The sequence below is a fragment of the Mangifera indica genome, chromosome 4, assembly GCF_011075055.1.
Source record: "Mangifera indica cultivar Alphonso chromosome 4, CATAS_Mindica_2.1, whole genome shotgun sequence".
NCBI lineage: Eukaryota > Viridiplantae > Streptophyta > Magnoliopsida > Sapindales > Anacardiaceae > Mangifera > Mangifera indica.
This window is the reverse complement of record NC_058140.1, coordinates 18,498,234-18,607,314: the sequence shown is the minus strand read 5'-3', so window position 1 is coordinate 18,607,314 and position 109,081 is coordinate 18,498,234. Positions and strand designations below refer to the sequence as shown.

The window sequence follows — 109,081 nt, the reverse complement described above, 5'->3', positions numbered from 1 at the left end:
ACACCTGCCTTACTTTTATGGTCATGAACTATAAATTTGGACAAATGGACTGCAGTTTGAATTAAGGCAGGCATGGCAAGGAGTAGATTTCCTGTGCTAATGGGTGATAATGGTGCACAAAGTGCTTGGATGTAATGGCCATATATTCCAGGGATATTCAAATTTTTAGTCTTATTTTAATTCGTGTATATATATATATACCATTCATCTTAAACTCTAAACAAATATATTACAACAGTAATTTATTTTCCTAAAATACCCCTCTTAAAGTGACTCATGCAGAGAGATTCCATCACTTTTTCTCTGCAACTTTGAAAGATATTATATCAATGGAAAATAATTGAAACAGTGAGATAATGGTATAATATATAATATGATAATAATTAAAAATTAAAATAGTGAGATAGTCATTAATATCACTTTCAACATGAGCTTAAAGTCAAATATAATAAAAAGTTAATTTAGAAGATCATTTAGCACACGGGGTTTAACTGGAAGTAGCCTGAAAAGTCTCCATAGTGGGAATATCAAGGGTTGGCGTCGATGCCAACCCTCTTCCTTTGGATTTAATTTTTAAAAATGTCATGGGTCGCATCAATCACATATACTTCAATTATTTTTCAAAGTTTTTCAATGTTTTAATTATTTTCCATTGACACAAAATGTTTTTCAAAGATGCAGAGAAAAAGAGAAAAAATCTCTCTGCATGAGTAGCATTAAACATGTATTTTAAATAAATAAATTATTATTACGGTTTATTTGTTTAGAATTTGAGATGAATAGTATATATGTATACATAGGTTAAAATAAGACTAAAAATTTGAATATCCCTATATTCAATTGAAACTAGTAAAACTGCAACATTATCCTACTAGTTCTTTGTTTTTTTCTGGTTACATTTTGAAATCTTTACCAAATGTTTCCATTTTAAAGCTAGATCTAACTTGCATTTGCCTGTTTTCAAGGGCCCAAGTCACCTTTCCTTGAGTTGGACATAAAGGTTTCATTAAGACAACAATTATCAAATATAGTATTTTTTTAAATGATGAAGAATCTATCCGAATTTATCATCCATTTAGAGTTAACAAATCATCAAGTATTTTAAAATTTTAATCTTGATATAACATCCACAAATCTCAAACCAGAATCCCTTTATTTAAGGATTTCACATGTTTTATTACTCCAATTGTCTTTTGATACTCCAATATAATTATTCTGAATTACCCTTTAATTTTTGTTTTTCTCCATTCACATAGCTATGATTTCTAGGTTTTTAAAGATTTACAACCTGTCACTTGATATAACATTTTGTCAATACTTCGAAACATAGCTTTAATTGTCCATACTTTAGAAAAAACAAAAAGATACATATGATTCATATGATAACTTATATTATTATTATTATTTTTCTCTTTTATATGTGACACGTGATGGGTTATGCGATATATAATAAACATAGTTAAGGTTGTGATCTCCCTTATATATATTGAATTTTTGTTAATCAATAAATGATAGTGAGATATCTTTCTTTCAAGCTCAAACCCTATCATATTTTCCTTTATTAGACTAGAAAAACTTAGGATAATGCGACAATCAGTTTAATTAGAAATATAAATCTTAATTAATTTCAAATTCAATAAAATTAGGATTTTAGCGAATAATTTTAATAGGTGTAATTTTAACTAAATTTGAACTTTTCCCGAACAAAATAATTATAAAAGTTATTTATGATATTTAATAACTTTTTATATTAAATATTTATGATATTTAATAACTTTTTATATTAAAAAACTAACTTTAAATTAACAATAATACTATGTGCCCAATTTTTGTGTACAAACAACCATGTATCACAATTTGATTTGGTATTATTTTATCTTTAATCTTAACTGTCTAATCATATAATGACACGTTATTGTTTATATATAAAAATTATGCACATAACAGTATTCTTAAATTAAATACTTAAAATCGATTTAATAACCATTTCAACCATGTTTATTTAGTCATTTACTTTCAAATTTTACCGATATGGCCAAAACCCATGAATTTGACACTTATTAATTGTTTTAGAAATTAAAATATGTACTTAGAAAAGAGTAAATAAAATTATGGTAAATTGAATAAAATAATTTGAAAATACCTCAAAATTTCCAACGATTCATTATAATTAGGGGGGCTGGGGTTTTGCTTATTCACAGTTGAAATCATAATCAAATATGGCTAGGCAAACCTCTCCTCTGCAATTCCTCCTGCTCCTTATCACCTTGCTAGCTCAGACAGATAACTTCAGAGCAGCTGAACATATCTATACTCCCTTCAACCGGAGTTCTTTTCCAAAAGATTTCATCTTCGTAACTGCATCCGCTGCTTACCAGGTTAAAAAAAAAACGTACTAAGATACTTACAGATTTTTTTTTTGTGTGATGGTTAAATTAATTTGTTTATAAGTTTTATACGATTTTCAGTGTGAAGGTGCTGTAAATATAGATGGGAGGGCCCTAGTATATGGGATACCTTCACTCACAAGTACCCAGGTTTTTCTCCCATTGATAATCTAAGACGATTAGTAATATGTTCTTCATTAATTATATGTAAGCAAATAATGTCACGCATATGATATATATGTTTATTTGTGGTGTATATTGTAGAAAGAATAACGGACAGGAGCAATGGAGATGTCGCAGATGATTTTTACCACCTTTACAAGGTTTGGAGAAAGATAAAAATGAGTAATAATTTTACTAAATGAGACTTAACTGATGATGTTTTAAAAAACTGTTATTGCAGGAAGACGTAAAGATAATGAAGGAAATGAATACAGATGCTTTCAGATTCTCCATTTCGTGGTCTAGAATACTACCCCGTAAGATATATGATTGTTTTTCAATGTTAATTAAGTGATTATTTGTTTATTATTTGATATTTAATACAGCTATTAATTCCCATTGAAGCCAAAATGACATAATACTGCTCACTAGATTACCCTTCATGGAAAAAAAAAAAACCAACACACTGCTATAACGTAATATGATCTTCTTACCCTTATTACTTACCCAAAAGAAAATTACTTTTATCGTTATTATTTTATTTTTAAAATTATAATATAATTTTAAGTTAATAAAAATAAAAATATTTTTGTAATTACTCAAAACAAAACTTACTTGTTTTCCATTCTTCTCATTTTCATCATTTTTTTCTCTCTTCTCTATTTTAGGTAAGAAATTATAACAAATAATAATTATTATTATACTAGTAAAAATTTAGATAAAGATGTTAATGATATATAATTATATATTTGAAATGAAATTAAAACTTTAAAAAATGTTAGCGGTGGGGATTTTGGAAATAAAAAAAAAATTAGATTTAAAATTTCATTTTATCCCTCATTAGTATAATGACAAGTATACCCACAAAGAATTTAACAAAACCTAACAAATTAGGGACCTAAATATTATATTACAAATTATTGCAACTATAATAGTGTTTTCAATATATATAAAGTTAAATATGATAATTTTTGAAGGAGCACAGTGCGGCTAGGTTTGCAAAAGATCTTTAGAAGTGAAAAAATTTCACATACTGTATCTACTAAGTTATAATTGTTTCATCATCAATTTGTAATATGTCGCTTATATATATATATATATATATATATATATATATATATATATATATATATATATATATATATGTATGTTAAAAACAAAGAACAAAGGTTTGGCTCGAAGCTCCTGGAAAACTAAGGTGTTGTATTGTAACACCTGCCTCACTTTTATAGTCATGAGCTCTAAATTTGGACAAATGGACTGCAGTTTGGATTAAGACAGGCATGGCAAGCAGTAGAGTTACTGTACAAATGGATGCTAATGGTGCACAAAGTGTTAGGATGTGATGGCCATATATTCAATTGAAACTAGTAAAATTACAACATTATCCTACTAGTTTTTTGTTTTTTTGGGTTACATTTTGAAATTTTTACCAAATGTTTCCATTTTAAAGCTAGATCTAACTCGCATTTTTCTATTTTCAGGGGCCAAGCCACCTTTTCTTCAGTTGGACATAGAGGTTTTATTAAAACAACAATTATCCAATAATTTTTTTTTTATGATGAAAAGTCTACCCAAGTTTATCATCCATTTAGAGATAACAAATCATCAGATATTTGAAGAATTTAATCTTGATATGACATCACCAGATCTCAAATCCAAGCCTCTTCATTTAAGGATTTGATATGTTTTGTCACTCAAATTATTTTTTGGGATTCCAGTATAGTTATTATGGAGTACCCTTTAATTTATGGTTTTCTCTGTTCACATAGCTATGATTACGAGGCTGTTAAAGATTCACAACCTATCACTTGTAAGCTTGTGCAAAGGGATCCTATGAGCAATGACCATCAAAGGAAATAGATTAGAAGATGTTATCTCTGCAGATCCGGAGTCTGTGGTATTATGAGGCATGTAAAGCCTGGTCCAGTGCTTGGAATTCCCAATCATACCAACATGACTAAGAAAGATTAATCAGACAAATTGAATACACCTTCATTGACAAAAGTGGCAGCTGACAACATTTACTATTCAAACTCAAAGATGGAGGAACAAGGAGTGCCATAAATTCCCAAGCTATCAGATGTTTGGATCAAGAAATTCTCTCAAAAGTAGATAAGCATAAGATATAGCTATAATCAAACTCAAAGGTGGCAGCTAACAACATTTGCTATTCGAACTCAAAGGTGGAGGAACAAGGAGTGCCAAAATTCCCAAGTTGTCAAATGTTTGGTTCAAAAAATTCTTTCAAAAGTAAATAAGCATAAGATATAGCTATAATCACTTCAAAAGTAGACAAGCATAAGATATATCTTTGAATATTCCCTCCTTATAAATATAAGTTGAAGCAACTAATTTTTTTTTTTGTATTTACGTCTTTCTAATATATTTCGATTGCTGGAGATATAGTTGGAAAATATACCTGAGTCCACTATGTGCATTCAAACTTTCTGCCATGCAACTTATCTCCTTAGGAAGGATTTTTCTTAGATAATATGATAATTGTATGAAAATTAGAAATACAATTAGTGAATACAACAATATGGTAGGTTGCAGAAATGAATTCAACAAAAAAAAAACTTTATTGTACATGGATAATGAAAGCTATGCTTCATAGTTTTGCCAAAATTTTAGATAAAGATTAAAAGTATAAAAGATACTAAGTCAAAAATCTCCGTAATAAACTTATCAAAAAATGAAATGAGACAAAATGTCATAGATATTCAAGTTGGACTTTGATCATATTTGAGTTAGAATTGAGTTGCAATAGAAGGGCATGATGCCAAAATTTAAACATAAATTTCAACAATCTAAACAAATCCAAACATATGGTTTTTAGACTATTCTTTGAGGTAGATCGATACATATGGTTCTCTATCTTTTATTCATTGAATCTTGATATAACATTTTGGCAATGCTACAAAACATAGCTTTCATAATTCACACTTACAAAAAACATAGCTTTCAAAATCAATGAAATTAACATTTCAGCAAATACTTTTAATAAACATAATTTTAACTGAAATTGAACTTTTTTAAACAAAATAATCATAAAACCTATTCATTATATTTAATAATCTTTCATGTTAAAAAACTATCTTTCAATTAAAGATTTAAAGTATATTTAATAAACATTTGATCAATGGTTGTCAAGTTATTCATTTTCAAATTTTATCGATATGATGAAAACCTATTAATTTAACACTTACTAATTGTTTTAGAAATTATAATAGTAATAAAAAGGAGTAAATAAAATATTCGTTAATTGAGTAAAATAATTTGAAAATACCTTAAAATTTCCAACAATTCTTTATAAATAGGGGGGCTGGGGTTTTGCTTTTTCACAGTTGAAATCATAATCAAATATGGCTATGCAAACCTCTCCTCTGCAATTCCTCCTGCTCCTTTTCACCTTTCTAGCTCAGACAGATAACCTCATAGCAGCTGAACATATCTACACTCCCTTCAACCGGAGTTCTTTTCCAAAAGATTTCATCTTTGGAACTGCATCCGCTGCTTACCAGGTTCAAAAGATAGCGTACTAAAATACTAAGATACATATTCTTTTATTTTTATGTGTGATGGTTTAATTAATTTGTTTTTAAATTTTATACGATTTTCAGTATGAAGGTGCTGCAAATGTAGATGGGAGGGGCCCTAGTATATGGGATACCTTCACGCACAAGTACCCAGGTTTTTCTCCTATTGATAATCTAATACGATTAGTAATATTTTTCTTCATTAATTATATGTAAGTAAATACTGTCATGCATATGATATATATGTTTCTTTGTGGTGTGAATTGTAGAAAGAATAACGGACAGGAGCAATGGAGATGTCGCAGATGATTTTTACCACCTTTACAAGGTTTGGAGAAAGATAAAAATGAGTAATAATTTTACGAAATGAGACTAATCAATGATGTTTTCAAAAACTGCTACTGCAGGAAGACGTAAAGATAATGAAGGAAATGAATACAGACGCTTTCAGATTCTCCATTTCGTGGTCGAGAATACTACCCCGTAAGATACATGATTGTTCTTCAATTTTAATTAAGTGATTATTTGTTTATTAATTGCTATTTAATACAAGGCCAAACGACTATTTCCCACCCAAGGTTTGATGTTTTCTCAAATGTCCCCCCTTTAACTATGGAAACATCAAACACTCACCCATGGCCGGTTAGATTTAACAAAACCCTAACGCCTGAAAATTTTATTTCTTTTTGCCCCCCTAAACTTTAAAAACTAAAATTTTCCCTCAGCCTAAGTTTTAAAAAATGGCAGTTTCACCCTAGGGTTTGGTTTTGAAATCTCCGACGACCGTTCCGGCTCCATTGCCGACGATCTCTCCCTCCCGAAGCAGCCTCTCCTTCCGACGAATGCTTTCCTCCTATTTGGAGGCTCGATCGACGTCGGAGACTCCTTGGGAGACGAAGAACTTCGTCGGGGAAGACAAAGTTCTTCGTCTTCCCAAACGAAGACGAAGCCATCGTCTTCGTCTGGGAAGACGATCGTCTTCCCATAAGAAGACCTCTGGGAAGACGACCGTCTTCCCAGACGAAGATGACGGCTTCGTCTTCGCCTGGGAAGACGCTTCGTCTTCCCTGACGAAGTTCTTTGTCTCCCAAGGCGAAGACGAAGCCGATCGAGCCTCCAAATGGGAGGAAAGCATTCTTCGAAAGGAGAGGCTGCTTCGGGAGGGAGAGGTCGTCGACAATGGAGCCAGAACAGTCACTGGAGATTTCAAAACCAAACCCTAGGGTGAAACTGTCATTTTTTAAAACTTAGATTGGGGGAAAATTTTAGTTTTTAAAGTTTAGGAGGGCAAATTAGATTCTATTTTAGTTTATTTTTAATATTATAGTAAAAATGATGATTTTATCCTAACCACCGTTAGGGTTTTGTTAAATCTAACCAGTCATAGGTGGGTGTTTGGTGTTTCTATAGTTAAAAGGTGGAAACTTGAGAAAACACCAAACCTTGGGTGGGAAATAGTCATTTGGCCTTAATACAACTATTAATCCCATTGAAGCCAAAATGACATAATACCGCTCACTAGATAGGACAAATAGAAGCAATCCCATTTCGGGATATTAATTAAAATAGGCAAAAAATTTTCCGTTTATACCTTTTTAGGCAAACACACAGTAGTTTTATTTTTATAAGCAAATTTTTTTGTAACTCCAAAAATACCCTCCCAGCCCTGTAGCTGTAGGCGCTGGAAGGAAGGTGTGGTGCACGCTGTGCGTACGCAGTGCGTGCGGTGCGCACGGTGCGTACGGTGCATGCTGTGCGTGCGGTGCGCGCGGTGCGTACGCAGTGCGTGCGGTGCGTGCCCAGTATGCAGTGCGTACAGAGTGCGCGCACCTTCATATAATATATATAAACAACTGCATGCACACTCTTTTTATATATATATTTATATATTATATATATATATATATTAAATAAATATTTATATAATATATTAAAAAATATAATAAATATAAATATATATATTATTTAATAATATAGATAAATATAATAATAATTAAATAATTTTTAAAATATATATTATATTATTATATATATTTATATTAAATATTATAATATTAATATATATATATATAATATTTAAAAATATAATAAATATAAATTTATATTATTATAAAATAAATATTATAATATTTAATATATATTTATTTATTATATTTTTTAAATATTATATTATATTATTTAATATATATATATAAAAGAAATGGTGTGCGCATTGCACGCACTGCGCGCACTCCCACACTCTGTTTATATATATATATATATATAAACAGAGTAGGGGGGTGTGCACTCTGTACGCACCGCGCGCACTGCACGCACTCCGCACGCACCGCGCGCACCACACCTTCCTTCCAACGCCTACAGCTACAGGGGTGGAAGGGTATTTTTGGAGTTATAAAAAAATTTGCTTATAAAAGTAAAATTACTGTATGTTTGCCTAAAAAGGTATAAGCGGAAATTTTTTTGCCTATTTTAATTAATATCCCATTTCTATGTCATTATATTAAATACAGTGGAAAAGATGCTTTTGTCCATATCATAAAAAATATGCCCTTGTCCATATATCATGATGCTGGGGATTTTAATTTAATTTAATTTTTAATTTGACTCAATTATTATTTGTTGAGAAAATGACTTAATTATTTTCTAAATTTATATTTAAGCTTCGAATTCCATCTCTAGAGGTGGCGGCTGTGTTTTGAAAGCCATATGAGATTGAAATTCATCCTAAATTGAGCAAGATAAATCATATTAAATTATAATTTGATGGTCAAGTCAGAACAGTCCCATTATGTCTAATATAAATTTAACAAATTTATTTTAAAATTATAATTTATTTATACTAACATCATCAATCTATTAAATTAACCAAATTAATTGACGAACATTAAGACTCTAGGATAACGGTCAAAATAAAATTATCATTAATAAAAGACAACTTTTTTTTTTTTAAATTTTAAAATTGAATAATTTGCCTCTTGCATATTTAAATATATTTCTTTTCTTCCATTAATTGTCACTGATTTTCCTTTTTTTCTTTTTTTACAACAACTAGGTGGAAAAATAAGTGGGGGAGTGAACAAGGAAGGAATAAATTTTTACAACAACCTCATCGAAGAGTTGCTGTCAAATGGTGATAAATATAACCTGCCTAACATAAATAGTTAATTAAAATTGATTTGTTGAATGGCTTACCCATGATTGAAAACATACATTATCACGTGTAATATATATCCAGATTAGAAAAAAACATATATATTGAATTTGTGGGTACATTTCCAGGTTTGCAACCCTTTGTGACTATCTTTCATTGGGATCTGCCTCAGGCCTTAGAAGATGAGTATGGTGGCTTTTTAAGTCCTCAAATCGTGTAAGTGAGCAACTTCATTTCACTTACTGAGTGAATATATTTCTAGGGTTCTAGCGAGCTATCATATAAATAGAGCCCATATTGTACATGATCGTATTTATGATATTATAGGGATGACTTTCGAGACTTTGCAGAACTCTGCTTCAAAGAATTTGGTGATCGCGTGAAGCATTGGATCACTCTAAATGAGCCATTGACTTTCACTAGTACTGGTTATGACACGGGCATAGATGCACCAGGCCGGTGTTCCAAATGGGTAAATGCAGCATGTCAGGCGGGAAACTCCGCCACTGAACCTTACATTTTTGGCCACCATCTGCTACTTTCTCATGCCGCAGCGGTCAAACTATACAAGCAAAAATACCAAGTTATTCAAAAGGGCAAGATTGGTATTACACTGGTGACATCCTGGATAGTACCTTACTCCAAAAAGAAACCTGATATTGAAGCAGCATATAGAGCCCTTGACTTCATGTTTGGATGGTGAGAAAATCTTTATCCAAAGGATCCAATTATAAATTTTATATACATAAGCAGATTTTTCAACTAATTAAATTTTAAAATATATACAGGTATATGGACCCAATTATCAATGGCGATTATCCATTCAGTATGAGAAATATTGTGAGACAAAGACTCCCCAAGTTCACCAAGGAGCAATCAGATATGGTGAAAGGATCTTTTGATTTTATCGGTATAAATTATTACACTGCATATTATGCGGCTAACATACCTGTTGCCAATACAGTCAACATAGCTCTCAACAGATTCTCTTGCTAATTTGACCAGTAAGTACAGCTGAAATAATATAAAAGCCGATTATATTTACTACTGATCAAAAGTTTAAAATGTGTTCATGACTTAATCTTCTTTCTCTCTCTTTTCCAGCAGTCGCAATGCATCCTAATCGGTCCACAGGTCATCTAATATGAATTTTTTTTTTTTTGAAAAGAACACTGTTATTGAAGAAATATATGAATCAGAAATAACCAATAAATTTTTTATGTTTGAACAGGCGGCTTCAAGTTGGCTTTATGTCTATCCTAGGGGTTTACGAGATCTGCTATTATACGTGAAAGAAAAATACAACAATCCTCTTGTTTATATAACTGAAAATGGTAAAGAAAAAAAAAATCCTACTAGAACTTCATTGTACCAATCCAATAAATAAATAATATTTTGTGCATGTAATTTGTAATTGAAGTCCATGCATGCCATATGATTTTCTTCATTCTTTTGACTTTTTTTTCCAGGGATTGATGAATTCAATAATGCAAGCTTACCGCTAGATCAGGCCTTGAAGGATCCCATGAGGATAGATTACTACCACCGCCATCTTTTGTTCCTTGAAAGAGCCATTAAGTGAGTTTAATTTCTGTCTGTTCATGTCAAAACATATGTAATTCTTCATCTGTTAATCAATTAGTGACTCTCAATCAATATCTATAATGGCAGGGAGGGCGCAAATGTGAAAGGATACTTTGCATGGTCACTGTTAGACAACTTTGAATGGTCCTCTGGTTATACTGTGAGGTTCGGCATCAACTTCGTCGACTATAAAAATGGCAACAAAAGGTATCCTAAGCAGTCGGCCATTTGGTTCAGGAATTTCCTGCAGAAATAGATGTAGCTACCCATGCCGAACATCAGACATAATAATAAAATCATTCTGTTATAATTTCAGTTAAAGCACAGTTTATCTACTCGTGTTGTATTGTTCTCAATGTATTTGTATTTTCATATTTCTCATCAATAAATCTGATGTATGGCCGTTGCCTTCATATTTCTTATTAATAAAGTTTCCCTTACCAAGAGAATTTTCATCTTGGCTCTGCCATGACTCATGAGGCCACCTAAAGGGACATTTATAGTTTTCGACAGCTGGTTTTGGCTCGAAAATTAATTACGTAAAGAGTAAGTTTCATTTGCCACCTAGGTTTGGTTTAAAATTCTTTTTCACCCCTAAATAATATAAATACTATTATTACCTAAAATCAAGCCTATTAGTGAAAAAAAAAAAAACTAATACAGTGCTATAATGTAAAATGACCTTCTTATTACTTACCAGAAAAAATACTTTTTTATTGTTACTATTTCATTTTTTCCAAATAATAATATGATCTTAAATTAATAAAAAAAATATTTTTTTAATTATTCAAATTTCATAAGAACTACTTATTTTTCATTTCTTTTACTTTGACCTTTTCTTTCTAATATATAATTATATGTTTGGAAGTAAAGTATAATTTTTTAAAATGTTAGTGGTGGGGATTTTGGAAATTGAAAAAAGTTGGGATTTAAATTTTCAATATATCCATAAGTAGTATAAAAAAAAAATAAGTATATCCACAAAGAATTTAACAAAATCCAACAAATTAGGGGTATAAATATTATATTATAAATTATTATAATTATAATAGTATTTTCAAAATATATAGAGTTAAATATAATAATTTTTGAAGGAGCACATTAGGTTTTCAAAAGATCTTGGAGGTGAAAAAATTTCACATGTCCCTCTTATTTTATACACACACACACACATATATATGCAACACAGTAACATCATAATGTTTGTTAAAAACAAAGAATAAAGGTTTGGCTCAAAGCTCCTGGAAAACTAAGGTGTTGTATTGTAACACCTGCCTCACTTTTATAGTCATGAACTATAAATTTGGACAAATGGACTGCAGTTTGGATTAAGGCAGGCATGGCAAGGAGTAGAGTTCCTGTGCTAATGGGTGATAATGGTACACAAAGTGTTAGGATGTAATGGCCATATATTCAAGGGATATTCAAATTTTTAGTTTTATTTTAATCCGTGTATATATATAGATCATTCATCTCAAACTCTAAACAAATATATCACAACAGTAATCTATTTTTCTAAAATATTCCTCTTAACGTGACTCATGCAAAGAGATCTATCACTTTCTCTTTTTTTTTTTACAACTTTGAAAGATATTTTGTGTCAATGGAAAATAATTGAAGCAGTGAGATAATGGTATAATATATAATATGATAATAATTAAAAATTAAAATAGTGAAATAGTTATTAATATCACTTTCAACGTGAGCTGAAAGTCAAATATAGTAAAAAGTTAATTTAGAAGATCATTTGACACATAGGGTTTAACTGGAAGTAGCCTGGAAAGTTTCCATAGTGGGAATATCAAGGGTTGGCATCGATGCCAACCCTCTCCCTTTGGATTTAATTTTTAGAAAATGTCATGGGTTACATCAATCACATATGCTTCAATTATTTTTCAAAGTTTTTCAATGTTTTAATTATTTTCCATTGACACAAGATGTTTTTCAAAATTGCAGAGAAAAAGAGAAAAAATCTCTCTGCATGAGTAGCATTAAACAGGTATTTTAAATAAATAGATTATTATTACGGTTTATTTGTTTAGAATTTGAGATGAATAGTATATATGTATACATGGGTTAAAATAAGACTAAAAATTTGAATATCCCTATATTCAATTGAAACTAATAAAACTGCAACATTATCCTACTAGTTCTTTGTTTTTTTCTGGTTACATTTTGAAATCTTTACCAAATGTTTCCATTTTAAAGCTAGATCTAACTTGCATTTGCCTGTTTTCAGGGGCCCAAGTCACCTTTCCTTGAGTTGGACATAAAGGTCTCATTAAGACAACAATTATCCAATATAGTATTTTTCTTTAAATGATGAAGAATCTATCCAAGTTTATCATCCATTTAGAGTTAACAAATCATCAAGTATTTTAAAATTTTGACTTTGATATAACATCCACAAATCTCGAACCAGAATCCCTTTATTTAGAGATTTCACATATTTTATCACTCAAATTATCTTTTGATATTCTAACATAATTATTCTGGAATACCATTTAATTTTTGTTTTTCTCCATTCACATGGCTATGATTTCATTGTCCATACTTTGGCAATACTTCACAACCTGTCACTTGATATAACATTTTGGCAATACTTCCAAACATTGCTTTCATTGTCCATACTTAAAAAAAAAAACAAAAAGATACATATGATTCACTTGGTAACTTATATTATTACTTTTATGGGGCATTTGGTTTGGGTAATGTTTTATTATGAAAATAAAAAAATTACCTTAAAGATAGATTACTTGGAAGATTATTAAGTATAAATGATTACTATATTTGATAAAATTTGATAGGTATAAATAATTATTATATTTGGTTAAAGGTAATAAAATATTACTAATAAATTATTTTACTTAAATGCCCTTGAATATAATTATTTTTAAATATTTTTATATTATTTATCATATTAATTAAAAATAAATTTATTTTTGTCTCAAAAAATTAATAAATAATAATATAATTACAATAAAATCAAGATTACCTTGTGAATCTTTAAATACCTAAGGTGAAAGTGATAATCAGATAACCACCTATATTACCTGTCACGTCAGCATTGGTAATAGAAGATTATTGTAATCTTTTATTACTGACAAACCAAACAAGGGAATTAAAGATAGATTACCAAGGTAATCTTCAAAAATTGGAACTAAATGGCCCCTTATTTTTCTCTTTTAGATGTGACACCTGATGGGCTATGCAACATATAATAAACATAGTTAAGGTTGCGATCTCCCTTATATATATTGAATTTTTGTTAATCAATAAGTGATAGTGAGATATCTTTCTTTCAAGCTCAAACACTATCATATTTTCCTTTATTAGACTAGAAAAACCTAGGATAATGTGACAATCAGTTTAATTAAAAATATAGATCTTAATTAATTTCAAATTCAATAAAATTAGGATCTTCGTGAATAATTTTAACTAAATTCAAACTTTTCTTGAACAAAATAATTATAAAAGCTATTTATTATATTTAATAATTTTTTATATTAAAAAACTAACTTTAAATTAACAATAATACTATGTGCCCAATTTTTGTGCACAAATAATGATGTGTCACGATTTGATTAGTTATTGTTTTATCTTTAATTTTTAACTGTCTAATCATATAATGACACGTCATTGTTTATGTACAAAAATTATGCACATAACATTATTCTTAAATTAAAGACCTAAAATAGATTTAATAACCATTTCAACCATGTTTGTTTAGTCATTCATTTTCAAATTTTACCGACATGGCCAAAACCCATGAATTTGACACTTATTAATTGTTTTAGAAATTAAAATATGTACTTAGAAAAGAGTAAATAAAATTATCCTAAATTGAATAAAATAATTTGAAAATACCCCAAAATTTCCAACAATTCATTATAAATAGGGGGGCTGGGGTTTTGCTTATTCACAGTAGAAATCATAATCAAATATGGCTAGGCAAACCTCTCCTCTGCAATTCCTCCTTCTCCTTTTCACCTTTCTAGCTCAGACAGATAACTTCATAGCAGCTGAACATATCTATACTCCCTTCAACCGGAGTTCTTTTCCAAAAGATTTCATCTTCGGAACTGCATCCGCTGCTTACCAGGTTCAAAAAATAAAGTACTAAAATTCTAAGATACATATATATATATATATATATATATATATATATATATTTTTTTTTTTATGTGTGATGGTTAAATTAATTTGTTTATAAGTTTTATACGATTTTCAGTATGAAGGTGCTGTACATATAGATGGGAGGGGCCCTAGTATATGGGATACCTTCACTCACAAGTACCCAGGTTTTTCTCCCATCGATAATCTAATACGATTAGTAATATGTCCTTCATTAGTTATCTGTAAGTAAATACTGCCATGCATATGATATATATGTTTATTTGTGGTGTATATTGTAGAAAGAATAACGGACAGGAGCAATGGAGATGTTGCAGATGATTTTTACCACCATTACAAGGTCTGGAGAAGATAAAAATGAGTAATATTTTACGAAATGAGGCTAATCGATGACCTTTTAAAAACTGTTACTGCAGGAAGACGTGAAGAAAATGAATACAGATGCTTTTAGATTCTCCATTTCGTGGTCTAGAATACTACCCCGTAAGATATATAATTCTTCTTCAATATTAATTAATTATTCTTATTTAAGTAAATTGGAATACAATCAAGAGAAAACATACTAAATAATGCAGCCATTGATTTCACAATCAAAACTTATTGAAGCCAAAATGACTTAACAATGCTCACTAGATACGACAAATAGTAATTATTATGTCTTTGTTTTTTTATAAGTAGTACCAATATATTTATTCTAATAATTATATATCATTTGATAATTATTTTGATTTAATTATTTTTTTTATAGGATTTTCTTTGATAACACACTCTAACATCAATATTCTAATTATAAGTTTGATAATTTATAAATTAAAATATTCATAAATTTATTTTAAAATAAGATAATTTTTAGTTTGATTATTGATATAACCTGACCAAAACAAAAGGAAAAGCAAATACGAGTGCAAGAGAAAGTACAAGTGTGAAAATACGTATGTACAAAGTGCAAATGCAAAAATACTTTTATAAAAATATGTTTATATAAATATTTTTATAATATAAAAATATTGAACAAAGCTACATGTACCCAAGCTTGGAACACAAAATAATACCCACTGATGTGGCAGATGACATCTCATCTGCCACATTGGCAATTTGTCATATCAAAGGAAAAATTTTCTTCAAAAAATTTAATAGATTGTGCCATGTCTTTCTAAAACAAACCCACTTTCTTAAACAGCAATCATGTAAACAACAACCAACCACCATCAACCCAAACTCGTGTTTAACCATAATCCACGTTCATTCACTGGGGCCAGCATCGGCCATCGCTTTTTGGAATCGCCATCGATCGTCAGCTCTTTGAAGCCATCATCGGACTTCATTTGCTGGAGATGTCAGAGGATTTAACTTATTCTTCAAAGTTGGATTTGTTGCAAAGTGTGACTTCACCGGAGCCTTCATCAGAGCAACTAAGGTTGGGTTTTTTGTTATTTTTTTTTATAATTAGAAAAAGTTATCTCTGATTGATTAATTAATTGAAAAGAGAAAAATTGTCTAGCAGTGGGTATTATGAAGACATAGAGTAGCTATCAGAAACAGAGAAAATTGTGAATGCCAAATCATTAAGTGGCCCTATGGAGTAAGACATTGGATTGGATTAATTTTTTAGTATAGGATTAGACTTGTTTTTTTTTTTTTTTTCAGTTCAAGAATATACTGCATCAAATAGAATTGGATTGTTAAATTTAATATACAATTTTCCCTTTACAGTTAATTACCTTTAGAATTTTCTTTTCTTGAGAAATTACCTTTAAAAAATTATATATCTTCAAGAAATTATCTTTGTATAACCCCTAATTGATATTGAGAAATATATATTTTTTTTGGGGATTTTTTTAAATTTTTTGCCCAATCTCTTACCATATAAAGCTTCAATTTGGTTCTTCAAAGTTGGGTCAAGGTAAGTTTTTCATTTTCGGTTAAGCTTCCTAAAGGCCCTTTAATTGTATATTGATTAGTCAGAATTTTTTTTAGTGATATATATGATTGTTAATGTTTCAATTTTAATGTAATATAGTTATATTTTTATGTGATTTGTGATTGGTGAGTTAATAATGAGCATATTTATTTTTTAAGTACTTCATAGATCTTTTGAAATTATAGTCATTTTACGAAGAAACCAATTTTATGTTTAGTTTAGGATTCAAAGATGCTATGGTTCAATAATTCGAAATGGTTAAATCGATGACAAAATCGTATACCAGCCTTTTAAATCTACTTTTTAGTTCAAAATGTTAGTAGGCATTATGACTTCTTTTTTTCTTTTCATTCTTCTTCCTGCAATAATTTATATAATATTGAAATTAGAACATCAATTTTCAAGATAAATACAAATTTGTATAATTGTTTGTATTTATATTAAAATAACAAAAGTTTTGATTTATTCGTCATCGATATTTATAAATTGTATTGATTGGAAGATTATGTGGCATGCTATGTTAGTGAGAATAAAAATCAAATAATTGCTAAAATTAGTTACTCTTCATTCAGTAATTTAAACTTGGTATTGATATTGCATCAAAATTTCAAAAATGGAAGAGTGCAGTCAAACAAATTCTGAGAACACTTCTTCTCATTTCAATGTTATTGGGGTACTTCTATTTCTTTATAATCATTTTTTTATTCATCAATATGATTTTATTTTATTTTTTAGGTTTTGTTTTTATATTTTTCATAGGATTATTTTATTCTAATTCTAACTAATTAAATATCAATGAATTAGGATAATCATTTTGAAGAAATTGATTATACAAGAAGTTTAGAAAAGGAATAGGAGCCTAAGCCTGGAATGGTTTATGATTCGTTAGAGAATCTTGTTCAAGACTATAAAAGCTATGGAAATAAGAAGGGTTTTGAAGCTATTATACGATCTACAACAAAAGGAGATGATGGAGATGTAAAATATGTGGTGTTGGCTTGTTCTTGTCATGGCAAGGCTAGAAGTAATTGCAGGAATGCTTTTAAAATGCATCCAATGACAAAAACAGATTGCAAGGCGCGAATTCATGCAAGCATACGTTTCGATGGTAAATGGACAATATCTTCAGTTATATTAGATCATAACCATGAACTCAGTAGTCCTACCAAGACTAGATACTTTAAAAGCAATCGAATAATATATCCATCTGTGAAAACGAAGCTTGAAGTGAATGATAGGGCTGGCATTAGACCAAATAAAAATTTCAATGCCTTAATAGTTGAAGCAGGCGGTGCTGAAAATTTGTCGTTCCTGTAAAAGATTGTAGGAATTATATTGAAAAGGTAAGGAGGCTACGACTTGGTGTTGGAGATGCTTCTGCAATTCAGAAATATTTTCTTAAAATGCAAAGTGAGAATTCAAATTTCTTCAACACAATGGATTTAGATGAAGAGGGTCGTCTTAAAAATGTTTTATGGGTGGATGCGAGAAGTAAGGGCGCTTTTAAAGAATTTGGTGATGTTGTGACATTTGACACCACATATTTGACCAACAAATATGATATGCCGTTTGGTGCTTTCGTTGGAGTTGATCATCATGGTCATTCAATATTATTTGGTTATGGGTTAATCTCTAATGAGGACACAGAGACATTTGTATGGCTTTTTAAATCTTGGCTTGTGTGTATGTCCAATTGTGCTCCTAAGGCAATAATTACTGATTAACACAAGGCAATGCAAAATGCAATTGAGATTGTGTTCCCCAATACACGACATAGATGGTGTTTGTGGCACATAATAAAGAAGTTGCCTGAAAAATTGAGAGGTTATTATGAATATGAACATATTAAGTTTTCTTTCCAAAATATTGTGTATGATTCGTTAACAAGTGATGAGTTTGAAGAACATTGGAATAAGTTCATTGATAAACACAACCTTCTCAACAATGCATGGCTACATGGATTATATAATGAAAGACAACGTTGGGTGCCCGCTTTTCTAAAGGATACTTTATGGGCAGGTATGTCTACCACGCAACGCAGTGAAAGTATGCATTCATTCTTTAATGGTTATGTCAATTCAAAAACCACTTTAAAACAGTTTGTGGAACAATATGAAAATACATTGCGTGATAAAGTGGAAAAACAAAGGGAGGCTGATTTTAAATCTTTCAAATCATGGATCCCTTGCATAAGCACTTATCCAATGGAGAAACAATTTCAAGATGCATATACCATTGCAAAATTCAAAGAATTTCAACAAGAACTTGCTGCTAAGATCTATTGTGGGTTGTCTTCTTTTAAAAAGGTTGATTCTTATATGAAATTTATAGTACAAGAAGATGTTATGGTTGGAGAGACTCATCGTCGTGTTACTTTTGTAGTTCGTTTTGATGAATCAACTTATGATATTCATTGCAATTGTCGAATGTTTGAGTTTAGAGGAATATTATGTCGACATGCAATTGTTGTGCTAATTGAGAAGCAAATTTCTCATGTACCAGATAAGTTCATTTTAAGGCGATGGAGGAAAAACATAAACAGGTGTCATACCAAGGTCAAAATAAGTTATAATAGTTGGAACTCCAATCTTGAAGGGCAAAGGTTTGATAAATTGTTTAATTACTTCAGCGTTGTTGCAGATTTGACATCAAATAATGATGATGATTGTAATATGGTGATAGAAATGATAACTGATATGAAGAACAAGTTAATCTCAAGTGAAAATGTTGGTAAGATTTATAAAAGTTTAAACATGTCAAATAGTATGACAAATCCTAAAGTTGTTGATGGAACTTCCAATGAGGGCCACAATAAAATTCTTACTCCACGGGCTGTTCATAGCAAGGGTCGTCCTCCATTCAAAAGAAAACAATCAAAAGTTGATCAAATTATCCACAAAGTAAAAGAGAAGAAATTGCGCATACAAAAAATTAATTAAAAAGGATTAAGGTAAAAGTTTAGTATTTTAATTTAATTGAGTATTTTGTTTTGTTTTGTTTTTTCATATGTTTCATGATAAATAACAAATTACTTTTATTTAATATTGCAGGAGAGCTCTTTTGAGGTGTGATCTACCAAGTGCATGTGTAATTAAGTCTCAATTTTTTAGTTTTATATAAACATGTTATTGATGGAAGATAACTTTATGATAGGGATAACATCGACTGTGAAACTTTTGCAGATATTATAATAAAAGTGGGGATATTTTGTGGATCATGTTTTATAGTCGGCTTGTTGATTTTATAGTTGATGATGTTATAAATTTTAACATATGATTGATATTTAGAGTAACATTATATGAATTTGATTTGTAATTTTATTTTCAGTAATTATGAGTTTTTAGTTTATTTTTGTTAATCTAAGCAGTTATCTCTTTTGCATTTTGTTATTGCATTGTGTTAGACTCATATTTATGTGATGAAAAATCAAAGGAATAAATTATCCTAACCAAACACATGACAGCCTAGGAAACAAGCAAGTGACAGTTTCTTAACCCCTGGTCCACCACAAACAGAAGCAGTAGATAGCAAACAAGAGGAGTCTAAAGCTGTGATGGAACAAAAGGCAAATAAAAAGGGAGTAGAAGGGCAAAAGTCTCTTTAGCTGAAGAATTTGAAGAATCTGAAAGGGAGTTGCAGGTTATGGTTTGTCTGGATGTGTTTTGATGCACTGTGTAATGTGAACAAGTTTATAATATGTAGCAATGAATAAAGCTTGTATTGAATATAATCCATAAACTGGTTCTCACTACATGAAATCAATAAAAAGTACATTTCTTGCTTTATGTTTCTATATTACATTTGAAACATATTATCATCTCTAGATGTCCAACCAAAGTTACTGCAGCCAAGTCAGCCCAATGCCTCCAAGTTGCATTTTGCTTCTGTTTCTAGAGGGAGTAACATAGATCATAATATTATATAAAGAATTTTCAAGCTGTATAGAGTATGGCTAAAGCTGGTTTTGGAGATAGCATCCTGGCACTAGAACTGCAGAATTTGGGCCTTTTTCTTCCAGCAAAATCTTCTTGGAATGTTTTTGGGCAGTGTTAGAAATTCTAGAAATCTGCTGACTGAAGCTGTATACTGCAGACTGAGATTTGCAGAAGTTGGGTAACTGTCGTAGCACAATTCTGGAAAAAATCTGGGCAGTTCAAACTTTGGTTGGAATGGGCATCGACGAATTTAATTTTACCCTTGTAGGGACCTGAATTTATGGAGTAAGACTGGGCAGACTGAGTATCCATGAACCTGCATTTTTGCATTACCAGGGCTCTTGGACTGGTTACAAAATATCAAATTTCAAATGCACTAGGTAGCTTAAGAATTCCTTAATCACAAATCCTGGATACACATTAAGAATTTTATGCCAATTCTCATAATGAATTGAATAATGGTAAAGTTCTTGACTAAGAGGGCAAAATAATGAATTGAATATTAAGGGGTAAGATTCATAAATTCTTATACAGATTTCTTAACCACAAAATTTGATATTTTGTGCAACCTAAGGCATTTGAAATTTGATATATAGGAAGCCACTCCGGGATATACAACCCGTGCCAATTCCTAGATATGTATGGTGGGGGCAATTCCTGGATATACATTCTTCAATTCCTGAAACCATTAGCACAAATTATCAATTTTAGTTAAATATATTGCAACTTGAAGCACACATATATGAATTTAAGCGAAGTATACTGCATGAAGACCAGTTACAAAAGGCATATTACATTCTTCAATTTCAGACATGAGAGGTCATAATGCACCACCATAGGACTGAGGGAAGAAGCAATTATCAGATTTCAAATGCCCTAGGTTGATTTCTATTTTCCAAGAACTATTTCTTTAACTGTGTCGATACCTATGCAATTGACATTAACAAAATCAATATGACAAACCAACTGGTGTTTGTCATGCTTGTAGAAATCATGTAAGGTCTCAAACTTACAACCAACTAAAAATTTATTATCCACAGTAACATACACAAAGTTTAAAAATAAAAATAATAATTAACATCAAATTTATTTTACTTATAAGTAAAAGTTTCATTTTTAGATAAAGAATATATACAGAAAACTTTAAAAAAATGAGAGAGGGAAACCCCGTGCCTTTATATCAAGACCAAAGTATTCATCTTCTGAATCAACATCCAAGGCCAAATTCTCTTTAGCTAAAATAACCTTTAATATTTTCTCCGTGTTTGGGGCATTCGACAAGTTTACCATAGTATAATAACATCAATGATAATCAACAATCAACCACCTAAGAATATAAAGAACAACAAAAAAATAATAATTTGATGACAAAAATAAAACCCACACCGCCTAAATTGGATACATGCACTGCCTTGAAAGGTTTGGCTTTGGTTTGAAGAAACCCACATCCAATTAACTTAAAAAACCTAAATTGGATACATACACTGCCCTGAAAAATGAAAGTCTAAAGTCACAGCATTACATCAGCTGATTTTACACCCAACAAAGTGCTGCCTTCTTCAACTTTCTCTTTCAATTAAGGGTTAAACACAGATAATTTCTTAAAGATAATTTCTTAAGAAAATAAAATTCTAAAGGTAATTAACTGTAAAGGGAAAATTGTATAATAAATCTAATAACCCAATTTAGTTCGATCCAGCCTATTCTTGAACTGAAAAAAAATAAATAGTCTAATCATGTACTAAAAAATTAATCTAATCCAAGTCTTACTCCAAATGGCCACTTAATGGTTTGACATTCACAATTTTCTCTGTTTCAGATAGCCACTCTCTCTTAATAATACCGACTGCTAGACAAGTTTCTCTTTTCAATTAATTAATCAATCAGAGATAACTTTTTCTAATTATAAAAAAGAATAACAAAAAACCCAACCTTAATTGCTCTGATAAAGGCTCTGGTGAAATCACACTTTGCAACAAATCCAATTTTTGGAGAAGCAATTTTCGAAGAATAACAATCAACGATGGTTCCAACAAGCAATGACCAACGGTGGTCCCGACGAATGATAGTGGATTATGGTTAAACATGAGTTTGGGTTGATGGTGGTTGGCTGCTCCTTTCGTGGTGGTTGGCTGCTTTTGTGTGATTGTTGTTTTAGAAAGTGGGTTTATTTTATAAAAATAAGACGTTCCATTAATTTTGTTGAAGAATATTTTTCCGCCGATGTGGTAAGTTGTCAACGTGGCAGATGAAATGGCATCTGTCACGTTGGTTACCACATCAATGACTTTCATTTTGGGTATTAATTTTGGGTACATATAGAATTATGCAAAAATATTATATAATGTTTTTGTATTTCATGTTTAAAACTTCGTGTGTGTGCATTCTCACACTCTTTTTGCACTCTCACTTGCATTTCATGTCGATTTCTAAAGTTAAAAACTTCCACTTTCTTCCGCATTAGTACCTATTTTGTTTTTTTTTCAATTTGGACATATTAACAATCAAATCAAAAATCAATCTATTTTCAAATAAATTTATGAATGTTTTAATTTATAAGTTACCAAATTTATAATCAATGTGATGATATTGGAGTCTATTGCTAAAGAAAATGTTATCGAAGAAAAAGCAAAATTGAAGAAATGTAATTATCAGAGGTATTATTAAAATAAATATTGATTTTGTTTTAAAAAGTAAATTAAACAAAAGTTTACTTAAAAAGTTTAGACGAAAATTTTTGTGTTTATTTTAATTAATATCCTAAAATCTGTCTTTGTCCATATTTAATACTAGAGATTTTAATCTAAACTTTTGTCTTAATTTAAATCAATTACTATTTGTCATATTAATAAATTTAATAAATTTGTATTAAAATTTTAATCATTATATTATATTAATATTATCAATCCATTTTCTCTATAAGATCAACTGACTTAAAAACTATGTTCAAATTAGCTAAAACCTCATCAATATGAGCCTAAAGACATTGGGTGGCGATCAAGTAATATTATCAGTAAACAGGAAACATCTCTCTTTTTTTAAATTTATTATTCTTATAATTTTTGAATAATTTGCCGGTTGCATATTTATATATATTTCTGTTCTTCCATTCATTTTCTTTATTTTTCATTAACTAGGTGGAAAGTTAAGCGGGGAGTGAACAAGCAAGGAATAAATTTTTACAATAATCTCATTGACGAGCTACTTTCAAACGGTGAAAATTTCATCCTGCCTAACATAAATAATTAACAATTAAAATTGATTGTTCAATGGCGGCTTACTTATGACTCAAAATATATATTATCAGATGTAGCATAAATCCAGATTACAAAAAACAAATACTGAATTTGTGGGTACGTTTGCAGGTTTGCAACCCTTTGTGACTATCTTTCATTGGGATCTTCCTCAGGCCTTGGAAGATGAGTATGGTGGCTTTTTAAGCCCTCGCATTGTGTAAGTGAACAACTTCATTCCATTTATTTAGTGAATTTATTTCTAGGGTTCTATCCGGCTATCATGTTGCAGGGACGATTTTCGAGACTTCGCTGAAGTTTGCTTCACAGAATTTGGTGATCGCGTGAAGCATTGGATCACTCTAAATGAGCCATGGACCTTTAGTAGTTATGGTTATGACTCAGGCTTGATAGCACCAGGCCGTTGTTCCCAATGGGTAAATGCAGCATGTCAGGCGGGAAACTCCGCCACTGAACCTTACATTGTCGGCCACCATCTGCTACTTTCTCATGCCGCAGCCATCGAACTATACAAGCAAAAATACCAAGTTATTAATTTCCAGCTCTTCAATTCTCGTTGTTTCCTGTATATATGTCTTTGCCAATTAAATGTTTCTCTCCGCTTAACACAAATTTTGATTGTTGCATGTTCTTATTTAGGCTATTCAAAAGGGCAACATTGGTGTAACATTGCTGTCTCACTGGATGGTACCTTACTCCAAAAAGAAACCTGATGTTGAGGCAGCTTACAGAGCCATTGATTTCATGTTTGGATGGTGAGAAAATCTTTTTTGAAAGGATCCAATTATAATTCATAAAATATATATGCAGATTCTTCCACTAATTATAATGTAACATATATACAGGTATATGGACCCAATTATCTATGGTGATTATCCATTCAGCATGAGAAGTATTGTGTGACAGAAACTCCCAAAGTTCACCAAGGAGCAATCAGATATGGTGAAAGGATCTTTTGATTTTATCGGTATAAATTATTACGCTGCATATTATGCAGCTAACATTCCTGTTGCCAATACAGTCAACATTAGCTACACAACAGATTCTCTTGCTAATTTGACCGTTAAGCACACCTAAAATAAATTTAAAAAACCGATTAAATTTACTACTGATTAAAACATCTGTTCATGACATTAATCTTCGTTCTCTCTTTTTTCCAGCCAGTCGCAATGGCATCCTAATCGGTCCACAGGTACAGTTAAATAAGAATTTAAATTAATTTTTTTTAAAAGAACACTGATATTAAAGAAATATATGAATAAGAATAAACCCAATAAATTTTCTTATGTTTGAACAGGAAGCTTCAAGTGAGCTTCATGTCTATCCTAGGGGTTTACGAGATCTGCTCTTATACGTGAAAGAAAAATACAACAATCCTCTTGTTTACATAACTGAAAATGGTAAAGTAAAAAAAATCCTACCAGCACTTCATTGTACCAATCCAATATATAAATAATATTTCGTAATGTAATTGGTGATTGAAGTCCATGCATGCCATTTAATTTTCTTCATTCTTTTGATTTTTTTTTCCGGGGATTGATGAATTCAATAATGCAAGCTTACCGCTAGAGCAGGCATTGAAGGATCCCATGAGGATAGATTATTACCACCGCCATCTTTTGTTCCTTGAAAGAGCCATTAAGTGAGTTTGATTTCTGTTTATTCATGTCAAAACATATGTAATTCTTCATCTGTTAGTCAATTAGTGACTCTCAATTAATATCTATAATGGCAGGGAAGGTGTAAATGTGAAAGGATACTTTGCATGGTCACTGTTAGACGGCTTTGAATGGTCCTCTGGTTATACTGTGAGGTTCGACATCAACTTCGTCGACTATAAAAATGGCAACAAAAGATACCCTAAACAGTCGGCTATTTGGTTCAAGAATTTCCTGCAGAAATTGGAGTAGCCGGCTACCTATTCTGAGTATCATATGTAATAATGAAATCATTCTGTTATTATTTTAGTTAAACCACGGCTTATCTAATCACTAGCCTTGTCGTTGTATTGTTCTGATGCATTTGTGTTTTCATGTTTCTCATCAATAAATCTCATGTATGGGCGTTGCCTTCTCATTTCTTATTAATGAAGTTTCCCTTGTGCCACTAAAGGTTTCTAAGAAATTATTCATCAGTTGGGCCACCTGGGGTGTTCAAGATGTAACATCTCCGGTCCACGTTAACCCCATTAATCTGCTATAGATTTGTTTTTGATTTTACGAAACAAAATGCATTTTGATTTGATTAGAAGTTTATAGAGTATTTAACAAGTTTTATTTTATTGTTTTTACTTAAAAATAATATTATATGTATTTATTTAAATACACAAATATGTACATATTTATATGTGTCATCATATGATCAGGTGTTATTTTATTTTTAATTCAAGATTACTAAATTACAAAATGACATATATAAGTATATATATATTTTTGTACTTAAAATATGTACACATAATTTTATTATTTAATTAATGTAGAATATTTATACATATATAAGTGTTACATCATAGTTTCTTGTATGTATGTATCTATATATATATATATATATATATATATACATACGTGTAACCGTTATGAAGAGGACAGTTTAACAGTAATGGCAACTGATGAAGGAACCTCAACATTTTAACAAAAGGGAAATTGATTTGCTTTCATCATACTACAAAACATGTTTCGTAGAAGATCATTTCATAAAATGAGATTATACTTCTCTTTTTTCTCATTTTTACTTGTAAAGATCATCACCAAATCAACTTTAGTTGGTCTGTTAAACTACCAAAATCAAATGCCCTCTTTAGAAGTAAGGTGCGTATTTATAATGAAAACAATGAACTCATCTAAATCTTTATATTTTGGTTCCTCAGTATTACTTTACTATTTTTTAGTGTTATATCATAGTTTCTTGTATGTATGTATCCATATATATATGCATACGTGTAATCGTTATGAAGAGGACAGTTTAACAGTAATGGCAACTGAGAGACCCTTGTCCAGCAACTGCTTGCATTGTTTGTTGCAGCTTTCCACCCAATTTCTATGGGTTGCAGGTTCATCTGCTTATCTGCTTTCTCGGTCATTTAAGAAATTAATTTTCTAATTAAATTTTCAAGTGCAGGTGCATTCATGGATCCACTGGGCCATGCGTTGTCATTTAAGATTACATTTTTGACGGATTCCCTTGCTGACACAACTTTTAACTCGTAAGTAAGAATAAACAAAGACTATTGACTCATATATTTTGCATCCTAATCGATCCAAGGGTTCTATTTACTTACGAGTTAGAAAATGAAAAAAACAATAATGATTGGTGAATTGATAACGATGTTAGACCGGCTCCATGTCTATCTATCCAAGGGGGTTGAGGGATGTTCTTGTTTACGTCAAGTTAAACATAACAATCCTACTGTTTATGTCACTGAAAATGGATGAAAATGAATCCTTCTAATACTTCATTAACTTATGTTAGTATAATCTTTCACTCAATTTGAAAATTAAACTCCTTTTAATTTCTCCAACCTTTTTCTCTTTCCAGGGCTTGATCCTTGATGAGATTAACAATGCCACGTTACCGCTTGACCAAGTCCTGAAAGATCCGATGAGGATAGGTTTCTTCCATCGCCACCTTCTGTTCCTCCAAAGAGCCATTGAAAGAGTTCAGTTTCTGATGACCTTGTATGGTCTTTTGGTTATTCTGTGAGGTTCGGAATCAACTTGGTAGACTATAAAGATGGGAACAAGAGATTTCCCAAGCTCTCAGATGGTTGGTTCAAGAAATTCTTTCACAAATAGATAAGCATAAGATAGAGCTATTAATCTCTTCGTTTCTAGTTAATACGATATGATGATCACATATATTTGTGCTGACATTTCTCAAATATGAATAATGGTGGGATATGATCATGACCCTCCTTCTAACGAAATCAATTAGGAATATCTTTGAATTTTCCTTCCTAATCATTTTTTTTTTTATATATCTTTCTAATGTATTTCGATCGCTCGAGTCATAGGTGGCCGAAAAATATACCATAGTCAAACACGTGCGTTCAAACTTTCTGCCATACAACTTATCTCCTTAGAAGGATTTTTCTATTAAGTTTTAGATAATGTGATAATTGTTTGAAAATTAGAAATACAATTAATCGCAACACTTAAGTAAATACCAGTAAATGCAACAATATGGTAGGCAGCAGAAATGAATTCAACAAGAAAAAAATCTTCATTGTCCATGAATAATGAAAGCTATGTTTCATAGTGTTGCCGAAATTTTAGATCAAGATTAAACAAAATGTAATAGATATTCAAGATAAATTGGCTTAAATACAATTGGAGTTCAAATATGTTAAAGGTTAAAAACTTAAATTTCTATTATAGTATCAAAAATATAAAGACATAACAAACGTTGATTAAAAAAAAAGAACGTTTAAGTATTATTAACTAAATTAAAAGAAAACACACACTTAGATTAAAATTTAGGTCAAAGCTAAGTTAAGAAAAATTAAATCTAAAAGTTTAGATGAATCATTGTAAAAGTACTTAAATTAAATTATCTTAAATCATTTTAACAATTTGAGTCTAAATATAAAAATATTGATCATATATTAGTTAAAATTAGGCTACAATACAAGGGCATGATGCCAAAATTTGCACATAAATTTAAGCAATCTAAACAAATCCAAACATTGATGCTCCAGTCTCGTATATTTAAAAAAGCAGAAAATGCAATATAATACTATTGGTTTTTAGAATATTTGTTAAGGTAGATTGATACACATGATCTACATGGTAACTTCATTATATATTAAATAATTTGTCAAAAGAAATAAACTAAATTTTTTTCAATCAGTCATTGATAATGAGAAATTTTCTTTCTTATAAGCTCATACCCTATTATATTTCTCTTGATTAGACAAATAAACTTTAAGATAACAAGTCAATTAGTTTAACCAGATAGATGAATCCTAATTAACTCCAAATTCTATCAAAATAAGATCCTACCAAATAATTTTAATAAACTTACTTCTTAGGTGAAATTGAACTTTCCTTCCCACATTATAAAACTAACTTTAACTTAAAGACTTAAGATAGACTTAACAAACCACATCATCCAGTATGGTTAAAGCCAATGAATCTGACATTTCTAAAATATATAATAGAAAAGTATAAACAAAATTATCGTAATTTGAATAAAATAATTTGAAAATGCCTCAAAATTTCCAACAATTCACTATAAATAGGGGCCTGGGGTATTGCTTATTCACAGTTGAAATCATAATCAAATATGGCTATGCAAACCTCTCCTCTGCAATTCCTCCTGCTCCTTCTCACCTTTCTAGCTCAGACAGATAACCTCATAGCAGCTGAACATATCTATACTCCCTTCAACCGGAGTTCTTTTCCAAAAGATTTCATCTTCGGAACTGCATCCGCTGCTTACCAGGTTCAAAAGATAGCGTACTAAAAGACTAACATACATATTCTTTTATTTTTATGTGTGATGGTTTAATTAATTTGTCTATAAATTTTATACGATTTTCAGTATGAAGGTGCTGTAAGTATAGATGGGAGGGGCCCTAGTATATGGGATACCTTCACTCACAAGTACCCAGGTTTTTCTCCCATTGATAATCTATTACGATTAGCAATATTTTTCTTCATTAATTATATGTAAGTAAACACTGTCATGCATATGATATATATGTTTATTTGTGGTGTGAATTGTAGAAAGAATAACGGACAGGAGCAATGGAGATCTCGCAGATGATTTTTACCACCTTTACAAGGTTTGGAGAAAGATAAAAATGAGTAATAATTTTACGAAATGAGACTAATCAATGATGTTTTCAAAAACTGATACTGCAGGAAGACGTAAAGATAATGAAGGAAATGAATACAGATGCTTTCAGATTCTCCATTTCGTGGTCAAGAATACTACCCCGTAAGATACATGATTGTTCTTCAATGTTAATTAAGTGATTATTTGTTTATTAATTGCTATTTAATACAACTATTAATCCCATTGAAGCCAAAATGACGTAATACCGCTCATTATATTAAATACAATGGAAAAGATGCTTTTGTCCATATCATAAAAAATATGCCCTTGTCCATATATCATGATGCTGGGGATTTTAATTTAATTTAATTTTTAATTTGACTTAATTATTATTTGTTGAGAAAATGACTTAAATTATTTTCTAAATTTATATTTAAGCTTCGAATTCCATCTCTAGAGGTGGCGGCTGTGTTTTGAAAGCCATATGAGATTGAAATTCACCCTAAATTGAGCACGATAAATCATATTAAATTACAATTTGATGGTCAAGTCACAACAATCCCATTATGTCTAATATAAATTTAACAAATTTATTTTAAAATTATAATTATATTATACCAACACCATCAATCTATTAAATTAACCGAATTAATTGATGAAGATTAAGACTCTAGGATAGCGGTCAAAATAAAATTATCATTAATAAAAGACAACTCTTTTTTTTTAGTTTTAAAATTGAATAATTTGCCTCTTGCATATTTAAATATATTTCTTTTCTTCCATTAATTGTCACTGATTTTCCTTTTTTTCTTTTTTTACAACAACTAGGTGGAAAAATAAGCGGGGGAGTGAACAAGGAAGGAATAAATTTTTACAACAACCTCATCGACGAGCTGCTGTCAAATGGTGATAAATATAACCTGCCTAACATAAATAGTTAATTAAAATTGATTTGTTCAGTGGCTTACCCATGATTGAAAATACACATTATCACGTGTAATATATATCCAGATTACAAAAAAAGTATATTGAATTTGTGGGTACATTTCCAGGTTTGCAACCCTTTGTGACTATCTTTCATTGGGATCTGCCTCAGGCCTTAGAAGATGAGTATGGTGGCTTTTTAAGCCCTCAAATCGTGTAAGTGAGCAACTTCATTTCACTTACTGAGTGAATATATTTCTAGGGTTCTAGCGAGCTATCATATAAATAGAGCCCATATTGTACATGATCGTATTTATGATATTACAGGGATGATTTTCGAGACTTTGCAGAACTCTGCTTCAAAGAATTTGGTGATCGCGTGAAGCATTGGATCACTCTAAATGAGCCATTGACTTTCACTAGTACTGGTTATGACACGGGCATAGATGCACCAGGCCGGTGTTCCAAATGGGTAAATGCAGCATGTCAGGCGGGAAACTCCGCCACCGAACCTTACATTGTCGGCCACCATCTGCTACTTTCTCATGCCGCAGCCGTCAAACTATACAAGCAAAAATACCAAGTTATTCAAAAGGGCAAGATTGGTATTACACTGGTGACATCCTGGATAGTACCTTCCTCCAAAACGAAATCTGATATTGAGGCAGCATATAGAGCCCTTGACTTCATGTTTGGATGGTGAGAAAATCTTTATCCAAAGGATCCAATTATAAATTTTATATATATATGCAGATTTTTCAACTAATTAAATTTTAAAATATATACAGGTATATGGACCCAATTATCTATGGCAATTATCCATTCAGTATGAGAAATATTGTGAGACAAAGACTCCCAAAGTTCACCAAGGAGCAATCAGATATGGTGAAAGGATCTTTTGATTTTATCGGTATAAATTATTACACTGCAGATTATGCAGCTAACATTCCTGTTGCCAATACCGTCAACATTAGCTACTCAACAGATTCTCTTGCTAATTTGACCAGTAAGTACACCTCAAATAAATAAAAAATCGATTATATTTACAACTGATCGAAAGTTTAAAACATGCGTTCATAACTTAATCTTCTGTCTCTCTCTTTTCCAGCCAGTCGCAATGGCATTCTAATCGGTCCACAGGTACATCTAAATATGAATTATTATTATTTTTATTTTGAAAAGAACACTGTTATTGAAGAAATATATGAACAAGAAATAACCCAATAAGTTTTTTTATGTTTGAACAGGCGGCTTCAAGTTGGCTTCATGTCTATCCTAGGGGTTTACGAGATCTGCTATTATACGTGAAAGAAAAATACAACAATCCTCTTGTTTACATAACTGAAAACGGTAAAGAAAAAAAAAATCCTACCAGCACTTCTTTGTACCAATCCAATATATAAATAATATATGTACATGTAATTGGTAATTGAAGTCCATGCAAGCCATTTAATTTTCTTCATTCATTTGACTTTTTTTCCAGGGATTGATGAATTCAATAATGCAAGCTTACCGCTAGAGCAGGCCTTGAAGGATCCTATGAGGATAGATTACTACCACCGCCATCTTTTGTTCCTTGAAAGAGCCATTAAGTGAGTTTGATTTCTGTCTGTTCATGTCAAAACATATGTAATTCTTCATCTGTTAATCAATTAGTGACTCTCAATTAATATCTATAATGGCAGGGAGGGTGCAAATGTGAAAGGATACTTTGCATGGTCACTGTTAGACAACTTTGAATGGTCCTCTGGTTATACTGTGAGGTTCGGCATCAACTTCGTCGACTATGAAAATGGCAACAAAAGATATCCTAAGCAGTCGGCCATTTGGTTCAGGAATTTCCTGCAGAAATAGATGTAGCTACCCATGCCGAACATCAGACATAATAATAAAATCATTCTGTTATAATTTCAGTTAAAGCACAGTTTATCTACTCGTGTTGTATTGTTCTCAATGTATTTGTATTTTCATATTTCTCAATAATAAATCTCATGTATGGCCGTTGCCTTCATATTTCTTATTAATAAAGTTTCCCTTACTAAGGGTTTCCAAGAAAATTTTCATCTTGGGGCTGCCATGACTCATGAGGCCACCTAAAGGGGCATTTATAGTTTTCGACAGCTGGTTTTGACTCGAAAATTAATTACGTAAAGAGTAAGTTTCATATTGCCACCTAGGTTTGGCTTAGAATTCTTTTTCACCCCTAAATAATATAAAGAGTATTATTACCTAAAATCAAACCTATTAGTGAAAAAAAAAAAAACTAATACAGTGCGATAATGTAAAATGACCTTCTTATTACTTACCAGAAAAATTACTTTTTTATTGTTACTATTTCATTTTTTCCAAATGATAATATGATCCTAAATTAATAAAAATAAAAATATTTTTTTAATTATTCAAAATTCATAAGAACTACTTATTTTCCATTTCTTTCACTTTGACCTTTTCTTTCTCTCTTTCTGGTTTTAAGTAAAAATAATAATAATAAATGATAATAGTAATTATACTAGTAAAAATATAAATAAAGATGTTAATGATATATAATTATATATTTGGAAGTAAAATATAATTTTTTAAAATGTTAGTGGTGGGGATTTTGGAAATTGAAAAAGGTTGGGATTTAAAATTTCAATATATCCATAAGTAGTATAAAAAAAACAAGTATACCTACAAAGAATTTAACAAAATCCAACAAATTAGGGTATAAATATTATATTATAAATTATTATAATTATAATAGTATTTTCAAAAAATATAGAGTTAATATAATAATTTTCGAAGGAGCACATTAGGCTTTCAAAAGATCTTAGAGGTGAAAAAATTTCACCCACAAAGAATAAAGGTTTGGCTCAAAGCTCCTGGAAAACTAAAGTGTTGTATTGTAACACCTGGCTCACTTTTATAGTCATGAACTATAAATTTGGACAAATGGACTGCAGTTTGGATCAAGGCAGGCATGGCAAGGAGAAGAGTTCCTGTGCTAATGGGTGATAATGGTACACAAAGTGTTAGGATGTAATGGCCATATATTCAAGGGATATTCAAATTTTTAGTTTTATTTTAATTCGTGTATACATATAGACCATTCATCTCAAACTCTAAATAAATATATCACAACAATAATCTATTTTCTTAAAATACCCTTTTTAACGTGACCCATGCAAAGAGAATCTATCACTTTTTCTCTTTTTTTTACAACTTTGAAAGATATTTTGTATCAATGAAAAATAATTGAAACAGTGAGATAATAGTATAATATATAATATGATAATAATTAACAATTAAAATAGTAAAATAGTCATTAATATCACTTTCAACGTAAACTGAAAGTTAAATATAGTAAAAAGTTAATTTAGAAGATCATTTGCACACGGGGTTTAACTAGAAGTAACATGAAAAGTCTCTATAGTGGGAATATCATGGGTTGGTGTCAATGCCAACCCTCTTCCTTTGGATTTAATTTTTAAAAAATGTCATGTGTCATGTCAATCACATATGCTTCAATTATTTTTCAAAGTTTTTTAATATTTTAATTATTTTCCATTGACACAAGATGTTTTCAAAGTTGTCGAAAAAAAGAGAAAAAATCTTTCTACATAAGTAGCATTAAACGGGTATTTTGAAGAAATAGATTATTGTTACGATTTATTTGTTTAGAATTTGAGATGAATAGTAATATGTATACATGAATTAAAATAAGATTAAAAATTTAAATATCCCTATATTCAATTGAAACTAGTAAAACTACAAAATTATCCTACTAGTTCTTCGTTTTTTTCTGATTACATTTTGAAATCTTGACCACATGTTTCTATTTTAAAGGTAGATCCAACTTGCATTTACCTGTTTTCAGGGGCCCAAGTCACTAGGGCTGGATTCGAGCCGAGCCATCTCGGGCTCGAGCTCGGCTCGGCTCGGCTCGGTTCGAGCCCGAAACGAGCCAGGCTCAACTCGGCTCGATCGAGCTCAAGCCGAGCCCGAGCTGGCTCGGTATATTTTTTTAAAAATTTTTTTATACAAAACGGCGTCATTTTGATTTATATATATATATACAAAACGGTGTCGTTTTGATATAAAAAACGAGCCGAGCCCGAGCTGGCTGCGAGCCGAGCTCGGCTCGGCTCGAATCCAGCCCTACAAGTCACATTTTCTTAAGTTGCATATAAAGGTTTCATTAAGACAATAATTATCTAATATAATATTTTTCTTTAAACAACGAAGAATCTATCCAAGTTTATCATCCATTTAGAGTTAACAAATCATCAAGTATTTTAAAATTTTGATTTTGATATAACATCCACAAATCTCGAACCATAATCCCTTTATTTAGAGATTTCACATGTTTCATCACTCAAATTATCTTTTGATAGTCTAACATAATTATTTTGGAATACCCTTTAATTTTTGTTTTTCTCCATTCACATGGCTATGATTTCATTGCCCATACTTTGATAATATTTCACAACCTATCACTTGATATAACATTTTGGCAATACTTCCAAACATTGCTTTCATTGTCCATACTTAAAAAAAAAACAAAAAGATACATATGATTCATATGATAACTTATATTATTATTTTTATTTTTCTCTTTTATATGTGACACCTGATGGACTATGCGATATACAATAAACATAGTTAAGGTTGTGATCTCCCTTATATATATTGAATTTTTGTTAATCAATAAATGATAGTAAGATATCTTTCTTTCAAGCTCAAACCCTAACATATTTTCCTTTATTAGACTAGAAAAACGTAGGATAGTGTGATAATCAGTTTAATTAGAAATATATATATTAATTAATTTCAAATTCAATAAAATTAGGATTTTAGTGAATAATTTTAATAGGTATAATTTTAACTAAATTCAAACTTTTCTTGAACAAAATAATTATAAAGGCTATTTATTATATTTAATAATTTTTTATATTAAAAAACTAACTTTAAATTAACAATAATACTATGTGTCCAATTTTTATGCACAAACAACGATGTATTATAATTTAATTGATTATTATTTTATCTTTAATTTTTAACTGTCTAATCATGTAATAACATGTCATTGTTTATATACAAAAATTATGTACGTAACATTATTCTTAAATTAAAAACTTAAAATAGATTTAATAACCATTTCAACCATGTTTAGTCATAGATTTAATAACCATTTCAAAAATTATAATAGTATTTAATTTGTATAATAGTATATACAAAATCCAACATCTCTCTTTTTTTAAATTTATTATTCTTATAATTTTTGAATAATTTTCCTGTTGCATATTTATATATATTTCTGTTCTTCCATTCATTTTCTTTATTTTTCATTAACTAGGTGGAAAGTTAAGCGGGGGAGTGAACAAGCAAGGAATAAATTTCTACAATAATCTCATTGACGAGCTACTTTCCAACGGTGAAAATTTCATCCTGCCTAACATAAATAATTAACAATTAAAATTGATTGTTCAATGGCGGCTTACTTATGACCCAAAATATATATTATCACATGTAACATAAATCCAGATTACAAAAAACAAATACTGAATTTGTGGGTACGTTTTCAGGTTTGCAACCCTTTGTGACTATCTTTCATTGGGACCTTCCTCAGGCCTTGGAAGATGAGTATGGCGGCTTTTTAAGCCCTCGCATTGTGTAAGTGAACAACTTCATTTCATTTATTTAGTGAATTTATTTCTAGGGTTCTATCCGGCTATCATGTTGCAGGGATGATTTTCGAGACTTCGCTGAAGTTTGCTTCAAAGAATTTGGTGATCGCGTGAAGCATTGGATCACTCTAAATGAGCCATGGACCTTTAGTAGTTATGGTTATGACTCAGGCTTCATAGCACCAGGCCGGTGTTCCAAATGGGTAAATGCAGCATGTCAGGCGGGAAACTCCGCCACTGAACCTTACATTGTTGGCCACCATCTGCTACTTTCTCATGCCGCAGCCGTCAAACTATACAAGCAAAAATACCAAGCTATTAATTTCCAGCTCTTCAATTCTCGTTGTTTCCTGTATATATGTCTTTGCCAATTAAATGTTTCTCTCCGCTTAACACAAATTTTGATTGTCGCATGTTCTTATTTAGGCTATTCAAAAGGGCAAGATTGGTGTAACATTGGTGTCTCACTGGTGTAACATTGGTGTCTCACTGGTGTAACATTGGTGTAACACAAATTTATGTTTTATCATTTTTAATTACGAACAACACTATATTTATTCATTTTAAGTGTATAAACATATACACATTTCTATGTATCATCAAATGATCGGTTGTTATTTTATCTTTAATTCAAAATTATCGATTATGTAATGACATATATAAGTATATACATATTCGTATACTCAAATTATGTACGTATAATTTTATTATTTAACTAATGTAGAATGTTTATACATATTTAACTTTGTTGATATAAGATTCACCTAAGAATATTATAAAAGATCATATACATATTTTTAAATTAAATATCTTTATGAGGAGTATTTATAATAAGAAAATTAATTAAAATAACATAATTTTAATGTAGCTAAACGATATTAACCAATACCTTATAGATTATACCGATATAACTGATGTCTCACATTAATATTTTTTTCATCTAAAAATTTAACTAAAATTTTGTTTAAAATGAAGAAATCCAACAAAATTTCATCGTAATTCAAGCAAATATGCATTTCATTATGTTTATTACTTTGTTTGAAGAATTAAAACTAAAATTTTTAGATTGCTTGCGGTAGGACCTTTCATTTTTCGCACATAATTTATGTTTTATGATTCTATTTCAATTTTTATTGTTATAATTTTTATTATAAGTATGATTTTTAGTTTTGTTTATATAATTTTGAGTTAAATTTTTTGTAAATTACCATACAAATCTTTGATAGAATTAAGGAATGACAGAAGTACCTCATTATTTCATTAATTTTTATTATTTGTATATAATTTTATATTTAAAAACAATGTATTTATTTCAAATCAACGTTATTATAAATGTTTGATCAAAATTTGAATTATAATTTTAGGAAAAACTTGACGCCGTGGACAGCTGCCAAATTATATGAAGCTATTGTCAATGTATTGGCTCAAGGAAATAAATGAAGGGGAAAAGACCAATATCCCACCCAAGTTTTGTTGAGATGACCAATATATATCTATAATAGATAAAAAATTCAAATATTTATTCAAAGTTTATTTTGTTAGGACATACTCACATATTTTCAATTAGGGTTAAAGGGTAAATTTATCATTTAATCAGTAATATTAAAATAATTAAAATTATTTCATTTTTTTCATTTAATTTAGAAAACTAATATTTTTTTCCTGAATTAATTTTAAAAAATTTACTTTTCTCCCCTGAAATCCAATCACTTGCCCCAGTGACAGCCGACCAACAACAGAAGAGTTTTCATCCAAAAGTCGTCTTTTGGACAACAAGTGTTGTCTAAATCTAGACAACGAACATCATTCAAATCTGGATTATGTTTTGTCATCGAAATCTCTAGATGACAAAAAATCATCCATTCTAGATAACGAGGGTTGTTTAAAATGGATGACGAGTGTCATCTAAAGAATGGACAACGTTTTATTGTGTAGTGAAGGATGACGAGCCTCGTCCAGTTTGGACAATGTTCATCATTTAACCTCCAGTCACATCATTCGTTGGTGGTTGAAAGGAGAGTTAAAACAAATTAGGAATTTAGGAGGGAAGTCACTTTTCAAAGTTCAGATATAGGCGTTAAATATTAATTTTTAAAATCTGAGAAAAAAATGAGATATAATTATATATTTTTAATATTATTATTAAATAACAAATTTATCCTGGTATTTAATGAAAAATGTAACGATAGTTTAAGAATAGGTGAATGTTTAAATTTTTCATCTATCATAGATTCTGGCTCTAAGCAAGGACAATTCGTTTCTTCTAGTTGATGAATCATCTACATTTCAAGTTTTAAGATTCTGGCTTCAAGATTCAACAAGTTACAATACTCCACTAAGTCTTTGTGAGTCTTCCAAGGTTTCCTGATAACATTAGAATGGACAATGGAGGAGAATTCTGGTAGCTCTCAACAGTGTAAGAGGGAAAATTCAAAGAAGTGGAGACACTGAGTTAGATCTTAAAACTGTGAGTGGTTTGTATTTTGATGATCCTGTTGGAGTTAAGGTAAATAGGGAGGGGCAGATGGTGAAAGTATTGCATGGAAATGAGGGAGAGGAACTTGACTCTGTTAGTGAAATTGAAGAGAATGGCGACCACTTATTTATGGGGTCATCTGTGAAGGCTTATGTTGGAATCATGCAGCTGTAGCTAATTTCGATGTAACAAAAAAAAATTTGCCCTAAACATTTGAATAATTATTTCTATTATTATTATTATTACTATTGAGAATAAGTTTAAAATATTGTAAATAATTTTTAGTCTTCATCTTTTTTTATTATTAATTTTTTAAAAATTATGCAAATTTAAACTTAAAGAAATATTATGAAAGGATTATTAATTTAAAATTTAAAATTATAATAAAGGATTATAAACAATGAAGGATGACTCTGAGTCTTAATAATGATCCGGTGGGAGTTAAGAAAAATAAACATTGAAGGATAATTCAGTGTAGGTTTGAAGAGTCTTAATAATGATCCAGTGGGAGTTAAGAAAGATGGGGAAGGCAAGAATATGGGCTATTAATTAATTAGTCAATTTTTTTTCTTTTATATACATATATAGTTTTTTTTATCATAGATATATAGTTTTAAATAAAAAATATTTAAAATATCTTTAAGTTTTATACTCACCCAATTAAACATAAATTCACCCAGATAAGACATAAAATTAATCTATTCATTTAATTAAGACTAAAATATGAGATAAAATAAGATAAAATTAAAAAAATTTCTGATGATTTTGACCATGGGAGGGTTAGTTGGATGATTGATTAACCAATTTATTTTTAAAAATTGGTTAATCGAGTGTTTGGTCCGCCGATTCACCAACCCATCCAGTCAACTCATCCAATCAACCTTAGATCTCATAATCTTCCGATTGTAAAGATAAAGTTAATTTAAAAAGTAAATATATTTGTATAATAAGAAAAAATGAGGTTGTATATTTACAAAAGACAAAACAGGGGCTATTTTAGTCAATATCCCCAAGAATATTGTAAAAATTATACATGATAATGAAGGTGTTGCTCCTGTTAGCAAAGGTGAGGAATATGTCGGGAACCCACGTACATATATGTATATAAATACACGCACACACAGCGGGTCGGTAGTGAAACCTTATGTTGCTGCAATGAAGCTCTAACTAGCTAGAGCAGAGGCACATAGGGCAAACACTGCATCTGGAGTTTTTATGTTAAAACACATATTATTTGCATCATTTTAATGGCCCATGCATTGCATAATCCTTCTTAGAAAAGTCCAACTGTGGACTTGTGTTTGCATAAATTTCACATGGTTGGTTTCTTTTTAAACTATTATATGCGAAGCCCTTACGAAGATTGATTACTTACTGTCATCATTTATATGTTTTAACAAAGCACATAGAATTAGATGTGCATTTTGTAAAGGAAATGATGGCCACAAAAATTCTGAAAATTCAGAATGTTCCAAACTGAATTTTAGATTGCAGATCTGCTGACAAAACCACTCTGTGTCCAGGTTTGAAACTGAGAGAAGTAAAATGAGCATTATTGATGCTTCAGTCATATCAGCTAAAAACTGTAATATTTAATATCCAGTGAAATATTTCGGAAAGTAGATATAAAACTCAAATACACAATTCTGTGCAGTTAGGAATAACGGGTAACAGATTGTATCTAACAAAAGGAGAAAGAGCTGCCAATTTAATTGCCAACCCTAGAGTAGATTTAAGTTGAACCAACTTGGGTTTGATTCCATATTAGAAACCAAACTCGAGCTAAGACAATGGTAGCTCATCTTCTTTTTTCAATTATTCTTTTTATTCTTTGGCAATTTTTCCCTCTTTCCAATATAGTTTATCAATTCGAATTTATTTTAGTTATTATAAATTTAAGTTAAACTTAAATTGATTTTTATTCAAGTGATGTTTGGCTCAAATTGAATTCACATTTTACAAACCCTTTGTAAAATAATTTGGTTTAGATATAAGAGACAAAACATTTAATAACAAAGTCATATTGATATCAAATGATGAAAGAACCTCAGTATTTTAAGAAAAGGAAAACTGATTTGCTTTCATCATACTACGAAACGTGTTTCGTAGAAGATCATTTCATAAAATAAGATTATACTTCTCTTTTTTCTTATTTTTATGTGTAAAGATCATCACCAAATTAACTCTAGTTGGTTTGTTAAACTACCAAAATCAAATGCTCTCTTTGGAAGTAAGGTGCGTATTTATAATGAAAACAATAAACTCATCCAAATCTTTATATTTTGGTTCCTCAGTATTACTTGAGTATTTCTTAGTGTTACATCATAGTTTCTTGGATGTATGTATATATATACACACACGTGTAACCGTTATGAAGAGGACAGTTTAACAGTAATGGCAACTGATGAAGGAACCTCAAAAAATTTTAAGAAAAGGGAAATTGATTTGTTTTCATCATACTACGAAACATGTTTCGTAGAAGATCATTTCATAAAATGAGATTATATTTCTTTTTTTCCTTATTTTTACTTGTAAAGATTATCACCAAATCAACTATAGTTGGTCTATTAAACTACTAAAATCAAATGCCCTCTTTAGAAGTAAGGTGTGCATTTATAATGAAAACAATAAACTCATCTAAATCTTTATATTTTGGTTCCTCAATATTATTTGACTATTTTTTAGTGTTACATCATAGTTTCTTGTATGTATGTATATATATATATATATATATATATATATATACACACGTGTAATCATTATGAAGAGGATAGTTTAACAGTAATGACAACTGAGAGATCCTTGTCCAGCAACTGCTTGCATTGTTTGTTGCAGCTTTCCACCCAATTTCTATGGGTTGCAGGTTCATCTGCTTATCTGGTTTCTCGGTCATTTAAGAAATTAATTTTCTTATTAAATTTTCACATGCAGGTGCATTCATGGATCCATTGAGCTATGCGGTGTCATTTAAGATTACATTTTTGACGGATTCCCTTGCTGACACAACTTTTAACTCGTAAGTATGAATAAACAGAGACTATTGACTCATATATTCTGCATCCTAATCGATCCAAGGGTTCTATTTACTTACGAGTTAGAAAATGAAAAAAACAATAATGATTGGTGAATTGATAACGATATTAGACCGGCTCCATGTCTATCTATCCAAGTGGGTTGAGGGATGTTCTTGTTTACGTCAAGTTAAACATAACAATCCTACTGTTTTTGTCACTCAAAATGGATGAAAATGAATCCTTCTAATACTTCATTGACTTATGTTAGTATAATCTTTCACTCAATTTGAAAATTAAACTCCGTTTAATTTCTCCAACCTTTTTCTCTTTCCAGGGCTTGATCCTTGATGAGATTAACAATGCCACGTTACCGCTTGACCAAGTCCTGAAGGATCCAATGAGGATAGGTTTCTTCCACCGCCACCTTCTGTTCCTCCAAAGAGCCATTAAAAGAGTTTAGTTTTTGATGACCTTGAATGGTCTTCTGGTTATTCCGTGAGGTTCGGAATCAACTTGGTAGACTATAAAGATGGGAACAAGAGATTTCCCAAGCTCTCGGATGGTTGGTTCAAGAAATTCTTTCACAAATAGATAAGCATTTTGTAAGGGAAATGATGGCCACAAAAATTCTAAAAATTCAGAATGTTCCAAACTGAATTTCAGATTGCAGATCTGCTGAAAAAACCACTATGCTTCCAGGTTTGAAACTGAGAGAAGTAAAATGAGCATTATTGATGCTTCAGTAATATCAGCTGAAAACAGTAATATTTAATATCCAGTAAAATATTTCGGAAAGTAGATATAAAACTCAAATACACAATTCTGTGCAGTTAGGAATAAAGGGTAACAGATTGTATCTAACAAAAGGAGAAAGAGCTGCCAGTTTAATTGCCCACCCTAGAGTAGATCCAAGCTGAACCAACTGGGGTTTGATTTCATATTAGAAACCAAACTCGAGCTAAAGCAATAGTAGCTCATCTTCTTTTTCAATGATTCTTTTTGTCCTTTGATAACCTTTCTCCCTCTTCAATGTTATAGTTTATAAATTCAAATTTATTTAAGTTGATTATTACAAATTTAAGTTAAACTTAAGTTGATTTTTATTCAAATTATGTTTAGCTCAAATTGAATTCACCTTTTATAAACCCTTTGAAAAATAATTTGGTTTAGATATAAGAGACAAAACATTTAATAACAAAGTCATATTGATGCCAATAATGAAGGAACCTCAACATTTTAAGAAAAGAGAAACTGATTTGCTTTCATCATACTAAAGAACGTGTTTCGTGGAAGATCATTTTATAAAATGAGATTATACTTCTCTTTTTTCTCATTTTTACGTGTAAAGATCATCACCAAATTAACTCTAGTCTGTCTGTTAAACTACCAAAATCAAATGCCCTCTTTAGAAGTAAGGTGCGTATTTATGATGAAAACAATAAACTCATCTAAATCTTTATATTTTCGTTCCTCAATATTACTTGAGTATTTCTTAGTGTTACATCATAGTTTCTTATATGTATGTATATATAGCTACGCGTAATCGTTATGAGGAGGACAGTTTAAAAACTTAAATTTCTATTATAGTATCAAAAATATAAAGACATAACAAACGTTGATAAAAAAACGTTTAAAAATTATTGACTAAGTTACAAGAAAACATACACTTAGATTAAAACTTAGGTGGAGGCAAAGTTAAAAAAAGTTAAATCTAAAAGTTTAGATGAATCATTATAAAAAGTACTCAAATTAGATTATCTTAAATCATTTTAACAATTTGAGTCAAATATAAAAATATTGATCATACATTAGTTAAAATTAGGCTACAATACAAGGGCATGATGCCAAAATTTGCACGTAAACTTAAGCAATCTAAACAGATCCAAACATTGATGCTCCAGTCTCGTATATTTAAAAAAACAGAAAATGCTATATAATACTATTGGTTTTTAGAATATTAGTTAAGGTAGATTGATACACATGATCTACACGGTAACTTCATTATATATTAAACAATTTGTCAAAAGAAATAAACTGAATTTTTTTCAATCAGTCATTGATAATGAGAAATTTTCTTTCTTATAAGCTCATACCCTATTATATTTCTCTTGATTAGACAAATAAACTTTAAGATAACAAGTCAATTAGTTTAACCAGATAGATGAATCTTAATTAACTCCAAATTCTGTCAAAATAAGATCCTACCAAATATTTTTAATAAACTTACTTCTTAGGTGAAATTGAACTTTCCTTCCCACATTATAAAACTAACTTTAACTTAAAGACTTAAGATAGACTTAACAAACCACATCATCCAGTATGGTTAAAGCCAATGAATCTGACATTTCTAAAATATATAATAGAAAAGTATAAACAAAATTATCGTAATTTGAATAAAATAATTTGAAAATGCCTCAAAATTTCCAACAATTCACTATAAATAGGGGGGCTGGGGTATTGCTTATTCACAGTTGAAATCATAATCAAATATGGCTATGCAAACCTCTCCTCTGCAATTCCTCCTGCTCCTTCTCACCTGTCTAGCTCAGACAGATAACCTCAAAGCAGCTGAACATATCTATACTCCCTTCAACCGGAGTTCTTTTCCAAAAGATTTCATCTTCGGAACTGCATCCGCTGCTTACCAGGTTCAAAAGATAGCATACTAAAATGCTAAGATACATATTCTTTTATTTTTATGTGTGATGGTTTAATTAATTTGTTTATAAATTTTATACGATTTTCAGTATGAAGGTGCTGTAAATATAGATGGGAGGGGCCCTAGTATATGGGATACCTTCACTCACAAGTACCCAGGTTTTTCTCCCATTGATAATCTATTACGATTAGCAATATTTTTCTTCATTAATTATATGTAAGTAAACACTGTCATGCATATGATATATATGTTTATTTGTGGTGTATATTGTAGAAGGAATAACGGACAGGAGCAATGGAGATGTTGCAGATGATTTTTACCACCTTTACAAGGTTTGGAGAAAGATAAAAATGAGTAATAATTTTACGAAATGAGACTAATCAATGATGTTTTCGAAAACTCATACTGCAGGAAGACGTAAAGATAATGAAGGAAATGAATACAGACGCTTTCAGATTCTCCATTTCGTGGTCAAGAATACTACCCCGTAAGATACATGATTGTTCTTCAATGTTAATTAAGTGATTATTTGTTTATTAATTACTATTATACTAACACCATCAATCTATTAAATTAACCGAATTAATTGATGAAGATTAAGGCTCTAGGATAGCGGTCAAAATAAAATTATCATTAATAAAAGACAACTCTTTTTTTTTAGTTTTAAAATTGAATAATTTGCCTCTTGCATATTTAAATATATTTCTTTTCTTCCATTAATTGTCACTGATTTTTCTTTTTTTCTTTTTTTACAACAACTAGGTGGAAAAATAAGCGGGGGAGTGAGCAAGGAAGGAATAAATTTTTACAACAACCTCATCGACGAGCTGCTGTCAAATGGTGATAAATATAACCTGCCTAACATAAATAGTTAATTAAAATTGATTTGTTCAATGGCTTACCCATGATTGAAAATACACATTATCACGTGTAATATATATCCAGATTACAAAAAAAGTATATTGAATTTGTGGGTACATTTCCAGGTTTGCAACCCTTTGTGACTATCTTTTATTGGGATCTGCCTCAGGCCTTAGAAGATGAGTATGGTGGCTTTTTAAGCCCTCAAATCGTGTAAGTGAGCAACTTCATTTCTCTTACTGAGTGAATATATTTCTAGGGTTCTAGCGAGCTATCATATAAATAGAGCCCATATTGTACATGATCGTATTTATGATATTACAGGGATGATTTTCGAGACTTTGCGGAACTCTGCTTCAAAGAATTTGGTGATCGCGTGAAGCATTGGATCACTCTAAATGAGCCATTGACTTTCACTAGTACTGGTTATGACACGGGCATATATGCACCAGGCCGGTGTTCCAAATGGGTAAATGCAGCATGTCAGGCGGGAAACTCCGCCACTGAACCTTACATTGTTGGCCACCATCTGCTACTTTCTCATGCCGCAGCCGTCAAACTATACAAGCAAAAATACCAAGTTATTCAAAAGGGCAAGATTGGTATTACACTGGTGACATCCTGGATAGTACCTTCCTCCGAAAAGAAATCTGATATTGAGGCAGCATATAGAGCCCTTGACTTCACGTTTGGATGGTGAGAAAATCTTTATCCAAAGGATCCAATCATAAATTTTATATATATCTGCAGATTTTTCAACTAATTAAATTTTAAAATATATACAGGTATATGAACCCAATTATCTATGGCGATTATCCATTCAGTATGAGAAATATTGTGAGACAAAGACTCCCCAAGTTCACCAGGGAGCAATCAGATATGGTGAAAGGATCTTTTGATTTTATCGGTATAAATTATTACACTGCAGATTATGCAGCTAACATTCCTGTTGCCAATACCGTCAACATTAGCTACTCAACAGATTCTCTTGCTAGTTTGACCAGTAAGTACACCTCAAATAAATAAAAAACCGATTATATTTACAACTGATCGAAAGTTTAAAACATGCGCTCATAACTTAATCTTCCGTCTCTCTCTTTTCCAGCCAGTCGCAATGGCATTCTAATCGGTCCACAGGTACATCTAAATATGAATTATTATTATTATTATTATTATTATTATTATTATTTTGAAAAGAACACTGTTATTGAAGAAATATATGAACAAGAAATAACGCAATAAATTTTTTTATGTTTGAACAGGCGGCTTCAAGTTGGCTTCATGTCTATCCTAGGGGTTTACGAGATCTGCTGTTATACGTGAAAGAAAAATACAACAATCCTCTTGTTTACATAACTGAAAATGGTAAAGAAAACAAAAATCCTACTAGAACTTCATTGTACCAATCCAGTTTATAAAAAATATTTTGTACATGTAATTTGTAATTGAAGTCCATGCATGCCATTTAATTTTCTTTTTTCTTTTGACTTTTTTTCCAGGGATTGATGAATTCAATAATGCAAGCTTACCGCTAGAGCAGGCCTTGAAGGATCCCGTGAGGATAGATTACTACCACCGCCATCTTTTGTTCCTTGAAAGAGCCATTAAGTGAGTTTGATTTCTGTTTGTTCATGTCAAAACATATGTAGTTCTTCATCTGTTAATCAATTAGTGACTCTCAATTAATATCTATAATGGCAGGGAGGGCGCAAATGTGAAAGGATACTTTGCATGGTCACTGTTAGACAACTTTGAATGGTCCTCTGGTTATACTGTGAGGTTCGGCATCAACTTCGTCGACTATGAAAATGGCAACAAAAGATATCCTAAGCAGTCGGCCATTTGGTTCAGGAATTTCCTGCAGAAATAGATGGAGCTACCCATGCCGAACATCAGACATAATAATAAAATCATTCTGTTATAATTTCAGTTAAAGCACGGTTTATCTACTCGTGTTGTATTGTTCTCAATGTATTTGTATTTTCATATTTCTCATTAATAAGTCTGATGTATGGCCGTTGCCTTCATATTTCTTATTAATAAAGTTTCCCTTACTAAGGGTTTCCAAGAAAATTTTCATCTTGGGGCTGCCATGACTCATGAGGCCACCTAAAGGGACATTTATAGTTTTCGACAGCTGGTTTTGACTCGAAAATTAATTACGTAAAGAGTAAGTTTCATTTGGCCACCTAGGTTTGGTTTAAAATACTTTTTCAGCCCTAGATAATAAAATACTATTATTACCTAAAATCAAACCTATTAGTGAAAAAAAAAAAAAAAACCTATTAGTAAAATGACCTTCTTAATACTTACCAGAAAAATTACTTTTTTATTGTTACTATTTCACTTTTTCCAAATGATAATATGATCTTAAATTAGTAAAAAGAAAAATATTTTTTTAATTATTCAAAATTCATAAGAACTACTTATTTTCCATTTCTTTCACTTTGACCTTTTCTTTTTCTCTTTCTGGTTTTAAGTAAAAATAATAATAATAAATAATAATAGTAATTATATTAGTAAAAATATAGATAAAGATGTCAATGATATATAATTATATGTTTGGAAGTAAAGTATAATTTTAAAAAATGTTAGTGGTGGGGATTTTGGAAATTGAAAAAAGTTGGGATTTAAAATTTCAATATATCCATAAGTATTATAAAAAAAAAAAACAAGTATATCCACAAGGAATTTAACACAATCCAACAAATTAGGGGTATAAATATTATATTATAAATTATTATAATTATAATAGTATTTTCAAAATATATAGAGTTAAATATAATAATTTTCGAAGGAGCACATTAGGTTTTCAAAAGATCTTAGAGGTGAAAAAATTTCACACACAAAGAATAAAGGTTTGGCTCAAAGTTCCTGGAAAACTAAGGTGTTGTATGTAACACCTGGCCCACTTTTATAGTCATGAACTATAAATTTGGACAAATGGACTGCAGTTTGGATCAACGCAGGCATGGCAAGGAGTAGAGTTCCTGTGCTAATGGGTGATAATGGTACACAAAGTGTTAGGATGTAATGGCCATATATTGAAGGGGTATTCAAATTTTTAGTCTTATTTTAATTTTTGTATACATATAGACCATTCATCTTAAACTCTAAATAAATATATCACAACAATAATCTATTTTTCTAAAATACCTCTCTTAACGCCACCCATGCAAAAAGATTCTCACTTTTTCTCTTTTTTTTTTTACAACTTTGAAAGATATTTTGTGTCAATAAAAAATAATTGAAGTAGTGAGATAATAGTATAATATATAATATGATGATAATTAACAATTAAAATAGTCATTAATATCACTTTCAATATGAACTAAAAGTCAAATATAGTAAAAGGTTAATTTAGAAGATTATTTGGCACACGGGATTTAATTAGAAGTAACCTGGAAAGTCTTCTTAGTGGGAATATCAAGGGTTGGTGTCAACGCCAACCCTCTTCCTTTGGATTTAATTTTTAAAAAATGTCATGAGTCACGTCAATCACATATGCTTCAATTATTTTTCAAAGTTTTTCAATATTTTAATTATTTTCCACTGACACAAGATGTTTTTCAAAATTATAGAGACAAAGAGAAAAAATATGTTTACATGAGTAGCATTAAACGGGTATTTTGAAGAAATAGATTATTGGTACGGTTTATTTGTTTAGAATTTGAGATAAATAATATATATATATATATATGAATTAAAATAAGACTAAAAATTTAAATATCCCTATATTCAATTGAAACTAGTAAAACTGCAACATTATCCTACTAGTTCTTTGTTTTTTTCTGGTTACATTTTGAAATTTTTACCACATATTTCCATTTTAAAGCTAGATCTAACTTGCATTTGCTTGTTTTCAGAGGCCCAAGTCACATTTCCTTGAGTTGGACATAAAGGTTTCATTAAGACAATAATTATCCAATATAGTATTTTTCTTTAAATGACGAACAATCTATCCAAGTTTATCATCCATTTAGAGTTAACAAATCATCAAGTATTTTAAAATTTTGATTTTGATATAACATCCACAAATCTCAAACCAGAATCCCTTTATTTAGAGATTTCACATGTTTCATCACTCAAATTATCTTTTGATATTCTAACATAATTATTCTGGAATACCCTTTAATTTTTGTTTTTCTCCATTCACATGGCTATGATTTCATTGCCCATACTTTGGCAATACTTCACAACCTGTCACTTGATATAACATTTTGGCAATACTTCCAAACATTGCTTACATTGTCCATACTTAAAAAAAAACAAAAAGATACATATGATTCACATGATAACTTATATTATTATTTTTATTTTTATTTTTTATTTGTGACACCTGATGGACTATGCGATATATAATAAACATAGTTAAGGTTGTGATCTCCCTTATATATATTGAATTTTTGTTAATCAATAAATATGATAGTGAGATATCTTTTTTTCAAGCTCAAACCCTATTATATTTTCCTTTATTAGACAAGAAAAACGTAGGATAATGCGACAGTCAGTTTAATTAGAAATATAAATATTAATTAATTTCAAATTCAATAAAATTATTATTTTAGTGAATAATTTTAATAGGTATAATTTTAACTAAATTCAAACTTTTCTTGAACAAAATAATTATAAAAGCTATTTATTATATTTAATAATTTTTTATATTAAAAAACTAACTTTAAATTAACAATAATACTATGTGCTCAATTTTTTTGCACAAACAATGATTTGTCACAATTTGATTGGTTATTGTTTTATTTTTAATTTTTAACTGTTCAATCATATAATGACACGTCATTGTTTATGTATAAAAATTATGCACATAAAATTATTCTTAAATTAAAGACTTAAAATGGATTTAATAACCATTTCAACCATGTTTGTTTAGTCATTCATTTTCAAATTTTACCGATATGGCCAAAACCCATGAATTTGACACTTATTAATTGTTTTAGAAATTAAAATATGTACTCAGAAAAGAGTAAATAAAATAATTTGGAAATACCCCAAAATTTCCAATAATTCATTATAAATAGGGGGCTGGGGTTTTGCTTATTCACAGTAGAAATCATAATCAAATATGGCTAGGTAAACCTCTCCTCTGCAATTCCTCCTGCCCCTTATCACCTTGCTAGCTCAGACAGATAACTTCAGAGCAGCTGAACATATCTATACTCCCTTCAACCGGAGTTCTTTTCCAAAAGATTTCGTCTTCGGAACTGCATCCGCTGCTTACCAGGTTCAAAAAATAACGTACCAAGATACTTACAGATTTTTTTTTTATGTGTGATGGTTAAATTAATTTGTTTATAAGTTTTATACGATTTTCCGTATGAAGGTGTTGTAAATATAGATGGGAGGGCCCCTAGTATATGGGATACCTTCACTCAAAAATACCCAGGTTTTTCTCCCATTGATAATCTAATACGATTACTAATATGTTCTTCATTAATTATATGTAAGCAAATACTGTCATGCATATGATATATATGTTTATTTGTGGTGTATATTGTAGAAAGAATAACGGACAGGAGCAATGGAGATGTCGCAGATGATTTTTACCACCTTTACCACTTTTGGAGAAAGATAAAAATGAGTAATAATTTTACTAAATGAGACTTAACTGATGATGTTTTAAAAAACTGTTACTGCAGGAAGACGTAAAGATAATGAAGGAAATGAATACAGATGCTTTCAGATTCTCCATTTCGTGGTCTAGAATACTACCCCGTAAGATATATGATTGTTCTTCAATGTTAATTAAGTGATTATTTGTTTATTATTTGATATTTAATACAGCTATTAATTCCCATTGAAGCCAAAATGACATAATACTGCTCACTAGATTACCTTTCGTGGAAAAAAAAAAACCCAACACACTGTTATAACGTAATATGATCTTTTTACTCTTATTACTTACCCAAAAGAAAATTACTTTTATCGTTATTATTTTATTTTTTAAAATTATAATATAATTTTAAGTTAATAAAAATAAAAATATTTTTGTAGTTACTCAAAACAAAACTTACTTGTTTTCCATTCTTCTCATTTTCATCATTTTTTTCTCTCTTCTCTATTTTGGGTAAGAAATTATAACAAATAATAATAATAATTATACTAGTAAAAATTTAGATAAAGATGTTAATGATATATAATTATATATTTGAAATGAAATTAAAACTTTTAAAAATGTTAGCGGTGGGGATTTTGGAAATAAAAAAAAAATTAGATTTAAAATTTCATTTTATCCCTCATTAGTATTTAGAATGACAAGTATACCCACAAAGAATTTAACAAAACCTAACAAATTAGGAACCTAAATATTATATTACAAATTATTGCAACTATAATAGTGTTTTCAATATATATAAAGTTAAATATGATAATTTTTGAAGGAGCACAGTGCGGCTAGGTTTGCAAAGGATCTTTAGAAGTGAAAAAATTTCACATACTGTATCTACTAAGTTATAATTGTTTCATCATCAATTTGTAATATGTCGCTTATATATATATATATATGTATGTTAAAAACAAAGAACAAAGGTTTGGCTCGAAGCTCCTGGAAAACTAAGGTGTTGTATTGTAACACCTGCCTCACTTTTATAGTCATGAGCTCTAAATTTGGACAAATGGACTGCAGTTTGGATTAAGACAGGCATGGCAAGCAGTAGAGTTACTGTGCAAATGGATGCTAATGGTGCACAAAGTGTTAGGATGTGATGGCCATATATTCAATTGAAACTAGTAAAATTGCAACATTATCCTACTAGTTTTTGGTTTTTTCGGGTTGCATTTTGAAATTTTTACCAAATGTTTCCATTTTAAAGCTAGATCTAACTTGCATTTTTTCTATTTTTAGGGGCCAAGTCACCTTTTCTTCAGTTGGACATAGAGGTTTTATTAAGACAACAATTATCCAATAATTTTTTTTTTTTATGATGAAAAGTCTACCCAAGGTTATCATCCATTTAAAGATAACAAATCATCAGATATTTAAAGAATTTGATCTTGATATGACATCACCAGATCTCAAATCCGAGCCCCTTCATTTAGGGATTTGATATGTTTTGTCACTTAAATTATTTTTTGGGATTCCAGTATAGTTATTATGGAGTACCTTTTAATTAATGGTTTTCTCTGTGCACATAACTATGATTACGAGGCTGTTAAAAATTCACAACCTGTCACTTCTAGGCCTGTGCAAAGGGATCCTATGAGCAATGACCATCAAAGGAAATAGATTAGAAGATGTTATCTCTACAGATCGGGAGTCTGTGGTATTATGAGGCATGTAAAGCCTAGTCTAGTGCTTGGAATTCCCAATCATACCAACATGACTAAGAAAGATTAATCAGACAAATTGAATACACTTTCACTAACAAAAGTGGCAGCTAACAACATTTACTATTCAAACTCAAAGGTTGAGGAAAATGGAGTGCCTGGAATTCCCGATCAAACCAACATGACTAAGAAAGATTAATCGGACAAATTGAATACACCTTCACCGACAAGAGTGGCAGTTGACAACATTTACTATTCAAACTCAAACGTGGCGAAACAAGGAGTGTCTGGAATTCCCAATCATACCAACATGACTAAGAAAGATTAATCGGACAAATTGAATACACCTTCATTGATAAAAGTGGGAACTGACAACATTTACTATTCAAACTCAAAGGTAGCAGAACAAGGAGTGCCTAGAATTCCCAATCATACCAACATGACTAAGAAAGATTAATCAGACAAATTGAATGCACCTTCATTGACAAAAGTGGCAGCTGACAACATTTACTATTCAAACTCAATGGTGAAGGAACAAGGAGTGCCAGAAATTCCCAAGCTATCAAATGTTTGGATCAAAAAATTCTCTCAAAAGTAGATAAGCATAAGATATAGCTATAATCAAACTCAAAGGTGGCAGCTGACAACATTTGCTATTCGAACTCAAAGGTAGAGGAACAGGGAGTGCTAGAAATTCCCAAGCTGTCAGATGTTTGGTTCAAGAAATTCTTTCAAAAGTAAATAAGCATAAGATATAGCTATAATCACTTCAAAAGTAGACAAGCATAAGATATATCTTTGAATATTCCCTCCTTACAAACATAAGTTGAAGCAACTTTTTTTTTTTTATTTACGTCTTTCTAATATATTTCGATTGCTGGAGATATAGTTGGAAAATATACCTGAGTCCACTATGTGCATTCAAACTTTCTGCCATGCAACTTATCTCCTTTGAAGGATTTTTCTTAGATAATATGATAATTGTATGAAAATTAGAAATACAATTAGTGAATACAACAATATGGTAGGTTGCAGAAATGAATTCAACAAGACAAAAACTTTACTGTACATGGATAATGAAAGCTATGCTTCATAGTTCTGCCAAAATTTTAGATAAAGATTAAAAGTATAAAAGATACCAAGTCAAAAATCTGCGTAATAAACTTATCAAAAAATGAAATGAGACAAAATGTTATAGATATTCAAGTTGGATTTTGATCATATTTGAGTTAGAATTGAGTTGCAATAGAAGGACATGATGCCAAAATTTGAACATAAATTTCAGCAATCTAAACAAATCCAAACATATGGTTTTTTGACTATTCTTTTAGATAGATCGATACATATGGTTCTCTATCTTTTATTCATTGAATCTTGATATAACATTTTGGCAATGCTACCAAATATAGCTTTCATAATTCACACTTACAAAAACATAGCTTTCAAAATCAAGGAAATTAACATTTCAACAAATACTTTTAATAAACATAATTTTAACTGAAATTGAACTTTTTTAAAACAAAATAATCATAAAACCTATTCATTATATTTAATAATCTTTCACGTTAAAAAAATAACTTTCAATTAAATATTTAAAGTATATTGAATAAACATTTGATCAATGGTTGTCAAGTTATTCATTTTCAAATTTTATCGATATAATCAAAACCTATGAATTTAACACTTACTAATTGTTTTAGAAATTATAATAGTAATAAAAAGGAGTAAATAAAATATTGGTTAATTGAGTAAAATAATTTGAAAATACCTTAAAATTTCCAACAATTCTTTATAAATAGGGGGGCTGGGATTTTGCTTTTTCACAGTTGAAATCATAATCAAATATGGCTATGCAAACCTCTCCTCTGCAATTCCTCCTGCTCCTTTTCACCTTTCTAGCTCAGACAGGTAACCTCATAGCAGCTGAACATATCTATACTCCCTTCAACCGGAGTTCTTTTCCAAAAGATTTCATCTTTGGAACTGCATCCGCTGCTTACCACCTTCATTAATTATATGTAAGTAAACACTGTCATGCATATGATATATATGTTTATTTGTGGTGTGAATTGTAGAAAGAATAACGGACAGGAGCAATGGAGATGTCGCAGATGATTTTTACCACCTTTACAAGGTTTGGAGAAAGATAAAAATGAGTAATAATTTTACTAAATGAGACTAATCAATGATGTTTTCAAAAACTGTTACTGCAGGAAGACGTAAAGATAATGAAGGAAATGAATACAGACGCTTTCAGACTCTCCATTTCGTGGTCAAGAATACTACCCCGTAAGATACATGATTGTTCTGCAATGTTAATTAAGTGATTATCTGTTTATTAATTGCTATTTAATGCAAGTATTAATCCCATTGAAGCCAAAATGACATAATACCGCTCACTAGATAGGACAAATAGAAGAAATTTCTATGTCATTATATTAAATACAATGGAAAAGATGCTTTTGTCCATATCATAAAAAATATTTCCTTTATTATACATGCCGCTCACTAGATAGGACAAATAGAAGAAATTTCTATGTCATTATATTAAATACAATGGAAAAGATGCTTTTGTCCATATCATAAAAAATATTTCCTTTATTATACATGCCGCTCACTAGATAGGACAAATAGAAGAAATTTCTATGTCATTATATTAAATACAATGGAAAAGATGCTTTTGTCCATATCATAAAAAATATCCCCTTTATTATACATGGTGGGATTTTCCACCACATGTTTTGACTTCGGTCATTTTATAATGTGAATGTATTAATAGCTTGAAGAATTTGATTTAAAAATTATCATATACTTGTTTGGTGGGACAGCTATTTATAGAAGCCCCCCTCCTTCACTCCATATACAATTTCTCTTCTCTTATCCGGAAGTTATATTTATGCTTTGGCTTCTTCCTCTACTTTCTTCCCAATTCTTCTTTAATTATTTATCTTTTTTATATTTATTTATTAAATTTATAACACTCTTGACCATATATCATGATGCTGGGGATTTTAATTTAATTTAATTTAATTTTTAATTTGACTTAATTATTCTTTGTTGAGAAAATAACTTAATTATTTTCTAAATTTATATTTAAGCTTCGAATTCCATCTCTAGAGGTGGCGGCTGTGTTTTGAAAGCCATATGAGATTGAAATTCATCCTAAATTGAGCAAGATAAATCATATTAAATTACAATTTGATGGTCAAGTCACAACAATCCCATTATGTCTAATATAAATTTAACAAATTTATTTTAAAATTATAATTATATTATACTAACACCATCAATCTATTAAATTAACCGAATTAATTGATGAAGATTAAGGCTCTAGGATAGCGGTCAAAATAAAATTATCATTAATAAAAGACAACTCTTTTTTTTTAGTTTTAAAATTGAATAATTTGCCTCTTGCATATTTAAATATATTTCTTTTCTTCCATTAATTGTCACTGATTTTTCTTTTTTTCTTTTTTTACAACAACTAGGTGGAAAAATAAGCGGGGGAGTGAACAAGGAAGGAACAAATTTTTACAACAACCTCATCGACGAGCTGCTGTCAAATGGTGATAAATATAACCTGCCTAACATAAATAGTTAATTAAAATTGATTTGTTCAATGGCTTACCCAGGATTGAAAATATACATTATCACGTGTAATATATGTCCAGATTAGAAAAAAAATATATTGAATTTGTGGGTACATTTCCAGGTTTGCAACCCTTTGTGACTATCTTTCATTGGGACCTTCCTCAGGCCTTAGAAGATGAGTATGGTGGCTTTTTAAGCCATCGCATCGTGTAAGCGAGCAACTTCATTTCACTTACTGAGTGAATATATTTCTAGGGTTCTAGCGAGCTATCATATAAATAGAGCCCATATTGTACATGATCGTATTTATGATATTACAGGGATGATTTTCGACACTTTGCAAAACTCTGCTTCAAAGAATTTGGTGATCGCGTGAAGCATTGGATCACTCTAAATGAGCCATTGACTTTCACTAGTACTGGTTATGACACGGGCATATATGCACCAGGCCGGTGTTCCAAATGGGTAAATGCAGCATGTCAGGCGGGAAACTCCGCCACCGAACCTTACATTGTTGGCCACCATCTGCTACTTTCTCATGCCGCAGCCGTCAAACTATACAAGCAAAAATACCAAGTTATTCAAAAGGGCAAGATTGGTATTACACTGGTGACACCCTGGATAGTACCTTACTCCAAAAAGAAACCTCATATTGAGGCAGCATATAGAGCCCTTGACTTCATGTTTGGATGGTGAGAAAATCTTTATCCAAAGGATCCAATTATAAATTTTATATATATATGCAGATTTTTCAACTAATTAAATTTTAAAATATATACAGGTATATGGACCCAATTATCTATGGCGATTATCCATTCAGTATGAGAAATATTGTGAGACAAAGACTCCCAAAGTTCACCAAGAAGCAATCAGATATGGTGAAAGGATCTTTTGATTTTATCGGTATAAATTATTACACTGCAGATTATGCAGCTAACATTCCTGTTGCCAATACCGTCAACATTAGCTACTCAACAGATTCTCTTGCTACTTTGACCAGTAAGTACACCTCAAATAAATAAAAAACTGATTATATTTACTACTGATCGAAAGTATAAAACATGCGTTCATAACTTAATCTTCTGTCTCTCTCTTTTCCAGCCAGTCGCAATGGCATTCTAATCGGTTCACAGGTACATCTAAATATGAATTATTATTATTATTATTATTATTATTATTATTATTATTATTATTATTATTATTATTTTGAAAAGAATACTGTTATTGAAGAAATATATGAACAAGAAATAACCCAATAAATTTTTTTATGTTTGAACAGGCGGCTACAAGTTGGCTTCATGTCTATCCTAGGGGTTTACGAGATCTTCTATTATACGTGAAAGAAAAATACAACAATCCTCTTGTTTACATAACTGAAAATGGTAAAGAAAAAAAAAAATCCTACCAGCACTTCATTGTACCAATCCAATATATAAATAATATTTCGTAATGTAATTGGTGATTGAAGTCCATGCATGCCATTTAATTTTCTTCATTCTTTTGACTTTTTTTTCCAGGGATTGATGAATTCAATAATGCAACCTTATCGCTAGAGCAGGCATTGAAGGATCCCATGAGGATAGATTATTACCACCGCCATCTTTTGTTCCTTGAAAGAGCCATTAAGTGAGTTTGATTTCTGTTTATTCATGTCAAAACATATGTAATTCTTCATCTGTTAGTCAGTTAATGACTCTCAATTAATATCTATAATGGCAGGGAGGGTGTAAATGTGAAGGGATACTTTGCATGGTCACTGTTAGACGACTTTGAATGGTCCTCTGGTTATACTGTGAGGTTCGGCATCAACTTCGTCGACTATAAAAATGGCAACAAAAGATACCCTAAACAGTCGGCTATTTGGTTCAAGAATTTCCTGCAGAAATTGGAGTAGCCGGCTACCTATTCTGAGTATCATATGTAATAATGAAATCATTCTGTTATAATTTTAGTTAAACCACAGCTTATCTAATCACTAGCCTTGTCGTTGTATTGTTCTCATGCATTTGTGTTTTCATGTTTCTCATCAATAAATCTCATGTATGGGCGTTGCCTTCCTATTTCTTATTAATAAAGTTTCCCTTGTGCCACTAAAGGTTTCTAAGAAATTATTCATCAGTTGGGCCACCTGGGGTGTTCAAGATGTAACATCTCCGGTCCACGTTAAGCCCATTAATCTGTTATAGATTTGTTTTTGATTTTACAAAACAAAATGCATTTTGATTCAATTAGAAGTTTATATAGTATTTAACAAGTTTTGTTTTATTATTTTTAACTAAGAATAATATTATATGTATCTATTTTAAATACATAAAATATATATATTTATATATGTCATCATATGATCGGGTAATATTTTATTTTTAATTCAAGATTACCCGATTATAAAATAACATATATAAGTATATACATATTTATATATTTAAAATATGTATATATAATTTTATTATTTAATTAATATAGAATATTTATACATATTTAACTTTGTTGATATGAGATTCACCTAAGAATATTATAAAATATTTTAAAATTAAATATCTTTATGAGGAGTATTTATAGTAAGAAAAATTAGTTAAAATAATCTAATTTTATTATAACTAAACGATATTAACTAATACTTTATAGATTATATCGACATAATTGGTATCTTAAATTAATATTTGTTTTATCATTACCTTTAATTTTAAGAATCATGACCTATTAGATACCTTTTCATCTAAAAATTTATCTAAAATTTTGTTTAAAATGAAGAAATCCAACAAAATTTCATCTCAATTCAAGCAAATATGCATTTCATTTTTTGCACTTAATTTATGTTTTGTGATTCTATTTCAATTTTTATTGTTATTATTTTTATTATAAGAATGATTTTTAGTTTTGTTTATATAATTTTGAGTTAAATTTTTTGTAAATTACCATACATATCTTTGATAGAATTAAGGAATGACAGAAGTACCTCATTATTTCATTAATTTTTATTATTTGTATGTAATTTTATATTTAAAAACAATGTATTTATTTCAAATCAACGTTATTATAAATGTTTGATCAGAATTTGAATTATAATATTAGGAAATACTTGACGCCGTGGACAGCTGCCAAATTATATGAAGCTATTGTCAATGCATTGGCTTAAGGAAATAAATGAATGGGAAAAGGCCAATGTCCCACCCAAGTTTTGTTGAGATGACCAATATATATCTATAATAGAAGAAAAATTCAAATATTTATTCAAAATTTATTTTGTTAGGACACACCCACATATTTTCTATTACGGTTAAGGGATAAATTCATCATTTGATCAGTAATATTAAAATAATTAAAATTATCTCATTTTTCTCATTTAATTTAGAAAACTAATATTTTTTTTCTGAATTAATTTTAAAAAATTTACTTTTCTCTCCTGAAATCCAACCACTTTCTCTAATAACAGGCGACCAACAACAGAAGAGTCTTCATCCAAAGGTCGTCTTTTGGACAACAAGTGTTGTCTAAATTTAGACAATGAGTGTCATTCAAATCTGGACTATGTTTAGTCATCGAGATCTCTAGATGACAAAAAATCAGCCATTCTAGATGACGAGGGTTGTTCAAAGTGGATGACGAGTGTCATCTAGAGAATGGACAACATTTTGTCGTCCAGTGAAAGATGACGAGCCTCGTCCAGTTTAGACGATATTCATCGTTTAACCTCCAATCACGTCATTCGTTGGTGGTTGAAGGGAGAGTTAAAACAAATTAGGAATTTAGAAGGGAAGTCACTTTTTCAAGTTCAGATATAAGGGTTAAATGTTAATTTTTAAAATTTGAGAAAAAAAAGAGGTATAATTATATATTTTTAATATTATTAATAAATGACAATTTTACCCTTATATTTAATGAAAAATTTAACGATAGTTTAAAAATAGGTGAATGTTTAAATTATCATAAATATATTTTTGAGATTAAATTAAAATTTAGATGGGAAATAGCTGTTTACCCTAAATGATTGATGAAAGCAAGCGGGGGAGACAAACTCAACCCCAATATCACATGAGGAACAGTGCACATTGATGTGTGAGCTTGCTTTACTTGCTACAATTGCTAAAATACTCTTTTCATGTATCTATGAATCTTATTTGTTATGAGGCAAGTTTCCATATTATAATGGCTGGCCTAGCAGAGGGGCAAGAAACTGGTCTTGAACTTGATGTTAGATGTTCATTATTATTAATATTTTACTAAATTAAACTTATAAAAATTAGGTGAAGACGTATGAATTGAATTATTAAAAGATTAGGTCAAGGTCAAAAGTCCCCATGGTCAAGAAATTTCATCTTACAATGTGGTAAAAAAGCTAAGGGCTAGACTCAAGGTTAAAACAGAAGCCCTTTTTGCATATAAAAGTAGTTTATTATTATATATTCTGTCTTGCAAAAAGATGACCCTTTTCGCCTGTAACAATGAATATAATATGTTTCATGCATAACCTGCATACGACGTCGTTTCAAGAGTTAGGCGGGAGAGGCACATAAAACGGCTCCGTCTGATTGGTTTTGCTTTCTTTTCCGCTTAATTTTTCATATCTCTTGTCTCTTTCGATCTCTCTTTTTCTTCAAGGTATCTTCACTTTTTTTCCTTTGTAATCTCTTTCTCCTTTTAATTTGTTCATATGTTTAATGTTTCCCTCATTTCAGATCTAGTCTATAAATATTCCATAAATGTACTGCATTGCGATTCTTCTTCATTGTTTATGTAATTACAAGTACCTAATTTCTTCATCTGATTTTACCTGCCCATTATTAATGAAGAGGGCTGACAATTTATAGGGAAAATACTAGAAAAGAAAAAATGGGATATATAGGAGCACATGGAATAGCGGCGTTGCACAGATATAAATACAGTGGAATTGACAACTCTTATCTTGCCAAATATGTATTGCAACCTTTTTGGAGTCGTTTCGTCAAAATCTTCCCTCTATGGATGCCGTATGTTTCCTTTTAATTTATCTCTTCCTCTAGTTTCATATTATTTTGTTCTGTTGTATATGTTTTCTTACATTGTTTTTGTGTTTGGTTTTGTTTCTGTGTTCGTTTCGGGGTTTACTTCAGACCAAACATGGTAAGATATATCTTAATCACGCTTTACTTTGTGTGGAAATTTCTTGATTTCTTGACTTTTTGCTTATTGATTTTGTTTTTTTTAATAGATTACACTTACTGGATTCATGTTCTTACTCACGTCTGCACTGCTTGGATATGTAAGTAGCAATTCTTTTCTTTCTTGTTACATGTAATAAATGTTAGGTTTTCCACTTGATAAATGTAATAAAGTGAAAATTTAACTTTACGACTGGTGAATGATAACTTAAAGTCCTGAAAGGTTCACACAAATGGGAAGTGGTGAATTTGCATTGACGAAGTAGTAGTATATGTGGGTGAACAATGAGAAAATGGGAGGTGCAAACTTTGTAAGATTTTTTGGAAACAGAAAGGCTTTTCTCACGAAGATGTTCATTATGGTTTGAACGATTTTATTTTTTTAAGCTTTTGATTTTAATTTGTGCTTCAGATATATTCGCCTCATTTGGATTCAGCTCCACCAAGATGGGTTAATTTTGCACATGGCTTACTTCTATTTTTGTATCAGGTTTGTTTAACTGCCCACGCAATGTATGGATTATTTACTGTGAATGCATTTGAGCAATATTATTCCTTTGGGCATGATTTTCTGATACCAGCTACATGCTAGACTTTTGATGCTGTCGATGGGAAGCAAGCACGACGAACAAATTCATCAAGTCCATTGGGCGAGCTTTTTGATCATGGTGATTTCCCTTTATTATGCCTTTTTCCCAGTATTACTGTTTGATATTAATGTGCAATGTTGATGAAATACATTTCTTGGTGTTTCCAATCTATTGCAGGTTGTGATGCACTTGCATGTGCGGTATGAATACACTATCTTTTGTTGTTATTCTGGTAACTGTGGCCACTGTAATTCCTTTGACATATTTGTGGGTGCTTTCAGTTTGAGGCCATGGCTTTTGGAAGCACTGCCATGTGTGGAAGATATACTTTCTGGTTCTGGGTAATTTCAGCTGTTCCATTTTATCTAGCAACATGGGAACAGTAAGTATCCAAACTATATCATTCTTTTATTATTATTATTATTTTGCATAAACATTGGTAGAATAAGCATGCAATGTATGGCTATGAAGTTACTGAATCTATATATCATAATGATGATTGATTTTTAACCCTGCATGTTGGATATTGTTTATAATATTTGAGGTTTTTCTTTTGTGCCTGCTGCCTTTATAGCTATAACATAGAAATGGATTTCTGTTTCCAGTTCTGTTTTCTTTGTATAAGTTCTATTGTTCCTATTTTTTGTTAATCAAGTCATCGATGTTGATGTTTTCTGCTGTTACAGCTATTTTACCAATACCCTTATTCTTCCTGTGGTCAACGGACCTACAGAGGGTCTTATGCTGATTTATGTAGCCCACTTTTTTACAGCCTTAGTTGGTATGCTCCTACTCCTCGCACATATAAGTCTTTATATATATGCATGTGTGTATGTATTTTTAATTTTTATTTTCTCTGTTTTCCCTTTGATAGTTTCTTGATTTCTTTTTCATAGGCGCTGAATGGTGGGCTCAGCATTTTGGGAAATCTATCCCCTTCTTCAGTTTGGTGCCACTGATTAATGGTAATGCTGTATAATTAGGACAGATGATTATTATGTTTCACATGAGCTTCACTATAGCTCACAACATTTGACACTTGACAAATGGATTCAAATATACTGGATATAGTTGTGATAGAGTGCTCACTCTCATTTATGAAAGATTCTATAGTAAAAACCTTCATATGTTGGACATTCAATGTACCACTTTGTATTTTATGTGATGCTGTTAGTTGTGAAACTGTCTCTAGACTTTTATATTTTGGTTACCATATGATAGGATGTGGTGTCTATATGTTTTAATGTGTTGTTATTTTAGAACGTTGGCCTAAGAAACATCTTCTGAGGGCTTTTCCAGAGACTATAGTGGCCTTTTTCATATGTAAACATTTCTTCATTCGTGTCGGATGGCATATATTTCATGTAGAGTGATTGGCTTCGTGGCACATGCTGCCCCAATGCATTCTGGATTTTAGAACTTTTCCACATCATCAGCTACTTCTTATGATAATACGATATGTTCTTGATTCTTTTTTTCCTGACTGCCCTTGCCAAGTTGGCTGTTTTTGCATACCATTATATGTTTTGTTTTCTCATTTTCTGTTTCATAATATGTTAGTTAACTTGAAAAGGTAGTATTACTTGTTGTGCGCGCACCCCCCCCCCCCCCCCCAAAAAAAAAAAAAAAGACACTTTGAAATGTTGGATTGCCTTGCTATGATGCATGTTCTGGTAGCTATTGTAATAATTATCTCAGGAAAAATGATGGTTGTTGATCAGTGATTAATTCAGTTTTTTCTTAGCATTTGCAATATATACTTCTTGATATTACCATTGTTTTTCTCTTTCCTGTCTTTTTTGAATCTGTACACTAACTTGTTTTGTTTTATGCACATAAATATTTTCCATTTTTGAACTTCAGGTATCTCAACTTACAAAGCTGTGCTATATTTGATGATAGTCTTTGCTGTTATACCTACAGTTTACTCCAAGTAAGTAGTTTTTCTATCCTAAAGGTTGAAATTGAAACCTGACTTTGGTCCATGTGAGGATCTTCATATACTCTATGACATCTTATATTCTGGCTTACTCACTATTAGATTGATGTTCTTGTAGAGTCTTTTGCTGCTTATTCATCTCATTACTCAATTATTCACAGTACAGCTCAAAACAGGGTATTGGGGTTTGTGAACCCACAATATTGGAATGGGCAGCTAAACTTGAGTTTTAAGTATTGTTTTTGCTTCCTGCTCTCCATTTTGTTATGGTCTTGAGTCCATGTCTGTATGGTTTATTTGTGCTCAAATTTTTATCATTGAGGGTATTTTGGAAATTGGAATAACTATGAAATTTTACACATTTATATTGTTTCAGCCCAGAATTTATAGTTAGAACTTATACCTGGCTTAATCTTGGCTCAAATGTATGACCCTGTTCAAGATCTTTGCTGAATGTCTTCTCGATCTCCCTTATATGTTCTATGTTTCTTTGCAGTGTGGCAAATGTCTACAAGGTCGTTCATGCACGAAAAGGAAGCATGTTACTGGCTTTGGCAATGGTAATTCTTTAAGTTTGGTATTTGATTCTTAATTCCAATATGCTTATGAGGTGTTTTTTGTTCTTGACAGCTTTACCCTTTTGTTGTACTTATGGGAGGAGTGCTTGCATGGTATGCCTCAGCCTTGGCCCACATTTTTCATTTTTAAACTAGTTCTGGATGTTTGCCTTCATTATATAGGATATGTTTTCTTATGCAGGGATTATTTGTCTCCATCTGATATTTTGAGGAACTATCCACATTTGGTTGTTTTGGGAACTGGGCTTGCGTTTGGATTCCTTGTGGTAAGATATAACATTTATGTTGCTGCATCATAGAATCTCTAACCTCTTTAAAGTTTGATATATATTTGTTTTTGCTAGTGAAGATTAATTTGAAACAAATTATCGTATTGCCTGTTGCCATTTACTGGAAGAACCAAATATTTTGCTCATTGTTGTGTCAGTTGTGTGCTATATGCCTTCTAGTATCTGTCATTTCTGAGCTAATGGTGTCATAATTGGCAGATCTGTTCCATGGTTTGACTCACGGTGCCCTGACTTTTAGTTTGTTGACCACAAGGAATATTTTATATATATATATATATATATATATATCCCTTTTGCTTTTGTTGAAATTTCTTTTGCAGTATATGATTGAATTACTTGTCAGATTGTTGCTGATCAAAAGCTTATGTTGACAGGGAAGGATGATTCTGGCTCATTTGTGTGATGAACCCAAGGGATTGAAAACTAATATGTGCATGGTACGTAGCATTTGCACTCAATTTATGAGACCGATGCATTGTTTTTAGAACAACAGAGCTTTATTTTCTCTTTTCAATTTCTTACTCAATTAATTTATGGTGAAAAAAAAAATTTATTTACCTTCCTGTTCCTCTTTGAGGTGTTTGAATTTTCAGAACATTACATGCCCTGCATTACTTAATGAATTAATTCTGTTATTGGAAATGGGATTTATAAGTTTTATGTGTTTCTTGTGCAGTCACTATTGTATCTTCCCTTTGCAATTGCAAATGCACTTACTGCGAGACTAAATGATGGGTTTGTTGAAGTTTGGTTTACTTAGTGTATCTACTGATCATGTCACTGTAGTTAGTCTTGACTGTTGGGATTCCTTTTCATTTATGGACACCTTTTGTTCAATGTTGCAGAGTTCCATTAGTTGATGAGTTTTGGGTTTTGCTTGGGTACTGTGTATTTACAGGTAAATAGTGTTATTGTATTATTATGCAGTATGCATGTTGACAGTATCCTGTGAATCTGTGTTTCATACAGCAATAGCATCTTCCCGAAATTTTCTTTCTGGAGAAGCAATTTATTATGAATTTTATTGGCAATCATTGTTCCTTTATCTGCATAAAATTATATATATATATATTGTAAATTCTACGATTTTTCTTTTCAGTTTCATGTAAAGTATATTTCTTGTTCATGGTCCAAGGGAAAGTACTTTTTTAATGTGACATAGCTTTTATATATTGTGATCTGTGCTTGATGGTTCTCTTTTGCTTGACCTAGTGGCCCTCTATCTCCACTTTGCCACATCTGTTATTCATGAAATCACAACTGCTTTGGGAATATATTGTTTCAGGTAAGAATTTTACGGTAACCATATTTTGATGATCTAGTTATTGGAATTTATATTGGTTAAATTTTTTAAACCTAGGAAATCATTGTATTTGCTTGTTGTTCAGTATCTTGATAAGCATCATTAAGGTCTAGATTAGAAGATTGGTTCCTTGCCATGTATTGGACCATTATTTGAAAAGTTTTTTCCTCGTTAAATGACAGGATAACCAGGAAAGAAGCTTGAAAGTTTCTTGATGCTTGTGTTTGGGTATTCTCTTCCCTTGTTCATGACCTATGTATTTTCATAAGTTATATCTGTTACCGATCTGCGTTTGATTTTTTTTTTCAGCCGGCAAGATAAGAGCAATGCAACACAACCTGAATTTGGCATATCATTTTTTATTTGGTGTTTGGTAATAGATTCTTGGATCGGATCCATTGTTTTGGGTCTCTACACGCTGTTCTAGATTAGATATTAAGTGTCAGTAGGTAATTTTGAAAACACCATTGATGTTTCCATATTCTGTAATTTGTTGGGACATCTGGCAATTTGAGAAGTATTTTCAAATTTCTTCGTATTTTATATCAAAGTTGAATTCTATAATGATTAAAAAGGAAAAAAACTGTTAAACTTGGGCGGAGGAGAACATTCAAGTCATATTTAATTTTGCAAATTCAACATCATAATTCAGGAATTTCTATTATAATAAACACTAACAAAAATGGTCGCTGGGGAAGCTCTAAATTGATTATATTTTTCATAACACTAGACTTTTTTAAAATGATTTTGAAAAAGCCAATTGAATTATGGGGGCAATGACTGTTTGTCCAAGGAAGTAAATACAATTTTTTTTCATTGAACTGGATTCTAATTTCACATCCCTACAGAGCTTGTTTTATACACATAACGGCAGGACAAACTGTAACTTAGTATAACAAAAGAATAGCCCAAATGCTCATTCCCATTTGCATCTGATCTTATTAATATGCTTGAAATCATAAGTCAACACCAACCTTCCATCCATTCTTTTCAATGCGTATCTCTCAACCAACACATAACAGCCAAATTTCCTCCACTCACCAACTCCTCCAAACTTCTCTACTCTGTTCACACCAATTTGCCTCCCATTTCCTCCAACCCACCCAAATCTTTCTTGCTCCCACTTCATTCTCTCTGTGATTAGTGTACTCAACCCCACACCCAGTTCTCCTTCGTTATTGCTCAAACCCCTGAACCACATCATCCCATCTACCACGTTATTCTCATCAGGCATACATTCAACTCCACCGAAGAACACCACTACCGTTTGGACAGCTGCATCTACAACTGCAACATTATCCTTGCTATGATCATTTTCACATGCAAATATTTGTTCCCATCTTTGCTCAAGTGTCACCTTGTAATACATTGAACTGCTTATTTGTTGTTTTGGTGTTCCCTCTTTGATGAACATGAAAGGACAGTACCATCTCCCCACAGCCACGGGGTTAGAAGTCTTTTGTGATAATGGGAAAGTGAAATCTGGAAAGGAAGTGCGGAGGTTAGTATCAAGGCCTAGCGCTTCAGTAAGGTAAAAATTAGAGGGAGTTTCTGTCACCACTGTCCATCCCTTTCTGCTCAAGAACTCTGGTGGATACCCATCTGGAGCCACTGATTTGGCATAAAAGCCTCCCCAGTCTCCGTGACAAATCTCAAATTGCTGATAAATGTTATCGTGATAGAAAGGTTCTGGCTTTCTGTCGCGAACGAAGTTGCAGAAACAGCAGGTTGTCAAATCCTCCTCGTTTGCGTTTCTGAATGCTTCCCTGAAACCCAATTGGAATATGCATTCATTAATTAGTCTTGGAAATAAACTAAGGGCCATACCTCAGGTAACCATTTTTTGAATACATGAACGAGAATATATTTATATATATTATTATATAATTAAGTGATATTTAACCCTCAAATTTAAATCATTCAATCACATTATTAGACATAGTTTTAATGATAAACTAAGCCTGGCTTTCTTTTGAAACACAATTTATGGAGGCCATGAGATAGAAAAGTACAGCTTATGTTATTATACTTACCCTTTATGGCTGCCCCGTGGTTGAATAGCGTAGTAGCGATTGGAAGATAGAGGGAGATTAAGAACAGGAATGAAGACGACGCGTTGGTAATCGGCGCCGTCTGAGGTTGGATAGCAAGTTTTGAGGTTCTTGTTTTGGGGGAAAGGAAGCTCCTTGAGTTCACCGCTTTTGCAGAGGCCAAAACAACAAGTAGGCTCGGCTTCTTCATCTAGGATGACCAAAATACCTGAATTTGGACCTTCTGGAGGAGGCAATGAAAGAGCTGATGGATCCTTTTTGTACATGGAAAGAGGTCTTGTTACGTACATCTTTTCTTTTCTGAAAATTTCTTTGATCTATCCGCTTTGTAGATTGAAATTCTGGTTTTGTGTTTTGAATGCTAGTATTTATAGTAAAAAACACGATGGCTAATTTCAGTGGCGTAGGCAACTCAGACGAGTAATGTGATGGTAGTCAAGATGTTGATTGTTATTAATTTAGAGATTTACGTAATCAAAAGTTGATTTATTCCATGGTCAATCATGGAGTCTGGATTGAAGTCGTCGACATGATTGCTGAGTCGTATTAGCTACACATTCGAACCCATGTTCTTCTGTTCACCATTAATTCAAACATGGCAACTATTCTTGAAAGCGTGACGTCATTGGTATTAAGTTATATCCTAAGTTAACATGAAACTCCGGTCTCTCAATTTTTCAGTTTCTGTCTGCATTCCGATAAGGCCAAAGGACTATTTCCCATCCAAGTATATTGTTATCTTAAATTTTCTCAGGTTAATTTTAAAAATTTGATTTATCTATAGGTAATTAAAATTAACAATTTTAAAGATAAAATAATTATTTTATCTATAATATTAAAAATAAATTAAAATTTAATCTCATTTTCTCCCCAAAATCTTTAAAACTTACCATTTTTCCTTAACCCAAATTTTAAAAAATCATATTTCCCCCTTAGGGTTTAGTTTCAATCTCCAGCTCCAAACCGACGTCATCATCGATGACAAAACTTTCTCAACGTATCACCATGTTTCGATGCTCTCTCTTCTCTCCTCCGAAATGCCAATCGACGCAGACTTATCTTGGAAAGACGAAGAGCTTTGTCAAGAGACGAAACTCTTCGTCTTCATCTTTTCAGGCCAGATCTGTGACGATCGATATTCCAGAGAAGCGGAGAGAGACCATTGGAGCATGATAATGTGTCATAGAAGCTTTGTCACAGGCGATGACGTCTGATTTAACATCAGAGATTGAAAATTAAACCTCGAGGAGAGAAGAATTATTATTTTTTAAAACTTGACCTCGAAGAAAAATGGTTAATTATTAAGAGTTAGAGAAAAAAAAAAGATAAAACTTTAAGAAGTCAAAGTTCCATTAATTTTAAACGCTCATAAGTACGTAAATAAGATTTTCAAAGTCAACAAAGAAAAATTTGAGATAAACTTTGGGTGGAAATAAGTCCTTTCACCTTCCGATAATTCCAAAAATCTGCAGAATGAATTCTCGTGGTTATAATTGGGACCAGTGGTAGATTACCGTCGAAATTTAAAAAGCTCAAGCCTTTCAACTTTGCTCTTCATGCTGCATTCTTAATCATCAACGCCAATTGCCATAGCCTCACCTCTGAAATCTTGGTTGTTTTGTTTGGGTTCTCTGTGCTCTTTTTTAGAGCTGCCAAAAACTAATATAAATTTATTAATTCGAAGAGTGAAATTATCATTTAATTAATATTATTTTAAAAAAAAATTATTTTATTTTTTTTAAACTATAAAAATTAACATCTTTTTCTAAGATTTACTTTCATTATCCGCGCTCCCACTCTAATAATCTCTCTCTATATATATCTCCCTCTAGCCGACCTCCAGACATCTTGAGGTCCTACACACTAAAATCCAAACCAAACTGGCTATTCTCTATTAACGGGAAGCAGGGTCATGGAAAACCAATTCCAAATTCTATTGAATACTTATTTCAGCGAGCATATTATCTGCGCACGTTATCAGCTAGCAAATGATATCCAGCACACAAATTAAAGCTCTGGTGAAGCGCCAACTTTAGCTTACTCTTTTCACTTTATTTTTTTCAAAGCAGCTTAGGAGATTCTTCTAGCTCCCCACATCCTGCGATTCTGTTGTCAACTTTTGCGTTTTTTAATTACCATTCAAAGAATATATACACTTTCTTCTAAGCCTATACCTTATGCTTTCTGCGGGCATTTATAATTGTTAAAGAAAATTGGCAAAGCTAGAGACGCCTGCCTTTAATGTGGGTAAAGCCAGGCAAACTACAAACCACTTACACAAACCTGTTAGGTAATTTTTTTTACTTTAATTTTGGGGTTGAACATTTGCTTAATCAACATAACTACATCTACATAATTGAGCAAGAACAGAGAGGAAGACACAGATGACATGAATTTAATTAAGAATGGTGTAATTAAGCTACATAATGTTTGTGGTAATTTTATGATGGATTGAATATAAGATCTTCATCTTTCTCCCTACCACTAATCCAATTTGGGTGTTGCTTGAAAATCCATCTCCAACCTTTGAAACTTTTCCTGCTCTTTTTTATCCCTCTTTTATTCACTGTGATTCTACATGACCCACCATGACACAGCACCGCATCCCCACCACCACAGGAGCCTCCACTTTGCTCATGTGACAAAAATTGATCACCGCCTCTCATGCTGCCTCTTGAAGATATTGTTTGTATTGATCTTGAAGATATTATTTGTATTGTTACCTTATATGATGTACTTTTGTTGTAAATTTCTAGAATTTAGGCTATAGTTACGCTTCTGTATTTTAGGCTAAGATTAGTTAGCTAATTGTCATAATTTTCTGCTAAAATTAGTGTGAATTCAGTCTATGTTTTTTTATATTTCAGTTCCTATTTTCTTCATGGTATCAGAGCATTGATCCTTTGAATCCTAAAATCTTCAATCATCATGAGTGAAGAAACTCCTTCAAATACATCCAGACTTTCAAGATCTAAATCGATGTCTGAACATGATCCAGCTTCCCCTTATTTTCTGAATTCATCTGATAATCCAGGCACAATTCTTGTTTTTTGTCTTCTCAAAGGTTAGAATTATCCAATATGGAGGCGTGCTATGATAAACGCTCTTCGAGCCAAAAGCAAGTTGTGTTTCATCGATGGCTCATTACCCAAACCAGATAAGAATGTCCAAGAGGATCAGGCTTGGGAAAATTGTAACTCAATGGTAATTTCGTGGATCTTCAATGCCTTGATTCTAGAATTACATGATAGTGTTGCATATGTAGATACAACTTGTGAGATGTGGAGAGATTTGCAGGAACACTTCTCACAAGGAAATGTTCCACGTATTCATGAGTTAAAGAGAGAGATTTGTCTTGCACAACAAAAGGATCTTATTGTGGCAGCATTCTACACCAAATTAAAAGGTCTTTGGGATGACTTAACAGTCTATTCTACTATTCCTTCATGTACTTATGATGTTGGAAAAGAAATTTTGGCAAAACGGGAAAAAGAAAAAGTTCATCAATTTCTCATGGGACTAAATGATCAATACGGAATCATTCGATCTCAAATATTAAACATGGAACATTTTCCTTCAATTAACAAGGTTTATGCCTTTGTAACCAAAGAAGAGAAGCAACAAGCAATTGCTTCAATTGGTTGTGATCAGCCAACATAGGCAGCAACCTTTATTGTTAAACAATCTAGTAATCTGATAGAGTTTACTAGAGAGCAGCCAAAAGGGAATCACCAAGGATGGGCCAATAAATTAAAATGTGCATACTGCAATAAACCTGGGCATACTAAAGAAAAGTGTTTTAAGCTGGTTGGATTTCCTCCAGGTTGGCAAAGCAAAAGGAAGTTTTCAAAAGGGAAGATAGAATATGTTTCATCCAATAATGCCATTTCAGGTCCAAGTCAGTCTATGGGTAAAGGGTTTATTCTCACTCCGGAACAATATGATCAACTCATGTCCTTATTGCCTTCTACTAGTTAGAATGTAGCAAATTTTGTTGGTAAGGTCACCCAATCTCATGATATTTCAGAATGGATCCTAGATAATGGTGCTTCTGAACATTTTATATGTAATGCACCCTCTCTGTTTAATGAGAAAATTGCTTCTAACTTTTTACCTGTTAGATTACCAAATGGGACAACTCTTCTTGTGCACTCTATTGGTCAAATTAGATTGTTAAATATGACTCTAAATCATGTTCTCTATGTCCCTTCTTTCAAATGCAATCTTCTTTCAATCAGTAGATTGACAAAAACTCTTCAATGTTCAGTTACATTTTTTCATCATTTTGTGTTTTGCAGGACCTCAGATCGAAGAAACTGATTGGAATGGGTGAGTTACGTGATGGCTTATACTACTTCCGTGGGCTTCAATTACCATTTGTTGTCGCTGCATCTCATTCTATCTCATCTACCTTATGGCATGAACGCTTAGGTCATCTTTCCTTTGATCGATTATCATTAATTCCTGAATTATCTAGTTTATCTTTCAAAAATTTAAACAAATGTTGCGATGTGTGTCATCGAGCTAAACAAACTCGAAATGGTTTTTCTTTAAGCAATAATAAATCTGATTTTCTATTCGATATGGTTCATTGTGATATTTGGGGACCTTATAAAACCCCATCTCTTTCTAGTGCTCATTATTTTCTTACTATCATGGATGATTGCACAAGATGCACTTTGCTTTATCTTCTCAAAAATAAGTCAGAGGCACAAAAACACTTTATTCAATTTCATGCTATGGTGAGTACTCAATTTAGTTGTGGTATTAAACAAGTTAGGAGTGATAATGATCTAGAATTTACCTCTAGTTCTATGTCAAATTTCTTTTCTCTTCATGGTATTTCTCATCAAACATCTTGTGTTGATACCCCACAACAAAATGGAATAGTAGAACGCAAGCATCGTCACTTATTAGAGGTTGCTCGTGCTCTTCGATTCCAATCAAATCTACTAATCAAATTTTGGGGTGAATGTGTTTTGACTGCAACTTATTTGATAAATTATACTCCTACACCTAAATTGAATGGCAAGAGTCCTTATGAGATGTTATTTTCAAAGCCTCTATCATATTCTCGTTTACATGTCTTTGGTTGTTTATGTTATGTGCATGATAAAAATCGATCAAAGGATAAATTTGCATCTCGTTCTAAGTCCTATATTTTTATTGGTTATCCTATAGGTCAAAAGGGACATAGAGTTTTTGACATGGAGTCACACAAAATTTTTACATCACGGGATATTATTTTTTATGAAAATCAATTCCCTTTTCATTCTCACAACCTTCCAAAAGAACGAAATGTTGTTGTACCTTTACTAATTCTTGATTCTTTTGAGACGTTAGATAATGTGTCTCCTTGTCAAAACTCTTCAATTCAAGATAATATTAATTCTAACCATAAGGTTATTGCTCCATCTCAAGACTCACCCACACAGATCTTTACTGAATAGCCAAGTCTCATGCAAAACTCTCTTCTTAATCCATCACGACCTCAAAGGACTCGTCGTTTTCCCTCTTATTTTGATAACTATGTATATCAGCTTCCTGGAGTCGATAAGCCACCATAACTTACATCCAATGTAGTTTCTTCAAGTACTTCTTACCCTATGTCATGTCATTTGTCTTATTCTTGCTTTATTTCATCTCATCAAGCTTTTCTTGCTAATATTTCCATTGTTCATGAGCCTAAATTTTTCTCCCAGGCTGTTAAGGACCCGAAATGGTGTGAGGCTATGAAACAAGAAATTTTTGCGCTAGAGAAAAATCATACTTGGAGCTTGGTGCCATTACCTTTAGGAAAGAAACCAACTGGTTCTCGTTGGGTATGCAAAATAAAATTTCAGGCAGATGGTTCTATTGAGCTTTACAAAGCGCATTTGGTAGCCCAAGGATATACACAAATTGAAGGTTTGAATTATACCGAAACCTTTGCACCTGTTGTAAAATTAACTACTGTTAGGTGTTTGTTAGTTGTTATCACTGCCAAAAATTGGGAATTACATTAATTAGATGTGAATAATGTCTTTTTACATGGTGATTTACATAAAGAGGTTTATATGTCTCTTCCCCCAGGTTATCTCTCACCAAGTGATACTCGTGTTTGTCGACTTCATAAATTTTTGTATGGTCTAAAGCAAGCTCCTCGACAATGGTTTGAAAATTTCTCTTTATCATTGTGAAAATTTGGTTGTGTACAATCTTACCATGATCATTCACTTTTTACTTTGACTCAAGGTACTTTCTTCCTTGCTCTCCTTGTTTATGTGGATGACATAGTCCTTGTTGGGAATGATATTTTGCAGATCCAAAGGCTCAAGAGTTATCTTAATACATGTTTCTCTATAAAGGATCTTGGTACTCTTAAGTATTTTCTTGGCTTAGAACTTGCTCGTTCTCCTCAAGGGATATCTCTTTGCCAACGCAAATACAGATATGATAACTTGAAAGAAACTAGGATGTCTAGTAGTAAACCAGTTGTTTTTCCCATCCCACAACATCATCATCTATTTTCAGATTGTGGTGAACCATTAAAGGACCCACAACAATACCAGCGTTTGATTGGGCGTCTCATTTATCTTACAATTACTCGACCTGATATCACTTATGTAGTATAACTTCTTAGTCAATTCATGCAAAAACCTTGTCATCCACATCTTGATGCTGCTTATCATGTTCTTCGTTATTTGAAGAGTTCTCCTGGCTAGGGTTTGTTTTTTCCTTCCCACAGTGATTTTCAGATCAAAGTTTATTATGATGCTGATTGGGTCAGTTGTCCCATGACACGACGATCTATTACCAGTTACTACATTTTTCTTGGTGTTACCCCTATCTCTTGGAAATCCAAGAAGCAATCCACAGTTTCTCGCTCTTCTGCCAAATCAGAATATCGATCTATGGCTTCTACCACTAGTGAGCTGATATGGTTACGAGGTTTACTTGTTATCTTACTTTGTCATAATCTCAACCCATGTTTTTGTACTGTGACAATCAATTGGCTTTACACATTGCTGCCAATCTTGTCTTCCATGAGCGCACTAAACACATTGAGATTGATTGTCATTTCATTCGTGAGCACTAGCAATCTGGCACCATTGCTACACAATATGTTTCAACTCAATTTCAACTGGCAGATATCTTAGCTAAAGCATTGGGACGAGATCGTTTTCATTTTCTTCTCCATAAGTTAGGCATTCGGGATCTTTATACTCCAACTTGAGGGGGGATCTTGAAGATATTGTTTGTATTGATCTTGAAGATATTATTTGTATTGTTACCTTATATGATATACTTTTGTTGTAAATTTATAGAATTTAGGCTATAGTTACGCTTCTATTTTTTAGGCTAAGATTAGTTAGCTGATTGTCATAATTTTCTGCTGTATTTTAGGCTAAGATTAGTTAGCTGGTTGTCATAATTTTCTACTAAATTATAGGCCTCTGTACTTGTATAAATTCTGTCTTTTGCAATAGAATCAGTGTGAATTCAGTCTATGTTTTTTTATATTTCAGTTCCTACTTTCTTCGCCAAAAGCTGAGTTTGAATCTGTTATTGGAAATGGGATTTATAAGTTTTATGTGTTTCTTGTGCAGTCACTATTGTATCTTCCCTTTGCAATTGCAAATGCACTTACCGCGAGACTAAATGATGGGTTTGTTGAAGTTTGGTTTACTTAGTGTATCTACTGATCATGTCACTGTAGTTACTCTTGACTGTTGGGATTCCTTTTCATTTATGGACACCTTTTGTTTAATGTTGCAGAGTTCCATTAGTTGATGAGTTCTGCGTTTTGCTTGGGTACTGTGTATTTACAGATAAATAGTGTTATTGTATTATTATGCAGGAGCATGTTGACAGTATCCTGTAAATCTGTGTTTCATACAGCAAATAGCATCTTCCCGAAATTTTCTAAATTTTTATTTGGTGTTTGGTAATAGATTCTTGGATCGGATCCACTGTTTTGGGTCCCTACACGCTGTTCTAGATTATATATTAAGTGTCAGTAGGTAATTTTGAGAACACCATTGATGTTTCCATATTCTGTAATTTGTTGGGACATCTGGCGATTTGAGAAGTATTTTCAAATTTCTTCGTATTTTATATCAAAGTTGAATTCTATAATGATTAAAAAGGAAAAAACTGTTAAACTTGGGCGGAGGAGATCATTCAAGTCATATTTAATTTTGCAAATTCAACATCATAATTCAGGAATTTCTATTATAATAAACACTAACAAAAATGGTCGCTGGGGAAGCTCTAAATTGATTATCTTTTTCATAACACTAGACTTTTTAAAAATGATTTTGAAAAAGCCAATTGAATTATGGGGGCAATGACTGTTTGTCCAAGGAAGTAAATACAATTTTTTTTATTGAACTGGATTCTAATTTCACATCGCTACAGAACTTGTTTTATACACATAACGGCGGGACAAACTGTAACTTAGTATAACAAAAGAATAGCCCAAATGCTCATTCCCATTTGCATCTGATCTTATTAATATGCTTGAAATCATAAGTCAACACCAACCTTCCATCCATTCTTTTCAATGCGTACCTCTCAACCAACACATAACAGCCAAATTTCCTCCACTCACCAACTCCTCCAAACTTCTCTACTCTGTTCACACCAATTTGCCTCCCATTTCCTTCAACCCACCCAAATCTTTCTTGCTCCCACTTCATTCTCTCTGTGATTAGTGTACTCAACCCCACACCCAGTTCTTCTTCGTTATTGCTCAAACCCCTGAACCACATCATCCCATCTACCACGTTATTCTCATCAGGCATACATTCAACTCCACCGAAGAACACCACTACCGTTTGGACAGCTGCATCTACAACTGCAACATTATCCTTGTTATGGTCATTTTCACATGCAAATATTTGTTCCCATCTTTGCTCAAGTGTCACCTTGTAATACATTGAACTGCTTATTTGTTGTTTTGGTGTTCCCTCTTTGATGAACATGAAAGGACAGTACCATCTCCCCACAACCACGGGGTTAGAAGTCTTTTGTGATAATGGGAAAGTGAAATCTGGAAAGGAAGTGCGGAGGTTAGTATCAAGGCCTAGCGCTTCAGTAAGGTAAAAATTAGAGGGAGTTTCTGTCACCACTGTCCATCCCTTTCTGCTCAAGAACTCTGGTGGATACCCATCTGGAGCCACTGATTTGGCATAAAAGCCTCCCCAGTCTCCGTGACAAATCTCAAATTGCTGATAAATGTTATCGTGATAGAAAGGTTCTGGCTTTCTGTCGCGAACGAAGTTGCAGAAACAGCAGGTTGTCAAATCCTCCTCGTTTGCGTTTCTGAATGCTTCCCTGAAACCCAATTGGAATATGCATTCATTGATTAGTCTTGGAAATAAACTAAGGGCCATACTTCAGGTAACCATTTTTTGAATACATGAACGAGAATATATTTATATATATTATTATATAATTAAGTGATATTTAACCCAAAATTTGAAATCATTCAATCACATTATTAGACATATTTTTAATGATAAACTAAACCTGGCTTTCTTTTGAAACACAATTTATGGAGGCCATGAGATAGAAAAGTACAGCTTATGTTATTATACTTACCCTTTATGGCTGCCCCGTGGTTGAATAGCGTAGTAGCGATTGGAAGATAGAGGGAGATTAAGAACAGGAATGAAGACGACGCGTTGGTAATCGGCGCCGTCTGAGGTTGGATAGCAAGTTTTGAGGTTCTTGTTTTGGGGGAAAGGAAGCTCCTTGAGTTCACCGCTTTTGCAGAGGCCAAAACAACAAGTAGGCTCGGCTTCTTCATCTAGGATGACCAAAATACCTGAATTTGGACCTTCCGGAGGAGGCAGTGAAAGAGCTGATGGATCCTTTTTGTACATGGAAAGAGGTCTTGTTACGTACATCTTTTCTTTTCTGAAAATTTCTTTGATCTATCCGCTTTGTAGATTGAAATTCTGGTTTTGTGTTTTGAATCCTAGTATTTATAGTAAAAACACGATGGCTAATTTCAATGGCGTAGGCAACTCAGACGAGTAACGTGATGGTAGTCAAGATGTTGATTATTATTAATTTAAAGATTTACGTAATCAAAAGTTGATTTATTACATGGTCAATCATGGAGTCTGGATTGACTCGTCTCCGTGATTGCTGAGTCGTACCCATGTTCTTCTGTTCAGCATTAATTCAAACATGGCAACTATTCTTGAAAGCGTGACGTCATTGGTATTAAGTTATATCCTAAGTTAACATGAAACTCCGGTCTCTCAATTTTTCAGTATCTGTCTGCATTCCGATAAGGCCAAAGGGCTATTTCCCATTCAAGTATGCTGTTGTCTCAAATTTTTTTTTATTAATTTTAAAAATTTGATTTATTTATCTATAGATAATTAAAATTAACAGTTTTAAAGATAAAATTATTATTTTATCTATAATATTAAAAATAAATTAAAATTTAATCTTGTTTTCTTCTGAAAATCTTAAAAATTAACCATTTTTCCTTAAATCAAGTTTTAAAAAATCACATTCCCTCCTTAGAGTTTAGTTTTCAATCTCCGGTTTCAAATCCGACGTCATTGTCGATGACAAAACTTTCTCAACGTATCACTATACTCCGACGGGTCTGTTTCTTCTTCTGAAATGTCAATCGACGTAAATTTATCTTGGAAAGACGAAGAGCTTTGTCAAGAGACGAAGCTCTTCGTCTTCATCTTTTCAGGTCAGATCTGTGATGATCGATATTTCAGAGAAGGGGAGAGAGACCACTGGAGCATAATGATGTGTCATAGAAGCTTTGTCACAGACGATGACGTCGGATTTGACATCAGAGATTGAAAACTAAACCCCAAAAAGAGAAGAATTATTATTTTTTTAACTTGACCTCAAAGAAAAATTGTTAATTATTAAGAGTTAGAGGGAAAAAAAAAGCTAAAACTTTAAAAAGTCAAGGTTCCATTAATTTTATTTACCCATAAGTACGTAAATAAAATTTTTAAAGTTAAAAAAAAAGAAATTTGAGATGTCTTTCGGTGGAAAAAAGTCCTTTCACCTTCCGATAATTCCAAAAATCTGCAGAATGAATTCTCGTGGTTATAATTGGGACCAGTGGTAGATTACCGTCGAAATTTAAAAAGCTCAAGCCTTTCAACTTTGCTCTTCATGCTGCATTCTTAATCATCAACGCCAATTGCCGTAGCCTCCCCTCTGAAATCTTGGTTGTTTTGTTTGGGTTCTCTGTGTTCTTTGTTAGAGCTGCCAAAAACTAATACAAATCTATTAATTTGAAGAGTGAAATTATCGTCTAATCAATAATATATTTAAAAATAAATAAAATTTTCTTTTCTTTTCTTTTAAACTATAAAAATTAACATCTTTTTTTTAGATTTACTTTTCATTATCCGAGCTCCCCCTCCAATAATCTCTCCCTATATATCTCCCTCTAGCCGACCTCCAGACATCTGAGGTCTTACACACTAAAATCCAAACCAAACTGGCTATTCTCTATTAATGGGAAGCAGAATCATGAAAAACCAATTCCAAATTCTATTGAATACTTATTTCAGCGAGCATATTATCTGCGCACGCTATCAGCTAGAAAATGATATCCAGCACACAAATTAAAGCTCTGGTGAAGCGCCAACTTTAGCTTACTCTTTTCACTTTTTTTTCCAAAGCAGCTTAAGAGATTCTTTTCAGTTTCATGTAAAGTATATTTCTTGTTCATGGTCCAAGGGAAAGTACTTTTTTAATGTAACATAGCTTTTATATATTGTGATCTGTGCCTGATGATTCTCTTTTGCTTGACCTAGTGGCCCTCTATCTCCACTTTGCCACATCTGTTATTCATGAAATCACAACAGCTTTGGGAATATATTGCTTCAGGTAAGAATTTTACGGTAACCATATTTTGATGATCTAGTTATTGGAATTTATATTGGTTAAATTTTTCAAACCTAGGAAATCATTGTATTTGCTCATTGTTCAGTATCTTGATAAGCATTATTAAGGTCTAGATTAGAAGATTGTTTCCTTGCCTTGTATTGGACCATTATTTGAAAAGTTTTTTCCTTGTTAAATGACAGGATAACCAGGAAAGAAGCTTGAAAGTTTCTTGATGCTTATATTTGGGTATGCTCTTCCCCTGTTCATGTCCTATGTCTTTTCATATTGCTGTTACATTTATACTCAGTTTAGAGTTATATCTGTTACCGATCTGCGTTTGATTTTTTTTTCAGCCGGCAAGATAAGAGCAATGCAACACAACCTGAATTTGGCATATCATTTTTTATTTGGTGTTTGGTAATAGATTCTTGGACCGGATCCATTGTTTTGGGTCTCTACACGCTGTTCTAGATTAGATATTAAGTGTCAGTAGGTAATTTTGAGAACACCATTGATGTTTCCATATTCTGTAATTTGTTGGGACATCTGGCAATTTGAGAAGTATTTTCAAATTTCTTCGTATTTTATATCAAAGTTGAATTCTATAATGATTAAAAAGGAAAAAAACTGTTAAACTTGGGCGGAGGAGAACATTCAAGTCATATTTAATTTTGCAAATTCAACATCATAATTCAGGAATTTCTATTATAATAAACACTAACAAAAATGGTCGCTGGGGAAGCTCTAAATTGGTTATATTTTTCATAACACTAGACTTTTTTAAAATGATTTTGAAAAAGCCAATTGAATTATGGGGGCAATGACTGTTTGTCCAAGGAAGTAAACAAAATTTTTTTTATTGAACTGGATTCTAATTTCACATCCCTACAGAACTTGTTTTATACACATAACGGCAGGACAAACTGCAACTTGGTATAACAAAAGATTAGCCCAAATGCTCATTCCCATTTGCATCTGATCTTATTAATATGCTTGAAATCATAAGTCAACACCAACCTTCCATCCATTCTTTTCAATGCATACCTCTCAACCAACACATAACAGCCAAATTTCCTCCACTCACCAACTCCTCCAAACTTCTCTACTCTGTTCACACCAATTTGCCTCCCATTTCCTCCAACCCACCCAAATCTTTCTTGCTCCCACTTCATTCTCTCTGTGATTAGCGTACTCAACCCCACACCCAGTTCTCCTTCGTTATTGCTCAAACCCCTAAACCACATCATCCCATCTGCCACGTTATTCTCATCAGGCATACATTCAACTCCACCGAAGAACACCACTACCGTTTGGACAGTTGCATCTACAACTGCAACATTATCCTCGTTATGATCATTTTCACATGCAAATATCTGTTCCCATCTTTGCTCAAGTGTCATCTTGTAATACATTGAACTGCTTATTTGTTGTTTTGGTGTTCCCTCTTTGATGAACATGAAAGGACAGTACCATCTCCCCACAACCACGGGGTTAGAAGTCTTTTGTGATAACGGGAAAGTGAAATCTGGAAAGGAAGTGCGGAGGTTAGTATCGAGGCCCAGTGCTTCAGTAAGGTAAAAATTAGAGGGAGTTTCTGTCACCACTGTCCATCCCTTTCTGCTCAAGAACTCTGGTGGATACCCATCTGGAGACACTGATTTGGCATAAAAGCCTCCCCAGTCTCGGTAACAAATCTCAAATTGCTGATAAATGTTATCGTGATGAAAAGGTTCTGGCTTTCTGTCGGTAACGAAGTTGCAGAAACAGCAGGTTGTCAAATCCTCCTCGTTTGCGTTTGTGAATGCTTCCCTGAAACCCAATTGGAATATGCATTCATTAATTAGCCTTGGAAATAAACTAAGAGCTATTCTACAGGTAACCAATTTTAATACATGAGTAAAAATATATTTATATATATCGTTATATGATTGGGTGATATTTAATCCTCAATTTCAATTCATTCAATCATATTATTGGACATAGTTTTAATGATAAACTAAACCTGGCTTTCTTTTGAAACACAATTCATGGAGGCTATGAGATAGAAAAGTACAGCTTATGTTATTATACTTACCCTTTATGGCTGCCCCGTGGTTGAATAGCGTAGTAGCGATTGGAAGATAGAGGGAGATTAAGAACAGGAATGAAGACAACACGGTGGTAATGGACATGGGTGTGGCTGCCGTTTCCGGTGCCCGAGGTAGTTGAATAGCGAGTTTTGAGGTTCTTGTTTTGAGGGAAAGGAAGCTCCTTGAGTTCATCGCTTTTGCAGAGGCCAAAACAACAAGTAGGCTCGGCTTCTTCATCTAGGATGACCAAAATACCTGAATTTGGACCTTCTGGAGGAGGCAATGAAAGAGCTGATGGATCCTTTTTGTACATGGAAAGAGGTCTTGTTACGTACATCTTTTCTTTTCTGAAAATTTCTTTGATCTATCTGCTTTGTAGATTGAAATTCTGGTTTTGTGTTTTGAATCCTAGTATTTCTAGTAAAAAACACGATGGCTAATTTCAGTGGCGTAGACAACTCAGACAAGTAATGTGATGGTAGTCAAGATGTTGATTGTTATTAATTTAGAGAATTACGTAATCAAAAGTTGATTTATTCCATGGTCAATCATGGCGTCTGGATTGAAGTCGTCCACACGATTGCTGAGTCGTATTAGCTACACGTTTCAACCCATGTTCTTCCGTTCACCATTAATTCAAACATGGGAACTATCCTTGAAAGCGTGACGTCATTGATATTAAGTTATATCCTAAGTCAACATGAAACTCCGGTCTCTCAATCTTTCAGTTTCTGTCTGCATTACGGTAAGGCCAAAGGTCTATTTCCCCTCCAAAGTATATTGTTATTTTAAGTATTCCCTCATTAATTTTAAAAGTTTTATTTATCTATCTATAAATAATTAAAATTAATAATTTTAAAAATAAAATAATTATTTTATTTATAATATTAAAAATAAATTAAAATTTAATCTCGTTTCTCATAAAAATCCTAAAAACTAATCATTTTTCCCTAAGTCAAGTTTTAAAAAATCACATTTTTCCCTTAGGGTTTAGTTTTCAATCTTCAACTTCAAATCCAATGTCATCATCAACGACAAAGCTTTCCCAACGCATCACCATTCTCCGACGGTCTCTTTTCCCTCCTCTGAAATGCTAATCGACGTAGATTTATTTTAGAAAGATGAAAAGCTTTGTCAAGAGACGAAGCTCTTCGTCTTTGTCTTTTCAAGTCAGATCTGCTATGGTCGACATTTCAGAGGAGGGGAGAGAGACCATTGAAGCATGATGATGTGTCATAGAAGCTTGGTCGTCAACGATGACATCAGAGATTGAAAACTAAACCCCAAGGGAAGAAGGAAATGTTATTTTTTAAAACTTAGCATTGAGAGAAAATTGTTAGTTTTTAGGGGTTAGAGGAAAAAATAAAATAAAATTTTGAGAAGTTAAGATTTCATTAATTTTAATCGTCCATAAATGGGTAAATAAGATTTTCAAAATTAACAAAGAAAAAATTTGAGATGATAACATACTTTGGGTGAAAATAAGTCCTTTCGCCTTCCGATAATTCCAAAAATCTGCAGAATGAATTCCTGTGGTTATAATTGGGACCAGTGGTAGATTACCGTCGAAATTTAAAAAGCTCAAGCCTTTCAACTTTGCTCTTCATCTGCATTCCTAATCATCAACACCAATTGTCGTAGCCTTACCTCTGAAATCTTGGTTGTTTTGTTTGGGTTCTCTGTGTTCTTTGTTAGACCTGCCCAAAACTAATACAAATCCATTAATTTGAAAAGTGAAATTATCAAATAATTAATAATATTTTAAAAAAACCTAAAATTTTATTTCATTTTATTTCTGAAATGTAAAAATTAATATTTTTTTCTAAGATTTACTTTTCATTAGCCGAGCTCTCCCTCCAACAATCTCTCTCTATATATCTTCCTCTAGCCGGCCTCCAGACATTTGAGGTCTTACACACTAAAATCCAAACCAAACTGGCTATTCTCTATTAATGGGAAGCAGAATCATGAAAGACCAATTCCAAATTCTATTGAATACTTATTTCAGCGAGCATATCATCTGCGCAAGTTATCAGCTAGAAAATGATATCCAGCACACGAATTAAAGCTCTGGTGAAGCGCCAACTTTAGCTTACTCTTTTCACTTTATTTTTTCCAAAGCAGCTTAAGAGATTCTTCTAGCTCCGCACATCCTGCGATTCTGTTGTCAACTTTTACGTTTTTTAATTACCATTCAAAGAATATATACACTTTCTTCTAAGCCTATACCTTATGCTTTCCGCGGGCATTTATAATTGTTAAAGAAAATTGGCAGAGCTAGAGGCGCCTGCCTTTAATGTGGGTAAAGCCAGGCAAAGTACAAACCACATACACAAACCTGTTAGGTAATTTTTTTACTTTAATTTTGGGGTTGAACATTTGCTTAATCAACATAACTACATCTACATAATTGAGCAAGAACAGAGAGAAAGACACAGATGACATGAATTTAATTAAGATTGGTGTAATTAAGCTAAATAATGTTTGTGGTAATTTTATGATGGATTGACCATAAGATCTTCATCTTTCTTCCTACCACTAATCCAATTTGGGTGTTGCTTGAAAATCCATCTCCAACCTTTGAAACTTTTCCTGCTCTTTTTTATCCCTCTTTCATTCACTGTGATTCTACATGACCCACCATGACACAGCACCGCATCCCCACCACCACAGGGGCCTCCACTTTGCTCATGTGACAAAAATTGATCACCGCCTCTCATGCTGCCAAAAGCTGAGTTTGAATCTGACAGAATTCCCATTTTCACAGCAGGGAATTGGTGATGATCTCCTTTAGATTCTGATGGAAAATCAAATTTCAGATCAATGAAACCTGAATCTTCCCCACCAGTAAAGTAACTCTCTTTAAGTGAAAACACACGCCTATTAGCACCATTAACACCACCACTATCAACCTCCATTAGACTACCCTTTCTCATACCCTTAAAATCACTGCAAAATTGATCTGATTCTACTGCTGAACTATCTCTCCTTGAACTATCTCTCCTTGAACTATCAAACCCACTTTTTCTTGGCTCAGCTTCACTGAACCCACTTCTTCTCTCTGGATCAAAGAGTAGACCTGCGTTGACCCCAGAACTCCTAGCAGCTGAAATTGAACTCCTAGCTCCAGAATAACTCATCAAGTCACCACCGTCTTCTGACCCATAAAGCCCACCGCCCCTGAAGCTACAGAGAGACCTGGACCTTGACACAGTACCCATATAATCAACAACCCATAAATCACTTTTCTCATCACATCCACCGACACTTTTTACGCAATCTTTGTCCCTTTTCTTCCTAAACAGCCTTCCGATTCTCCACAAGCCATTCTTTTTCTTGATCTCAACACAGCTACTGTTACTTCTCTTGAGCAAGATAACTTCTTCAGGTTTCTCTCCCGTACTGTTTCCGGGCTTAGAGTTTTGATTCAATGAAACTTCATTTTGCTTGTCGTTTTCAATGAGAAATGAGACCCGGCCAACACTGCCTACCTCAACATTACAAGAATTGCGGTTGGAGGAGATCTCAGAGCAAGAGCATGAAGAGAGACGTTGCTCTCCACAATCTGAGCACACCAAATTCACTAAACGATCTTTAAGACAATAAGCACATATACCAACAGAAGACACCTGCGGATGTTTCTTGCAAGGAATATCCGATGAACAACTATAATCTGAAAAGAACTCATTGTTGTACACTTCCACAGCTTTTCCTCTGTCTTTCATGGCTACCTAGCTTCCCTTCTTTCGTTAATTGATTCAAATTAAAGCAATATAAAAAAGAAAGATAAAGAATGTCGGTTCAAAGAGTGAAGATGAATCAAAAGAGAAGTTGAGTGAGAGAGGTGGAGAGATAAAGCAAAGATTTTGAAATAAGGAAGTATCACCATGCCATAACATTTTTAGAGACTAGATAGACTGGCATAGAGAAGCGTCAACTTTACGTTTTCTTTCCTAAAAAGAAAAAATGAACAGTGGGGGAAGAAGAAAAAGCAGTGATATAGAAAGCACTAGCTGCTGTTGCTGAAGGTATAATTGTGTAGGGAAGTGAATGCAACATCAAATTGAGTAAAGCAGTGAACTTCAAAACAAAACAAAAAAAAAAGAAACCCCTCTCTCTCGATCCATCAAATCTAGGGAATGTAGCAAATACTGATGCATGCACTTGCCAGTACTAAAGCTACAATATTTATGTCTTCAAATAATCTGGTTTATATCCCATCAGTCTGTCACTGGTTTTTGTCACTCTTTTTGCAAGATTTTCTTCTCTTTCTGTCCTTGGTCTTGACTTTTCTCCGCAAAATCACTTCAATTCTCTTGTGTCTCCTAGTGGGTTTAGATATATATCATTCTCTAAACAACAGGTAGTTTAGATCGAAATTTATACCATCCATTCATCACATCATAGCATACCATACCAAACTTCTTCTACAGAATTATTGGTCACCTTTTTCTTCCCTAATCTTCCTCTTCACAAAAGTTCCTTAACAAATTTTGTAACATTCCACTATATCACTTCATTATACATATGTTTACTTATTAGTTATTATGGTATGAAAGAATTTTTTTTGATTGTTGGAAAGAATATTTCTGATAATTTTGGTGTTTAATGTATTAATGTTCCCTTCAAACAATTTTTCTTTTAAGGAAAAAAATTGTTTGAACTAGATTACCTTTTTAAATAAAATGGATTAGTCTAAATTAGGGCTGGACTCGAGCCGAGCCAGCTCAAGCTCGAGCTCGACTCGGCTCGGTTCAAGCCCGAAACGAGTCAGGCTCTGCTTGGCTCGGGCTGACTCGGTAGATTTTTTTTTAAAATTTTTTATATAAAACGACGTCGTTTTGATTCATACATATATACAAAACGATGTTGTTTTGATATGAAAAACGAGTCGAACCGAGTTGAACTCGAGCCGGCCATAAATAAACCAAACCGAGCCCGAGCTCAACTCGGTTCGAATCCAGCCCTAGTTTAAATAGCTACATAAACTTAGATTTAGAAACTAAAACTACAATTATTATATAAATAAATAAATAATTTAGCCTTAAAATGTAATTAGAGAAAATTTAGTCTCTTACTTAAGTTGCCTTTGTGGGAGCTCCTACAATTAGAGATAGTAATTTCAATATGAATTAAGGATATTCAACCTTTTCCGTTAAATTCTTAATAGAAATAGAGAAAAAAATAAGAATAAAGATAAAAAATATTTTAATAATCAGAGATAACTATACATATATCCTATTCTCACTTATTAATATTGATATATTCGTTTAAATACTAATATATTATTATAGTTTTAAAATATTTATATTTTTTAAATTATTTTTTTATTATGTATATTTATATTATTAATATATGATATTTAAAATAATATATTATTTTTAATTTTAATTAATTTTATTATTTAATATATATATATATATATATATATATATATATATATATATGTGTGTGTGTGTGTGTTTCGTGAAAAAAGAAAAAAAAAATTTATCTATCTGTATGGCAAAAACGAACGGAAGACGGAATACCAGAGATTAAAATCCCTTCCTCTCGTTATCCCTACCCGCAACATATATTACTAAATAAACAGATATTTTAACGAAATTGGGAGAAATATTCGAGTTAAAGTAAGGTGTGTCAGAGAGTAGCGTAACCAAAACACGCATATGAAGCTTGTCCACTTCGCTTGACCTTGCATCATGATTTAATGAGACACGTCTAATATTATGTCGTTTTCTTGTGGATATTAAGCACGTGTCCCACCGACAAATCTAATACGAGGACCCACCTTAGGGGAGATGACTGTTTGGCCTCCTGTTTTGACGGTCGTGATGTATTAAATTACATGGGCTATGATGGTGATAAGAGAAGCAGGATGATGTTTACATGCGTCAGTGTCACATCCAGTCAAGGCACATATATATATATATATATGTTTATGTGTTTAGCTAGCGTGTCGTGCTCAACTACCAATTTTTCTCTCGTCTTTTATATGAATTCTCTCACCTTTTTTTTTTTTTTAAATCTCAATGATTAGATTTAGGACAGTCAAATAGATGCATTAGTGATTAATTTAAAATTATTTAGTTAATTGTATTTAAGTATTTAATTTTTTAAAATTAGGTTAATAATTATGCATATTAAAAATTAGATGTATGATTATATATTATTTTATTTTTAATTTAAAATTATTTAATTATATAATTTAAATATTTAATTAAATACTTTAAAAAATAAAGATGTAATGCACATTCTCTTATCTTACCTCTCTTAACTTTCCTAGTCAAAATCCATTAATATTGAATATCAAAATTAAGTTTTTGCTCAATTAAAGAAGAGAAATTTCAAATTTTGACTATTTTTTATATCTGCTTTCCTCTACATGATCATCTTAACATAGTTTCCAAGGAAAAATGTTACAAAATGTTTGGTAGCAGAGAAGTAAAAGTGTTGTGGGTGCGGATGGAAGCACGTCCAGTCTAGATAGAGTTAAGATTATAATGGTGAGTCCGCATGCCCAGCGCATGCAAACTTGACAATCCCCATGCATCATTGGCACACAAAAACAATTGTTTTGTTTTACCCTATCTTAGCTAGACAACACATTCTCTAATTATATATGTTTCTTTCTTAATCATTATGTTTCTTTCTTTTCTTCTCTTCCTCATTAATTATTTCGTTGTTTTCTAATTGATTATGCATGAGTTTCTAATTGGATTAGCATTCTAATTACGTTTATGCATATGATTAAGTACAATATTCGTTGTTAAACTTGTTTAGGGACCCATTTCAATCACAATGCTACCTCCATACTCATAAGCTGCGTTGCAAGTTATGGCTCTAAATGTGTTCAAATTTTCAATATTTCTAAGTGTAAAACTTTTGTATCCAATTAATGATTAGTTTTTGGTTGTGTTGATTTTTATAGCTACCCTACCTTTCTTCTTATATAAGTCAACATGTTTTTGTAATTATTATAGAATCTAAGGACCTAATGTCAGTAAAATAAAAAAAAAATGTATGATATTTTAATTGTTGATTTGGCATTTAGTCACAAGTTGACAACTGTTGCTTACGTTAATATTAAAAAAACATAACAATGGTAAATATTAATGCATACACCCCAACAAATTGTTTGGTTTATAATGGAAGAAATAAATGACACCCATAGCATCACTAAGAGCAAAACCTCTCAATTTAATTCATTTAGGAAATTTTATAGTATATTAGAGGTGGCAGGGCTCTACCCTATGTTAATTATATATATAGTGGCCTAAATTACAGAAACATTTACAAAAAATATTCAAAACTTTAATTAACAACCGGGGATGTAGCTCAGATGGTAGAGCGCTCGCTTAGCATGCGAGAGGTACAGGGATCGATACCCCGCATCTCCAATTTTTTTAAAGATTTTTGGATTAGCACGTGCCGGTATAGTGAAGCGAGTAGACTCGGTATTAGGGTCATTTACGGTTCCAACCGAAATGACCGTTGGACTTGTTTCTGTTTCTAGTTGTCTGTGGGTACATTGAATGTTTGTTTTCTTCCTTGTTGTCTGTGGTTTACTTCCTGTAGGACTCTCTTTGCCTTGGTTTATCCTCCGTATCATTGGAAGAGTTTTGCAAATTTGTTTTTCTGTTTACATTCATTTAAGCATGATGACGGTGATGTTGTTGTTTCAACAGACACACTTCTATGCGGGCAATTGAGACTGATTCTAGCTAGCACAGAATTTAGGAAGTTGGTTGCTCATTGGATTTTATTTTCTCTAACTTCCCTCTTTGAAGGTGCTTTTGTGAAGCTACTCAAATGGGTATTTTGCTACAGTTCTTTTATATATCTACATGTCTATGTTTCTCATTAAAGTAGACTGCATTGACTTGTCTTTTTGAGTTAGATTACTTGATATTATAAACTTCTGCAATTTGCTCATTGGTAGCCAATTCTTGAAAATGCTGAGGATCGGCTGAAAATGCAATTGGATTGATTATCCTCATATTTCCTTTTTCATTGTCTTTCTTAATTGCTTGCTGGGCTACCATTTTTGTGGCCTTACATTAAGCTAGTAATCTTCTGCTGGTTGATGTTGTCAAACTCCGATGGCGCTTTCTATGTCTACAAAACACCTTCTTCATCCATGCAATCTCTTTGGATGTTAACCATCTTATCAACCACAACCAGCCCAAGGAGAAGAGGAAAAGTTTTTTCAACAGAATTAAAGTTGTTGCTGAGGAAATGCGACATGAAACAGAGAATGTGGGTTAAGCTTTGCAAGAAATTGTTATGTGGATAATAAGATTCTAACTTGGAAATATTGGTCACATATTAGAATTTTATAAGAGATTCTATTTTAATTTTTTTGTTTCTTATATATATGTCATTATATGTTTACATTTGTCCCACAACATTAAGTGTTTTATTAGTTTAAGTATTAGATTACATTTATCTATTCTAAAGCCTATACCTTAATATATCTAGCACTAAATCTAGATATAAAATTTAATTTATGTAAACAATTCAAAGTCAACCAATCTTAACCTGCAAGATCTAAACAAAAGTTATAGTTAACAGATGGATACAAAAATGATTTTTTCAAATTTAAAGATTGGGAATTTTTATTTTATCAAACCTCGGATGGAAGATAGTTATTTGGCCACTACAAAGGGAGGCATTTAGGCACAGATCTCGTAATAACGTTTGCTTTGCCGGGTTGCCCCATTAAGTGTATTTTTGAAGTTGGGCCCAACAGGAAAAGTGTCAAAGAGCTGAACTCGGACCTAATTCAACCCATCGTCAGCTTTCCTCACCCGCTTTCAATTCATTTCCCAGCGAAAGGAAGACTAAAAAACTACGTTCATGAATGATGAATCTCCTCAAAATCCATACCCAGTCCTCTTTCTTTTTTCATTTTCCCAAAACTATCTCTTCTCATCAACCTAAATTACCACTTCAATTGATCTCTTCTCCTTCGACAACTCTTTTTCATTCACTTTCTCTCTTCAAACCCAGCTTCAAGCTCGCTTGCATTTCACCGCCCAAAGCTTCCTTTCTCAAAAATGAAGAAAAAAAAGAAGGTATCATGGTTAGTAATACTTTATCAGAGCTCGATGACTTAGCCCCTGATGGTGTCGTTTATCAAAAGACCCTGAGATTGGTGGAGTGCTCTATGTTCGCTGCGGTTACCGGTCTTGTTTACTTCTTGAGCAATTCTCTCTCAATCGAGGTTTTTTTCAGCTATTTGTTTCAGTTTTCAAGTATTCAATTTATTCAATATTTGTTTTTTAATTGGATATGACATGTTTTGCAAATGTTTGTTTGCAAGTGTTTGTTGAAATGAGGAAAAAGAATTACTTTCATATGTATTTATATATTTAAACACAGCCCCATTGTTTCATATAGGATTTTGTTTTGCGCAGAATTACTTTGGATGTTTCTTCTCATTGCCGATAGTAATCACTTCCATGAGATGGGGTGTTGCAGCTGGGAGGAAAACTATGGTTTGTAATCATCTATTTTCAATCCACATATATATTTTTCTCATTTATTGCATGAAAGTTATGTTTAATTATTCCATGATTGTATTTTTTTTCTTTAGGTGGCGACGGCCATGCTCCTGCTTGTCTTGTCTGGTCCCGTGAAAGCCTTAGCCTATCTGGTGAGTGGCCTATCATCTTTAACAGCTTATTCCACTGTATTAAAACTGTTATGTTCCCATACTTGGTTATATGAATTAGTTGGAACTGTTTTATTAGATATGAGTTATTTTGAGCTCTTGAAAATTCGTGGCCTCTTTATAATCAGTGATGACTTAGATATAATGCATAGTTGTAAGATGCAGGTGAACTTCCTACTTCCTCTAATTGATTTCAAGAATTTCCTACTATTAATGTGGATTTTATTTTAATAGTGTGAAATGATGTTGAAATTTATGGAATACTATGATGTCAGTTTAGAGAAGTGTGAAATGGTGAGGAATTCTAGTCTGCCATTGCTGCAAGGATAATGAATTCTCTCTCTGTTCCTTTCTAAAGCAATTTAATTTATCTCATGAATAGAATTCCATATTTTACTTGGTAGAATGACTGATATTATAATTGGTTTTTTCTTCTGCAGCTTACACATGGTTTGCTTGGTTTTACAATGGGTTCACTCTGGAGGTATGTGATGTAAATTATGACTATCTAATGATTTTTTAATTTAGTTATCCTATTTAAATATTTTAATCCTCCCTTAGGATCTTAAGGAAAGGCAATCATTGTGATGAAATTTGATGAAGTTTTGGAGTTTGACCTAAATTTTCATTTTTTCTCCTCACTTACCAATGATTTGGTAAATCTTTGTGATTGAATACTTTGAAGGACCCTTAGCTTATTCTTTGTTGTTATTAGGGATGTCAAACATTTGCATATCCTTCAACTTGCATTAGTTTTCTTAAATTGATATTAATTTTTCATATCTTGACAAGTTTAATGTATTGTAACCTGGTAGCATCTAATTCCGCTGTTATCAATAAAGTTGGTCAAGTGATTAGGGCCAAAACATCCATTTAAGTTAACCTGTTTTTTCATCAGTTAAATATTTTTAACTGAGTTTTTACTCTCTGACATGCTTCTCACCCTTACAATTGAGATTACCTGTTAATTTGCAAGCTAGGAATCAAAAGAAGAACAACCATTTTGAAATTTATCAAACTTGTGAAGTAACTGCTCAATTTTCTTGGTGCAACTTTTCAGGATGGGAACAAATTGGGGTCTTTCCATTTTCTTGTGCACCATTGTAGTGTTTGCTCCCTTGTTCCTTGAATTCCTTGCTTGTGTTGGAACCAAAGCCCTTCTTTTCCAAATTTCTGACCACAGTGGCATTGGTTAAAAAATGCAGGCACGTTCAACAGGTGCGATGGGGTATATTATGACGTCCTCCTTTTTAATAAGAGAAAACATACTTGCATTGGTGATTATTTCTCTCCTCTTTGATTTTGCTTGATTTGCTATCAAGAATTGGCTCATGTAGTTGTTTCATATGCCTGTAGATCACCATAAACATCCATGCTTCTCTCACATTTATTTTCTCTGCCACGGGTGTTAATATAATTCCATCAATGAACGTGATATATGCCATATTTGGAACTTTGGTATCTTTCAACACATTCCCTCCTAATTTCTAGCTTCTTTTATCTTTGTAAAATAGCTTACTGATCTTCTGATCACCAGGTCTTACTGAATAGCGGATTCTTTGTGTTCCTTCTCCACCTATTGTACACCGTGTTTCTTACTAGACTGGGGATGAGGCCTTCTCTCAGATTGCCAGGATGGCTAGAGAAGGCTTTATAATGGCATCCGAGATTGACAGTCTCTTGTAATTTGTACAATACAGTCTAAGTTAAGAGTAAATTGAAAACCCATTCTTTATAGTGGATTCTGGTGGTAGTTAAGCCATAATCATTTTGAACATTTGATATGTATTCAAGAATTTTCTTTTCCTAGTGGTCAAACTGTCAAATGTGCAAGTGTAATTCATGATTCTCACATTGAAGCTGAATGAAATCTGGTTTATCAAGACATATGAACAAAACCATGGATGCTAAAGAGAATTACCACAATACTCTTCTTCATGGCTACTGCTTTTTCACATTTTGTTCTTTATTTTGGTCACATAGTAATGGAGGAAGAAAACAGGAAAAAGGAAAAGAAATTAATTTATGTAAATTCTTATTAATGCTCTTTGCGGTCTTGTTTACCAAGTAGCGAGTATCAAACTAGTTTCTCTAACAGAAACCTCAAATATGAGAATTGCAAGATTTTATCAAACTGGGTGCTAAAGATTCTTATTCCTATTACCAATAAACAAAATGTATGTATGACAGTTTTTTAGCAGAACATATCCCTTCTATGCTCAACATATCATGTATTGAAAATCATTTTAGAACTAAAAGATAAAACGAAAGTGAAGTATATGTTATAGATAAATTGTATGCTCAAAATTTGAGATTTTAGAGTATATAAATAAATAGAGTTGAAGAAATTAAAAAGAAATTAAAAATCTATTTGGAAAAAATGCCTCAGTTTTTAGTTGTTTGGAAAATTCTTCTTCCTTTCTGGGCTCCAAAATAATCGTGCTTAGAGAGACACGGAAAAAAAGGGACAATTTTTAGTCCCACATATTTGTTGTTAACCTCCTCCAATTCTCTTTAGTAAGGGTAAAATATTTTTCTTTTTTGGTAAAGAAATAACATTAATGGAGCTAGATTGTCCGACTAATGTTGTAGGTAGGTAAGTCAAGATTAAATTTACTCTGATTGTTATTTAATCTAATATTAACTTTCATCCATATCTGAAATTATTGTCTAATTTTTTGGAATTATTTTGTACATTTTTCATTACTTAAATTATTCAGGATCTGTCACATTTTTTGAGTTTTTTTAAAATTAATATTATGATTAGTTTTAAATTGCAAGGATATCATTTATGATTTATAAATCAATAATTTTACTCCAAAATACAAAACTTAGAAAATAAGAAGATGATTAGATAATAACGACAAGAAAAGGAACTAAAATGCTCTTATAAAAGTGAAGCGCTCCAATGGAAAATTTTAAGATTGGTCGACTTCTATATATATATGCTGTGATTATTGTTTTATCTAATGTACACAATTATCTATATCATTAAATAATTAATTATTATTTTATTTTTAATTTAAAATTAATTAATTATATAATAGCATATATAAAATATATACTTATTTATTTTTTTAAAATAAAATTATAATCAACTTAAATTTGTAATAACCCACGAAAATTGAACTTTGGCCGACCGAAAGGAAATCATATTACAATTAAAACCCTAAAATAAAAAACATGAGGAATTTTTTCATTTGTGCCACTATGTTGAGCGCTCTCTATCGTCTATATAAACCCCTAACCTAGTCCAAGCATATTGCTCTCTTTACCATTACACCGCCAAATTCGCCTCTTTAGAGCGGGAAACAAAAGAAATCAAATTCAATCCAACAATAACAAACTAACGAAACTGAAAATCCAGACCTAGTTTTTCATTGGCAATGTCGACGACTGTTGATCAAGATCAGCAATGGCTGGTCAAATGTTTGTCTGCTACTCTTGATCCTAACCAAGAGGTTCGTTCCTTCGCCGAAGCTTCGCTTAATCAAGCCTCTCGTCAACCAGGTATCTCTCTTTTCTCTCCGTGCTTAATTTTATTATAATTGATTGTTTAAAGCGTGATCAGGACCAACTGAGCTCTGTATATGTTGATTAACATCATTTGTTATAAGCTAGACGAGAAAACTTTTTGAGCATTACTATCATATTTAAAAAATTTCAAGGTATCTGTGCTAACATAGAATCTTGCTATCTCTTACTTGATGAAAACATGAGAGTAATAGAAAGTTGCTATTGTTGCTTTTCATATTTTAGTCATTGATCAGTTTGTAGTTACTTGTCTACTTCCATTTTTGACTTTCTCTTCTGTTTAAAGCTGGGGATTCTGTCTCTGAATTCATAGGTTATGACTTATGATGTTCTTCTCTTGAAGGTTTTGGAGCTGCATTATCTAAGGTTGCTGCGAACAGGGAGCTTTCATACGGATTGCGCCAGATATCCTTTTTTATATTTTGAATTTAACTCTCACAAACTACATACTACATTTTTTATTTGTATTATTTCTATAAATGATTAAAAGAACAAAGTAGGCATCATTTTCAGGTAAAAAATGTGGTAAATAATCTTGAATAGATTTTGCTGAGAACATATTGCATATTGTAAGATTTAACATAACTTTACCTAGCTGCTGTACTTTTAAAGCATTTCATTAAGAAACACTGGCAGGAGGATGATGAGTCGTTTGAACATCCTGTTGTTTCAAGTGAAGAAAAGGTATGTATATGAGACTCTTAGCAGAAACGTTTGTTTGTTTTAATACTGTCTCATGCTTTAAAATGCAATATAATATTATTTTCTTTCATTAGATTTGTAGTATTGAAATATGCGTTACGATTGTATTTTCTGATGTTGGTTTCTACTACATGGCCTTGCAAATATTGGAGTATAATCTACATATTAAATGGATTAAGAGTTTGTAGTTTCTTAAACTTGCACGCAATTATACATTTTTTAGATCATCACATTATACTTAGGGAGATAATGACTGTAATTTTATTTATTTGGTAATCTATTTTGTGCATTTACACTTTCTTGTCAGGATTTCGATTCACACTGGAGGTATTTCTGGAAATACCATTTTGTTTGTGGCAGAATTTTTACATTTGTTTTCCAATTAACTGTTTTATCTATATGGTTCTTTCTATATCTGGCCGTGTTGTTATATCTTGTTATTGACAGTTATAATTCAATTTTTGTTGTTAAACTTTTTACATAAACATTTTAATTGGTGAATGCCTTTGTTTTTTCATATTTTACCCGTTTGTATGCATAAAATCTGACATGGTGACATTATCAGGAAGTTATTCGCGGACTTCTCTTATTGTCATTGGATGACTCTCATAGAAAAATCTGCACTGCAATCAGTATGGCTGTTGCATCGATTGCAATTTATGACTGGCCAGAGGATTGGCCAGACTTGCTGCCAATCCTCCTGAAGTTAATTACTGATCAAACTAACAGGAATGGAGGTGAGTTTTTTGGAAGTTCAATTTTTAGGCTTTCTTAGGTTCACTCTCCAATCCTCTCCTCATTGCCAAATATTCTAAAATTTTTCTTAATACTGTGAGTGGCTTTGACATGGTAATTTATGTATTAGGTGGCTTTTTTGGAATGCCTCTTTCTAATGATATAGTAAATTTTGTATAAAGTAATATTATTTTAGATAGATCCTACATTGGAAAAATTGGTAAATTCATCGATCTTCTGTTTTGTCAGTCACCCTATATGCAACAAAGTGGGCTAATTCTGCTGTTGAATGCCAAAAAGCACTCAATTTTATTTCAAGAACCAGAATACACATTATAATTTTCTCTGTGACAGACAGTACAAACAAATCATCAATGAGATCAGATTACTACAAAAAAGTTTTGGTTGTACTAAAATTATTTGTCCACTGCCGTGTCTAGATTATCAATCACCAAATCATATAGGTTAATTACTTTCAGATGATTTTGCCACATATGGCTTAAAGTCATCACTTGTTTTATGAAGTTCGCACAGGCATATTTAATAACAACAGATGAATTCAAGCTAGTTAATGAATGGACAGTCTCTATTTCTTTGAGCATGCCATTGGTCTTATGTTAAGTGATGCTTAGAAATTAGTGACTCTCTGAATTCTCTAAATATTAAAAGAAAGAGTATCACAATGAGCAGAAACAATGACATGTCACAATGTAATTGGGTGTTACTTTATCTCTAATTGAAAATCACCCAATCATATGATAATATGTCACGATTTGTGCACATAGTTTATTAAAAAGAAAAATTTACCTTGGCATTTACATGGAGAATGTGTTATACTATGATACCATTTTTTTTCAATAGGAAAGTTTTTTGGTATAATCGATGCAAATTAATCGATTCTAAGATTTTAGGACTTTACTTGGTTTTATGATGATTGCTCTTGGGCTCAACTTTGTTCGACTAATATGGTGGTCTAATATCTGTCTAGTGCATGGAGCTCTAAGGTGTTTGGCTTTCCTTTCTGGGGACTTGGACGATACTATAGTACCAAAGCTGGTACCAATTTTGTTCCCATCATTGCATACAATTGTATCATCTCCTCAGGTTAGTTTGTGCTGTTTAGTTTTATTATTATTTTTCGCTGGTGTAAAGCCTGTCTATGCAGTAGCTCCTTTTATTTATTTATCTCATAATGTTTTGTTCGGTATAGATATTCCAAAAAATTGAAACAAGCACCTTGGCAGATTGTGTGTAATATGGTCTGTTTGTCTGTGTGCATGCTGCACTACTTAGTCTTTAATTGGAAAACTGCACTATATTGCTTAAAGTTGTTCAATATACATGTGAAAGGTCAATGGCTGCAGACGCCACTCATCACTGCATTAATGTAGGTGGTTTTTTTTCAGTAATAATTATTATTGTGTTTTGTTTTCAGATTACAAATCTGTTTCTCTATGAGCATTCTTTTGTTGTTGTTACCAAAAAAAAAAAAGGTTTTGTTCTTGACTAAGAATTCATAAGATGAGATTATTTTGTGCATCCTTTATTAGATGTCTATCTTGTTGCATGCATTTAGCTGAAAGATTTTGAGGTGGTATTTAATAATTCTGCTATCAAGGTTCCTCTCATTTCATATTTCTGTACATCTTTTGAATTTGAACATTTAGATCACCTATAAAATAAAAAATAAAAAATATTTCAGTTGGACATATTAAACTTTTCTCTGTTTTCTACATGCTGGTGAAATTTAACTGTCAAGCATTCGTCATTTCGTGATTTTGCTCTTATTTTATTGTGGAACATTTTTTTCAGACTTATGACAAATATTTGCGTACTAAAGCCCTTTCAATTGTTTATTCTTGCACCTCCATGCTGGGGGTGATGAGTGGTGTATATAAGGTATTTTCTAGTCTCCTAATTTTGATTGGCAGTGGTTTTGGAGTGTGGTTGAAAACCGCTAGCTCTATAATAAATTGAGGGATCTGTACAATTTTGTGTTTAGTTAGAAATGCATGCATTGATGGTACCAATGCTTAAACCATGGATGGATCAATTCTCTGGTATCCTAGAACATCCAGTACAACCTGAAGATCCCGATGACTGGGGCATCAAAATGGAGGTTGGTTTCATGCTTCCAAACAATTTTCTTTTTAGTTGTGTTTCTTAGCATTTCGTTATACTTAAAATGGGCCATTGATAACTGATTTTAAGTTATCTTTATCATTAGGTTTTAAAGTGCTTGAATCAGTTTGTTCAGAATTTCTCTAGCCTTACTGAGAATGAATTTATGGGTGAGTTCATATTTTTTGGATCTCTTTATTCAAAAGATTTAGATTCAACCCTCATACTTCTTGTTTTTGCAGTAGTCATGGGACCATTGTGGCAAACATTTGTGTCATCTCTAAGCGTGTACGTGAGATCATCAATTGAAGGGACAGAGAACCCCTATGCTGGAAGATATGATTCTGATGGTGCAGAGAAAAGCATTGATTCCTTTGTTGTCCAGGTAACAATGATAGAACTTCAACATTTGTGATTACAACGTTATTGCCTCACTTCAGATCTTCAAGTGTAGGATTTGATTGTTTCAGTTGATGACATGTGATGTAATTAAATATTCTTTTTTAGATCGTCAGTCGGATATATGTTGTGCATGGTTAAAAATGAAGTTAGCTCCAGAACGCTCTGGGGCAACCCGCTTCATCTCTCACTTACCTGTGTAGGCTTACATGGTGCAAGATTGTTTGAAATTCACATATTTTTACAAGTTGTGAACTGTCTGTTTGTAGGTCATTTTGAATTGCATTATGCTGTTAATTTTGATAGATATGAGGATGGGAGGTTGCCGTCTGGTTCAAATTTTTACAAACTAGAACTTGGGGGCAAACTGATTAGTGAATGTTGACAACTGTATAAATGGTTGACCTCAATTTTGCACTTGTAAAATAAGAAAGTTCCTTTATCTTCTATTCGTGGCAAAAATCTAGGCCAAGTTCTTTGGGTTACAATTTTCTGTGGATGTGCAGCTTCTAAAGGTTTAAAATTTGTGACTTGGGTTTGAAAGTTTTGCTTATGTCATATTGGAATTTTTTTTATTTTTTCATGTGTTCCTTTAAAGTCATATTGGCCCATTAATTGTTTTATTTCTAACATAAGTATGTTGATCATTCAGCTGTTTGAGTGTCTTTTAACCATTGTGGGCAGTGTAAAGCTGGTAAAGGTGAGTTAAGAGAACTTTTATCCTGTTTCTTATTTTTATTGCTTTATGTTTCTTCCACTTAATTTTGTTCATAAAATTCTTTTTTTTAGGTTGTTGCGAGCAATGTCAGAGAATTGGTATATCACACAATTGCTTTTCTGCAAATGACAGAACAACAGGTATATTTTATTTCTGCCCTGCTTTTCCTTGCTTTCTCATTGTCATGAAATATGATTTTTTTGGTAAGTGGCATTTTATGTATTTTGTTATATGTCACAACTCTCGGACTTCATCCTGTTTGATGCAAACTACATGGCATGCATGCCCGTGTATCACCTGAACGCTCTTCTTCTGTTCTTATCTTCAATTCCCTCATGATACCCAGGCTGACAATTATGACATAGCTGCTGATGAGTCTGCTGCATCCTTAGCCACTACATCCACTGATCGTCCAGTTTCTCTAATATCTTTCTGTGGTTCTTAAAACACCTATTCTGACCTTTTTTGGGTTTCTGAACAGTTCTCAGATTCATCCTCAAGTCTACCTTTCTGATTCTCCCCCTAAAGTTAGTTGTTGCACGTCCTTGATTTAGTATTAATTAACCCATTTAATCCATTAGCATTCACTTCTTATTCATGTGATAGCTGAGGGCCTTCTCGAAACCCAATTCAAATTCTTCTTTCAATATTTGCAACTAATTGAGTTCTTTTACCCTCTCACACGCATTCTTGTATTTTCTCATTGCTTTTTGGTTTGGTAAAGCTATCATTCTGCCCCAGTTAATTACCTCCCTCTTTAAGATATTTATTGGTTTAAGTTTAACTTGACTTGTAAATCTATTTATTGGTAGAAATTAAAAAGAAGAGGAAGAATGGTGAGAAAATTCATGGAGAATTTGCTTTATCGCTCAACCAAATCTTAATCTCAAAAAAAAACAGAGGCTCTTATTGACAGTAGTCAAACCCCAATAAAATAGGAAGGAGAAATCTACCCTAGAAATCCTACTCCAACTCAGATAAGAAAGTATAAATAGGAAAAAGAGCTTAGGTATAAAAAGAATGAAATTTCCAATGAAGTCCATTATTTTGCCTTATTATAAAAGATTAGGGTAATATACTTTTCCAACTTGAATCCCAAGTCTACCACGATCATGTGATTGATGAGACAATTCACTAAATAACATTGTTGTGCTTATCAATTGTTACTTGACTAGGGAAGAGTAGTAATTCTTAAAAGATTTTAGGACTCTATGGTTTTCATTAATCATAAATGACTGTTGTCTAGGTTCATACATGGTCAGTGGATGCCAACCAATTTGTAGCTGACGAGGATGATTCCACTTACAGCTGTCGTGTTTCTGGTAAGTACTCCCACACTGTCTCCAAGTTGCTTATCTTATATTAGTCCAAAAAATGTGAATTGACTTATCATTTGATGTTAAACTTCATTTAGTCATTGTGGAATATGATTTAGGATAGATGTTGAAATCGTGGGCACTATACAGTGTTAAAATCCTTACAAACAAGAAGCAATTGTTTTTCATCTTCATACAGGAAAGTAACCATAATTGGCATGCAGTTCAAGGTATGTCATGCACTTGCTTTCATTGTGCCATACCATTGATTTGTTAGCAGAAAAGTATTGTGGTGCATGTAACAGCATGCTATTATGTTATATTATGGGTGTTGCATTGGGTGTTTGGGTTGCTAGTGAGTCTTTTCAGGATTGAGAGAAATAGCTGGATGAGTTAAAACTCATCATTGGACATGATAGTTTAGGTTTCTGACTCTTCTCTCCTGACATTCCATTGTCAATTTCTTTGTAGTGCTTAATTCATGCTACAATCTTATTGTTTGAAAAACCATACTGTCGCTGATATTTTAACTTGCTATCAATTGTAATTTTTTTTTTCAAGGCCCATGTTCACCCCAGCAGTGCCACCTTACAGAAATTCAGACATTGTGCATATAGTTCCTTAGAAAAAGCAGACATTTTCACTTATGCCTGGTGCTAAGTATTTCAATAATCTCTAACCCTGAGACTGTATGGAGACCACACAACAAATATCTCTTTTATAGCTCTCCTTAATGTTGGTTGCAATATTACATGTGTCATGATCAAACTAGAGACATGATTTGTCTTGCATGGTAATTTAGTAAAGTCATTATCTGCTGCTTCCCACCTCAATGTCTATATTTTAGCAAGGTCATAATAATCACACTTTATTCCCTTCATAAACTCCTCTAGTGTCTATGCATAACATACAGTAAAATCTAGCTTCCTTCTTCTCTTCCGTACATAAAGCCTAGAATGTTTTCCTAGACATTCTGTCTGCCAACCAAAAATCTGCTCAGCAATTTCTCTAACTGATCCAGGGGATTTTTTGTTGGGATTTTCTTATATTTTTAGATTTAGCCACATTCTTTTAACATACTAGTGATGCTTTTCACAGGTGCCCTTTTCCTAGAAGAGGTGGTGACCTCTTGTGGTAGAGATGGAATTGATGCCATTATAGATGCAGCTAGTAAACGATTTAATGAGTCACAACAAGAAAAAGCTGCTGGTTCTGTTGTTTGGTGGAGAGTAAGTATCAAAATTTTGGTTTCTGATATAGAATTTATCTTGAAGGGTATGCTCCAGGATCTCTGGCATGGCCTTTGTCATTTGGGCTGCTGCAGAAACTGATAAGAGTTTCAGTGGGAAAAACAAGATATATATAGTATTTAAATCAGTAAGATATCAGAGATTTAGAGAATAAAGCATGATATAAGGGAGAACAAGATAGGGGAGAAATACAGAAGAACAAAGAGAGGAAGAGATAGTGCATAGGTTGAAAAACTGATGATTTTGCCTATATACCAAGTATGTCAACAATAATAATTCTAGGCTTATTAAATAGAAATTTATTCTAAATCAAATATGAAATTAACTCTAAAACAATGACAAACCAAATAAACTTTGAATGTGTTAATCCTAAAAACTATGATATTCTTCTTACATCAAAGGTGCACAAAAATGAGAGTACATCTGAAAAATTATCTGATGTACTTGCTTATAATTCGATCAAATCTGGGAGAGAAGTAGCAAATTAATGGCTTTTTATTTTTCCATGCACAGTTACTTCAGCCCTTCCAATCTACGAATGAGGAATGGCACCAAGAACCAATTCCTGCAACTAAATTTGGATTCTAGGGAAGGGTAAAATATAGGAGCCCATAAATAAATGAACAACTTTAAAATCTGAGAACACTAAAGCAAGGCACAACATCTAAAGGAAGTCCTCTGTTCCACAGTCCAATTAGGTTGGCCAAAGTTTAAGCTAACTTCTTAACAAGGTCTATAAACAATCAGTTTTGAACTGATTACTAATGAGACTTAATCGATTATGTCTTCTCTGTTAATGCAATTGTGCATTGTAACTTTTCACAGATGAGGGAAGCTACTTTGTATGCTTTGGCTTCTCTGTCAGAGCAATTGCTTGAGGCAGAGGTTTGTGCCTTATGATTCAGTTATTATTATGTGACATGGTTTTTTTGCTTATAATAAAATTGACCCCATTCACATGTTTTATCAATATAGGCTTCAGGACTTCTCAGAGTTAGCTTAGGGAAACTTCTAGAGCAAATGATTAATGAAGACATTGGAAGTGGTAATTCAAATTTTCTTATATTAGTTGTATTCAGATCTTTAAAACAGTGGCCTAAATTAAGTGTTAACTTTTTGTTGTGCAGGGGTGCACCAATATCCCTTTCTTTATGCACGCATTTTTGCATCAGTTGCCAAGTTCTCCTCTCTGGTAATTTACAATTTTCCAATTTCTTAAGGATATGCCATTTTCAGAAATCTTTTAACTGATGCAGTTATTCAGATTAGCCCTGGAGTTCTTGATCACTTCCTGTATGCTGCTATCACTACAATTGGCATGGATGTGTATGTGTGTCTTATCTCTTATTTTGATATTTTTCTTGTAAAGATAGAATGACTCTTATGGTAGGAGTCTTTGGTTAACAGTCCCCCACCTGTGAAAGTTGGCGCCTGCCAGGCAGTTTCCCAGATCCTACCTGAAGCAAATAAAGGAATCATTCAGCCTCAAATGATGGGTTTATTTTCATCACTTACTGATCTTCTTCATCAGGTAATGTATGGCTAGTAAATTCTATAGTGTAGCTGGAGTTCAGCTTAGTAATTTTTACTTAATTCTTCTTTTCAGGCATCTGATGAAACATTGCACCTGATACTTGAAACTTTGCAAGCAGTGATTAAGGCTGGTGGGTCTACATATATACTTTTTTTAAGTAGGAATTATTTTTTAAGAGAGGTCAATTATATCGGTCATGTTGATATGTTTTTATTCTGTAGCTTTTATTGCTTGTTGTCTGCATCTGTGAATTGTTCTGGCCGAATTGTAGGTTTCTTGATGGCATCAATGGAGCCTATTCTCTCTCCTGTAATCCTAAATATGTGGGCCTTGCATGTTTCAGATCCTTTTATCAGTATTGATGTAATTGAGGTTCTGGAGGTAATTACTTGTCTCATTGATAGTTAACTTGAGTTATTGAAATCTCTGTGTATGTTTTCATGCTTAATGCTGCTATTCATCAACTAATTGAGTCTTCATGTGATATTTGTGACATTGAATCCTTTGAACAATCTCAGCCTCATAATTCTGGCTACGGTAAATTCATCTGAAAAGTGTCTTGGAACTCCTTTTGTCAACAGGGGAAGGTATCTTATATATTTTTCATAGTGATTTGGCTATTAATGAGCCTGATCTAGTAATTGAAATTCTTAATCCGTTAGTGAAGAACTGGAGAAAAAGTGAAGAGAACAGAGATAGAAAAAGAACTGGAAGAAGTAAAGGGAGGGAATTAGAAGAAAGCAAAAGACTAAAACCCTGCATCTTTGACTGTTTGTGCTATATCACAATTTCAGAGTGCCTCTATGAAAGCCTAAATAATTTTCTTTCTTTTATTTTTTTTGGAAACTTTTAGCATTTTTTTTGTGGACAGAGTTAAAAGTATTAGTAGATTTTAGGAAAATTTGGGCTTGGATGTTTATTTTATTGCATTTGTCTTTTTTGATTATTGATGAGATATTAACTTTAAGTTCAATTATTTTGCCATATTGGATATTCTATTTTCTCGGTTTGGTCTTTAGGGAAAAAAAAGCTTGTAATGTACTAGTCTTTGGTTTTTTGTTTTAATTCTTCCCCAGGCAATAAAGTGTTCTCCTGGCTGTATTCATCCACTCACTTCCCGAATTTTGCCATATATTGGACCAATATTAAATCAAGTATGGCTAGTAAGAATTCTTTTAAGTAGTGTATTACAGTTTCTCAATTACTGCTTAAGGTATTTGTTTCTAATGCATCTTAATGTCAATCGATAGCCTCAACAGCAGCCTGATGGATTAGTAGCTGGATCATTGGATCTGTTGAGTATGCTATTAAAGGCAAGTAATACTCCTCATGGTGGTTATCTGATCTTGACTTATTCTTTTGGATTTTCACTTTTTTTAAACACTAAACAGCGTCATGATTGTATGGCATATTTTGCTAATTACAGTTTGTGATAGCATTGTACAGAATGCTCCTTCCGATGTTATAAAAGCAGCATATGATGTCTGTTTTGATGCTGTTATCCGGATAATCCTTCAAAGTGACGATCATAGTGAAATGCAGGTTAAGATTTTGTGAAAGAAAGATCCATACTTCACTTCTTTGTGCTAGTTGCATGTGACAAGTGTGAAAATGACCTTTTTGTTTCCTCAACATTCACCAGAATGCAACAGAATGTTTGGCATCTTTTATATCTGGCGCAAGACAAGAGGTGCTTGCTTGGGGTGGTGATTCTGGATTTACAATGAGAAGTTTGCTCGATGCTGCTTCAAGGTGAGATGTCTTTTTATTCATTCTTTGTTTGAGTGTTTTATAATTGTTGAAACCTGAGAATTCTTCAATTAATTTGAAGTTTGAACACATATGGGTGTTTGTAATGGAGTGCATACATGTATTCTGTCTTGGTCCCACTGATTTTGTGTTTGTCTGCTTGGTGTTGACCTCTTTTGTTACATTGTCTTAATCATTTTTTTGGGGTAATTGATGTTATGTTGGTTATGAAAGATATGATGCTGCATGATTATTGCCGGAATCATATTTTAAATGAAGCAAATTACAAAAAATAACACAAGCTGAAGCTGATGGACAAGGCCCTTCTGACAGCCTTTCACTTGCAAGGCCAAAAATGAATCTACTCACCTTTCAAGTGAATAAAAAATGAACAAAGTTGTTGTAATTACTCAGTTACATTTAGAATGACTTTTGATAATTGACAAGAACCTAATGTTGCCTCATTTTGGCTCATGTCAACCTGCTTTACCTTTGAAGGGATTTTGTAGATTTTCATTTCTTAATGCTGAATTTTGAACAATCTGAATGTAGGCTACTTGACCCTGATATGGAAAGCTCTGGATCACTATTTGTTGGGACCTATATACTGCAACTCATTTTGCATCTTCCATCACAAATGGCGCAGCATATTCAGGACCTAGTTGCTGCTCTTGTTAGACGCTTGCGTTCTGCTCAAATTGCAGGATTGAGAAACTCATTGCTACTTATTTTTGCTAGACTGGTATTGTCATCAATTTTACAACCTCATTTTTTGTTAACTTGAAGCTTATTCAAGTCTAGCATTATGTCTTAGAATGCAGAGAGCAAGCTAGTTTTTAATTAATGCTGTCAGCCGGAATGTTCTTAAATTTCTTTGTGCTCATTACAATTACTCTTATTGGCCATTTAAGTTAGAAATTTTTAAAAGCTATTGATATAAATTATTACATCTTTAGCCAATAGCTCAATCCATTGTCAAGATGTAGTCCACTTTGAATATACAGTCCGTCACAGTTTTGCTTTTAGATTTTACAACTCAAAATGTGTCTTGACAACTTAGGAGTTTACAAACTATTTAACCATTCATCTCCTATCATCTTAAGGAGATGTGAGATACACATCTATACCTAATATCTCTTCTGTGTTTTATAGATATGAAATTTGTCTAGACTTGTACCGTTTGTAACATCTCTAGTTTAATAGCCCAACCCACTATCAAAATATTGACTACTTTCAATGCATAGTCCGTCATAGTTTTGTTTTTGGGTTTTGCAACCCAATATGCATCTTGATAACTTGGGGCTTACAAACTATTTAACTATTCATTTATTATTATCTCTAAGAGATGTAAGATACAAATATATACTTAACATCTCTTTCATACTTTGTCGATGTGGATTTGTTTAGAGTGTTACATTTATCCCCCTTATGGAACTCAACGTCCTTGTTGAGGTTTGCACCACCATCACTCAAGATAACACATAGAATGACTCTGATATATGTAACATCTTGGTTCAGTAGCTTGACTACTATCAAGATATTATCTGCTTTAAATACAATCTATCATAGTTTTGCTTTTGGACTTTACAACTCAAAACTTGCTTTAAAAGCTTGGTATTTCACAGACTGTTTAACCATTCATCTCTTATCATCTTTAAGAGATATGGAATGCAAATGCATCCTTAATATCTTTCTCATACTTTGTCGATGTGAAATTTGCCTAGGAGTGTTACACATTTAAAAGTCTTCATCAAATTTCAATGGACAAACACAAAATTGTCTCTTTATGTTTTTCTACAACTATAGAACTAATATGGTGTCTCTTTTCTAAATGCCCTAACACCATTTGATACAATTTTCCCCCTTCTTAGCTGTTGTGATTAAGATGTCAACACTCTAATGTGTTCCATGGACTGATTTTTGCTTCTTGTGGTTGATTATTCTGCAGGCCCATGTAAGTTCTCCAAATGTTGAACAATTTATCAATTTGCTGATCTCTATCCCTGCTGAAGGCTATGATAATTCATTTGCTTATGTAATGTCAGAGTGGACTAAACAGCATGGTAAGTATCCTTCTGTCTCACAGGGCTCCATTATATCAGTATAATGTCATTTTTACAGTGATGTGGGAAAATCTTGCTACCATATCTTTCAGGCTTCATTTAAATTTTCTTTTCCTTTCAAGAACTGCTCATTATATCTTGAGTGCTTTAGTAGGAGTTGTGTGTAAGTAAGCTTGACTTCTTTCTTCCAATGTGCTACTTTGATGCAGAGGAGATTCTGGGCGCATATGCGATTAAAATCACAACCTCTGCTTTGGCCTTATTGCTATCCTCAAGGCATCCTGAATTGGCAAAAATTAATGTCCAAGGTCATTTGATCAAGGTTTGCCTTGTGCCTTCATGACTTGGAACTGCTTTGTAGTTACTATTTCTTAGGTTATGTGCTTGCTTATTAAATAACTTCATTTTTTTCTATTCAGTCTGACACAGGAATAATCACTCGTTCAAAAGCTAAATTGGCTCCCGATCAGTGGACTGTTGTGCCACTTCCTGCAAAGGTACTTGAGATCTATGTCTTGTCTAAGTACTTTTGGGCAGACAAGCTTTATTTGAGAAACAGGCTGTGATGTGATACCGTAATGATACAAGAGCTGATCTTTTTGTGATGCCCTTGGCTCATGAAATATATACACATTTAAACCGTACAAGTGTGTATTATGCACTAACTGTTTTCATTTGTATCCCAAATTTATTTTCATGTAATGCATCATTATATTATTAGTGCTTTTAGAAAAACTTAATTGTTCTGTAAGGATACATTTGCGTCCCTGATCACTGTGTCACATTGTACTCTGTGTAAGTTGAAGTGTTTTGCACCAGCTAGTTCATCCATCTCCAATAGTTTTTCTGTCTCAGAATTTGAGATTTTAAATGCCATTTTTAGCTGAATTGGTAAAAATCTTGAATATTTTGCCTCTTCTTTTTCTGGGTATTGTAGATATTGGCTCTACTGGCAGATGCATTGATTGAAATCCAAGAACAAGTTTTGGGTGATGATGATGAGGTAGCTTGTCTATTGTTTTTTGTTTTGGGCCACATTCATCTTAGTTATTGGGTCGGTATGTAAACTGTTGGTCGATTGTCATAGCAGGATAGCTGGGAGGAAGTTCATGAGGGGGATGTGGAATCTGGCAAGGAGTTGTTATAT

At 32.1% G+C, this 109,081-nt stretch overlaps 13 protein-coding genes, 1 long non-coding RNA gene, 1 other non-coding gene and 1 pseudogene across 23 annotated transcripts in view; 12 read left to right on the top strand and 4 right to left on the bottom strand.

Moving 5' to 3' along the window:
- The first annotated feature begins 5,902 nt into the window (after positions 1–5,902).
- On the top strand, positions 5,903–11,267 carry LOC123214488 (annotated as a pseudogene).
- A 3,485-nt stretch (positions 11,268–14,752) lies between these two features.
- Positions 14,753–25,215, top strand: LOC123213741 (cyanogenic beta-glucosidase-like). Its single transcript, XM_044633244.1, is given in 9 exon segments — positions 14,753–14,925; positions 15,055–15,124; positions 15,239–15,297; positions 15,374–15,440; positions 23,951–23,962; positions 23,965–24,027; positions 24,179–24,266; positions 24,339–24,822; positions 24,952–25,215. Coding segments are annotated over 8 exon segments (960 nt in total). The 5' UTR covers positions 14,753–14,766; the 3' UTR covers positions 24,781–24,822; positions 24,952–25,215.
- LOC123214364 (beta-glucosidase 13-like) lies at positions 24,917–26,021 on the top strand. The gene is made up of 5 exons (XM_044634107.1): positions 24,917–24,966; positions 25,136–25,259; positions 25,365–25,467; positions 25,601–25,709; positions 25,803–26,021. Exons 1-5 carry the CDS (start codon positions 24,917–24,919, stop codon positions 25,975–25,977), a joined length of 561 nt encoding a protein of 186 aa, XP_044490042.1. The 3' UTR covers positions 25,978–26,021.
- Positions 26,022–29,331: 3,310 nt separating this feature from the next.
- On the top strand, positions 29,332–32,823 carry LOC123213738 (beta-glucosidase 12-like). Its single transcript, XM_044633240.1, has 12 exons — positions 29,332–29,506; positions 29,606–29,675; positions 29,791–29,849; positions 29,929–30,004; positions 30,671–30,748; positions 30,895–30,982; positions 31,094–31,465; positions 31,555–31,772; positions 31,875–31,906; positions 32,014–32,116; positions 32,250–32,358; positions 32,452–32,823. The coding sequence occupies exons 1-12, from the start codon at positions 29,348–29,350 to the stop codon at positions 32,618–32,620; spliced, it is 1,533 nt and encodes a 510-aa protein (XP_044489175.1). The 5' UTR covers positions 29,332–29,347; the 3' UTR covers positions 32,621–32,823.
- Positions 32,824–33,725: 902 nt separating this feature from the next.
- On the top strand, positions 33,726–39,082 carry LOC123214363 (beta-glucosidase 12-like). The gene is made up of 6 exons (XM_044634106.1): positions 33,726–33,765; positions 36,102–36,179; positions 36,331–36,418; positions 36,491–36,746; positions 36,859–36,924; positions 38,810–39,082. Exons 1-6 carry the CDS (start codon positions 33,726–33,728, stop codon positions 39,080–39,082), a joined length of 801 nt encoding a protein of 266 aa, XP_044490041.1.
- A 5,316-nt stretch (positions 39,083–44,398) lies between these two features.
- On the top strand, positions 44,399–47,515 carry LOC123213739 (beta-glucosidase 12-like). The gene is made up of 12 exons (XM_044633241.1): positions 44,399–44,570; positions 44,670–44,739; positions 44,855–44,913; positions 44,993–45,068; positions 45,344–45,421; positions 45,568–45,655; positions 45,767–46,138; positions 46,228–46,445; positions 46,548–46,579; positions 46,705–46,807; positions 46,942–47,050; positions 47,144–47,515. The coding sequence occupies exons 1-12, from the start codon at positions 44,412–44,414 to the stop codon at positions 47,310–47,312; spliced, it is 1,533 nt and encodes a 510-aa protein (XP_044489176.1). The 5' UTR covers positions 44,399–44,411; the 3' UTR covers positions 47,313–47,515.
- A 7,029-nt stretch (positions 47,516–54,544) lies between these two features.
- On the top strand, positions 54,545–58,404 carry LOC123213740 (beta-glucosidase 12-like). Its single transcript, XM_044633242.1, has 11 exons — positions 54,545–54,631; positions 54,799–54,857; positions 54,937–55,012; positions 56,212–56,289; positions 56,436–56,523; positions 56,635–57,006; positions 57,096–57,313; positions 57,416–57,447; positions 57,594–57,696; positions 57,832–57,940; positions 58,034–58,404. Exons 1-11 carry the CDS (start codon positions 54,568–54,570, stop codon positions 58,206–58,208), a joined length of 1,374 nt encoding a protein of 457 aa, XP_044489177.1. The 5' UTR covers positions 54,545–54,567; the 3' UTR covers positions 58,209–58,404.
- Positions 58,405–60,765: 2,361 nt separating this feature from the next.
- LOC123214113 (choline/ethanolaminephosphotransferase 1) lies at positions 60,766–66,680 on the top strand. Of its 3 annotated transcripts, none has more exons than XM_044633846.1 (20): positions 60,766–60,913; positions 61,123–61,281; positions 61,405–61,414; positions 61,503–61,553; positions 61,865–61,942; positions 62,045–62,120; positions 62,220–62,242; positions 62,324–62,424; positions 62,729–62,823; positions 62,939–63,007; positions 63,906–63,975; positions 64,478–64,541; positions 64,612–64,652; positions 64,741–64,825; positions 65,224–65,286; positions 65,526–65,584; positions 65,695–65,747; positions 66,062–66,134; positions 66,335–66,380; positions 66,462–66,680. In XM_044633846.1, the coding sequence occupies exons 2-19, from the start codon at positions 61,145–61,147 to the stop codon at positions 66,354–66,356; spliced, it is 1,170 nt and encodes a 389-aa protein (XP_044489781.1). In that variant the 5' UTR covers positions 60,766–60,913; positions 61,123–61,144; the 3' UTR covers positions 66,357–66,380; positions 66,462–66,680. The 3 variants fall into 3 exon arrangements, with proteins under 3 accessions (XP_044489781.1, XP_044489782.1, XP_044489780.1); XM_044633847.1 differs by having other exon boundaries at positions 60,793–60,913; positions 61,105–61,281; XM_044633845.1 differs by lacking the exon at positions 60,766–60,913 and having other exon boundaries at positions 60,943–61,281.
- A 255-nt stretch (positions 66,681–66,935) lies between these two features.
- On the bottom strand, positions 66,936–68,551 carry LOC123214114. Its single transcript, XM_044633848.1, has 2 exons — positions 68,186–68,551; positions 66,936–67,918 (listed from the first exon to the last, which is right to left on the bottom strand). The coding sequence occupies exons 1-2, from the start codon at positions 68,491–68,493 to the stop codon at positions 67,069–67,071; spliced, it is 1,158 nt and encodes a 385-aa protein (XP_044489783.1). The 5' UTR covers positions 68,494–68,551; the 3' UTR covers positions 66,936–67,068.
- A 2,082-nt stretch (positions 68,552–70,633) lies between these two features.
- LOC123214111 lies at positions 70,634–86,303 on the bottom strand. Of its 2 annotated transcripts, XM_044633843.1 has the most exons (3): positions 84,884–86,303; positions 75,728–75,745; positions 70,634–70,874 (listed from the first exon to the last, which is right to left on the bottom strand). In XM_044633843.1, the coding sequence occupies exons 1-3, from the start codon at positions 85,863–85,865 to the stop codon at positions 70,645–70,647; spliced, it is 1,230 nt and encodes a 409-aa protein (XP_044489778.1). In that variant the 5' UTR covers positions 85,866–86,303; the 3' UTR covers positions 70,634–70,644. The 2 variants fall into 2 exon arrangements, with proteins under 2 accessions (XP_044489778.1, XP_044489776.1); XM_044633841.1 differs by lacking the exons at positions 70,634–70,874; positions 75,728–75,745 and having other exon boundaries at positions 84,470–86,289.
- On the bottom strand, positions 76,540–78,161 carry LOC123214115. The gene is made up of 2 exons (XM_044633849.1): positions 77,789–78,161; positions 76,540–77,521 (listed from the first exon to the last, which is right to left on the bottom strand). The coding sequence occupies exons 1-2, from the start codon at positions 78,094–78,096 to the stop codon at positions 76,672–76,674; spliced, it is 1,158 nt and encodes a 385-aa protein (XP_044489784.1). The 5' UTR covers positions 78,097–78,161; the 3' UTR covers positions 76,540–76,671.
- LOC123214116 lies at positions 79,586–80,643 on the top strand. Its single transcript, XR_006501814.1, has 4 exons — positions 79,586–79,817; positions 79,999–80,071; positions 80,272–80,317; positions 80,425–80,643. It is a non-coding gene; the product is annotated as an uncharacterized LOC123214116 (long non-coding RNA).
- LOC123214112 lies at positions 80,913–82,536 on the bottom strand. Its single transcript, XM_044633844.1, has 2 exons — positions 82,146–82,536; positions 80,913–81,880 (listed from the first exon to the last, which is right to left on the bottom strand). Exons 1-2 carry the CDS (start codon positions 82,475–82,477, stop codon positions 81,031–81,033), a joined length of 1,182 nt encoding a protein of 393 aa, XP_044489779.1. The 5' UTR covers positions 82,478–82,536; the 3' UTR covers positions 80,913–81,030.
- A 3,161-nt stretch (positions 86,304–89,464) lies between the features above and the next one.
- TRNAA-AGC lies at positions 89,465–89,537 on the top strand. The gene has a single exon. It is a non-coding gene; the product is annotated as a tRNA-Ala (tRNA).
- Positions 89,538–90,901: 1,364 nt separating this feature from the next.
- Positions 90,902–93,698, top strand: LOC123212936. 4 transcript variants are annotated; one of them, XR_006501634.1, is made up of 8 exons: positions 90,902–91,363; positions 91,557–91,637; positions 91,736–91,795; positions 92,254–92,297; positions 92,874–92,916; positions 93,019–93,041; positions 93,170–93,271; positions 93,351–93,397. XR_006501634.1 is itself a non-coding variant. In XM_044632187.1 (8 exons), exons 1-7 carry the CDS (start codon positions 91,001–91,003, stop codon positions 93,223–93,225), a joined length of 660 nt encoding a protein of 219 aa, XP_044488122.1. In that variant the 5' UTR covers positions 90,903–91,000; the 3' UTR covers positions 93,226–93,271; positions 93,351–93,698. The 4 variants fall into 4 exon arrangements, 3 of the variants coding, with proteins under 3 accessions (XP_044488122.1, XP_044488121.1, XP_044488120.1); XM_044632187.1 differs by having other exon boundaries at positions 90,903–91,363; positions 93,019–93,031; positions 93,351–93,698; XM_044632185.1 differs by having other exon boundaries at positions 90,910–91,363; positions 93,019–93,090; positions 93,351–93,698.
- Positions 93,699–94,970: 1,272 nt separating this feature from the next.
- The window catches only part of LOC123214595 (importin-9), a 15,430-nt gene continuing 1,319 nt past the window's right edge, over positions 94,971–109,081 (top strand). The window contains exons 1-30 of one of the 3 annotated variants that reach the window (XM_044634464.1): positions 94,971–95,323; positions 95,691–95,752; positions 95,939–96,031; positions 96,615–96,786; positions 97,773–97,888; positions 98,597–98,683; positions 98,787–98,903; positions 99,012–99,075; positions 99,151–99,290; positions 99,957–100,004; positions 100,094–100,162; positions 101,269–101,344; positions 102,437–102,567; positions 103,414–103,473; positions 103,564–103,633; positions 103,716–103,780; positions 103,853–103,914; positions 103,996–104,119; positions 104,195–104,252; positions 104,394–104,503; positions 105,199–105,276; positions 105,373–105,435; positions 105,569–105,664; positions 105,765–105,874; positions 106,424–106,613; positions 107,820–107,934; positions 108,144–108,256; positions 108,354–108,431; positions 108,872–108,937; positions 109,022–109,081. The exon at positions 109,022–109,081 is cut by the window's right edge and continues 72 nt beyond it. In XM_044634464.1, the coding sequence (XP_044490399.1) occupies positions 95,200–95,323; positions 95,691–95,752; positions 95,939–96,031; positions 96,615–96,786; positions 97,773–97,888; positions 98,597–98,683; positions 98,787–98,903; positions 99,012–99,075; positions 99,151–99,290; positions 99,957–100,004; positions 100,094–100,162; positions 101,269–101,344; positions 102,437–102,567; positions 103,414–103,473; positions 103,564–103,633; positions 103,716–103,780; positions 103,853–103,914; positions 103,996–104,119; positions 104,195–104,252; positions 104,394–104,503; positions 105,199–105,276; positions 105,373–105,435; positions 105,569–105,664; positions 105,765–105,874; positions 106,424–106,613; positions 107,820–107,934; positions 108,144–108,256; positions 108,354–108,431; positions 108,872–108,937; positions 109,022–109,081 (2,817 nt within the window). In that variant the 5' untranslated portion in view covers positions 94,971–95,199. Of the gene's footprint in view, positions 95,324–95,690; positions 95,753–95,938; positions 96,032–96,614; positions 96,787–97,772; positions 97,889–98,596; positions 98,684–98,786; positions 98,904–99,011; positions 99,076–99,147; positions 99,291–99,956; positions 100,005–100,093; positions 100,163–101,268; positions 101,345–102,436; positions 102,568–103,413; positions 103,474–103,563; positions 103,634–103,715; positions 103,781–103,852; positions 103,915–103,995; positions 104,120–104,194; positions 104,253–104,393; positions 104,504–105,198; positions 105,277–105,372; positions 105,436–105,568; positions 105,665–105,764; positions 105,875–106,423; positions 106,614–107,819; positions 107,935–108,143; positions 108,257–108,353; positions 108,432–108,871; positions 108,938–109,021 lie in introns of all 3 variants that reach the window. The other 2 variants (XM_044634462.1, XM_044634463.1) reach the window with 2 other exon arrangements.

Bases quoted from the DNA above. Each gene is read 5' to 3' on its own strand.
- LOC123212936 (XM_044632185.1), top strand. From the start codon at position 91,001: ATGATGAATCTCCTCAAAATCCATACCCAGTCCTCTTTCTTTTTTCAT. The intron at 91,364-91,556 runs GTTTTTTTCAGC...TGTTTTGCGCAG, and splicing joins GCAATTCTCTCTCAATCGAG to AATTACTTTGGATGTTTCTT. The intron at 91,796-92,253 runs GTGAGTGGCCTA...TTTCTTCTGCAG, and splicing joins TGAAAGCCTTAGCCTATCTG to CTTACACATGGTTTGCTTGG.
- LOC123213740 (XM_044633242.1), top strand. From the start codon at position 54,568: ATGGCTATGCAAACCTCTCCTCTGCAATTCCTCCTGCTCCTTTTCACC. The intron at 54,632-54,798 runs GTAACCTCATAG...TGTGAATTGTAG, and splicing joins CACCTTTCTAGCTCAGACAG to AAAGAATAACGGACAGGAGC. The intron at 55,013-56,211 runs GTAAGATACATG...TACAACAACTAG, and splicing joins GTGGTCAAGAATACTACCCC to GTGGAAAAATAAGCGGGGGA.
- LOC123214363 (XM_044634106.1), top strand. From the start codon at position 33,726: ATGGCAAGGAGAAGAGTTCCTGTGCTAATGGGTGATAATG. The intron at 33,766-36,101 runs GTACACAAAGTG...TTCATTAACTAG, and splicing joins TGTGCTAATGGGTGATAATG to GTGGAAAGTTAAGCGGGGGA. The intron at 36,925-38,809 runs GTGTAACATTGG...TGATAACATTAG, and splicing joins GTAACATTGGTGTCTCACTG to AATGGACAATGGAGGAGAAT.
- LOC123213739 (XM_044633241.1), top strand. From the start codon at position 44,412: ATGGCTATGCAAACCTCTCCTCTGCAATTCCTCCTGCTCCTTCTCACC. The intron at 45,069-45,343 runs GTAAGATACATG...TACAACAACTAG, and splicing joins GTGGTCAAGAATACTACCCC to GTGGAAAAATAAGCGGGGGA. The intron at 45,422-45,567 runs GTGATAAATATA...GTACATTTCCAG, and splicing joins CGACGAGCTGCTGTCAAATG to GTTTGCAACCCTTTGTGACT.
- LOC123214364 (XM_044634107.1), top strand. From the start codon at position 24,917: ATGGACCCAATTATCTATGGTGATTATCCATTCAGCATGAGAAGTATT. The intron at 25,468-25,600 runs GTAAAGTAAAAA...TTTTTTTTCCGG, and splicing joins TGTTTACATAACTGAAAATG to GGATTGATGAATTCAATAAT. The intron at 25,710-25,802 runs GTGAGTTTGATT...CTATAATGGCAG, and splicing joins TTCCTTGAAAGAGCCATTAA to GGAAGGTGTAAATGTGAAAG.
- LOC123213738 (XM_044633240.1), top strand. From the start codon at position 29,348: ATGGCTATGCAAACCTCTCCTCTGCAATTCCTCCTGCTCCTTCTCACC. The intron at 29,507-29,605 runs GTTCAAAAGATA...TACGATTTTCAG, and splicing joins CTGCATCCGCTGCTTACCAG to TATGAAGGTGCTGTAAGTAT. The intron at 31,907-32,013 runs GTACATCTAAAT...ATGTTTGAACAG, and splicing joins GCATTCTAATCGGTCCACAG to GCGGCTTCAAGTTGGCTTCA.
- LOC123214113 (XM_044633846.1), top strand. From the start codon at position 61,145: ATGGGATATATAGGAGCACATGGAATAGCGGCGTTGCACAGATATAAA. The intron at 64,542-64,611 runs GTAATTCTTTAA...TGTTCTTGACAG, and splicing joins TGTTACTGGCTTTGGCAATG to CTTTACCCTTTTGTTGTACT. The intron at 65,585-65,694 runs GTTTGTTGAAGT...TCAATGTTGCAG, and splicing joins ACTGCGAGACTAAATGATGG to AGTTCCATTAGTTGATGAGT.
- LOC123214111 (XM_044633843.1), bottom strand. From the start codon at position 85,865: ATGAAAGACAGAGGAAAAGCTGTGGAAGTGTACAACAATGAGTTCTTT.
- LOC123214114 (XM_044633848.1), bottom strand. From the start codon at position 68,493: ATGTACGTAACAAGACCTCTTTCCATGTACAAAAAGGATCCATCAGCT. The intron at 67,919-68,185 runs GTAAGTATAATA...ATTGGGTTTCAG, and splicing joins CCACGGGGCAGCCATAAAGG to GGAAGCATTCAGAAACGCAA.
- LOC123214115 (XM_044633849.1), bottom strand. From the start codon at position 78,096: ATGTACGTAACAAGACCTCTTTCCATGTACAAAAAGGATCCATCAGCT. The intron at 77,522-77,788 runs GTAAGTATAATA...ATTGGGTTTCAG, and splicing joins CCACGGGGCAGCCATAAAGG to GGAAGCATTCAGAAACGCAA.
- LOC123214112 (XM_044633844.1), bottom strand. From the start codon at position 82,477: ATGTACGTAACAAGACCTCTTTCCATGTACAAAAAGGATCCATCAGCT. The intron at 81,881-82,145 runs GTAAGTATAATA...ATTGGGTTTCAG, and splicing joins CCACGGGGCAGCCATAAAGG to GGAAGCATTCACAAACGCAA.